This window comes from Bidens hawaiensis, unplaced genomic scaffold, assembly GCF_021521415.1.
Source record: "Bidens hawaiensis isolate Kalapana, Puna unplaced genomic scaffold, B.hawaiensis_p1.1 tig00017066_1, whole genome shotgun sequence".
Lineage (NCBI taxonomy): Eukaryota > Viridiplantae > Streptophyta > Magnoliopsida > Asterales > Asteraceae > Bidens > Bidens hawaiensis.
This window is the reverse complement of record NW_027492584.1, coordinates 141910-281917: the sequence shown is the minus strand read 5'-3', so window position 1 is coordinate 281917 and position 140008 is coordinate 141910. Positions and strand designations below refer to the sequence as shown.

Sequence of the window (140008 nt, the reverse complement as noted above, 5' to 3'; positions counted from 1 at the left end):
GCGGAAGGAGATGCAGAAAAGGTACACAAAAAGTACACTTACTGGTTTTCTTGATCTTGAAAGTCCTGTTAGGCGGAGATGGACCCGACGAAAATGGCCTCTTCACGCCAGTTACCTTCGCAATGCTTAGCGGCTCGGGAGTGACAGTCGTTGTCTCAACCTCTGAGACAATGGTCTCGTCACCACCACCAAGGTTCCTCGCCGCCTCCTCACTCTCAGTCTCGGAATCAGACTGATCCCCCAAGTCAACGAAGGTAGCAACCTTTGTTTTGCCCTTCACGCTAGCCGCCTTCTTTTTCCTTACAACAAAAGGCCCATCTGCGGATCCCTCATCAGAAGATGATAAGATCAGAAGAATTCCAGCAGAAGTGTGAGCATGAAGAGGACGAGGATTAAAGAACTCATTACCTGGCCGAGTGGCGCTTAAAATCTCATGGCCTGGCGGGTAGACCTCTACGAACCTATCCACAGTTTTCTCCAAAACGGGCAACTCGTTCTCATCAAGATCACGAGTACCCAACCGCGTTGGACCACCAGTCTCCCGCGGGTGCAAAAGCGACTGTAAGGCGTTCCCTTCTGAAATAAAAATGATAACAATGTTAGAAGGAAAGCCCTAAACCAACACAAAAGACGGGGCGTACCATAAGGAATATAGTTCAAACCGTATTCAAGAACGATGGGTATTTGCGGCGTCCCAGACCCGGCGTCCTTCCACACGCGACTCATCCCAAGCATGACCATCCCAGATTCCGAGAAGCGATAAACAGGAGTCTGAATCTGGGAAATCTTGGTGAACCACTCCGTCTCCTGGTACATGGAAGCCGGAAGATTAGGAAGTGCCCTCCCATTCTTGAACGTCATCGCAATGGGAACGACACGAGCGGAAATATAGAAAAATTCACACTTCCAAGAACGAAGACTACGCTCAGTAGTACAGATCTTCAAACCCTTGATCCGAGTGACAAGGGTATACCAACCCTGGATGCACCTCCAAGTATAGAAGGTCATCAGGTGGTCGACTCGAGGCTCGATATCCAAAATACGGCACACCCATTCGAAATGGCGAACTTTAGCAATCGCCATTGGGTGCACCTCTGTCAAATGAACACCGTGTTTTTCCAAAACACGGTATACGAACTTCGTTAATGGGAATCTTAGATTCCCATATATGAAGAACGAAGCGTAAACCTCTATCTTGCCCTTAGAGGTGTCGTATACCGTCTGGTTGGTCTCCGGCAACTCCGGCTCATAGGGCTCCAGCATGAATTTCTTGACGATGTAATTGTATACATCGAGAGAAAGAGTACACTGACACTCACCAGCAGTACTCTTATCGTCCTTATCGGACGTTGACGCCGGGTTCTCGGGGAAAACGTCGGACTCTTCGACGTTAACCTCTGGGTCATGAGGAGAAGAAGAAGACATTTTTTAATGTTAAGGATGAAAGAAAGCGGTTTCAGGAGAATACTCGCCGGAAAAGATGAGAATTCGCCGGAAATCGCTTAAAAGAAAAAGAAGAGTGAAGTGAAGATAATGGACGAAATACACCCTCTCCACCTTATATACTCATCGCAATGAATGCGATGAATTTAATGCGAATGAGAGAGAAAGCGTAGGAGCAATGACACGGCGACACGTGTGGATAAAGGAAGCTGGCAACAGATGTCAGAATGGCGCGTGCCACGAAACTCGCGCCCACGCGCCTGAAAAAGCGTTTAGATTGACCACATGCTGTCACGTCGTCACAACTTCCTGCACATCCTGAAACCGTCAAAAGACGCCAACGTCCTTTCAACCGTTTGGACTGTCCTTATCCTTTCACCAACCCTCCGAATTTCAAAAAGATTCAAAAATAAGAGGGAATATACCCCCTTACCTTGGAAAGCAAGAAACCATAAGACAAGTGTGGGTACAGTGTCAAGGCGAAACCCTTCACATACTTAGCACTTGCAGGGAATTGAAGCCAAGAAGATCGATCTTATGGGCCATGCTTGCGGAAAGAGAAATAACTCCCCCGCATGGCGGAAACGTTGAGAACTAGATTGTTTGAAGCTTCAAGGTGGAATTGGTTGTTTAACATAACTGATCACTATGTCTAAAACTACCAAAACCTCGTGGAGAATCTACACAAGTGAAACTCAACGCTCCCGACTTGCGAAGAGGTTACACACCTACCCGTATCATACACAAAGATCAGGCAGAAAAGTCGGGAATTTTCTGCAAGTGACATTAGGAAAACTGCGGGAAGAATCCCCACGGAGAACCTTAAAAAACGAAAACCTCTTTTTAAAGCCCCTTGCTTAAAGTCCAAAAGTTCCCCTCACTTATTAACAATTCATGAGAAGAACAATGGACTGGGGGGACTTGAAGAGGTAGGTCCCAGCAGAGCCCAGTTGGACCCACAAGACTCACCTTGAACAGGTACGTCTACGCAAAGACCAACTGGATCCGCAGGACCCACCATGCTCAGAGAGATGAAGACCTTACACGCAGAAAGCCAGCTGTCCCCGCAGGAAAGCCTCCCTTGGTACAGTACCCTGCCTGTCCCCGCAGCTGTGGGTACAAGCCAAGAAGGAAGGCTACACGTATAAGGCACTAACTCTTATACTTCAGTAATGTCACCTGAAGAAGGAATGAGCAGGGCGGGAATATTCCCGCCCAAAAGAGCCAGTCTGTACGCTTCTAGAAGATCTTTTGTACTATACCTACCAAGGTATGGACAAATAGACAAGATCTGACAAAAGCAACCCATGAACCAATCACAGGGTGACAGCTCACTGACAATAGTACGAGGAGGAGCACGCTCCAGTACAAAATATCACTATCAGCCGCTACCTACCCACCAACTCCCATCATGGCACGAACGTAGCCCATAGTTGGTGGAAAAGGCATATTATATACAGCTGGCCGTACCTGCTTGGAAACCTACCTTCGGCTATAAATACTCCAACACCTTGGAACGGTATCATTATCTTCTCTCTAGCTATTTCTCTCTATATACACTTATATTCAGAGCAACCTAGTCTTATTCTCACGCCGGAGGGTGGTCACAAGGAGGAACCCCCCCTTCTCAGTGACGAGCTTACGGTGTCTGTTTTGCAGGTTGAGCAGAATAGCCATCTTTGCCGGACCTAACCCTCGTGGGAAACATCTACTTAACCCTAAGATTATCCTTAATCTGTCGGGGTCATTTAGTGTTTCTTCAGTTTCTTACATGATTAAAAGGTATCTAGGCCCGTTAGATTTCTACAAACCTATATACGACCATGCCGCAGTTGTTCAATGGACTTTTATGGCGCCATTATGGCCTTATGGGCGACTTTTGCTCGCGCATGGTATGGCTTCATATGGTAGTTTTTAAATGGACTTTAGAGGGGGCCTCCTGCCATAAGTTTTAATGACTTTGCTGCCAAAACTCACGCATGGTTTGGCTTCTCGTTATTTGATTATGTGTGGCCGGCCATGAAGTCAAGTTTAGTTATGGTTGATTTTTTCCCTCTTCTTTTCTGATTTTCATCATAAGAGCTATAGGTTTTGACTTTTGGCCCACAAATTGTCCCAGGCATTTAGGATAAGAGCTATTTAAATTTTCTTTGAAATTTGTTTTCGGCTCAATCAAATGGAGTACTAAATTTTCAAATATACTTTCAATAATGGAAAAGGAACCAAGAAATAAGTTATTGATTCCAACTGGTATTGTTTCAACTATCACTTCTCTGTACGATTGACCCTAACTGAAGAAACACTAAGTGACCCCGGCAGATTACAGATAATCTTAGGGTTAAGTAGATGTTTCCCACGAGGGTTAGGTCCGGCAAAGATGGTTATTCTTCTGATAACCTGCAAAACAGACACCGTGAGCTCGTCACTGAGAAGGGGGGGTACCTCCTTGTGACCACCCTCCGGCGTGAGAATCAAACTAGATTGCTCTGAATATAAGTGTATATTAAGAGAAATAGCTAGATAAGATATCAGATAATATCAGATGATATGTGATGATATATGAAGATATAAGATAATGATTCCGTTCCAAGTTATTGGAGTATTTATAGCCGAATGTAGGTTTCCAAGCAGGTACAGCCAGCTGTATAATATTCCTTTTCTACCAACTGTGGGCTACGTACGTGCCATGCTGGTGGTTGGTGGGTAGGCAGCGGCTGATAGTGACATGGCCGGCTGTGTACTATTCCTTTCCCACCAACTGCAGGCTATGTACATGCCACGATGAGGGTTGGTGAGTAGGCAGCGGCTGATAGTGACATTTTGTACTAGAGCGTGCTCCTCCTCGTACTATTGTCGGTGAGCTGTCACCCTGTGATTGGTTCATGGGCTGCTTTGGTCAGATCTTGTCTATTTTGTCCATACCTTGGCAGGTATAGTACAAAAGATCTTCCAGAAGCGTACGGACTGGCTCATTTGGGCGGGAGTATTCCCGCCTTGCTCATTCCTTCTTCAGGTGACATTACTTAATTATTAAGAGTTAGTGCCTTGTGCGTGTAGCCTTACTATTAGTGCGGGTAGCCTTCCCTGATGGCTTGTATCCGCAGCTGCGGGAACAGGCGGGGTACTTCACCATTGGGAGGCTTTTCCTGCGGGAACAGCTGGCGTACTGCGCGTAAGGTCTTCATCTCTCTGAGCATGGTGGGTCCTGCGGAACCAGTTGGTCTTCGCGCAGACGTCCCTCTTCAAGGTGAGTCTTGCGGGTTCAACTGGGCTCTGCTGGGACCTACCTCTTCAAGTCCCCCCAGTCCATTGTTCTTCTCATGAATTGTTATTAAGTGAGGTGAACTTTTGGACTTAAGCAAGGGGTTTTGAAAAGGGTTTAGTTTTAAGGTTTTCCGTGGGGATTCTTCCCGCGGTTTTCCTAATGTCACGTGCAGAAATTCCCGACTTTTCTGCTTGATCTTTGGGTATGATGCGGGTAGGTGTGTAACCTCCTCGGAAGTCAGGAGCGTTGAGTTTCACTTGTGTAGATTCTCCACGAGGTTTTGGTAGTTTTAGACATAGTGATCAATTATGTTAAACAACCAATTCCATCTTGGAGCTTCAAACAATCTAGTTCTCAACGTTCCCGCTATGCGGGGATGTTATTTCCCTTTCCACAAGCATGGCCCAGAAGATCCTTCTTGGTTTTAATTCCCTGCAAGTGCTAAGTATGTGAAGGGTTTCGCCTTGACACTGTACCCGCACTCGTCTTATAGTTTCTTGACTTCCAAGGTATTCTTGGCTTCAATTCCCTGCAGGTGCTAAGTATGTGAAGGGTTTCGCCTTGACACTGTACCCGCACTTGTCTTACGGTTTCTTGGTTACCAAGGTGTTCTTGGCTTCAATTCCCTGCAGGTGCTAAGTATGTGAAGGGTTTCGCCTTGACACTGTACCCGCACTTGTCTTACGGTTTCTTGGTTACCAAGGTGTTCTTGGCTTCAATTCCCTGCAGGTGCTAAGTATGTGAAGGGTTTCGCCTTGACACTGTACCCGCACTTGTCTTACGGTTTCTTGGTTACCAAGGTAAGGGGGTATATTCCCTCTTATTTTTGAATCTTTGTTTCACGCATATTTTAGTTTAACTTAGCAATTTCTTGAGTAGTTTGGATAGGTTAACCTTTCAACGTGGCAGATAATAGGTTAAAGTTTTGCTTCCCCTTTCGTGATTGTGCGGGTAAGACCGTCACTTTCACTTAGTAGGATGGCTAAACTTTACCTATATCTGACCTGCGTGAAGGTTTTCCTCATCTTTTCCTTAGAAATTTTCTAAGTGTTTTGAATAAGTTAACCTTTCGACGCGTGGTTGTCAATAGGTTAGTGTTCAGTTTCTTCTATCATGATTGTGCAGGTAGGACCGTCACTTTCATTTAGTGGGATGACTAAACTTCACCTATAACTGACCTGTGTGAAGGTTTTCCTCATCTTTTCCTTAGAAATTTTTGCCGTTTTTTGTGTTTATGCGGGTTTTGCCGCCTTCCACACGCAACGACTTACTTCCCCACTTATTTATGCGGTGAATACCGGCATATCAGTGTGGTCAGATCATAAGTATAAATGTAAGACTATCAGCGTCAATGTGATAAGGAGAATCATTTCCATTAGAAGTGGCTCTAGGCCTTTTCTTTAAGTTTGGAATTGATCTACATGTAACATTTGCGTAATTGAGCTCCCTTCTATGTTCTTGGGATGGGGGTGTCATCGAGCCTTTCGAGCCGATATGCGCCTGGTTCGGAATCTCGTTGTTTACGCAGTATGTAGTCTCCAACATTGAAACTGTAGTTTCATTTGTGTTTTCCCCAACTGGGGTTCTACACGCATTAGCCTGCTTAGCGTCCATTACGCCACGAGGTGTGTGAGTTTCCCATCTGACAAATGCTTCGACGACGTCCTTCAAGGATACGCATTCCTCCGTGGTGTGGCCTTTTGTCCTGTGGAAGTCACAGGATTTGCTTTGATCAGCGTTTAGACGCTGTCGGATTATTGGAGCCTCTGGCCATGGGAGCCTTTCGGTGGCAAATATCTCCGTGACGCTTTTGGTGAGTGGCGTCCATCTGGAGTTCCGGTTCGACGACTGCATGTTATCCTTTCCGCCTAACCGAGGGTGCGAGCCGGATGAGGTGTCAAAGTTTACCCTTGACTGCCAAATACCAAGCTTCCTCTTTTTGTTTTGTCTGGCGGTAAGGACGTTGTTCTCTCTTGTTTTCTGAGTGTAGAGGTTTGTGCTCTGGGGAAGATCTCTACCCAGTTGCTTTTCCGTTTCCGCGAAGCGTTTAGCTGCTGTCATGATGGCATCCCATGTAGATGGCATGTCGTCTTTACCCGTCAATGTGCGGATAAGCTCTGGGTATTCGGCGCCTTGGATGAAAGCTGCGCGAACAAGATCCTCGCTTATGGTGCCTAGACTCAGCTTCTTTGAGTTGAAGCGAGTGATGAAGTCTAGTAAAGACTCATCTTCCTCTCGGATGCAGTTGAGGATCGTCCATTGCTCTTCGGTATACTTTCTTTGTTGACTGAAGTGCTGGCTGAACTTGTGTTGGAAGTCCGCCCAATCATAGATGTGGTGGACCGGTAGACGATCAAACCACGCCCTGGCCGCTCCAACCAGCGTCATCTGGAACATATAACACCACGTGGGTTCCGTCCAGTTGCTGACGGTTTCCCCCGCTATGTATCTGTTCAAGTTATCGTCTGGGTCGGATATACCATCATAAGTGCCGATGTTGGACATCTGCTTGGCACTCTTCGGGGCGATTGCTTCCGCAATGTCCCTTGCAAACTTGGACGTTCCCGCATTTGCAACAGTTGGTCTAAAGGTTTTGGAGAAGTCACGTGGGTTTCCCCCCGCGTTCCTTGGTTTGAAGGTTTCTCCAAAATTCCTCCTCGGTTGGAAGTCCGTTTCTTTGCGCTTCCCTTTCGCCCTATGACGAGGGTTTGCGTCACTGTCGGACTCCTCCCAATCATCGTCCAATTATTCGCACTCATTGCTCATGTTGAGCTGTTGTCGAGTGCTTCCGAATTCGTCAGCCTGTTGGAGTGAACGTAAGCGTTCATCCAACTCAGCTTGGAATTCCTTCTGACGTGCTTCCGCCCACGCTTTGACTTGATCAAGTGTTTGGCGGGGAGCGTCGTCTGTTGTCTCTCCAACTGGGTATCGGTGAATCCCAGTGAAGGATTGTTTACTGCACTTGCCCCGGCTTGGGTAACCGGGGTAGTGTTCGTAAAAATTGTGTACTCGCCGGTGTTCCCCCCAGTAGCTGGGGTTGTGGTTACCGGAGTTTCTTGGTCACTCGTTGGCCTTGGCATCGGAGTAACCTTAACCATCTTTCCAGAGGTTTTGAAAAAACTGAAAAAGAATTAGTTCTAGCTTTTATGCACGGATGGCGCCAATGAAGAAACACTAAGTGACCCCGGCAGATTACATATAATCTTAGGGTTAAGTAGATGTTTCCCACGAGGGTTAGGTCCGGCAAAGATGGTTATTCTTCTGATGACCTGCAAAACAGACACCGTGAGCTCGTCACTGAGAAGGGGGGGTACCTCCTTGTGACCACCCTCCGGCGTGAGAATCAGACTAGATTGCTCTGAATATAAATGTATATTAAGAGAAATAGCTAGATAAGATATCAGATAATATCAGATGATATGTGATGATATATGAAGATATAAGATAATGATACCGTTCCAAGGTGTTGGAGTATTTATAGCCGAATGTAGGTTTCCAAGCAGGTACAGCCAGCTGTATAATATTCCTTTTTTACCAACTGTGGGCTACGTACGTGCCATGCTGGTGGTTGGTGGGTAGGCAGCGGCTGATAGTGACATGGCCGGCTGTGTACTATTCCTTTCCCACCAACTGCAGGCTATGTACATGCCACGATGAGGGTTGGTGAGTAGGCAGCGGCTGATAGTGACATTTTGTACTAGAGCGTGCTCCTCCTCGTACTATTGTCGGTGAGCTGTCACCCTGTGATTGGTTCATGGGCTGCTTTGGTCAGATCTTGTCTATTTTGTCCATACCTTGGCAGGTATAGTACAAAAGATCTTCCAGAAGCGTACGGACTGGCTCATTTGGGCGGGAGTATTCCCGCCTTGCTCATTCCTTCTTCAGGTGACATTACTTAATTATTAAGAGTTAGTGCCTTGTGCGTGTAGCCTTACTATTAGTGCGGGTAGCCTTCCCTGATGGCTTGTATCCGCAGCTGCGGGAACAGGCGAGGTACTTCACCATTGGGAGGCTTTTCCTGCGGGAACAGCTGGCGTACTGCGCGTAAGGTCTTCATCTCTCTGAGCATGGTGGGTCCTACGGAACCAGTTGGTCTTCGCGCAGACGTCCCTCTTCAAGGTGAGTCTTGCGGGTCCAACTGGGCTCTGCTGGGACCTACCTCTTCACTAACGATTCTGAAAAAATCTATGACCCATAAGCTTAATAATTGTTTAGAAGTTTTTGAGTTGGCATGTTTACAAGTTTATATGTTTCTGAATTTACAAGTTTATATGTTTACAAGTTTACGAGTTTACATGTTTACCAAGTTACACGTTTATGAAATTACTAGTTTATAAGTTTTAGAAGATAAATGCTTACGAATTTGTGAAGTTGCGTACTATAGAAATAATAAATATAAAAAAACAATATTAAAAATGTTTATGCATATAGTTAATGTAAACAAATATGCATGTTTCAAGTAATCACGTTGCATATCACATGATACAAACCGTCTCATTCATGCAAAAAATTTTAAACCTACTCCATAAACAACAAGTCATATAAACATATCACACACACCATTTTAAACCGTCATATGTCCTCATTGATCACAAACATGTCATGAACAACAATCATAATATTTAAATGAATATATGAACAACTCCTGACAAAGGAACCTTCATGGATCAATAAACTGGTATCAAAATGCTTATTACTTTTTATAATAATATACATTTTTCATAATAATAATAATATATAAAGTTTGTTGGTAAAATTGAAAAAAAATAAAGTACAAGGACAAAAGTTGTAATAACAGAGAGCTACAAATAATCAAAATCCCCATTTAAAACAAACGCCGCTAAATCACACAGAAACCCTAATTTTAATTTCTTCAATCACAGAAACATGACGCAAAAAGCAACTCTGTTCAAAGGCCAGCAGAAGAGGAAAACAGTACCTCCGAGCCGCCATGGCAAAACGCCCAAAACTCGAAAAGGTTTTGAATTTGAATTCGTTGTTTGTGTTCATGCTTGCACTTGAAATTAACCTAATTGATTCAATTTGAGCTTCTGTTTGTGCAGGAAAGAGAGTTGTTAAGCCTGCTAAGGTCACAGAGCAGATGGACAAAGATCGTGTAAGTTATTATGGCTTGGCTTCTATTCATTAAGCTCAATTGATTTTGATTAACCGACTGCTTTTCTTTTTAATCTATTTATTTATTTTTGGTAATTTTGCTCATGATAAGGGTATTAGATACTGAACTATTTAGGGCTGTGTGGGTAGTTTGAGGGTTAGGCTATGTGTAGTGGAGGGGCTACAAAATGGGGCGTTTTGTGCTAAGTGACGCTCAGTCAGCGAAGAGTGGGTTTTTGTTTTAGGGGTGTAATTGTGTTGTAGCCCTATATATACATATACATATCTCACACACACACACAATATAATAATAATAATAAAAACAAAATCCAAACCGGCTACAAATAATACTCGCCCCCTCCCCACCCATCCCCCCTTTTATGGCCCCATATTTCGCCTGGGGGCCGTGTTCCCTTCAAAAATTGCTCAAATCGCCCCTCAAAATTGCCCCACTAAGGGTGGCCTTGTATGGTTCACTGTTTGGAATCTGACAATTGGAGCAAATAAGAATGAGTGAAATAATAATTTTAGTTGTTGTGCTTTGAAATAGTTTTATGATACACCAACGGTTGGCAGGAACACACAAAATGAACAAACCTGTAATAACCTTAAGGGTTGTTTTTAGGCATTCTTGCAATGGTTATAAAAGATGTTGTTAGTGCAATCAAAAGTATTAAGTACAATGTTAAAGAGGTGCTAAATCATCATATTAAGAACTAAAAGTTACAAATTTGTTTTCATTCAACAGAATGGTATTAGTTTTGACATAGAAGGTAACAAAACATGTATAGGGTTGTGAACGTGAGTCGAGTCGTTTGTGAACCTACTTGAGCGGCTTGTGTAAAAGATTGAAATGAGCTCAATTTGAGATCAAGCATGTTATGAAGTTGAACAAAGCATGCACAATACAACCATGAGCACTTTCTTGTCTATCTAAATTGCACACGTTTGATTCTATAGACATTAATAACCAAAGCAAATGTGTTTTTAACAATAGATTTATAAACAGTCTACTGCGTGTTTGCTATTTAGTCAACTGTGTACATCTGGATCCGCCAAAAATCCTGAGATTATTTGTTGTTTTGATCAGGAGCTGAGTAAGTTCATCAACTACTGCAATGAGGTAAAAGCAGCCACAGCAGCCAACAAAGAAGGTGGTCAATTGAGTATAGTCAAACATCAAACCGAGGGTGCAAAAGAATAGCTTGCTAGTAGATATCGATCCAATTGTTGAGTTATTCAAAAATTAGTTTGATTTCTTGAACTGGGGCGATATTGAGTTTATGACATGAGGTTTTTGTTTTATCTAAAATGTTTGTTTAGTATATCATGATATAAATTCAATTTGGAAAATCTATAGCTTTGCACTGTTTTTGTTGCTTGTGTAGATCATGATTAAAATAAAATACAGTCGAAATAATTAGTTAACCGCTGATTAACCAAGTATAACTATTATTAACAAGTTTTATTTTATACTCTTGACCATCATTAACACATGTCCATACATGTATTAAGAGCAATACCAACTTTAAAATCAAATATGTTTTCTACTAATACACTCGATGTCAAATTGTTTCCTGGCTTTGTACTTTGTAGTACCGTATAAGACTGTAAAACACTAAACATAATATCTTAAGTTTTATACCTTTTTATTTTCTTTATATTGAAAGTTTTTTGGCATGCTACGTTGCAGCTTTTTATTGTTATCATGGGAAAAAAAATGTGAACTTGCTAGTATTTGGTAGGTTACAGTTAGATCAACTTCAAAATGTTTTCCAAGATCTATATGGATGCATATATACCTCGCCCTTAAGACATAAACTTTGAGACTTGTGGTTATGTCACATGTAAAATGTAAAGAACTAAAATTCTTTCAAATGCTATTATTAAGAATTTCATCATTAATATCAACGTAGTAGCTTATTATTTTATAAAAATACAAAATTTTCTAGGATATTTTTTTGAATTGTTTATAAGAAAAGTGCAAAGCCATACAAGTATTGCATCATGCACAACCTTTAAAACAACACCTTATGTCCTTTCCATTATGTACTCTACCTATGTTTATACAAAGCTCAACTTCTTGCACAATTTCCTTAATGCTTCAAACATCTAAAGGATTTGGGTTGCATGTATATGTTCATAACATTAACTTTTGATTTTCTTTATTAATCCAATCAAAAGGATTTGAACATGCCCTAAAAAGAAGATTGGTGTTCTTCAAGGGCAGCGATGCATTGTTCAAGAAAACTGCAGAGGTGTCGGTGATGTGCAACACACATATTGGTATCATTTTGTTCTCAAAGAGTGATCATGGATTTGAAACTTCATGTGATTTTAGGCATGCTTTATTTTTAAAACACGTTATTGATCGTGAATTTGAGTTTTGGTTTTGATTTTCATTTGTTCAAAATGGCAGCATGGAATCATGGACGAAATTATCGAATAGTATAGAAGAGGCGATGATTCACACATATCGCCTCCGCCATAGCCTCCACAAAGTGTTTGGACTCGTGATGAACAATCTATGTTGGAAGAACTCGATTTTTTTTTTCGTTCTAGGTGATTTAAAAAAAATGGTTACTCAACTTTCAACCCATTTTAATTAGGGGTGAATTTGGTTTGTGGTTTATCTAGTTTCAAGTTACAAACTGGTAAGTTTATTATTTGTTTCTTAGCCCAAATAAATATGTTTTCCTCTAACCCTTGTATGTTTTAATAAAATTACCAAATAAATTGTATACAATTTTTTATTTACAAATTAGAACACCGATTTTTTTTCCTTATGAAATATTTCTGTAAGTGTTCTTAGACTAAATTTGGTGTATTATATGCATCTTGTTTCACCCTTTAAAGTTTAAGAGCTTTTTGATCAGTAAAGTTTCATTAAACTCTTCACCAATAAAACTATTACTACTATGATGTTTAGCGTTTTCTAAAGGCATTTAAAAGAATGAGAACTATATCTAGCCTCCGTAGAGAAAGACAAAAAAAGCAATTATCACAAAAATACAAAGACTTGGAATTAATTAATAATAATAATAATAATAATAATAATAATAATAATAATAATAATAATAATAATAATAATAATAATAAAAGACTACAACTCAGTACTAGGCATGCAAAAACAACATGGAAAATGTGTGTCTCATAACTTTCACCTTTATCAACTATTATTTAGAAGACAAAGACATGTCTAATGCCCTTCCTATAAGGCTTCTTTTTATTTACTCTCATCTCTATTCTTTCCCACCATCTCTTCTGCCTTCTTCCCACTCGACTACAATGCCACCTCTGGCAACCTGTAAATCGGGTCTCCGATAACCTACAACACCACCACAAGCAACGTTGGTCATTGTTGTCTTAAAATCTAGCCTACTAACTTCATTCAAGAGATAGGTACGTAAACGGAACTATTGGAGTAGAAAATCAGACTAAAACTAACGGTAACAGGGCTATTTGAGTCACGAGAAGACTAGAACTACATTTAATTCTAAGAAAACTAGTTATTAGTAATATCCCTTGAGAGTTTAACTAATATTTACCTAGAAATTAAATACTAAACGAATGATTATCTAACAAGATAATAATAAAATACATACTAAAAATTTACCTTTTGTAAACTTACAAATCATTATGTGGATTTCCCCTATGCAGAGAAACCCAACACGGACAAGCCTGCAAAATCCAACCATGTAACACCCATTTTCAGTCATCATCAAACCCAAAGCCTCTATGATATACCCTAATTTTACATCGGCATGTAGTCTTTACACAAGGTCACGGCTTAACCTTGAGCCCAACCCGTTTCTTGCCACTGCTTGTAGGTCTTAAGCCTCTCGACCTGCTCTCCACCTTCACATGCAATCACATTTATACATTCACTTCTTCTCTCCTATTCTTGTTCTTGTTCATTCATATTCTTCAGCAGTTCGTGAATTAGGGTTTCATTCATTCATAATGTTCGGTTTTCTTAAATCAATCACAAGGTTTTCGAGAGTTCGTCAGAACATTGTTAATTTTGCTGCTATGAAGCAGGCTCAAACTTTTACAATAAGGAAAAGGAAAGACGGGAGTCAAGAATATGTTTACACAAACTATGGTTTGGATAAGTTGAAAATTATACAATTTCCGATGTATCCTTGAAATATCAAGGGGGGGGGGGGGGTGAGGACAACTCTGCTGGTGATTCAGGGAATGGTTATTCTGATGTCAAGATCAAAGAATGCAATTGTGACAAGAAGAATAAGGAGGATCACTCTGACAACATACATAATATATTCATCAAAAACTTCTTTTTTATCTTTAAATTTTCTTTCCATTCTGCAACAATCACTTTCACTAATGACAACATACATACAAAATGAATGAATTATCAAAGACAAAATAAACTATTTAAAGAAAGATACCCGTTTTCTTGAGAAAGATTTTGGTCGATGTGAACTCCATGTTCACAGTTTTGAATTAGGGCAGGGGGGATTTCTTGAGCGTCGCGAAATCGTCTAATGATGTCATCGATGCCGCAACCAATCAAGAAATGAGAAATCGAAACCAAATTATTATTAATATTATCAAGAAAGAATCTAAAAATTAAAGTGATACCTGAAACCACCAGCTGAATAATGAAAGACACGATTCTTCTCGTTAATAATGATAATGCCGATATGTGAATCGCATAACAGTGCAAGCTCATTCTCCTTGTTAAATCTCGTAAAACACTGGCTTTCACTTTTTGTTTATTGTAATTCTTAGTTCAATTTGTTACATCTTTTAGTCGTGATCAATAACCGTAATTCAATTTAGTGTAAATTTGTCTAATCTAATAAGATTATATTTCTAGGATTTTGTTCTTCTTCGTGTGTTCTTCGATTAACTATGTTATATCACTAACACGGCTAAATGATGACTTAATCATTCTCCACATCATGACACCGTCCCTTGCCAATTCATCTTCATCCACAAAATATCAACTCTAACTTTCACGGGTTGTTGGTCTAATGATAAGATCGGAATCAAGGATCCAGTTAGACATGTGTCAAGTAATACATCAACCCAACTTCTACTATCAAAGTCGTTTTACAGTGAAATAAACTATAATAGCACGCTTTGTTTAGAGTTTTAAGCACTTGCACAAACGGCATTAAGTTTCTTATCAGCTAGGTGTCTTAACAGTAAAACTACATTAACCTGTAATACACGAGTTATAAGCTAGTATTACTATAAGTAAAAGGGGAGTAACTTATGGGACTTGCCTTATTGTAAAGCAAGCAATAAATCAGGTTGCAATTGTAAGAATCCACTATTTAAAAAACAAGTAACATCATGTCAATATTACGTGTAAATAGTTATTTGTGGTCGATGACTGCCATTTCCTTGTTACCAAATCTAATCTTAGCCCAAGTAAACACTAAGTATTACTAATTCACTAAAGCACACAAGTCATGTTCATTTATGTCTAAAAATTGAAACAAAAATTGATAATTCGTCCCTCTGACATATATCAGCTTAAGAGCACGTTGATTATCTTAACACAAGTATTACTAAGTCACTAAAACAGTGTTCATAGGTTGTTGGGCTTTAGGCCTAAAATGGCTAATTGTTGGGCTAGCGAGCCGACCTTATGCGACCCAGTCGGCCCAAGTATGTTAAAAATACAATTTAGTCACTTTACTTAAGGTAATAAACTCATCTAAAAGTTTATTTGGGTTTTTGCCCTAAAAACTGGTTTCTTACACCTTTATGCCTTATCCTCAACAATTTTTTAAACCTTTTCATTAGTTTCTAAATTAATAAACACAAGGAACTTGTTTAGATAATCAACATGTATTTATCCCTTTTGCCTTTGACACATTTGGTTTCTTAGCCCCGGAGGCCATACACTTTCTGAGCAGGGTTCAATGGGTTGTGCATAGTAATTCTTCGGATCCTAAGAACATAAACTTTGTTTTTAGTAGGATTGAGTTTGCTATCCAAAAGAGGGTTGCAGCGCAGCTTGTTGCCAATTTACCTGTCACTTCATTGTAACCGTTTGAAACACTAATTATGATACGAAATATGACAATTATTAATATTCTAGATTATAGATTATTGATTTATAAATATTATTTCTATGGACATTGTTTACTGATGGCAAAAGATTGTTTAAAAGAATATTTAAAAACAACAAATTCAAAAATAAACGTTAAGCGTTTACAGTCCATTTCAACCTGTATAAAAACTTTTAACACATGAGACCAAATGAAAATAAATAATAGCAGTCCAGACATTTCACACAGTTAAAATTTATCCATCTTTCCTCTCTCAAATCAACAATCAAAAGAAAAAAAATAACAAAAACCAAAAATAATAAGAAACCAACATGTCATGCCACAAAGAGAATAAAGCATGTGGCATTCTAAAGACCTCCAACTACTTTTACAAACTAAGATTACCAAGTTCCTGAGGCTATAACCGGCTCATGTTGTTGATCAAATATTAACCGTCAACGAGTCAATGATATCAGAATTCTCGTCTGTTTTCGTGCAGACATACATAAAATGAGAATCTGGATCTTCTATAACATAATCGGCAGGAAGCATTCCGTTCTCGGTGATAGGAACAGGTGACAGATAAGATTTAGGTGATGATGTTGAACCGGGTGGCTTTTGGAAACCAGGTCGAGCTGCAACAAACAATACACGCTTCAGTACTGAATATTACAACATAATCTAGTCATTTTAGAAAGCAATTAACATATTCCAAATAAATCCATTCAATAGTAAATGAGTTCAGATTGCCACTCTACAAGTATCCCGCTTACTAGAATTACAAGTCTGAGATTAGGCTTAGAGATTATCGTCAAAGCGAAAGATTGTTGAGTTGCTAATTTGTTGGTCAACTTATGGTACACGGTCAGCTCAATAGTTTTGGGCTTCAGCTTGGCTAGCTTGAGTCAATGCATAGCTTATGTAAGTTAATGTTCCCTACATTAATGCACGTGACTACAGATGGAGTGGCATGTACCGATGAACGATCAAAAGAGCCAGGCTGTATTCCTATATTCTTAATTTTCTTGCGCTTTCAACTAGTATTCCTATTGGTACTATGGTGTTTCTTGAGCACACATTTCTCAAGCCATGAGAATATGTTAGGTGTTTCTTTGGTTGGTTAAAGTCCACAAACAACGGTATCAACTATCCAAGAATATAACGGAGATAAAAACAAAGTAATAAGTATGATGTACACTCAGACGAGATTAAAAAAATGAACTTACGTATAATGTACAACTCTATTTTCCAGTTGTAAGTTGGCTTGTTTATATGGACCATCCGCGCCTTCGGGTCACCATATGTAATCTGTAGAAAGATGTAGTTAGTTGTATCTAGCTTCTATACGAGGTCAACATAAAATAGAAAACCGATTCATCATCCTACCAGCATATAGACCCCTCCAGGTTTAAGAATCCTGCAAATAAAATCGCAGACATTATAATTATGACAAGCAATAAGATATATAATAATAATACAATGTTCTCTTCTTTTATGGTTAAACTTTAAATAACATAAACAGCACAGCAAAAGAATACGAAAGAGACTTAAAACCTGCTCACTTCCCCCAGCATTTGAGAAGCACTGCCTGGACCATCGTTTCCACACTTCAAATTCAAGGTAAGTTGAAGAAGTTAGAGCTTGTGTAGCGATGATAAAAAACAATAAAACTCTGATTTGGAAATTAAGTAGGTTACCATCAGCGCATCAAGAGTCCCTAAAACCCGCAGATCAGAAACCATGCAAAATAGAAAAGAAGAAGAATCATTAATATAATGAAGCATATTTTAAATTCGCTAAATTTCAACAAAAGTCCCAAAGGCTTAACCTAAATGGGAAGTCAGTAAAAGCTGTTCACCAGCGAAGTATGATAAAACTAGAATACGAGTGAAGGAAATGAATCTATACCTTTATCAATTACACTATCAAATGAATCGTCCAGAAAAAAACTCATATCCCGAACATCCATCTGCATATCTTTAAGAATAATAAAAAAAATCAGTAACCGTAATGTACCACAATCAGCCGGTGTCCCGATGATTGAGTGCTATGTGCCTTATGTCCAAGGCTTGATGCAAAACTACTATCGAGCCGGGGGTCTCACCGGAAGCAGCCTCTCTATCCCTATGGGATAGAGGTAAGGCTGTCTACATCTTACCCTCCTCAGACCCTACCATAGCATTGCTATTGGTGGGATATACTGAGTACGATGATGATGATGATGATGATGATGATGATGTAATGTACCACAACTTTCATAAGATAATAAACATCTAAGATATCATATAATATTATTATGACAAAATAAAAGTAGACATACATTCCAACTGAGGAACATCCTCGATTTGCGTCGCATCATTTCAATAGCGACACCGGAAATATCAACATTCATGATGCTTTCGTACCCGTCTTTAACCATGTCCTCTGATATAACTGCAAATAACTAACAGATTATTATTGACTAACGTGTAGAAACGTATCCTTTATTAACATTTTACTGAAAAGAAAGTTTAATAACTGTTATCTCCATTTATGCCAAACATACCATTATTTCACCAATTCATTTACTATGTTATCAAATACAAGTGCAAATGGTTTGAATCAAATACAAATGAAATTAACGTGTTAACTGTGCAAATCAAGTAGTGTACTCATATATACAACCAGTGTTGCAAAAATCCCAACTAGTCCCCACTTCACTAATTAATTTTGGGCTAATAAGCCAAATAATAGGTCAATGGTCAAATCCGGAAAAAATCGACGATTTCTGGCGATATTCCGACCAAAATTAGCGTTTTCCCGACGTAATTCCGACCAAAATTAGCGGTTTCCGGCGAGATTCCATAAAAAAAACAGCGGCTTCCGGTGAGATTCAAGCCAATTTCCGGCCAAATTGTGTTTATGTATGTATAAAACTGAAAAAATCCTGACTAATCGCTAGTCCCCCAACCCACCGCCCGACTAGCGACTAGCGATTTTTACAACACATAGTAAATACTTTATACTGTAGTGTACATTACACGATGTAATTACAGTTATTGTATATATAATTACACTACTTGATTTGCACAGTCAGCAGCACGTTAATTTAATTTGTACGTTAACTTTCCCCTGTTATATATTAGCAAAAATTACTATTATCTCACTATGCATATAACCTACAGCCCTAATACCTGCATTGCCGCAGCCAACCATAAGGATTGGAGAAGAGGTGTGAATGTATTTACGAATAAAAGGACGTAGAGCATCGTACTGCTGGTACCAATCAAAGGATGTCTCGTGAGTGTATCGAGCGTCCCAGTAAACAGAGTCGCCGTAGTTGTATGTCTTGCAAGCCGACTCGTCTCTTATCATCTTTACTTTTGTTTCTTTATTATTGCAACCAGTGATTGATATCAGGCAGTGGTGGTTAGAACTCACGATCGGCGGCGGTTTATGGTGGTGGCGGAGATGGTGGTTTGGATTTAAATTAATTTTCCAGAGGATTATTATCAAAAGAGGTCAAACAAGGTGTGCATAAATGACTTGTATAATACGAAATGAATGTTGTACGTTGATTTGTACTTAGCTTCTAGTTACATAACTTAAGTTGAGTGTTAGACCAAGGTATGTGAGCGTGAGCCATATCAGACCCACGGACACTGACATGAGCGTAGCTTAGTTGGGGATAGGGGTGGGTCTGTCTCTCACCATTTTTTGCTCGATAGTGTAAATTTATTCGTCTTCAATCGAAAATTTTATAAGTAGTATAAATTTATCCGTTTTTGACGAAAATTTTGGGCACGCCCCCCTCTCGTTTATGAAATTTTTTATACATATTGAGTTCGGGCATCTCGGTGTATGCGTCAAAGTTTTGTCGTTCCACACCGGTGTTTCTGAGCATGACTGTGGGTGTTGGTTTGTTGAAATTTTTTTGGCGTGGACAGTAATGTTATATCCGTTCATCATTTGTGTCATTGTGTATTTAGGTGTGTATCATCATTCTTTTCCATGTTGTCATACACTCATAAATCTATCTTATGACTCGTATATGTCTTATACAACTCGTATGATGAGTGTTTGAATAATTCAAAAGATTGTAAATTTGTGAATAACCAAAGCCGAAGCATTGTAATCATATCCTAAAAGGCCCTATTCTATAAAGCACATGTATTTACTAGGACTGCTACGTGGGGTAAGCTAGCGAAGTTCTTTCTTTCACGGTGCCTATCTCGATTCTTAAACAACCTCTATCGTCCGGTCGAGTCAGCTTCGCTCCTTTATTCGTACATCTCTTTCTCGAATGGGAATTTCCCAATAGTCAAGGTAGGACGAAGAATAACATTAGTGGGTATAAGGAGAAGCAGTAGGAGAAGGAGTGTAATCAATATTGAATGAAGTTTATGTAGACTGAAAGCTTAGTAAACTAGCCCAATAGGCTATTCATGTAACTAGTTAAAAAAGAGAAGAGCTAGCACGAATAGTCTTTGCAGCGTAAACGAATGCCTTTGCTTTGGCTTTGAAAGTCTATCTATTCCTGATTCAACTCCTTCATGCCATTGATTGATGCAAGTCTTTTTCCTTGTGTAAGAGATATTCCATCAAGTTTATAGAGACTGAAAGCTGACTAAACTGGATCAATATTCAGCCAATCCCTTGCAGCTTTATCTCACTTCTACTTCTCGTGAGGCATTGCGATAGGAAGGAATGCCCAATATACTACTTGAGCCGAGTGATCACAGGTCCGGGGACAAGGTACTCAGTTGTGGAAGGGCACTGCCTCACATTAGTCTTTGTTACTCAGAAGTTGCGTCACTACTTCATGTCCTTCACAGTTCATATTGTGACAAGATGTGACCCAATCAAACACTTAATGTCTCGAGCTATACTATACTCATAGGGAGAGCTGCTCGGCGGTTCCTCATTCTAGCAGGTTATGACATGAAATGTGTAACTCCCAACGCAATGAAAAGTAAAGCCTTAGTTGATTTACTTGCCCATTTCCCGAGTGGATAATATTCATATGTACCTCGATAGTATTAGTCACTCTTTCAGTTGAGTGGCTCAATTTGAGAAAGATTTTATTATTGTAAAAACAACTTTGTAAATAGTTGGTTAATTTATAAAATAACCAAAGTTTTTAACTTCTCAATCTTCTCTCTTAACTTTTATACAGTTTTCTAAATTCCCGAGCTTGAAACCAACTGATGAATCCACACAATTGGTGCAACCCAAATGATCTTGATTGTGGATTGGCATATCCAAGGATTCAAAGACGAGTAGTAATATTTCTGAGACGGGTATTAATTTTTCATGCTTTAATGTAAAATATACGATAAGAGAACAAAAAATTGTAAATTGACATATACCATGTTATTAATAACATCAATCCAATAGAGCATGACCATATATATATTTCTTCAAAATAGATTGTCAAAAGGGTCTAAAGCTATTTCTCTTACAGTGATTAAACTAATCTTCTTGAGTTATGTCTCACTACAAGTTTCATAGGATCCCCGCCGACAGTTCACATAACCATCTGTTCACATAACCATCCGTCACGATAAGAGGACACAAAGTGGTGTCTGTAATAAGCAATGGAAAAACCTTGCACTGGCCAAAAAAAACTTGGAACACCAGCCCCTAAATTCGGCTTGTTTATTTACACGGAATTCAGTTATGTGTATTCAGAATAACATCTATTGCTCATGAACTGCTTAGACATGCAAGCAAACAAGGAAAATTAATATTGAATACAAATGACCCTGATTTAATGATTTTAGCATATATTTATATGTGAGTTGAAATAATGATTGCTACTAAACTATGCATTATTGGTATGGGGTAATGTATTACAAAGGACAAATTAAGACAGAATGTGACATCTTATCATAAACCTTTTATCTACGGAAAATTGGATTTTAATAATCCCAACTTAATACAGTTGGCCAATAATAATCCCAACTTTGAAAATAGCTGTTCCTGGTTCCAACTTTCACACTATTTGTTTTCATTGAACCTTCGTTAAAAAAAACTTAACGGCGTTAAATTTTTTTCAAATTTCAAACTGATATTTTAAGGTTTTTGATCGGAATGAGGATACGAGTCGATTGATGTAAAACTTACCTCCAAACAGTGGTCCAAACAACTAAATGATACTTCAATTATGGTGTTTAAACTATTAATTAACAAAAATCAAGTTGTTTGAAGCGCTCGTTTCAAGTTAAGTTTTACATCAATCGACTCGTATCCTCATTCCGATCAAAAGCCCTAAAATATCAGTTTGAAATTTGAAAAAAACTTAACGCCGTTAATTTTTTTTAACGAAGGTTCAATAAAAACAAATCGTGTGAAAGTTGGAACCAGTGATATCTATTTTCAAAGTTGGGATTATTATTGGCCAACTGCATTAAGTTTGGGATTATTAAAATCCAATTTTCCTTTATCTAATGTTTTGTTTATGATTCACATTAGAAGCATGTGGTTTTTGTTACTATGTCGTTTTAACTTAAAAATGAATGGTCTGGTACTAATTTATTTGTTGTTGTCCGTTACTAGCTTATTCAAGAATCCTTGACTAGTAGTCATTATTCTAAACTATTACCCATAACTCTTTTTTTATCATGATAATCATAATATGTTAAGTCAATTGTAATACGCGATATATATGAGATCATGTTGTATAAACGACACTAACTGAAGTCACATGTAGGTATTGCGAATGCATGGTTGTTTCATCTATAGTTGAACTCGCCTCATACCGGTTCAAGTTTGTAAATAATGTATTTATTTATACATGTGTTTTTTACTCTTCTAGGGTTCTAAATTACATAATCATTTACCCAGTACGTCTTTTCTACTTATCGTTTTAAGTAGCAGTGTTCACAATCACAAATTAAAGATCCAATTTTCTAATTAGCATTTAAAAGAATACTTACAATTTTGTCATCTTATCTTTACAAAGTTTTAATCTTTTAAAAAATACTTACACTTTTGCTACTTTCATCTTTACCCAATGTATTTTCATATACTTTCATTTTAAATAAACTTCACTATATTTATACAGCTATAACTTTGTTTATACGCTAAAAACTAAACCTTAAAAAACGAGTATTTTATTTATCTTTAATTTTAACATATTATGCATTGCTATAACTTTTCTTAATTCGGAAAACCGTTGACGTTTCTACCGTATTAGTCGAGCACCTCTTTGGTGCATATCAATATTTCGAACATGTATACCCCACGTGATACATTATACACAATCAAAAGATGAAACAAGAAAGCAAATTTAATTTCTTGAAAGCAAATGTGCACGTGATACATTATACACAATCAAAAGATGAAACAAGAAAGCAAATTTAATTTCTTGAAAGCAAATGTGCATACATCATTGTCCACTTTCTCTCTCTGTTATGAGTGTTTTGTGCCTTTTCTATTCATGCTCCTGTACATATCATTTCATTTTATTTTATTGCGGGTTCATCAAATATGAAAAAGACAAAAGAGCCTAATACATACAATTATGTCTAATTTATTCACACATACTTAATACAAAAAATCACAAATTTATTATCTTAACATAAGTAATTGCTACAATTTAAAATTTGAATAAAATGTAAAAAAAAAAATGCATTATTATTTAATGAAAACAATACATACACTAATATCTAATTAAAACCATTTAATACAAAAATCATTAGTTTATTATATTACTAGTTTTTATCCTCCGTATTACGGGGTTGTTTTACATTATTCGTTTATAATATTTATATATTTCTTTGAATTTTATTTATTGTAAAGGAGTTAATAATATAATTAGATTTGATGATAAAAGAGTTTCATAAATAACTGAGCGTTATAACCCGTTTTAAAAATCATCTGAGATGATCCATAACCAACTTATTTTTTTACAATAAATTTGTTTCTTAATTATAAATATATTTAAAAATAATATGATATTAATTTTTAATATATCCATATTTTATAGATTTTCATATAAAATATTTGTTGAGATTAAATGTTAATTTAATAAGATGTTATAACTCATTTAAAGTTATCTGGTTTGATGAGACCCATAACCGTGAATTCGGGTCAAATACATGAAAACTTTCATTTACAAATAATGTAATCTGATAGCTTGAGATAATGTAGGATGCAACCAGATAACTTTTAAAGGTTTCGTTTATATATATTATAGATCATAAAATAGTGCAATAATTTACACTTTTTCTAATAATGTTTCAAAATAATGCATTGTTATAAAAATAATAATATCTAATCCGGTATATGATTAATAAAAGTTTTCATTAATTTATTATCTTATCATAATTCATAAGGAACTGAGAAATACTAACTTCAGTAATAATGGTAAATAATAACAAAACTTAATAAAAAAATTATATACAATAATATTTAACCAAACATATATATAATAAAAGTTTTCACAAATTTATTTTATTATCACAAGAAATTGCAACAGTTTAAAGTTTCAGTAATAATGCTAAAAAAATAATGCATTCTTTTTTTTAGACTAAAAAGATGCAATGTGGGGATACATGGGAAAGAAGGTGGCATAGGAAACATAAAAAATCAAGATGGACCCATGAAAATCCCTAAATATTTTGTATTTTTTTAGTGTTACATGACACCATTATTCATACCCACTACTTTCTCGGTTAATTAAGTTTCATAAACATTATGAAATAATACCAATCATCATCATAACAATAATTTATACAAATTGAAAATTACATGTCCGTCAACAATAACATTTGTTAGACAACCCTCTATGGGGGCATCGAAGCCCCTCGTCAGCGTCACGTAATCATCGGGGACATCGAATCCCAAACCAATAATGTGCCGTTATGGTTTAATGCTCAAAGGACGTCCATTATATGTGTGTGTGTGTGATTGATTTCTTTTGAGAAGCGTTATGAGTTTTAAGAACTCGAAAAAACTCAACGCAACAACTTTTTTTACACATGTGTAATACGTAAGTGTAAGTAATGTACAAAAAATTACCGTAATTTTTTACACACCGAATCGACTTTTTACACATGTGTAACTAAAGTTTAAACTTATGTAATCAACAAAAATCTTTAATCTCTCTCATGATTTATTTTTTTAATTAAATTTAATCTCAGCCACATATTCTAACTCATTTAATTAAATGTGTGGTCCAAAATTTAGTTCTTAAAGTTCTAACAACTTATCAAGTTATTAAAATATCTCTTCAATACACCTATATATATGTATGTATGTATATGTGTGTGTGAGAGAGAGAGAGAGGGCCCACCAAAATACCTCACCTTTTCCTCTCTTCCGCGCCCGACGTTTCAATGACCGGCAGAACGACGCCACACCACCAAGGCGGCCCTTGGTGGTGTTCAGCGCCCGCCATCAACCACCACCGGGCCCCATAACTGGTGATCTTATGGGTTAGTTTCACATTTTTTTTTGTTACTTATCATATAAGTGTCACATCAATTGCACCACTCAACCCATATTATTTGTTGTTCTTCATCATTATTCATTTTATGTTTTTATTTTATTTAAAAATTGATATTAAAATAACTATTAAAAGTTTAACATTAAATATTAAAACATTAATTAATATTATATATCCTTTTCCTCTACTACCCCTTCCGATCAAGAAAAAACTTACTTCTACTTCGTCTTCCCCAGTTCACTTCTTTAAAACCATAATTACAATTCATCTTCCTCACTTCAAATCCTCCAAATTCAACTCACATCATATAAATATAGTAGGGCACGCTGGGAATTCAATCTAGCCTACTCACGCGTTACCCTAAACCAGATATTGTCCCAATTTTTTACCCACCCATCTCTTTAAAATATCAGAACCCCTCCTTTCTTTGACAAGTCACTACTATGCTCTTTTCTTACTGCTCGTATGTTTCCCACACACATCCTCAAACACACCAAAAAAATCTAACTAGAACATACATTTGCAGGTGAATCAGTCTATATAGGTGTATGGTAATTATTAAACAAAGATATAATATTTCATGTCACCTGTTAATTTGGATGGTTTTAAAGTAAACATGCACATTTAAATGATTTTTTCAATATTATTTTATGCTTTAAAGTTATCAATAGTGGAGTACATGGCAAATGATAAATTAACTGTTTCATGAAAATTTATTTTGTAATACTAAATACTTATAATTTAAAAAATTCATTACTTTGTGTTAGGTTTTTAATTTATAAAATTTATGTTTTTTTATAGTTAACCTTATAGTTATTAGTTTAAAAATTATTAATTTCAATTATACAAATTATAAGTTTAAATATTAAATTTACCTATCAAATTTATCAATTTTCATACGTGTGTTACACAAGCCTATATCATAGTAGTAATTTAATGTAATTAAAGATATAAAAAAACGATCAAAAGTAACTTTTAACACTAACCTAGTCAATCTATACATTAATTAGCTGGCAAATAACTATAGACTTAAGTTCAAATCAATCAAAATAATATAATACAATGATTTATGATTATAGTAGTTCAAAATATAGAATCAAATTAAATTCTGGCTCTAACTTTTGGAGGTTTGGGTCAAAGTAAATCTAGTTCTTTAACTCATATCACCTAAGGCTGAGAGGGGTGTGGGGCTTCAACGGGGGCGCGAGCGGAGGGCCAACACCACATCACCGGGGCGCTAATGGGGGCGCTAACGCGAAAATCCATGCAGGCGTGAGCCTGTTAGCGGGAGAAGAGAGAGAGGAGCTTGTTGAATTTTAGAAAAAGAGCCGTTGGGCTCTTATTAAATTAAAAAAAAAAATTTTTTTTCTATATAATACCCCATTTCACCCATTTTTATACCACAACTTCAAACTTTCATCCAAAATCAATTCATCTTCTCAACTTTTTTTAGATATTAATGTGTTTTTTTATTAATGTGTGTTTTTTTTAATAATTTATGAGTTTTTTTAATAATACATTGTTTAAATATATTTATAAAAAAATAAAAAAAAAATTCGCTGGAACCCCTGCTGAAGCCCCTCCACACCAGGGCCAGGGGCTCCAACGGGGGCTCCAACACCCCCCTTATCCAGTTTCTCTCTCTGCCACACGTCATAATATTATTGGTTGGAGCCCCCCATTAAAGCCTCCCACACCCCTCAGCCTAACAAAAATAGGAGTGATGCAAGTGGTAAATATCTCTCTCTCTCTCACCCTCATCATGCTGAAAACAACATAACAAAAGGTACTGTTTTGAGTGCTTTACAATTATTACTCTAAAAATCAACCTTCTTGATGACTGCAGCAACAGCAACAGCAACAGCAACAGCAACAGCAACTACAAGGCAAGTGATTGTGCTTCTTCTGCAACTTATCACTTTAGTCTTTATATAGCAAAAGAGTGTTGATTGCCTTCACTTTTAACTTTAATCCAGTTTCATCATCAGTTCATCACTTTCAGTAACTCTACCTTCATATTATTTAGCTTTAAATTTGCTTCATCATCATCATCATCATCATCATCCTCCTCTTCATCTCAAGTCTCAACACAAAGATCAAAAACCAGTTTTTTTTTTTGTTTTTTTTATTTTTTTTATTTTATTTTAATGGGTATGAATGTATGATTATGATTAACTCAGTGTTGCTTTCCACTCATCTTCTTGCATAAAAATCAACTAAAATGCTGCTTTTTTCAACAAATTCAGGCTTTTCACCATCTTTTTCTTGCTATTTTCTTTCTTTTCAAAATATATAAAAAATATATGCTTTTAAGCTAAAAAAATTGAAACTTTTTCTGATTTTAACCTTAATTATTTTCTTTCTTTTCAAAATAGGTATAAAATATATGCTTTAAGCTAAAAAAATTGAAACTTTTTCTGATTTTAACCTTAATTATTTTCTTTCTTTTCAAAATAGGTATAAAATATATGCTTTAAGCTAAAAAAATTGAAACCTTTTCTGATTTTAACCTTAATTTTTGTTTTTTTCTCAGTAGCAGCCAATTAACAGAAACCCCAACTACAAATCTTGTTCAGTTCTGGGTTTAATTCCAAAAATGGATTCATACGAAGCAACAAGAATTGTGTTCACAAAGCTTCAAAATTTAGATCCAGAATACGCATCAAAGATAATGGGTCTTCTGTTAATTCAAGATCACGGCGAGAAAGAAATGATTCGGTTAGCTTTTGGGCCTGACTCACTTCTTCAGTCAGTTATTATTAAAGCTCGTAAAGAACTTGGTGTCTCTTCTCCGTTATCTCCGTCATCTCCGTTAAGTTTGAATTCAAGGTTTATTAAACCCGGAATTACTAATCTACCCTCGCCGTTAAGTACGACGTCGTTTCGGACTAACTCAAACACCTCCGGTTTTCAACCACCGGAAAGTCGCCTGAATTCTTCAGCTCCGCCGTTCTACGGCGGCGCCGGTGAGCCTGATCTGATCGACGAGTTACACCTTCAAAATCAGCTTTCGTTTCTCGACGATGATTCTCCGGCCACTGGTTTTAACTCCGGCGACGTGTTTTCTCACCGCCGGAGCTTTTCCGTTAACGATATGACGGAACACTGCGACGAGATTTTCCGGTCAAATTCCGGTCACCGGAGACGGTTACTAATGACAGCCGGCGGCGGCGTCGGCGGCGGTGGTGGTGGTTCATTTTCTAATTTTCCTTTTCAAAAAAACCCTAATTTTTACCTTCAGCAACAATCCGGTAGCCCGAGGATGGCGGCCACGGCTGCGGCCGCATTGATGACAAATTACGGCTCACGGCAGATCTACCTAACGTTTCCGGCGGATAGCTCGTTTACTGAAGAAGACGTTTCCAATTACTTCAGGTTCGGTTTGATTACACCGGTTTCGGTTAATGAATTTAGACATAATAAATTAATAATCATGTTTTGTGATGCTTGTATTATTTGTTGTTGTGTTTGGTAGCGTTTATGGTCCGGTGCAAGATGTTCGGATCCCGTACCAGCCAAAACGGATGTTCGGGTTTGTGACATTTGTTTATGCGGAAACGGTTAAGCTTATACTAGCGAAAGGGAATCCGCATTTCGTGTGTGAGGCCCGGGTTCTTGTGAAACCGTATAAAGAGAAGGGGAAAGTCCCGGATAAGTTCAGGAAGTATCCTCAGCAGCAATTGGATAGTCCCACTAGATATGATTCGCATGATCCTTTCGATCTCCAGCTCGGTATGCTCGTTTTAAACTCAAATCTTTAATTTATATCTTGTTGTATATACCACCAATATCTTGAATATATGTATATGGTGTTGTTTGAATCACAGCTATTGAGCTTCAGAACCGTCGGATCATGGATCTGCAGCTTCTCGACATGAAAAGGAACCACCATAACTACCACCACCACCAGCGGGCCCTTTCCACCGGGGCAGCCATTCTGTCGCCCACTAGCTACTCTCCAAGTTATCTCAACCGCTCGTCGGTTTTTGCTTCTGATAGCAGCAGTAGTTCCAGTCCAGATTCCGGTACTATATAACCTGAACATAGGTGTTCGTTAGCTAAACCGTAAACAACTACGCATAGCAACTGTTTGTTATTTATGATTTGTGCTTGTTTTCTTGCAGATGATGGCTTGGTGTTAAACCTTCCGAGTCCTGTAACCATCAATGGTGATGGATCACCTTTCAAGGCGAGTTTGAACGTGGAGAAAGAGAAGGAAGCATCAGATTTTAAAGATGAAAACCACAGCAACAAATCAAGCCCTCGTCACGAAGAAGATAATGATTTTCCCAAAAGGTATACGTTAAGAAATTGTTCGTAGTGCTTTAAAGTTTAAAGTCATAGTGATAGAGATAAAAGAGACGTGGTTATACGGTTACATAAGTGCTTTATATATCACAGTTGTTTATCGCGGTTCTTTACTTTATATTGGTTGTATTACTAAATTTGAGCATTGCAGCTTGGAGCACAATCTCCCCGACAACCTTTTTGCTTCGCCAAAGAAATCCAAAGATCATCAAACCATCTTTTCAAATGACAAAAATGCCCTTGTTTCTTCGATCACCAGCATTAATAACTTAATCACCTCCCCGTTGACCTCGACTTTGGATATGGCTTCACTGAAATCATGTTACTTTGAGTATCCTAGGTACGAATAGGCTCGTTTCTCTTTTTAAGTTAATGATCAGATTTGTGGGTTGGTTAACCGCATTGGCTGAGGTGGTTGCAGGTTTTCATCGGATCATGGTGCGGTTGGAATGTAGTCTTTGTTCCATTTCTTTTAGAGCTTATTTAGGTAAAGATGAATGGAGTTTAATGACAGTGTAATTTACAAGATAAATGAATGAATATATGTAACAAAGAAAGGATACCCAAATGTGATGTTTAGTAAACTCATCACTACTTAAGAGTACTTACTAGTTACTACAATACAAAGAGCTCAAAATGTACTTTGCAGGGGATGGAAATTACAGACTTACCCCTGAATCTAGTGTGTTATTTGTTAGAAATGAAGAGAGCATTTGATGTGTACTGTACAGTATAAGTGAAAAGGGCCCAAGATAGGGGCCCATTTGTGAAAGTAGCATTGAGTGGTTGGCAGATGTGGTCTGCAGATGTGGTCTTACTCGTGCTTTAAATGTTTGGAAAGATCAAAAAATAGAATAATGATTATAAAATATAAATTTAAGCCTTTTAGGTACATAAAATATGTATTTTTTATTGCATCGGGATACACGCCTTTCGATTCATGAAAAACCCTCACCTAAGACCAACCCTCGTAAGGCACGTCAGTATGGTAAGATAAACTTGTTCAGTTTAATGATTTAATTAGTGAACGTCATCCACATCCACTCGTCTAGTTCCCATCATCACCTAGTAGCTAAAACTAGATGATAGGGGTAGGAATTGAACCTAGTTCACATGAACTACCGAGTCTCTTACCATTCCATCACAAGCTCATTGACGGTACACAAAATATAATAACCAAAAAATCTAAAAACATAATAATAGTAATTTTTATTTACATTTAATATTGAAAAAATAAATGTTGCAACACATCATTGGGCATGTATAGTATATCTCATCATATTTCACATATTATGGTTTTCCTAATGAGCGGTAATGCAAAGGCACGGATCCGATGATCGTGTAAAGCCATTCAAATGTAACAAGGTAAATTTACACCAGTTTTTAACTTTCAAATGCTAAAGTCATTTCATTTAAGTGCATTTTCCCATTTTAATGAAAGATATTTTGGATGAGTTTTGTCAAACATCGGTTGTTGAAGTGGTTGAAAGACAAACTCTCTTGAATCACATACTTTCTCGTCCTATCTCGAACCACAATTAGACTGAAATTCCAAATGTTACCATCATTTGACATTATATTTTTATTTTGAAAAGCGTTTAGGCATAAAAATCTAATTAGTAAACGCCATCCACTCACCTAGTTTATAGGGCGTTGCTTCCTACATTTTTTGCACAAAAATATCTTTTATAGTGGAACCAGCCCAAATAAATAAAAGAAGAAAATAATTTAATATTAAATAACTTGAACATGTTTTCTGAGTACTACAAAATTGTCTTCATTTCGACACTTTTGTTGTGTTGGGCACATCCACATGGGTGCTGACCATGCACTGCTTCAAAACCATGTGACTGATGCTAAAAGTATTAAAAACCTTTTCTCTCTCCCCCTTCAAAATACATACTATTTCCTTTTATTTAATTATAAACTTGGATTAAATTATGGGAAAATCCCCATAATAGCCTATTTAGAGAATGTGTTTTCAAGATTATCCTCACTAATTCAAGTTTCCAACTTTGTCCCGTTGGTATCTTGTCGCCGACGACATGATAGCGAATACCGACGATGCGTTACTGAAACAAATAGGATAACGACACGTGGCCAGAATCTGTGTTGACGATGCGTTATGTTGCTAACGTAGGGTAGCGGCAATGCGTTATGTTGCTAACGTAGGGTAGCAGCGATGCGGTAGTTGATAACGCATCGCTGCTACCCTATGTTAGCAACATAAACGCATCGTCAACCCTATGTTATGTTAACACATCGTCGGTGTTCGCTAACATGTCGCCGACGACGAGATACGTTTATGTTGCTAACATAGGGTAGCAGCGATGCGTTATCAGCTAACACATCGTGGAACCCCTACTTTAAACATTAACGCATCGCCGCTACCCTATGTCAGTAACATAAAGCATTGTCAACCCTATGTTATGTTAACACATCGTCGGTGTTCGCTAATATGTTGCCGGCGATGAGATACTAAAGGGACAAAGTTGGAAACTTGAATTTGAAGGGACAAACTTGGAACCACATTCTATAAATGGGCTATTTTAGGAATTTTCTCTTAAATTATCATACATTCATTCTTCTTACAAATATATTCTTTTAACAATCTACTTTATTAAAGCAACTATCAAGTGTGCCTTTTGGGCCCTTATAACGTTACGCCACATAAAAAGATATACACGCACGACACATATAGATGTGACTATAGTGGGTGTTAATTTTTTTAACGACCAATAAAATAACTATTAATAAACATACTAGTAAGCGGCTAGACACACCCGTTACAACCATCATAACACATTAACACCAAGGTAAAACATAATATCCTGTCTCACCCGCCTGATTACAACCGAAACCCACGTCAATCCACCAAAGATAACACAACCAATCTCCAACTAAACCTCACCCAAAGACGACAGTCGGTTAACCCGGCTACCCCCCAACAATCACCGGTAATAAATTCATTTAATAATAGCCTTAGTATCGTCAATATCATTATAATATAATTGAATTTCCTCTTTTTTTTCTTTGCTCTGGCCCCTGTAGTGTATTCATAGGAAGAAATACACACTGACACACATTAATAGTATTGCCCACAGTCACATTATATGTAGTGGTACCAATTAATTGACATTTACAAACCCATCTATAAGCTTTAAAGTAGCTCTTGGTTTTCAGTCTGCTGCGACCGTCGAGCTATATATGTGATGTAACGACTGGGTTTTGGTCTATAGTTTTGTGTTTTAGCCAAGTTATATGAAACACATTCGTTTTAACCTTCTAATTAAGACACATGTTAAACTTCGGTTGACGTGTTTTAAAAAGAAAAATCGTTTATAAAAAAAAAGCAAAAATACAACTACAAGTTATTCTTCATTTCTATGTCCGTATTTAGTTTTCTTGTCTAACTTGAAAATAGATTATTAAACTAAAAAAGCCTGTTATAAACTAGTTAAGAAATAGCATCTTAACAACACAATCTCACTTTAATAAAACAACAAATTATACAACTTAACCTTAAACTCATTCCTCCAATCCAAACAAGCAGTTGATGATGATAAACACTAAACATTTGGCAAACAAAACTACTGACCCAAAAGTGAAGGCTTGTAGAAAGGATGAGTTTGAGCCATTTCAATCCGATCGCGCGGGTCATTCATCGTTTCATCCCTCAACGCCTGCAGAATAGCCTGTGTTGGAACCTCCCTGAATAATCACAAGAAACATCAATTCAACTATTTTCGGAACAAGAGCTTAACCAATTTCTTATGAGCCGAGCTTGAGCCTGAGCTCTTTTAAGCTACATGTGACAAGCTCGACTCGTTTACAACTCTAGTTTCCAGAGAGAATACAATATACATGCATCATGTACGATTTACCTTGAAATTAGTATTTTGTGAAGTGTTTTCAAAATGGGACAAAGCTCGACTGGAGCCACGGGCTTTTTCTCGTCCGGGTGGAGAATGCTTAAATGAGATTGACTAAGTAGCTCGTAAAACGCTTTTACTGCTGAAACTCCCTGAAATAACAATCCACAATTGAGGTTTTATATAAATGGCAATTTCATATTTACTCATGGAAACTGCATAACATATATTTACTCAAGCAAAAAAGTTGATATCGAATATACATGTTAAAAAGACTTAAAATTTCATATTCACTTGTTTCGATAAATCCAACTTGTAATGACCATTATACCCTTCTCTTTTTCCTTACACTCCAAGCTACCGTATTCTCATACAATTTTTAAGGGGGGCATATTTGATATTATGAGTTTTGGTAGAGTAAACTGTAAAAATGGGCATATTTGATATTACACCAACTTTTGAAAGGATATATATTATATATACAAAGATGGCGGCCCAAAATCTTGCTAATTTATTTCATTTTTGGACAAAATCATCATTGCTACTAGTTGATTTTGATCTACAGTTATTCTTTATTTAGTTGTTAGAGGGCATCCAAGACCATTGACTAATATCAGACAAGTCAAACCATGCAGTTCCAAATAATCAATCCGGTTTATGTTGGCGAGTGTTGTATACAAACAAAATTATTAGTAAATTAGTATATTAACACATGTAAATTTAATTATCACAAATCAATAAACATCTGCAGGTTTAAACATAACAGAATACTAAGAAGTAAGATATACAGAAACGATTTATCAATCCGGTTTTTGTCTTTGATAAGGGTGTATGTGGAGTTTTGTTTGAGAACTAATTATCAACTTGTTACAATTATCTTATTATGTTAGAATAATCATTTTTGGATAATTAACTTCATACCATATGTAACAAAACTGATTATCACACGGTAAAATATTAATGCCTAATTATCCCTTGTTTTTTACACTCTAAAGCATGTGACTGTTTGAACTTTAAAAAGCAAAAGCACATCAAACACTATTCTTTAGTATACGCTTTATCACAACCGATATCGATTATTCAATATCACATAATCACCATCAAAATCAGCAGGGCCGTCTTTGAGGCATGGCAGGGTAGTCGACGGCCACAGGCCCGACACCCCGCTAGGCCCGAAATTTTTTTTTTCAAAAAAAAAATTATATGTATTTATAATTAAATTGTTTAAACCCAATAAAATGTTTCTTTTGCTTACCCAAAAAAAAGTTTGCCTTTGGCCCAAAAATTTTTTCGTCTTTTCGGAGCCGGCCCTGAAAATCAGCAAACTCAAACTGGCATATAATAAGAAAACACACCTGAATCATCCCCTTCCCCTTGATGCTATCGCCCATATCAAGAGTCAGTTCTCCATTTGCCAACTTTTGACCATACCATGCATTACGACCTTTTAACAATGTCACATACGTGTCCGCCAATAGCGGGCCCGCTAACTTCTCCGGGTTTTTAGTCAAAAGATGAGTTATAAATATCATTTCCGATGTACAATGTGCAAAGTACACCGACTTGCTGGTCGCACTCTCATTGGTCAAAGACGCCACCATACCTGTTAACACACCACAAAAACTATAATTATATCCAAAATAAACTCAAATTAATAAATGTTAGATAATCCCATAATATTAATATGCCTACTGTGATTTTATAGCGTTTTGTATAGTATAGGGACTCCGTGTAATATGCCTACTTTAATTTCGACGAACATAAACATGGTATCAGAGCATGAACAATCTTACCAGCCCCAATGGCGTACACGTTTTTTAAACCGCCCATAACTTCATGAGTTACAAGATCACCATTATCCCAAACCGTAAAGTGCGGTTGCCTTAAAAACTTAGCTAGCGGCTTCCTCCATTTTTCAGCTCCACATATTCGCGCATTAGCATACTCCTTATTGTAAATTTCCGATGCAATGTTCGGTCCACCAAGATATAAAATATTCTCCATCGGAATTCCAGCTGTAAACATGACCTAAACTATAATTCGCATCAACAAAAGGCTATAACCTTAATATAAATATACACAAGAATCTTACTTGATCTACTAATCATCTGAGTCGGAGTAATAATATGAGGCTCGGGTTCCAACTCAGCCTCGATACCTTTAGACAACGAAATAATAACCGGAGCCGTAATCCTTTCCTTCCAATAATTACCAATCTCATCAAACACATCACGCGTTTCAGTCGAAGGCAGCCCGTTAATAACAATATCAGCATCCCAAACCGCTTCTTGCAGATTAGTAACCACTTTCAACGGACAAATCGGAGTATCAATCATATTCACACAAAACCCGTCTTTCAAAATCTCATCCGCGTACAACGTCCTATCACCTAACCTCGCTTCAACGTATTTCAAATACGCGCACCGTCTTATTAACCTCCTCAACACGTCTTCTCTCGAGTTTATGACATCGAATAAATGCTCCGCGGTTGCTCGGTCCACTGTCCTTCCGGGTCTCCTCCAGACTCTGATTTGGATTTTGTCACGAAGATGGCCGTATGCGTCTTGTAACAGGGCTGCGAATACGCTGCCCCACGCACCGGCACCGACACTGGCGATTCGCAAAGGATCAGTATCGGATTTGGCTAATAGTGTACGGAGGTCGTTGAGCTTATCCTCTACGGATAAACCACCGTTAATGTATGTGTTATTGGAATTGGATCCATCAATTTCTGTCCCTACCATCTTTGGGCAAAGTTTAGCATTAATTCAAGAACCTAATAATAACCTGGATTACAATAAGTATTATTATTATTGGTGTATAATTGAAATTGAAATTGAAATTGAAATGCAAGTAAGTATGTAATTAGAGTTTAGAAGAGAAGGAAGTTACATACCGAACGTGGGTTATGGTGTCGTGTGGGATGTTGAATTTGGGAAATTAGCCGACAGTAGTTTGATTTTGCTTTCAAGAAACAATTTGGGTTTCGTGATCAACAAGAGGTGAGTTGTTGGCGATGTTTCCAATGAGGTGATCCAGCTAGCTAGGTAGCTCGGTGAGTTCATCAAAGTTTGAGAAGTACTCTAGTAGTTTACGGATGGGCCCCACTAAAGAATTTGATATGGAATTTATTGTTTTCTAAAGTAATATAAATAAAGTTGTAAATTATACAAGAGTAAACTGCGGTTTTCGTCCTTAAGGTTTTTCCAATTCTGCAGTTTTAGTCCAATAGTTTTATATTTATGATTTTCGTCCCTGTGGTTTCATTTCACTTGCAATTAAACCCGAATTCATTAACCCCGTTAAGTCTGGTAGTTAAATCCATCAGCATATCCTTCACGTGATGGGCATTTTTGTCCTTTTTCTCCCCAAATAAACCTCAGCCCCTCACGTGAGGAGGCTTACGAGTTAAGACTGGGGTTTATTTGGGGAGAAAAAGGACAAAAATGTCCCTCACGTGAGGGACACGCTGATGGGTTTAATGACCATACTTAACGGGGTTAATGAATTTGGGTTTAATTGCAAGTGAAATGAAATCACAGGGACGTAAATCGCAAATTTGAAACTATTGGACTAAAACTGCAGAATTGGACAAACCACAGGGACGAAAACCGTAGTTCACTCATTATACAATGAGTAAAAGTAAACCGTTGTTTCCAGATTTTTTTTTCTAAGGTGTTGTTTGTTTTAAAGACAAAAATTGTCTCCAATCTGATTTCATCTGATTTAATGTCTGCATATGAAGATATGGTCTGAAGGTTTGCAATCTGAAAATATAATATTGTTTGTTTTATAAACTGGATATCGTCTGCATAAGCTGAAAAAGTAGTTACATATCGTATATATTACAGTAGATAAAAGTCATTCAACGTTTGTAGACTTCTAAAATAATTGGTAGTGGTGTACGAACTATGGAAGTGGGTGGTGGTAGACAATTGTGGTAGGCGGTGAACGGTGGGTGGTGGTGATGGACGGTTGTGGTGGTGGGTGGTGGACCATGATGGTGGCCGACAATGGGGTGGTGGTGGTGATGAACGGTGGTGGTGGGTGGTGGACTATGGTGGTGGATGGATGGTTGTGGCGGGTGGTGGTGGGGTGGTGGCGTTGGCGGGTGGTGATGGATGGCGAAGGCGGGTGGTGGTGGCGACGGACGGTGGGTGGGTGCTGGATGGCGGTGGTAGTGGACGGTGGTTGTGGCCGATGGGGGTGGTGGTGGTGATGGACGGTGGTGGTGGTGGGTGGTTAACGGTGGTGGTGGTAACGGTGGGTGATGGTGGCGGCGAACGGTGGTGGTGGGTGGTGATGGCGGCGGACGGTGGGTGGTGGTGATGTTGGACATTGGGTGTTGGTACTTGGTATGATGTTAAGAAGTGTGAAGATGTTGAAAAAAACTTATTTTTTAAGACCATAAAAGCATTTTTCAGATTTTTTTTTAAAATAAACAGTCTTCAAGAGCCTACGTCTGCGCGCTCGCAGACATAGGCTACTTGCAGACCTTATAAGCAAAAACAAACACAACCTTCTGCTGCTTTAATCTGCTAATTTTAAATTTGTGATTTTCGTTTTTATGGTTTCATTTCACTTGCAATTATACCTGACCCCACTAACTCTGTTAAGTCTGGCCGTTAAATCTATTAGCGTGCCCATCACGTGAGAGGCAATTTTGTCTTTTTTTATCCCCAAATAATCCCTAGTCCTAATTCGCAAGCCCCATTATGAGGTTGGGGTTTATTTGAAAGAAAAAGGGCAAAAATGTCTTTTACGTGAGGGAAACGCTGATGGGTTTAACGACCAGACTTAACAGAGTTAGTGGAGTCGATATAATTGTAAGTGAAATGAAACCAAAAGGACGAAAATCACAAATTTAAAACTATTGGACTAAAACCGCATATTTAGACAAACCACATGGACGAAAATCGCAGTTTACGTTTATACAATAAGTATGTAGACATTATAATCCTTCACTTGTGGTATGGTGGTAGGAGGTTTAGGTTCTCTAGTGGAGACTTAAATTTGAATCCCACTTATGTCACATTTGGGTGGATATTGACAATAAAGGATTTGAGTTAGACATTTTGCAAATGTTGTTAATTCGAACCCTGAGCCCATCTGGGTTTTCGTCCCACCGTGTGTTATGCAAGAGAGTTATGCTCTTGCGGTGGCACAACTGCTGTCAAGTGGCAGTCGGCGGTATGGTTTCCCGGGGGAACGTCCAAGCCAAACTTTGAAACCAGCCTTAGCCCAGTTAAGACAACATGGTCTGACCAGATTGGGGCATCAGGGCTCTTCAAGTTTGGAGAGTGCGGTAGCCTAAATACAAAAAAGTCGTCGTTCTAAAAGAAAATATAGACGTTCTATGTTTGTTGATCGTTAAAGAAAAATTAATAAGATATAGATGGACTAGTTTAAAAAGAATTATTTGGTAGTTTCTATAAGATTTTTCCTTTTTTTTTCTTTTTTTTTTCTGTCTTCATAATCATCATTAATCCATAAGTAGGTTTATTGTTCTTCTTATGGTACTTATACTTTCCTTTTAACATAAATTTTGAGACGTATGTCTTAGTAAGAGTTCCTTATGACATAAGATCTTTTCTAGTGAATTAAAAAGAACATACATATTTAAATTTTGACTAAGATGTCACATAAAGTTATGCTACATCATAAACTATCACAAATGTTGGCTATAGGCTTTCTCTTCTAGCAAAGGCTTGTTTTTATTTATGGTGTATGTTGTTTGATCATCTGATAAAAGGGTTGTTGGTAGAGGAGGTTGACATTGGAGGACGAGAGCTGTTTGAGTTGTAGTAGGCTGGATCTGCAACGACGTGGAGACAACACTAGTAAATATGGCATAGAGCATACTAACACCATGGAGCACCGGTTATAGAAAAGGATTAAAGGTTGGATGACCTCTTGCATAATTTACACCTTTGCTACTTAATTTGCACATCTTTCTTGCATTTTTTGACAAAAAAAGAAGCAGTCACACTTTCTTTTGGACACGATCCCTTATTTTGTTACATCCTTATGATATTTGTCGTTTTTGAGATACGGTTACTGTCGAAGCACGAAATGGAATCTGACCTGACCCATGACGGAGCTTCCACGGATTTCGAGATGAATGAACCGCATCCTGGTCTGCTGATCCTCTCCTCCGGCTGCTCGCGATCTGCAGTGGCGTTTTGGGGGTGTGGAGGTGACCGCTAAGATGATCTTGAAGATCTCTTGTTCACAGACACAAAAACTGGTGGTGGCACCTACTGAGCATGACCCATGATAAGGAGGTGAAGACCTCCTTATATAGAGTCTCATGGCCACCATCATGATACCCTAATGGGCCTAGCCCAATTAGGGCTACCTCCACAAACCTCCTCAGCCCAATAACAAATGTATTAGCCCATATAATAAAACAAACCAAATATAATAAATTTAGAATTGTAAACCGGGTTTAATACCATACCCCTACAAGCCCCCCCAAGTCCAGCGTTGCTCCTGGGCGCGCAAGCGCTTAGGTGGAGCGTTGGACTTTATAAGGTGTTAGGGCGGTTTTTTCCCTTTTATTCGGCCTTATCTTTATTGTCTTGAGTCTGGGAGATTTTCTCCATGATGGTGACGCGTTGTGATCCTTAAGATAATGGTGGTGTCGAGTTATAAGGATAATAAAGCTTGCGCGCGAGAGGCGTCTTACGAGCTGAGAAATAAAGCCTGCGCGCGAGAGGCGTCTTACAAGCTGGGTAATAAAGCATGCGCGCGAGAGGCGTCTTACAAGCTGAGCAATGAAGCCTGCGCGCGAGTGGCGTCTTACGAGATGAGAATAATAAAGCCTGCGCGCGAGAGGCGTCTTACGAGCTGAAAATAATAAAGCCTGCGCGCGAGAGGCGTCTTACGAGCTGAAAATAATAAAGCCTGCGCGCGAGAGGCGTTTTACGAGCTGAAAATAATAAAGCCTGCGCGCGAGAGGCGTCTTACGAGCTGAAAATAATAAAGCCTGCGCGCGAGAGGCGTCTTACGAGCTGAAAATAATAAAGCCTGCGCGCGAGAGGCGTCTTACGAGCTGAAAATAATAAAGCCTGCGCGCGAGAGGCGTCTTACGAGCTGAAAATAATAAAGCCTGCGCGCGAGAGGCGTCTTACGAGCTGAAAATAATAAAGCCTGCGCGCGAGAGGCGTCTTACGAGCTAAGAGTAATAACTGAGCTGGCGCGTGAGGCGACTTACGAGCTGTAATAATAACTGAGCTGGCGCGTGAGGCGACTTACAAGCTGTAATAATAACAGTAGCCTGCGCGCGAAGCGTCTTACGGCTGTAATAATAATGTAAACCTGCGCGCGGGGCGTCTTACGGGCTGTAATAATAATGGAAACCTGCGCGCGGGGCGTCTTACGGGCTGTTAATAATAATAGTAGCCTGCGCGCGAAGCGTCTTACGGGCTGTAATAATAATGTAAACCTGCGCGCGGGGCGTCTTACGGGTTGTAATAATAATGGAAACCTACGCGCGGGGCGTCTTACGGGCTGTTAATAATAATAGTAGCCTGCGCGCGAAGCGTCTTACGGGCTGTAATAATAATGTAAACCTGCGCGCGGGGCGTCTTACGGGCTGTAATAATAATGGAAACCTGCGCGCGGGGCGTCTTACGGGCAATGAAAGTAATGATAATAAAAGCTGGCGCGTGGCCGACGGGTTTATGAGGATTCCCAACCTTCAAGTATGGCGGGGAGCCGTATGGGAAATTGAGGATTCCCAACCTTTAAGTATGGCGCGGAACCGTATGGGAAATTGTGAGGATTCCCAGCCTATGGCGCGGAGCCGTATGGGAAATTGTGAGGATTCCCAGCCTATGGCGCGGAGCCGTATGGGAAATTGTGAGGATTCCCAGCCTATGGCGCGGAGCCGTATGGGATATTATGAGGGTCCCCAACCCTTAAGTTTGGCGCGTAGCCATACGGGATATTATGAGGATTCCCAACCTTTAAGTTTGAGCTAAAGCTCATATTTTTGGGCTAAGGCCCTGACGTTTTTAGAGTTAAGACTCGTCAACGCGTTTGAGCTTGGAGCTCACGCATGTATGTTTTACTTCGCTTTCTTTTTAATTTGATGTCAATATAATGTTGTCATATTGCTCAAATTAGTAAAAGGAAGTGCGAAACATGTATGCGAAAACTTGTATGCGGTGGCGCGAATGCAAAACTGCTGTGGCGAAGTGATCGCCGGGAGCGCGCATGCGGAACCCGAAGTTGATACGCGGTGGGACGCGTAATCTAAAGATTTTGAATGCGTGAGCATCTGTGATGTGTGAGCATGCGTTACGCGTGAGCATGTGATATGCGTGAGCGTACTTGATGCTTGAGCATGCTTGCTGCTTGAGCATGCTTATTGCTTGAGCATGCTTGATGCTTGAGCATGCTTGCTGCTTGAGCATGCTTATTGCTTGGGCATGTTTATTGCTTGAGCATGCTTGCTGCTTGAGCATGCTTGCTGCTTGAGCATGCTTGATGCTTGAGCATGCTTATTGCTTGAGCATGCTTGATGCTTGAGCATGCTTGCTGCTTGAGCATGCTTGATGCTTGAGCATGCTTGCTGCTTGAGCATGCTTATTGCTTGAGCATGCTCTGCCTTCATGTCTGGGCGCGCGACCGCGACCCGCTGAGGCGCAGAGTAATCGCCTGGGCGCGCGCGCGCGACCCGCTGAGGCGCAGAGTAATCGCCTGGGCGCGCGCGCGACCCGCTGAGGCGCAGAGTAATCGCCTGGTTGCGCGCGCGCGACCAGCTGAGGCGCAGAGTAATTGCCTGGGCGCGCGCGCGACCCGCTGAGGCGCAGAGTAATTGCCTGGGCGCGCGCGCGCGACCCGCTGAGGCGCAGAGTAATTGCGCGCGCGACCCGCTGAGGCGCAGAGTAATTGCCTGGGCGCGCGCGCGACCCGCTGAGGCGCAGAGTAATTGCCTGGGCGCGCGCGCGACACAAAGGTTTTGAATATCCACATCATGTAGGTTTTATGTAAAACCAACAGATCTGATAGGGTTTATAAACCTATGAATATGAGGTGTGGCTGCTGCTCGGACGAACCCAGATCTGAAAACCCAGATCTGAGGGTTTTCCCCAAAAGCTCGTTGTTTTCTTCCTGTTTCTTCCAGATCTGGAAGTATTTTCCAGATCTGAAAACACAGATCTAAGGATTTCCCCCAAAAGCTTGGTGGTTTCCTCCTGCATCTTCCAGATCTGGAAGTATTTTCCAGATCTGAAAACATAGATCTAAGGGTTTCCCCCAAAAGCTTGGTGGTTCTTCCTGAGATTTTGATGAACGGATCGGAGGGCCGAGAAGAGAGGCCAGTGTGGTTCATTGCCGTCCCACGGATGGCGCCAATGTCGAAGCACGAAATGGAATTTGACCTGACCCATGACGGAGCTTCCACGGATTTCGAGATGAATGAACCGCATCCTTGTCTGCTGATCCTCTCCTCCGGCTGCTCGCGATCTGCAGTGGCGTTTTGGGGGTGTGGAGGTGACCGCTAAGATGATCTTGAAGATCTCTTGTTCACAGACACAAAAACTGGTGGTGGCACCTACTGAGCATGACCCATGATAAGGATGTGAAGACCTCCTTATATAGAGTCTCATGGCCACCATCATGATACCCTAATGGGCCTAGCCCAATTAGGGCTACCTCCACAAACCTCCTCAGCCCAATAACAAATGTATTAGCCCATATAATAAAACAAACCAAATATAATAAATTTAGAATTGTAAACCGGGTTTAATACCATACCCCAACAGTTACATATTGTAAAATAAAACTTTACTAATTTAATGCACAACTTTTAATTAAAAAGAGAGAGACCAAGTACATAAAAAAACAAAAAGAATTTATTTCATATAATGTAAATAAAATGAAAATCAGTAGCGATTTCTCGTTTGCAAGCTATCGTTGTTTTTGATTGCTTCTAGTCGTTGGGTTACCCAATTTTAACGTTTTAGACCATTTCTATAAAGTTTGGATAATTATACAATGTGAAAAATACGTGTTTCTACAATTAGTTTTTGAGTGACCATTAACTATATTATTTAAGACAACTTATATATTACTCGTATTTGCTTGAATGTAATGTTAATGTTCATGACTTTATGGGTTTGTAATTTTATTTCAGTTTCATGCAAAATGTGTTTAGATATCAATACGATGGATACAGCTCGAGTTTGTCTATCGAATTCTTTTATAGCTCGATTCTCGTCTATTTTTATATTCCTCGACTTCGAGTTTTGTTTAAACTCTCCATGGTTAATTGGACGGTGATATTTGAATATGACTTAAAGTTTTGATATGTGAGAAAGTAAAGTGTAAAGATATCATGATCATTTACATCAACATTTGTATGACATGTCTTTGTTTTATTGTCATAAACAGATACACATTTTCAATAATTGAAACAAGAGCTCTTCGTTTTCGTATGGCAAAAATAGTTACATTTCTTTTTCATTAGTCAATTAAAGCATGTTATTATCAACCATCCGATTACCCAACTGCAACGTGTCACTAATCCATTACTCCAAAAAAACCTTACATTTTCAAAACATCAAGATCAGTATATAGTTATATACTCACTATCCCAAAGAATCAGGATTTTTGTATACACAAAATGAGCAAGAAGGTGGTGGATTATTCGGAGGTGGAGCGGCGGAGGTGGGACGGACTAAACCCGGAGATTCTAGCTCGTATATTCGTAAAGATATTGCCTGTTGAAGAAATGGTGAGCAGGGTGCCTTTTGTTTGTAAAGGTTGGAGAGAGGTGGTGGCTGGACCGTACTGTTGGATGGAAGTTGATTTGCAGCCGTGGGCTCAGCGGCGTAATGACAGTCATGTGGTGGACCAGGTGGTGAAGAAGGTGGTGCGAATGAGTAAGTTTACCGTTCAGCGGTTGTCCGCCTACCGCCTGGGAGAATCAGGATTCTTCTCCGTGGCTCATTGGTAAGCAAAGTTAATGGCTACATGGTTAAGTAGTTATTTGTGTTGTTGTTGTTATTATTATTATTATTATTATTTGTGTTTAAAAGTAGTTATTGTTCTTGTTTAAAAGTATTCATCTATAAACAGGTTGGGCTAGTTAGATTTGTATAACACTTATATGTTCATATTTTTATAAAGAATAATAGGACTATAAAAACTAGATTGTTAAGTTTAATAATTTAATATATATGCATCATTTCATGTTTCAATAATGATTTTAAAACATTTAGACACATAGCTAGTGACTTATTTGATCCTTGGCATAGGCACATAGCTAGTGACTCAATCTTTGTGAATTAAAACTTAAAAGTAAAATCAACCTTTTGCTAATGAGTCATTTTAACTTATTTCAGTGGAAGGTTTCTGAAAGTGTTGAAAATGCCAATGAGTGATATTACTGATCAAATGGTATTGAAGCATTTAAAGCTGCTCCCAAATCTTAAAGTCTTGGATGTAAGTTATTGTGTCAAGATCACAAGCAAAGGCCTTGAGGCATTCGGTCACCAATGCAAGTCTTTGCTTCGGCTGAAACGAAACATGCAAGCATGTGATGCCTACTTGTCTGCTGATGAATCCGAAGCCAAAGCCATAGCCGAGACCATGCCCAATTTGCATCATATTGAGCTTTGTTTCGGTCGGTTTGGTGATTCGGGTGTTTCTGAAATACTCACAAAATGTAAGGCGGTCACTCATCTTGATATTCAAGGGAGTTGGAATGTGGAGTTGAATGGTGATCTTGCGGAGATATGTGAACGACTCGAGCATTTTCAGAGCCCGTGGAATATGGATGATGGTAACCGGCTCTCTGATATGAGCGAATGCAGCGATGTTGATGTCACATATTCGGATTAGGATTTGTTGGTTGGTTTCTTAATCTTTAAGCATGGAAGTCTAAGAAGAATGTGAGTATTATAGTATAGATATATGATTCTAGGCATGAGACATATAGATGTGTTGCTTTAGATGGACCTTTTAAAGCTGTTTATGGTGCTTAGTTGATCATGGATTTAAAATGTCATATATATATATATATATTAGACATTATATGTTTGAAGTCATCTCTAACTCTGACCAAGTATTTTGAATTCTTGGACTTTTAGTTTTGTTTGATTTTAGGTGGCCTTAAAGCAATATTAATTACCCTGTTACGTACGGTACAATATTTGTTCCTATTTGTTTTGTTGCGTCTTTGTGTTCTTCTTGCCCGTTGAGTACGTGTGATGGTCATTTAATCATATTTTGTTTTTTAACAGTGGATAAAAATCGAAAAATCATAACCGGAAAAAACAAACGGTTTTTAAAACTAAAAAATTGAAATTTTGATTTTAGTCCAAAGTTGAACTGAGCCATGTACAATTGTGCACCCCTAGGGGTCCGAGGAAGGCAACCGAAAAAAACATAACTAAAAAAACGGTTTTTAGAATCTCAAAAATTGAAATTTTGATTTTAGTCCAAAATTGAACCGAGTCATGTACAATTGTGCACCCCTAGGGGCCGAGGAAGGCAACCAAAAATGTAGTAGAGGAGGCGATTGGATTATGAAGGGTTACAGTGGGTGTTGGTTACCAAAAGGTTTTTTTTTGTTGTTGTCGTCTAGGTATTGTCACAATTGTCATTTTCTTCCATATAGATCAAAATATAGAAGTCTCCCTGACTTAATGTTAAAAGACTAACATGATTAGCGATTTGAATGAAATTATGAATAAATAAAAAACCTGAAGGATCCGGTTGATTTAAAAAAACATTTTAGACAAAAACTGTAAAACTGACCAAATTTCACATACGATAACTTTTTTTTCTTATAATGTCGACTTTCTTGTATTTAGGCTACCACTCTTCAAATTTGGAGAATCTCGTTGCGCTTATCTGGCCAGACTATGTTATCTTAACCGGGGTCACACTGGCTTTTAGTTTGGCTTGTGCGGTCCCCTAGGAAACAATACCGACATCTGTCACTTGACAGTCGTTGTGCCACCATAAAAGCAAAACCGTCTCACCTAACACACAATTGGACAAAAACCAGAATAGACTGAGGGTTTAAACTGAAAACCCATTTACGCAATGCCTAACTTAAATTTTGTGATGTAACATGTTTTTATTCTTATTATTATTGTTATAGTAAAAATACACATATTTTCAATACGAAGAGTCATTAGTTCAGGGTTTTTGCTGACGCGCAATGAGCAAGAACACGATGACGGTGGTTCCACCCGATGAAAGCACGCTTGTTCCGGTGACGGAACGGTGGCGGCCGTGGGACGCACTAAACCCGGAGATTCTGGGTCTCATATTCGTAAGGATACCGATTGAAGAAATGACAAAAAGGATGCCTTTTGTTTGTAAAGGTTGGCTGGACACCGTGATGGGACCGTACTGTTGGTCGGAAATCGATTTGGAGGCGTGGTGTCGCCGTCGCAACGACAGTCATACGGTGGATCAGGTGATGAAGAAACTCATACGACGGAGCAAATTTAGGGTTCAACGGTTGTCTACTTACCTTATGGGAGAAACAGGGTTCTTCTTTACGGCTCATTGGTAAGTATGGTTCTGACATTATTAGGCTCAATCAAATTAGCCAATCGGTTTTCGGTTAGTGGGTTTGGTTTATTTGTTTAATATTTTGGTTCGGTTAATTTCAGTTAATAGTCAAAATCAAATGTGGGCTCCAATTTTAACTTAGAAATAGATGTATAAATGCATGAAATGAATAGAATACAATAATTGTTTAACCTACATTAGGTACAAGAATACTTATATTCATGAAATCGATCCACGAAATCACATCACAAGATTTTGAAATCGTCAATACATATCCAATTAATCATTGGTTCACCAAAATAAACAGTTTTGGATCGTTAATCGATCAATTTTTTACTCTTCTTCACGAAAACCGTTTTTGAGTGTTTTAGGTTTTTGGCTGAGCGTTTTGAGCGTTTTAGTATTTTTGCCTTTGAGCGTTTTTGTTTTTGCCTTTGAGCGTCTTGTGTACCTATCGTACGCTAAGCAATTATTGTAAAGTAACCTCACCACACACACACACATATATATATACATAAAATGGAGGTATAAGTACATGAAATAGCGGTATAAAAGTTAGAAATGCATGAAAATATGAATGGTTCGGTTCGGTTCGGTTAATCTCAGTTAACCGAGGGTACAAAATATAACTGATAACCGTTTTTTGGTTAATTCGGTTATGGTTAAAATCGGTTCGGTTTTGTTGGATTTAAATTCGGTTAACGGTACGGATGTTGCTCACCTTTAGGTAACATAATTTGATTTTATAAAATTGCCCAAATTTATGTGTTTTATTTGTTTATTTATTGTAGTGGGAGTTTTCTGAAAGTGTTGGAAATGCCAATGACTGATATCACTGATCAAATGGTATTGAAGCATATGAAACCGCTCCCGAAACTTACCGTCTTAGATATTAGCCACTGTGTTAAGATCACAAGCAAAGGCATTGCGGCATTCAGTCAGCAATGCAAGTCTTTGATTCAGTTGAAACGAAACCTGCCTGCATTTGATGTGGAATTGCCTGTTGATGATTCTGAAGCCAAAGCGATTGCTGAGACCATGCCAAATCTGCAGCGTATTGAGGTTTGTTTAGGTCGGTTTGGTGATTCGGGTGTTAATGAAATTCTGACAAAATGTAAGGCGGTCACTCATCTTGATATTAACGGGAGTTGGAATGTGAAATTGAGTGGTGAGCTTGGGAAGATTTGTGATAGGCTCGAGTGTTTTATGAACCCGTGGATCGATAATGATGACCGATTCTCTGACATTAGCGAATGTGGTGACGCTGATATTGCAGATTCGGATTGAGATTAGTTTGGTTGGTTTCTTGATCTTTAAGCTTGGCAATATAAGAAGAAAATGAGTATAGACTACAGATATATGATGATTATGAAGTTGTTGCTTTGGATGATCTTTTTAAATTGTTTATGATGCTTTAGATGATCATAGATTCAGAATGTTATATATGTTTAACATTATATGTTAGAAGTGATGAATCTTTTAAGCTTTAGTTGTCTCGTTAATACCTCCGTAAATGCGAGTTTTACTCGTTTCGGGCCACAAATTTATTCTAGAAAACCAAATGCCATTCTGTTTGCTTTATTAGACACACTCATATCAGCACAGTCTTTGCTTAAACGTTAATCGAAAGCATACACCCCATGCTCAATAAAGTTGACCACAATAATAATAAAAACCACATCATGAATAAACACCATCAACTCTAAACCTATAAAAACCAAGCCTCACTCCTACTTTCTTCATACTATCAAAACAATGGCTAACACATTTACCATCACCCTCTTTTTCATACTCTCTTCATCCGTTTTTCACATGTCTAATGCCGGATTCGCTGAGGAGCCTTCGGAAGCCATATCGATAAAAAGAATGGAAAAAACAACGCGCCTTCATTTCTTCTTCCACGACATCCACAGTGGCAAAAGTCCATCGGCAATCAAAATCGCAGGCACCTCGGATTCTAATCTTTTTGGTGACACGTATATGATGGATAACACATTGACAGAACACCAAAATGAGACATCAAAAGTGGTCGGAAAAGCGCAAGGATTGTATGCATTTGCAGCCAAGAATGAACTAGCATTACTTATGGTGCTAAATTATGAGTTTACACAAGGAGAGTTCAGTGGTAGTAGTATTAGTGTGCTAGGGCGGAATCCGGTGATGGATGATGTGAGGGAGATGCCGATAGTAGGTGGAAGTGGGCGGTTTCGGTATGCGAGTGGGTATGCTTTAGCTCATACGGTTTGGTTGGATCTGAAGACGGGTGATGCCATTGTTGAATACAATGTTTATGTGAAGCATTACTAAGGCACTTTAGCTCTTGCAGTTTGGTTTGGTTCGGTTAATTCAATCCTAAAGCGAGGATTTGAACTCATCACTTTCAAGTATTGTGTGTGTGTTTCTATTGAGGTTTGTGTAGGAGTAAAACGAGGATTTGGAGCCATAAATATTATGGTCTTTGTTTTTATTTAACATTATGTGCACGGATGGAAGATGTGAAGATAACTTTTTAAAGTAAATTACTATTTTTGTTCATTAAGTTTGTAAAATTTTCACTAATCGTCTTTAAACTAAAGAAATATCAAAATATATCATTTATGTTTTACAAATCTTGCACGGTTTGTCCTTTCCATTAACAGACGGTAGCTTGGTTATTTTTATGTAATTTAGCTCAACTTTAACCGATCAAAACACCCGAGCTTTCAATCACTCAAATTTTGTGCTGGAATTATGTGATTTTGTATCTTTTAGAAGTTGTGCTATTATATTCCCATGAATTTTATGATCTTAAGCAATGTATATAAGAAACGGTCCCGGAATATAGAATTCGTTTTGTGTCCATAAAAAGATTGAGCTGAATTGCAAAGTAATTAAAGGAGATAGTGTGATACTTTCATCAACTGTTGTTTCTAGAAGAAATTTAGTGACTTTAAAAGACCAGAATTAAAAGTTTGTCACATTGAAGGGTCATGATCTTTCCAAATGTCAGATCAATATAATATAAAATTTATGAATACCAAATTGTTAAATTTTTTCATTTTTCTTTCTTTTTGTATTTTGGATCTTTAAATTGTTAGATTTTTTCATTTTTTCTTTCTTTATATATATATATATATATTAATAGGGGTAATGATCCTAAGAGAACCCTTTGCAAATTGAGAATTTTAAGAACCATTTTGGACCACTAAAAACACATTTAAAAAAATATTTAAAAAAATCATACAACAAAAAATAACAAAAATTTTAAAAAAGTAACAAAACCAAAATTCTTATATTTCATTCCGGTTTCATTAAAAAAACGTTGTATTATACACATATGTATACTTTTATTTAATCTTTAGTTACGTAATATACACATATGTACAGTATCATTTATCTTAAATTATACATATGTGTATAAAAAAATGTAAATGTACATATATGTATATATTATACATATGTGTATATTATACATATGTGTATATATTATACATATGTGTATATAATTTAGTTAAAACGAGTTTTTTTATGAAACCGGGATGATAAAATAAGAATTTTGGTTTTTTTATTTTTCTCATTTTTGCGTTTTTTTTATTTTATGATTTTTTTTATTTTTTGTTTTTTGTGGTTCAAAATAGTTCTCATAGTTCTCAATTTCAAAAAAGTTCTCTCAAGATCCTGATCATATATATATATATATATATATATATATATATAATGTAAGGATTCTAAGAGAACCCTTTGCAAATTGAGAACTTTAAGAACCATTTTGGACCATTAAAAACACTTTAAAAAAATATTTTAAAAAATCATAAAATAAAAAATAACAAAAATTTTAAAAAAGTAAAAAAAACCAAAATTCTTGTATTTAAATCCGGTTTCATTAAAAATAAAAAAATATATAAAAAAAACAAAAATAAAAACGTCGTATTATACACATATGTATAATTTTATTTAATCTTTAATTACGTAATATACACATATGTATAGTATCATTTATCTTAAATTATACACATGTGTATAAAAAAACATGTAAATGTACGCATATGTATATATTATACATATGTGTATATAATTTAGCTAAACCGAGTTTTTTTATGAAACCGGGATGTTAAAATAAGAATTTTGGTTTTTTAACTTTTTTCATTTTTGTGTTTTTTTTATCTTATGATTTTTTTTATTTTCGGGTTTTTTGTGGTCCAAAATGGTTCTCATAGTTCTCAATTTCAAAAATGTTCTCTCATGATCCTGATCATATATATATATATAGAAAAGGGTTCAAATAAGAATAAGGAGTTTCCTAGGAATAGTAAGAACCAACAATTTTGACATTTGGCATTTCAAACTATGGTGAAAGAACAATTATAGAAACTATGTCGGTTATAGTGATGAAAGAGTAATTCTAGGAAACTATGTCGGTTATTGGTAATTTTAAATCCCAACCATTGATTAACATGATCCAATGACTATGATTTATTCCTAGTCTTCCTAGAAAACAACTTCTTTTTAGAATAACCCTCCCTTATATATATATATATAAAAGATGTTATGTGTATATATATACAGTGGCGAATGACGGAAACAAAAGATTTTAACTGGAAGGTAACAATATAACTTTCTTTGGTAGTAAGACCAAGTATGTGCACCATAAGTTATATGTAGTACTATTATATATTTATGACAAAAAAACAACAATTAATAAATTTCAAATCAAACATAGCAATAAGATATTGTCAAATGTTATAACACAGCATAGGTCATAGGGTAATAAAATCAAATAAGAAGTTTATTATATATTTTATTTGGGCTTTGTTTTAAAAAGCCCATGTTGTACCAAATAAAAACATATTAAACCCTGTTAGTTGTATTGCATTAGGTTAAAGCCCATGGGCCTAGATTTGGAAGTAATTAGGGTTTCACACTTATATATATAGATGCTCCTACATTTGTATTATTTACTCATTCAATTAACATCCCTTTCATTACATACATCCTTTTCTTTACAAACCCAAACAATATAACTTTCTTGTCCCTTCTTCCTCTACATCTTCCATAAGATCGTTATCAGATCTGCAGCAGCCGCCGCGCGAGACCATTGTTTGCCGGAATATTTCATTTTCGATCATGTAAATTAGGGGGGTGTCGGGGGCAAAAGAGTGGTTTAACCAAATTTTTATGGGGGGAAGGGGGGGGGGGGGGGGAATCGGGATTTTTGCTAAAAAGTTACACTAAAATATATTTTTAATGGGGGCGGCGGCCCCCTTACAATCAACCTCGGTCCGGCTCTGCATGAGCTCGAACCCATGACTTTTGGGTGTTTAAGAAACTCTGTCTTTGTCACCAGGCCATCAACCCTAGGAAGAGTAAACTCTACATAACCCAGGAAAATCAACATGGAAAAACAACACTAACATACCTTATGTTGTGTAGCTTATACTCACTCCGTCCCATTATAAGTGTCATAGTTTGACTTTTCAAATCTATCTTTTGCAACCTTGACCGTAAATATTTTTGTTCGTGTCATATAATACTTGATTAAAATTATATCAATGCAAAATACATTTAAAACCCAATCCATTCATATATTTTACACCAAGTATTATATAACACAAAAAAACAAAATATTGTCAGTCAAAGTTAAATAAGAAAGACTTGAAAAATCAAACTAGGACACTTATAATAGGACGGATGGAGTATTATGTTATTCCTCCACTCTTGAGTGTGGCATACTTATGCCCGTACAAAAAAGTATGGCATATCCATACTATCATGCATAAACCGACTCAACCCGACCCGGCCTGCCACACCTATTTCCTTGAGCAAAAACCAGATAGGTGAGTAAACGACGCATACCAAATCAAATGGCTTCATCATCATCAAGTACATCACGAGAATTCTATATCTCAGCAAAATCCAAAAGTGTAAGTCTTGATCTTCTTCTTCAACTTTTTTCATATTATAGCTCATGTATTATGCGACTCCTCTTTTATCACGTTGGTGTATATTACACCCAGGGTGCGTATCCGTGCTAGTTTCACCAAACTTCTTGAAGTGAAAGAAATCCGCTTATACACGACTAGGTTTGTCTTGTTTACTACTTTTAATTTGTTTTTTTTTCATCATTTTTCCCCTAACTTTTGTAATTTGTATCAATTGCGTTTGGAAAGGTGCTATCGATATATTAAAGGGTTTTAATGACTTTGAAAGAATCAAAGAAATCAAAAACATGTTTGTTGTCATTGAACATCCCCTTTTAGAAGATCACTGAATTTGCATTGTGAAATGTTTGAAAGTGAAGATGACACTCCCTCCGGGAAGTTGGTTTTATAAGTGTCTGCCATAAGAAGAAAATGAGTATAGATATATGATGATTATGAAGTTGTTGCTTTGGATGAATCTTTTTAAACTGTTGATAATGCTTTAGATGATCATGGATTCAGAATGTTATATATGTTAAAACATTATATGGCACACTACACATATGTTAAAACATTATATGGCACGCTACACCAAATGCCATTCAAGTGTTGTTTGCTTTATTAGACACTCATATCAACACAGTCTTTGCTTAAACGTTAATCGAAAGCATACACCTCATGGTCAATAAAGTTGACCACAATAATAATAAAAACCAAATCATGAATATTATAAACACCACCTATAAAAACCAAGCCTTACTCATACTCTCTAATGCATCCACAGTACCCAAAAACAATGGCTAACATTTACAATCACCCTCTTCTTCATACTCTCTTCATCCGTTTTTCACCCGTCGAATGCCGGATTCGCTGAGGAGCTTTCGGAAGCCATATCGATAAAAAAGAATGGAAAAAACAACGCGCCTACATTTCTTCTTCCACGACATCCCCAGTGGCAAAAGTCCATCGGCCATCAAGTTCGCAGGCACCTTGGATTCTAATCTCTTTGGTGACATGTATATGATGGATAACACATTGACAGAACATCAAGATGGGACATCAAAAGTGGTCGGAAAAGCGCAAGGATTGTATGCAATTGCAGCCAAGAATGAGCCAGCATTACTTATGGTGCTAAATTATGAGTTTACACAAGGAGAGTTCAATGGAAGTAGTATTAGTGTGCTAGGGCGGAATCCGGCGATGGATGATGTGAGGGAGATGCTGATAGTAGGCGGAAGTGGGCGGTTTCGGTATGCGAGTGGGTATGCTTTAGCTCGTACGGTTTGGTTGGATCTGAAGACGGGTGATGCCATAGTTGAATACAATATTTATGTAAAACACTACTAATTAAGACGAGCTCATGCGGTTTGGTTTAGTTCGGGTTGATCTTAAAACAAGGATTTGAACTCATCATTTGTTAAGTATTGTGTGTTTGTTTTTGTTTGAGGTTTGTGTAGAGTAATATGAGGATTTGGAGCTCAGAAACTGTATTTTGTTTATTTAACATTGTGTGCACGGATAAAAGATGTGAAGATAACTTTTTAAGTAAATTACTCTTTTTGTCCTTTAAATATGTAGCATTTTCGCTTATCGTTCTTAGAATAAAAAAATATCATTTATGTTTAAAAATATTGCACGTTTCATCCTTTCCATTAACAAACGGTAGTTTGGTTATTTTTATGTAATTTAATTCAACTTTAACCGATCAAAACACTCAAGCTTTCAATCACTCGAATTTTGTGCTGGAATTATGTGATTTTGTATCTTTTAAAACTTGTGCTATTATATTCCCACGAATTTTATGATCTTAAGATGTATATAAGAAACGAGCCCGGAATATAGAATTCGTTTTGTGTCCATAAAAAGGTTGAGCTGAATTGCAAAGTAATTAAAGAAGAGAGAGTGTGTGATACTTCCATCAACTGATGCTTCTAGAAGAAATTTAGCGACTTTGAAAATCTGAGATTAAAAGTTTGTCACATTGAAGGGTAATGATTTTTCTAAATGTCAGATCAATATAATGAGGAAAGTGAATATGGGGCTGTTAAGCACCTAAGCTTACATGTGAAACCATCAAAACTACGTAGTTTTGATTAAAAGTTTCCAAAAAACTGATTTTATTCTTTTCTTAATTAAGTTTTCTCTCCATTAAACTAGATAATTCAGAGTCTGTAATTCTTAATTCAACCTCATTTAAATTGAAAACCTCTAATTCTTAATTCGGCGAGATGAAAGTAAGAAAAATATACTTTTATAACCTTCATTTAAATTAAAAAAAAATAATAATGAAAAAATTAATGGTATAGTCTTCTGCTACTTTTCGGATGATAAAGTAGAAATCATAAATTAGATTTGTGATCTAGAATTTCAGTTGACGCTCACATCACTTTAATATATTTTTTATTATCTTCCACTTCTTGTCATATTAATCTGAGGCTTTATTATTATTATTATTATTATTATTATTATTATTATTATTTGTTTTCATCAACAATGATGAATCAAGAATTGGAGGTTTACTCAGCCGGTAAATGATGGAGTTAATACATAATTTAGGAAAGGAAAGGAATAAAATCAACTGCCTCATATTCACTTTCCCCGTATATAATTTATGAATACCAAATTGTTAGATTTTTTCTTTTTTTTTTTTGTATTTTGGATCTTTAGATTGAAAGAAGCTAGGAAAAATAGATGGTACCAAGTTCACTTGAAGAGCTTATAATTTAATCCAGCTAGAACATTATGCACACGTAAAAATTGAACAAGACATATATCTTGTGTTTCTTGGTTGTAACTTGTAACACAACCCCTACAAATTACCAAATACATCTTCAAATTTTCATAAACCTACAAGTTTCTTTCATAACATTGGTAATATATTGATTACTACAGGGACTACATATGTATATACTTCAAAACGAGATCTAAAAACCTAACACAAAAGCTCAACAACTCATCAGGACTACCACCAACATGTTCGCGGTCATCATCATGATCATGAGCAGTTGAGCACGATCATCTTCAATAAAAACATGTTGATGCGACTTCTATTGCTATTAGTATGTGATACGTTTTCCATGTATAATTTATGTATCTGATAACCGAATGACACATTTACAGCTCTAAATGCAGACATATGCGCAACAATAAACCAACATACACCAAGAGTACTAATGTCACAACTGCTTTGTCTATTATTAATTTATTACCATCAATCCAAAACTGAAAAGAAAGAAAATAATAACAAATCAAATCTTTTCAACTATTGAGCTTCAAACTAAAGTAATCTTGAACGCAGAATTTCTGCAGCCGAGTCAAGTAACAGTTTAATGTAGTCAATAATAAGCTAAACTATTGAAGTTTCAAGGCCTTTAGCGTTGACTCGAGCAGAGAAACTTTGTCAGGAGAAATCTGCTTGCAATCTTTCTCCAATGCTGCAACCGCCAATTTTGAGATCTTGTCCTCATTGTTCTTCCCTTTAGTCAATTGTGCAATTGCAGAAGTGCACTACAGCCACAAACACAAAAGGTCAAGAATATCCCTTTGTTAAGAAGCAAATAGGGGTCAATGGTAAATTCCATTTGTATTTGAATTTTGATTATTAACTCGAGGTGTACGCTACCCAAGCCACTCATGATAAATGTTACTACACATAATGACATAAAGTTCAGAAAATAGATCGGCTCGTTAATCACTCGAATCGAGGCAAGCTTAAACAAGCTCGCAAGTCTAAACGAATTTTATGGAAATAAATAAAATATTATAATTGCTATAATATCTAATTACATAATAATATTATTTATCACACGTAAATTTATAACAAAAATATCTAAATAAGTTTACTTTGTTATATGTAAAATTATATTTATATATATAAATAATTATATGGGCATAAAAATTAAACAAATAACATAAATACTTGATAAATAGTAATCGAGCCGGGCCCAAGCTTGAAAACTTATTAATGATACGTACTGAAGCTTGAAATTTATTAACAAGACGACCTCAACCGTTAGACTATAGACATAATAGTTTCAAGCAATCCAGGCTCGAGTTTTAGACATGGAGTTTTAAGTGAGCCAAGATCCCGAGCTAAAGCTTGAAAATTTATTAACGAGATGAGCTCTACCTTTAGACGTAGAGTTTTAAGTGAGCTGGGCTCGAGCTTTAGACACAGAGTTTTAAGCGAACTGAGCTTGAGTTTAGGTGAACTCGGGCTCAGCTTTTTTTGTTTACATCCCTATTGATAACAAGCAAAAATGAAAAGTAGGTTGCTATTTAAAAAAAGGGTAAAAAGAAATCACACAAACACATTTTGACCCATTATCTGACCATAAACACAGCCCCAAAAAAACTACATAATTAAGCTTTGCACCAGCATACATATATAAAGAGAGTGGTAACTCACCAAGCAAATTCCATATAGTGCTCTGGTGTTTTTCCCACCTGTCAATTCTATGGTTGAGGAATAGTATTTCTTAGCCGTTTGAAGATTTTCAAGTCCACCAATTGTGTAAAGCACCTATTTTCACACACCACAAATCAACACATATTATTATAACTATATCAAAGAGGTGTTTGGATTTGCATTTTTGAGGTTTTAATAATCAGAGTGGTGAATTTCGGGTCCTGCCTCTTACAGAATCTATACTTGCATTTTTATAGTATGTACCTTTTGTAGTTTTCGAAAGAAATAAAAAGCACATGATTGATTTCTTTCATCCATCCATTAAAGATAGTTTTAGTCTAAATGTGTAAAAGGAAAACTTCACCTTTTGTATCGACCCTCTTTCAAAAGGTTAAAGTGTTTAACTACCTACTTTCAAAAGGTTAAAAATTTTAACTACCCAGTTTCAAAAAGTTTAAAACTTTAACTACCCACTTACAAAAGGTTCAATTTTTAACTGCCCACTTCCAAAAGGTTCAAATTTTTAACTACCCACTTCCAAGAAGTTCAAACTTCTAACAACCTACTTCCAAACAGTTCAAATTTGCAACTACTCACTTTCAAAAGGTAAAATATTTAACTACCCACTTCCAAAAGGTTAAAACTTTTAACTACCCAGTACCCACTACCAAAAGATTAAAAATTCTAACTACCCACTTCCAGAAAGATTCAAACTTTTAACCACCTACTTCCAGAAAAAGAAAATTTTGAACAACCCACTTCCCGAAAGGTTCAAACTTTTAACTACCCACTTCCGAAAAGTTACAAATTTTAGCTACCCGCTTCCAAAAGGTTACAAATTTTAACTACCCGCTTCAAAAAGGTTAAAACTTTAACTACTTGCTTCCAAAAGGTTAAAAGATTTTACTACCAAAAGGTAAAAAAATATAACTACCAACTTCAAAAAAGTTGCTAATCCATACTTTCATGGTATTTGTGGGTTATATTTGCAAGAACAAAATCAATCTTCTAGATAGAGGCTTGGTACTACAGTATATATTTATACGAAAACTCACATCAGCATACGCCAGATGATACAGCGGAATCATTGGTTGAGATAAGATTAGCTCCTCATAGCAGAAAGCTGCTTGTTTATACCTAAACACAGATATAAGATTAGAATTACAAAACACAAACCAAATGACGATTTCCAGAAGTAATAAAATATATTTTGACTTTATATCCACGCAATCGAGAAAAGCTAACAAGTGCTCACATTTGCAATGAAACATATATTTCAGCAAGTTCTCTCCACGCATCATGGTCTGCCATAAATCTGGTAACAGTAAACATCACAACTTTAACAGAACTCAACAGTATATAAGCTAATTTAAATGTGCGTTTTGGAAGTGATTATGAGAAATAAGGATCAATAAATCAGATGAGCCAATAATGTTTGTAATAACTTGCTTACATTTCAAGATATTTATTAAGCCAGTCAATGGCTCCTAAGATATCTCCCTGTGCCTTTGCCATGGCTGCCCTCCTCATACTAATAACCTGTAATAAATAAATAAATAATAAACAATCAGAAATATGAAAATAAAAAATCTCACTTGATCAAGTGGATTATCTTCTAGAAGACTTGAATAAGCCTTTTCAGCCTCGGCCCATGAGCCCTTTGCTTCAAGCAACATTGCCTCTAACCTACCTGCAGCACATACCTATTATTAAAATCTTACCGAGATTTAATAAAACCAATATGTCATGAACGAACATTCATGAAAATAAGAAAATTATAACCCTATGTTTAGGCTTGTAAAGGAACCGAAATAACACGCACAGAGAATGTTCCTGTTTGTCTGTTTAACTTCAACCCAAAAAACCACCCGACATGAAAAATAAACGAACATGTGTGTTTCTCGTTTGTGTTCAATTGTTATAAAAGTGAACTTGTTCGTTACTATTTTAATGAACGGTTCACAAACGTAAATAAGCAAACATAACTGAGCTAAAACTGATTAAAATTAAATGTAAAAAAAAATGTGCTGCGCCTAAAAAGTTATTTAACTAGACTAAACTGTAATATGCCTAATTTAAATAAATATATTTACAAACGTTGATGAAGGAGCTTAAACAAACGAGGCATGTGTTCTTTATTCATTTGTTTATTATAAAAAACGAAGTTCCTGCAAAACGGTTCACGAACAGTTCACTAAATGTTCGGTTCATTTACAAGCCTACCCATGTTCTCGAAGGTGCACGAGGTCATATACAGGTTAACTTAAATAAAAATCAAACGTGCAGAAAGTGCCCCAAAGTGTATTCAAAATGTATTGCACTAACCAACTCGTTTGCTGTCTGGAAACTTCTTTTGTAAAACTTTTATGCAATTCTGCAAAAGTTTCATACTGATCATTATTAGAAGGAAAAAAAATGCTAAACACAAAATTTTAATAAAAGAAGAAGAAAAAATGATACCTTTGCAACTTCAAGGCATTGGCAGTCCAAAGCAGCAATGGCTACCTGCTCATAAAGAGACCACTCTACAAAATGTAAAATCATAATCACTTCATTTATCAACAAAATAAATACAATTATTGTTGGCCTATTTTATAAACTACAATGTTCTATAAAACCAACAAAGATAATAAATAAATCAATTGAACTAACCTGAAAGCTATCAAAAATTGTTCAATTAACAACTAATTAACTTACAATCTAAAAATATGAAATTTTACAAATTCAAAATTAAGGGTCAATCATAATCAAAATTCAGTTGAAAACACAAGAAACCTATCAATGATTTATAAAACCCACAAGCAGAGTAAACGAAATGATCGAACTAACCTGAAAACTAGCAAAATTTGATCAATTAACAACTAACTTTACAATCTAAAAATATAAAACTTTACAAATTCAAAATTAAAGGTTTTAAACACGATCAAATGATTTATAAAACCCACAAACAGAATAAACGAATCAATCGAATTAACCTGAAAACTAGTAAATTTTGATCAATTAACAACTAACTAACTTTACAATCTAAAAATATAAAATTGTACAAATTCAAAACTAAAGGTTTTAAACATGATCAAATGACTTAAAAAACCCACAAGCAGAATAAACGAATCAATCGAATTAACCTTAAAACTATCAAAACTTGATCAATTAACAACTAACTAACTTTGCAATCTAAAAATAAAAAAATTTACAAATTCAAAATTAAAGATTAAACACAGTCAAATTATTTATAAAACCCACAAACAGGATGAATGAATTAATCGAATTAACCTACAAGCTATCAAAATTTGATCAATTAACAACCAACTAACTTTACAATCTAAAAATATGAAATTTTACAAATTGAAAATTAAAGGTTAGACATAATCAAATGATTTACAAAACCCACAAACAGGATGAATGAATTAACATGAAAACTAGCAAATTTTGATCAATTAACAAGAATTACCATCTGGGCCTAAAGCAGATCGTTTCTTGGGGTCGTTTAAAAGGGTTAAACCATGCTTCAAGACCTTATCGGAACGACGGAGTTTGAGCTTGCGGACAAGAGAGAGGTACTCCCAAGCACCGCCGCCGCCATTTTCGACTTGAGTCTCGAGCTGTTGAAGCTGTGATTCCTCGGTTTTACTCACCATCTTGATCTGCAGATAGATCAATGTTTTGGAGTGAATGAATTAATAATACCCAGATCCGACCCGTGCACCCCAATTGTTCTAAAATTATACATTTTTTGTCTCGTGATTTGATCAAATCTACGGGTTTAGTTATGATAGTTTCAAATTTGTATTTTTCATTTAATAGTTTTGTTTTCGCTTGTAATTAAACTCGATCCAACTAATTCCATTAACTATTTTGGTTAAACCCATATGTGTGTTTCTTACGTGAGGGGCAATTTTGTCCTTAATTGGTAGTGTAATTGTTTGGCTCTTTTATCTACCAAACGTGTCATAATTGAAGCCACTGATGAAACGCAATCATCATTTGTTCGTGTAGGGTTTGTGGAAGGCGAAGGAAAGAACGAAAAAGATGAAATTGAGATTTGGGAATTAGGGTGTGGTTTATTTGGGGAGAAAAAGGATAAAATTGCCCCTCACGTAAGTGGCATGTGATGTGTTTAACGACCAGATTTAACGGAGTTAGTTAGGTTGGGTTTAATTGCAAGTGAAACAAAACTATTTGACGAAAATCGCAAATTTAAAACTATTACACTAAAACCGCACATTTGCTCAAACCAAATGACGAAAAGCAAAGTTCTTTCTTGAGAAAATATAATTTGAGTCCCTGTACTCTATGAGGGAAGCAAGATTAGTCCCTTATTCTTAACATCTGCATTGTGAATTCTGATACGTTTTGGGCGGGGTCTTTTGAGTCTTCTGTTAGTTGACTGTGTGTCGACCGTCAGATTTTCCATTCACATCAAGGGCGATATCGTCCATTCACCCCCAACTTCAAAGAATTTTCGTTTGTGTCCTTGTGGCTTATGAGGTATTCGGTTTAATCCCTCCATCTCCAACACCACATTTTTTCGACATTGGCTCCGGTTACCTTCAAGTTTTCCGAAAAACATTAAACACGTAATTAAGGACCAGAACGTTTATAACATTCAACTCGTTTTCAAACACATTATTTTAAAAATCCAATCTTTTAACTCAAATTAAAACATGGGTGTTGTTTGGGTGATAAAAAATGTGAAAGAAAATAAAAGTGCTCTGTGAAATGAAAGTTCTAATAGTTCACTAATTGATTTTTTTTATCCCGTAAGAAAGACAAAAAGGAAACTGTATGTCACGTTTAACGTTATTTTTTTACAGGTTTTTGTTATCACAGTGCTGAATGGTCTGTTATTTAAACTTTGTGAAATGAAAAGCTCTATGCTTTGTTTCTAACCTCAAAGAGCAGATGTCTTGATGCTTGTTTTAACAAACTAACTTAAAGAAAAGTTCGAACTTATTAATTCAAACAAATAAAGATAAAAGAGGAATAATCGGGTTTCTTGGAGGAAGTTGGATCCGGCTCGGTATTGTTGCCGATCAACCGTTTGATGATGCCGGAAAAGACGGAATCAAATGGGGAAGAACGAGTGGTGATGATTGAAGCCGGAATCAAATCCGTCGATGGCGGGACTTTAAAGACCCCGCCCAAAAAGTATTAGGATTCACACCGCATATTTTAATAATCAGGAACTAATCGTGCTTCCGCCCATGAAGCAAAGCATAGAGACTCAAATCGTAATTTTCTCAATATATTTTGGAGAAATATATATAAAAAAAAAGTTGATTTAGTTTATTGGGACCAATGACTTGAAATTACACTTGAGTTTATATTTTTGGTTAAATCGTCTACTGTTGGTTTCACAATTTAAAGAAACTCCAAATTTGCAAGTTTGGTTAAAAAGAGCGTGTCGTTGAGGCATTTGGGTCATAACTATTGTGATTTAAGTACCAATGAACCTCTATAACATGGGTTATTAGGTACCAAGAGGAGGTTATAAGCCTCTTTAGAACTCCTTAGCAAGTTAGCAGGGTCAAGGGGTTGGTCCTTAATGGGGTCAAGTGGCTGGTCCTTAATGGGGTCAAGTGGCAACCTCCCTCGTTGGGATTGTGTTGTCGAATTTTTCTTTTCGGTAAGTAACATTAATTAATGGAAAATTGTGAATCGTTAATTTGTTATTTAATTGTACGTGTTTTTATCTTATTGAAACTTCAATATTCCATGTCGTACGTCATTCCAATCTCGTTTTTTATCAGTCTCTTGAAGCATTTGTTAAAAATCATTTTCAACTTTGCTTAATAACCAACCCCAAACCAAGCTTTCGTGCATTCGTGATATTCTTAAATTAATTTTGTAGGTTATCTAAATAAACCAATCCATCCAGTTTTGTTTTGTCAATTATCACTAGTCAGGTTACACCTTTTGCGTACCGGCACTATACAATAGAATAAAATAGTACGGTATCTGGTACCCACTTTTCCATAAATTCAGTATCGGTACAGTATCAATACCATATAAAGATGAACATTTTGTAACGATTACTAGTACAGGTACCCATACCGCCTTATTGAACCCGTACCGTGTATGGTATTTGGTCCCCACTTTTACAGAAATCCGGTATTGATATTTCTGTTTCGTGTACGGTATCCAGTACCAACTTTTTCAGAAATTCTTTATTGGTATTTCCGGTACCAATGCGATATCCCACACTACAATGACACTTAACCAACAAATGAATTTGATGGCAAAAGTAAATGTAAAGAAATAAACCTTTAGAAAATCACTAGTCTATATCATAAAATCTTTTTTTTCAGCACATTAGATAAAAGAACAAGATAACAAATCAATAGAATACTAAGAATCAAGCTTTTAAAGTTGCATTTCAATTATATATAGTTATTTGCATTTAAAGAGGTTAAGAGAGAACTTTTCAAGCTCATGTATTTTGCGACTCCTCTTTTATCGCGTGGGCTGTATTACACCCGGGGGTGCGTATCAATGCTAGTTTCATCAAACTTCTTGAAGTGAAAGAAGTCCGCTTATACACGACTAGGTTTGTCTTGTTTACCACTTTTCATTTGTTTCATCCTTCGTAATTCGTATCAGCTGCGTTTGGAAGGGTGCTATCGATATGCTAAAAGGGTTTTAATGACTTTGAAAGAATCAAGGAAATCAAAAACATGTTTGTTGTCGTTGAGCATCCCCTTTTAGAAGATCATCAAATTTGCATTGTGAAATGTTTGAAAACGAAGATGACACTTCCTCTGGGAAGGTGGTTTTTTAAGTATCCGCATATTTTCACATTTTCTCGCAAGCAACGATGCGGTGATTTACTCTGTATTTAACGTGTATGGTTTGTTTTTTTAACCATATGAAGGTTGGATTGACTCGTGTTTTGTTTCCAGGTTGAAGCTTTGTCTGTGCTAACAGTTTATCCTGGGGGGTTATTGATTACCTCCCCGGTGAAGAACCAGAGCTTAAGATTGAAATGTTGAAAAACAAAAAACTAGAGTGACTCTTACAATTTGCAGAATAAAGGGATCTGCATCCTAAAAACCTATATGATTTTTCGATGTAAAAATTGGTGGCACACGCCCTGCACATATTGAAGTGGAGTTGTTTGCTAATTATGCTCCTAGAACTGTTGGGATCTTCCACCAATTTTGTACTCTCTTTGGAACCACGTGTAAGTTGGAGACGATAGACAAAGGAGTTATGATTAAAGTGGGTGGATACGTGTTAATTGAAACTTTGAGAAAGAGAACTCACCTCTTAGGCGTGTTGTACCCAGTCTTCTGTCCATGGTAAGTTTTCAATGCTATTAGCAACAAACGTTTTATTCTTCCAAATCTTTAGTGCTTTAAGTTTAAAGTGATGCGGTTTCAATCTTTGCAGACCAAATGTAGGTCCTCTTTGGATGGATCTAACAACTTTACTCAGATCAATCCATGTTGTTAGCTAGCAGAAATCACTAACAACACTCGGATCTCGAATCTTAGTTTGTAAGAAACAAAAGAAAGGTAGAAAGTAGGTGTAGGTGAGAGAGAAATTTCTCTTTATTTCCATAGAATTGATAAGTTATGAAGAGTTGTTGGAGAATTTGGGTAAAGTGACATTTTTATATGGTCCCTATTTCTCCAAGTTTACATAACATGGTTACAATGGCTTTCTCCAAGTTTACATATATGGTCCCCTAAAAAATTAGTTTTTTAATAAAGTTGAATTAAAAGCGTAAACAATTTAAATATTATCACAAATTATTTTTTATTTTTAAACAATAAAATGCTAATTTAATATTAAGTATATTCTATAGTAAATATTAAGCGAATAACTTGTTAAGTCGGAATATATATATATATATATATATATATATATATAATTATACTATAAGTAAATTTAAAATAAAAGAAATAATAAACAAGTAATAAAAAAATTCAAGAAAGACTAGAAGATGCGCCTCAGGCTGGTTCACAGTTCATAACGAAGATGCACCAGCCAACTGGGTTGGTGGCTCCTTGAATATAAAATGAAAAATATAACTTATAAACACATATCAGAATCATCCCCAAACCCTTCAAACCCTAGATTAAATGAATCTCAACTGAACATCGGTTGCCCTCGGTCAATTAAAATTGAGAGAGGGCTTTGATTTCTCGTATATAAATGTTCAAGAATCATCTAACGATTACCAGAATTGAGCACGAATTAAAGTAGAATGAGATTCTAGGGTTATGGCTCAAGAACACGATATTAAAATGGTTCCAAAATGCTTCTGAGTACAAATTGGTAACTAGGTTTACGTCGAGATGATATAAGGAGCGAGTGCAATAGTTTATAGTATAAATGAATTGAGATAGCCGTGGATCAAGTGTTAATGAAAATTGGTGTCAATTAGCTAGATAATTAACTAGATTAGGCTATAACTGAACGCGTGATTAATTAGTTGACATGTAGGGGTGATTGATGACGTGATTTCTGGCTAAAAACTAGGATCAAAAATCAAACAAAAAAGTTTCAACCAGGGGGGGAGAGATAGAAAAAAATGTTTTTCAAAAACAATTTACACTGGGGGGGAGTAGGGTTTATGTTCGGCAGAGGATGTTTCTATATATGCTTTTTTGGCTTCGAGAGTACAATCATGGAGTTTTCATGGCCACGTTCTTCGGGGTTGTGATATTGATGTGCTGGACTCTGATTATGGGTGTGCGATGGATCGTTTACGTACTTCACTTCCCGATTCTGATCTTAGCGGGTTCTCTAATAAGGACACCACCCCCTAAAGCCCAACATGCTTTCGCGAGAGCCTTATTTAGTGGAATAGTCCAGAGTTTAGAAGTGAAGTTTGATTCATCCCCTCACCAAAAGGCTGCGTTTGAATGTCATCAGGCTCCTCAGGTTCAAGATATTCTAAAGGCCATCTCCATTGAAGGGTTGGGCCAACATATGTCGGGGGTTGGAGTACCGGGCTATCCTTAAGTGCTGGCTAATGATTGATGCATGTTGTGCGTTGCCTTTAAAATGTAAGAGATGGGATGATTTAAGATTTTGCACAAGATCGTGTTTTAAATTTATAAAAGTGATTTCTACAAAGACTAAACACACACAAAATAGGCAAGTGTACCTATCGTGTACGTGGAATAGTATTGGTAAGAACCAAGTATCGATCCGTGAACACAAATGTTTATAATAATAAATCGTTGTTTTACTTTAATCGGATGTTTTAATCATTTTGGGGTTAATTTTTGAACTGTTAATAAAATATAAATATTTATATGTAATATATAGGTGACCAAGACGAGAAATTCTAAACAAGTAGTTCAATTATATGAAGATTATCATCTAATATCTAGAATCCACTCCATTGTTCCTTGATGATTATTAGTTAAACATGTGGTAGACTTATCCTAATAATATATGATAGACTATGAACCTCATTTTTGAGTGAACACATTCTATGACATAATGAATAATAGCATGCGTATTTTCAAGTCCATCCTATGCTTAATAGCATGCTACCCCGAGAATGTCAATTTAAGTAGACAAGCAGTTGTTAAAGCAGAATGATTAGAATTGACTTCGATTTCTAAAATACCAATCCTAACAACTTCGAGTGGTTGTCGTTAACTCACACAACCTCCCATTGGTTGATTAGATTATGCTATAATTACACATTCCATTAGCATATGATTTCTTTAACTAGCATGATAACCTAAGCAATCGTGTTAACACTGTTATTTTAGAATTATCAAAACTAGAGAAATAGATCATAATCTATATCTCATCATTTCTAAGTACAACATAAAGATCCATGTTTTATCTTGAATAAATTACCAAAGTATTCTTTTTTACCATTTCTAGTTTCCAAGAACATGAATAAACATGAATGACTTTTTAGTTATCAACTTTAGTGTATTGGATTAACGTGATAGAACATTTCTTCATCAATGGATAATTGCAAAATAACAATGCACTTTACCAAACTAAACCACATGTTTTACATAATCATCAAGTAAAACAAAGCTTCTTCATAGGTTTTAGATGGTAAATGGAGTTTAGCTCATAATGAGCATAGTTATGAACATTAGGATAGATGATAATAACAAACACATGATTAAACTAGAACAATCTAACCAAATGTGGATGAATCTTCCTTCTTAATGATGATGGTGGGTGGATGATGATGATCTCCAAGCCTTCAAACTCTTCACTAGATCTTCAATGTGAGTGTTGGTGTGTGTTTTTATAAGTGAAAACCAGATAGAACTCTCTTCAAGGCACACCAAATGAGTGCAACATGAGCCACTATTTATAGGCAATCTGGAGTGAGAAGCACGGCCCCGTGCTTTCAAAAGCACAGCCCCATGCTTTCAGAAGTACAATACCATGCTTTCTGAAGCACAACCCCATGCTTTCTGAAGCACAGCCCCATGTTTTGTTGTTTTCTTGGGTTTTCTTTGGTTTTTTCATTCGTTTCCTCGTTTGAAGCTTGGATTCACCTGAAAATACATTTTAACATGATAAGTAGTTACTTTAACTATATTATACGATAGAAGTTGCAGTTTTTAGAGATTATTTGATGCTAAAAAGATGTATATTTTTATATACATCAATGATCCATAAGTTTCTGACTGATGAGCCTTGCCTAGTTTGTCGCAAGGTCTGTTTGGATTCTTTTGGAGACCATACGGTACATTGTAAAGAATTACATGGTTTTAAATACAGACATGATTTGGCTACAGCTATCCTGTGTGATATTCTTAAACGGGCTTGGATTTCTGCTAAAAAGGAGGTCCTTATTAACTTCTTACGAATCTGCTTGTAGGGAGGTTCACTTTACGGCCAACTGATATTCTTGTGTTTGGGTGAGCATGGGAGAATACGACTTTGTGGACCTTACAGGGGTGTCTCTCCTCTTGTTGGGCTCAGGGACCATGGGTCAGACTGCGTTGAAGGCCGAATCGGGCAAAGTTGTTAAACACGAGAAAACTTGTTTAGAGAAGCAGCTTGTGTTTCTCTCATTTGCTTTTGATACATTTGGTTTTCTGGCCCCGAGGCTATGAATTTTCTGATTAGTGTTTAGCGTGTCGTGCATGATACCTTTTCGACTCTTAAGTCCCAAAGTTTCGTCTTTAAAGTATTGGCTTTAGTGCTTTACTATTCAAAAGAGGGTTGTGGTGTAGATTAATGTTTGTTTGTCTGTCACTTTATTGTAATTATATTTTATTCTAATGAGAAAACACTTTTCGGGTTAATTTTTTTACACTTCTAGCCCCTCACATTACAATTTGCCACGTTGAGAACAAAATTAGATAAGAGTGGTTTATGCACATTCCTGATAGTTTTAATTTTCATTTAACGACTAATATATATACGTATGACGCGTTACTAAAAATTAATATAAGAATGATCAAATAATGTAATTATTAATTTATTATTATTTTTGTTTACTAGCGAAGATCCGAATAATTAAACAAAAGAAAAGTTTAATAGGTCCGGGTTTTGGAATCTAGTATTTATTTTAAGATTCTTGATTTTTTACCATTTCATTGCTATAATGTCATGCTAGTAGAGTGGATTCTTGTTTATGTAATTTATTTGGATTGATTGTTTATTGTTTTTACTTATTTTCATTGTATGCTCGCTTAGTTAGTTAAAATTCAATTCAATATTTCTTTGTTCGGTTTATCGTTTACAAAGATTTAGTATAAGAAAATCACCAGATCCATGGATTTACACTCGGTTCTTACCATCATCTTTGTTACAAACGATATGTGCATTTGTCTTTCGTGTGAGATTTAGTTGTAGGTGAAAACCTATTTTTAAAACCCGATTTTTGTGGAGCTTTTTACTTAAACTTTATATATACTTTCGCGCACGTCAGCATGTCTCTTGAGGACTATTGTGTATTGTCTAGGGAAATCAGAATTCGATTGTGATATCCTTTTACTATTTCAATTTTTTTAGATGGATACTTGTTATGTGTATTCTAACCAACATTATTTTGTCTTATTTTTTCTCTTGTTATTGTGTCTTGGTCAATTATTTTACTTGAACACGTTATTCTTGTAGTTGCTTTCATGTATATTGTGTATCATCTACAACTCTGACTACAAGTAGTTTCAAGATGTCATTGTTATAATGGCAACCAATTTTGATATTGGGAAATTTAATGGTAAGTTTTATTGTTATGATATTTCACATGCGAGTCATGTTAACACATCCACGTTCGAAGAAAGCCCTAAACGTCAAGATTGGCAACACAAAATGCTTAAACATTGAGTGGGATATGATAACACACAAGAAGTTATCTGATTTCTAAATATATATTACTCGAGTATGATTCTTGACAGGGGTTTGCGTGGTGCGGTTGGGTGCTGTTTTTGGTTAAAACCGAACCGAAAACCAAAACTTCGGTTTTTACGGTATTTGAAACCGTTTGGTTTTGGTTTTTCGGTTTTCATTTTGGTTTTGGTTTTTTCGGGTTTTGCTATTTGATCTTGAGAATTTTAAGTCAAAAAAAAGTTTTCAAAAAATAATTAATTTAGGTATAAATAATTTTGTTAATTGTAAAATAATAGGCTATTAAACATTTTACCAAAAATATTTGTGTTACATGTTTATTAAAAAATTTAGAAATTCGGTTCGGTTCGGTTTTTATTATATGTAAAACCAAAACCGAACCGTTAGTTCGGTTTTTATAAAAACATAAAACCAAGCCGTCATTTTTTATTTCGGTTCGATTTTTTCGATTCTAGATTAGTTTTTTGGGTTTCTTACACACCCCTAATCCTTGATAAGCAGCTAGTCATATTAATTTGATAGGAACACTAGCGCCCCCTTCAACGGTGCCTGTGTGGAGGAAGACAGGGGTCCGAATCCACAAACTCCCTGGTGACCGATTATAAAAATCTGAAGTTGGTTTGTCACATCCATCCGGATACTATATAAGGTTTGGCGTTATAGAAAAAATAGTCGTAAATACTCACATAATCCTCACTTAAAAAAAAAAAAAAACAGCCCTAGCCTAGTAAAAACCCAACAGGTGACGGCTCACAAAAACCCACATCAAATCAAAAATCAGATGGCTTCTTCATCATCAACTCCAGCTCGAGAATTACAGAAAGATTTAGAGGCTAAAGCCAATGATCTCAGCAAAATCCAAAAGGGTAAGTCTTCATGTTTTTAATATTTGTTTACTCGTTACATAATAATAATAATTGTGATATAGTTTGATTTGATTGGTTACAGACATATCGAAGAACCATCAAGTGAAAAAGAAGTACACCATCCAGCTCGGTGAAAACGAACTCGTTCTTAAGGTACAGTACTTCAAGGGTTTTTCTTTTTTCATGTTTTCTTGAACCAATTATAACTAAAGCTCCAATTTTTAGGGCAAATTTTAATAATAATACCAATAGCTTTGATAATTGTTTAAATCAGTTGTGTTTAAGGTTAATTGTTATCTTGTTTTATTGTGTTTGTAAAGGAGTTGGACTTGTTGAAGGATGATGCAAATGTCTTCAAGTTAATAGGACCGGTGCTCGTGAAGCAAGATCTAGCGGAAGCAAATGCGAATGTTCGGAAGAGAATCGAATATATTTCAGCTGAGTTGTATGTCTACTTTATGTTGAATATCATTCCAAGATTACTGGTGTCTGTTTCTTAGAACGAATGATTAATTTTTCATTATGTTTCTTTTTGAGCTTTTGTAAGTTATTGTATTCATTGCGTTGAAGGAAGTAACTGATTAACGGTGTATGATTTTAATCAACAGGAAGCGTCTTGCTTCGACTCTTCAGGATTTGGAGGAAAAGCAAAATAGCAAGAAAGAGGCGGTTAGTTACTTTTTCTCTGTTCTTGTTGTAATAATAATTTTGTATGTAGAGTTATGTATTAATCTGTTAGGCCATCTATAGTGGGCGAATTTGAGGGCGGGAAGGGGCGATTTTCTTGGTGAACACCGCTCCCCAGGCTACAAAGGGGCGATTTTTAATTTTTTTTTGGGGGGGGGGCGAGAAATATTTTGTCGCCCTTTCTTCCTTTTTTTATTATTATTATGTTCAAATGTGTGATATATATATATAGGGGCTACAACACCACTACTGGGCGTCACATGGCACAAAACGCCCCATTTTGTAGCCCCTCTACTGCGCATAGCCTTATGATAGCTGCGGTTTATATAACTATGGATTCTATAAGCGAATCATGTGATTGTTATAACACCTAAAAGTAAGATAACAAATAAAATACACAATTTAGTAATAAATCGTGTGTTTCTTGAGGAGAATGAAGGCTTTATTTTGCCTCTTTTTTTATCATGGTATATGTTTTTAAACTAGAAGCAGTATAATTTTTGGTCAAAAAGTTGGCTTGTATTGAAGCAGCATATATAATACTATAATGGCATCTAAGTTGCATATTTTTCATTATGACCCCATGATCCTTAAGAATATGATATAATCTAGATTTCATGGATTTTGACATTTGTGATATACATATGACAATAAGCATCTAATTATCAGCCTTTTATCTTGTTTCAGATTTTCAAGTTACAACAAAGGATTCAATCTCTTCAGGCTGGGAAAGAAAAGGCTTAATTTGGATTATAAGAAATGTGTGTGCTTTTAACTACAGTTGTTTCGCTCATTATTCGAATTATTCTATCTTTTTGTTATCATGTAAAATTTGGTTAAGTATATTTAGAATTATGATTTAAACTTTTACCCGAGTTGGCAATTTCAACATTATCTGAAAATAGATTGATTTGAGTTCGGATTTTCTCTATGATGGGCAAAACTTTTGAAAAACTGTCCAAATTGTATTCGCATGCTTAAAACTTTTGAAAAGTTGATATAACTTTTATAAAGAAACATGTTTACATTTCATTCAAGACTGCAAATTTGGGTATATAGCTTTTGAATGTCAAGAACATTAATCAAATGTAGATGCCAAATACATTTGTCAATCTATTCAGGCGTCGTTTCATATATCCACTCTAAAACATCATAGTTGCGAATAAATTTACAATCAAAACTTCCATTTAAATGAAACTTCTTCGATGCTACCATACTTACATAGTTCAAATATCATACAAAACATGAAGGATGAATTAAAAGAACCGCGTGCCTGTCCTGTGGCTACTGGATGTCCATATATTCACCAGTTACTCTGCACCGGTAAACATTCAAAATATAACCATTAAAACATGCGCATCTTGTGTTTCTAGCACTAATCATTTTTTAATCGAAAAACACGACCACATTTTCCTCAAAGGTGTTACACTTTTAAATTACTATTTTAAGGAAAACCATAAGCCTGGTAACAACTTGGATCAGATGTGGTAAAAAGATTAGAAATTTGAAAGTAACATACCGGTTGTATCGCAAGAACGCATCGCCTATTGTTCCCGAGACTTTATTCCGTACCTTTCGCATACAAATCTAGACAAATATTTTAAAAAATAAATAAACAGAAGAAGAGGGTAAGACTGAAATATGTCTAGAAATATTTAAGGGCGTGTTTGCAATTTGTAACAAATTTATTATATATCAAAACTTATCAAACATTCAAATACCTGCACCAGGTCCAGTGCACCTTCTTCTGGATCCCGATTTCTATGAATAACAATTCCATTATCACATTTGTTTATGAAATGTGCACTTCCACTAATGTCATATAAATTCGGAGGCTTCCCGGTCCAGTGTTGCAACTGTTGAACAAATCTTAAAAGTTAGATCAATGTTGTATTTTTGGTATGGGTAAAAAATTATAAATTTGCAACTTTAATAATGTTGCGAAAAGATTCACCATGATGCTAACCTGTCTAGGGTGGGCAACAAACCAAACGTGGCATGAATGGTGTTGGGCAAATCTCTTTATGCTGGTCAACATTTGACTTACATACTCTGTCTCAGTCCTGTTACAAATAAACATGATTACAAAAAATATACTATTACAATAATAATATAAGTGTATTGAAAGGAGATTTATGTGAAATGTGATCTATACTCACTGGTTGGGAGGTCGCTGGTGATCGAGCTCATTGTACGGGTCAATCACGAGCCCGTTCACACCGTGTCTAAGAACTGCAGCTTTGGCAAGCCCGAGCACCCAATTGATGCTCGGTAGGCAATCGTTTTCACACCTATTTTCATACCCTTAAACTTTTAGCATAAAAAAACTCATGTTGTAATATTTTGTAAGGTTAGTAGGGGTGTAAAAAAGCTGAGGTGCTCATGAGCTACTCGAGACTAGCTCGCTAAAAATCTAAACGAGCTCAAATAAAACCCCGTTCGTTTAAATGTCCGCGTTCGATCTTTTGTTTGCATAAAGTTAAATGAACACAAACATGCCATGTTTGTGTTTGCTCGGCTCGCTTAATTAACAAGCCGAAATCAAACTTTAGACATAGAGCTCAAAACGAACCAAGTTCGAGCTCGGCTCGTTTAGACCCCTGATAATTTGTGAAACTCACCGTATGAGATGAAAAGTATCACTCAACCATTTCTTTCCTTCTTCCAATTCCTCCTTACTCATTCTTTCAACAGATTGCCCATACCTAGGATGAAAATATAGCAATGTATTAGGTCTTTTTGGTCATGTAAGACATTTTGAAGTTCAAATATTAATATAAAGATAATAAAAATAAGAGGAAATTTAGACTGTAACGGTTGGCATGTGTTGATATTAGGCTCAAACCAAACCAAAAACCGAAAATTCAGTTTTGGGGTTTTTGAAAATCGTTCATTTATGTTTTTTAGGTTTTCACCTTTTACAATGGATTCGGTTCGGTTACATTTTTTTTTTCGTTTTGCCATTTCGTATTTTTTGGCAGAAAAAATCAGGCCCAGATGAATTTAGACCTCAAACTTTGAGCCTTCTTTTAGTTAATGATTAATTGATTATTACACATTTGGGCCTAAAAGTTTTGGGCTACACAATTTATTATTTTTCTATAAGTTACTAAACATTAATAAAAATGTAAACTATAATCCATAAATTCAATAATAAAAGTCGGTTTTTAACTTTTTTTGGTTCGGTTTTCCGATACATTCTAAACAGAACCGGATATTCGATTTTTGAAAAGAACATAAACCAAATCATCTTTTTGGATTGGGTTCGGTTATGTCAGTTATTTCGTTATAAGTTGGTTATTTCGGTTTCATGCACACCCCTATAGAACGGTGCTTTGATCATACAACAGTAAAAACTTAACTAACCTCACATCAAAAAATGGTTTCTTTATGCGCTTTTCAAGAAGTTTTCTCGCATGCTCTCTGACCTAAATGTAAAGAAACGTATAATCACCATCCATCAGTGATGTATATGTATTATTACTAGTATTATTATAAAGCACAAATAAGTTGTGTTTAAAATTTGAATAAGCATACCTTGTTCTCCATAGAGCAAAGCGCGAATTTCCAACCGTTACTTTGATTAAGGTTACATAACAATGCATCAATCCACTCGCTTTTTCCTGAATTCGGGACTCCAGTGACTACAGTCAACTCTCCTGGTACAACCTGGGTACATGCAACATGATAACATCACACTCACCGTTACAAGATGATAACATCTAACTAAACAAACAATAATATAGTAAGTTTTTAACTTTTTGAAGAATAAGTATACATACATTATATAAATCATCCATAGCTTTCCAACCGGTTGAGATTCCAATCTCGGTACCAAGGGTTTGATGGTAATACGCATCGATTTCACCGAGGTAATTTTTGAAGTTAAATAAACCTTTGATAGGGTACAGGTCAGCAGACTCAATAACTCCCCTCAATACAGCAGGACCCATAAACATTAACACCTCATTAGCATCTTTAAAACGCTCCTTGTCGTTTTTACGTGGCCACGTGACTCGCCAGCATCTGTTTAAATAATCACCATATTAAAACTTAAAGACGTATTATTTTAAGTTATAAAAGGTCAACATCAACAAGTCATTAAAGTCAACCGTTCTCTTCCGAGGCGGCGTGCTAGCTCTTCAGCCAAGGCTTGACCGGGCCTGTCACCATCGGTGGCAAGTATTATTCGAGACGCCTGCAGTAACAACAATATTCTGTAATATGAATAAAGTGAAACTAAAATTTGAAAGTGGTTGAACATACCTTTTCCAAATACTCTTTGCAGTTCCATAAATATTGATATTTTATGTCCTGTGTACATAAAATATAAAATGTTAAAACAATAATCCTAATATTTACAAAAAACTTTAAAGTTGAATTAAACTAAAACCTCTTCTTGAGACGGTAAATCTTTAGATGAAACTTTTTGAGGAGCACCATCAGGGACACTCACACAGTTCCTAAAACCTGCTTCTTCCATTGCAAGTTTGTCCATTTCGCCCTCAACCTGTTATAGAATATATAAATTAAATCACAAATTAAAAAACAAAAAAAATTAAAAAAATGATTATATTACAATGATGACGTCACGCGCTCCTTCTATATCATCGAGTCCATACAATATTTTCTGAGCATCACTTTCCTATATATTAAAAGTGACACCATCATAAGCTATAATAATAATACATCTTTTATCATACAAACAAAGATGTGGAAAAGAGAGAAAACCTGCCAGAAGTGCTTTGCAAGATCCCGGTACTTGCAACCAACAAGTTCCCCTTTTCGTCTGTAAGTAAACGCAATAACAATCTACCAACGCATGTCAAAAGAAAAAAGTCAGCATGGTCAACCTTACTGGCAAGTTAGCATAAGTGATTCCAATAAGATTAAAAGGGGTTGAAATTGACAATTGTTACCTATATTTTTTGAAAATGACGATAAAAAATTTAAAATTTTATAATTAGTACCTGGTTTTCATATCGCCTTTGCATGACAGAGTTTCTTAGTAACGTCTCTTTAGATATCATTCTTTCAGCAAAATATTCACATAACTGAATCACATAAATATAACCATATTAAACATCCGAACACCCTCTACGCAAGATAAGTAAATAAGATAGAAATTATTACATCGTGACACAAAGGTTCGAACTTTAACTCACGCTCTGTAAATTCCTTAGCTTTTTTCACTTTGGTGAGTTTATTCATACTGTTGTAACTTGACTTAACACCTGCAGAGCCCTGTAACACCATTAGACCATTAACGATCACTCAAAATAAAAACAAGTAGTAAAAAAATGAAAAATAATAAATCTTTACCCTTGTACTGCCCTTCCACCTACACTTAGCTCGAAGACAAATCCACTCCGCATTACTACAACATTTTAAGTATAGTTAAATAAACTGAAAAATAGATAATAATAATAATAATAATAATAATAATGTAGTGGCAAGAATATGAGGCAGCCTACCCGTCATCAGCAATGAAGAGAGCGAGTTTCTTCTCTTTAGAGTCACCGCCATTTCACTAATAAAAGTGCATACAGACTTTAGATTCTAATAAACTTTTTAATCTTGATAATAAATAAGAAAGAAGGTAACTATTAGGAATTATATATAAATTTATATAAAATATCTGTGCATACCATGGGGCAATGCAAGTCATATGTCTGGCCGGGCCGGCAAGTTCCAGAGTCGATTCCAATTTCCTTTAATTTCAGTCTAAGCAGCTTTAACTGTGCATTATCGTCTATTTTATCATCGGGCTTCTCCAAATATACTTCAGAAACTGTAACAGAAGATAAAACAATAACAATGTTGGTTATGCAATGTAAAGCATGTTTCTTGAAATGTGATGCATCAAAATGCATAATCAAAGCCTATGAGAAGTGCTAAACATCAGCAGTAAACTTTAGGGGTGTTAAAAATACGATTGAACCAACTCACCAAGATCAAATCGTACGGGCTATGAGTAAAATATTCTAAAAATCACATATCTCAAATGTCAGAATTAGTATCGAGTTTCCACTCAAGGATTAGTAATTCTACATCTTACTTGAATCTAAATTGAAATCATTAAACTCGTATTTCTAGCTAATTATTTGCTTTTTAGATGACCAAATGATTCCAAGAACAAAGAAACAACAAAAAGATAACAAATTTATGTCATTTTTTTTTTTTTGCAAAAAAAAAAACATATGAATAGTTGAATGAAATAATAAAAGATAAAAGCAGGGTTAGTTGGTTAGTTGGTTAGTTAGTAATGGATTCACCTGGTCTGGGGATTCTGGCACGGGTAGAAGCCACCGATAACTGATGGGTGGTTTTAAAAGATAATAATAATAATAATTTGGGGAATGAAGTTGAAATGAAATTGTTTGATGGATATAAGTTGGATTTGTGATTAAATGAAGTGGGTGTGGATTTGAAGTTAAGGAAGTGATGATTGGAAGACTGCATAATGGAAGTAACTAAGGTTTCTTCAATGGCGGATTGAGGTGGGTGTGAACGATGATAAGACAGACATCAACTGGGCGCCAAGCTTATTGGTTACTAGGAAGTAGGAAGACACTAAATTAGACATGTGTTTCATTAAGGGTTTTGGATCGGGTTAGCGGGTTGAAATGTGTGACTCAAACACGACCAGTATTGTTATTCGTGTTACAAGCATCAGTTTTAACTTTTAACTAGTATATAATTAGTTGGTGTTTGTTTTCTGAAACAAGCTTTGCAGGAGCTCTTTTGTGACCTGAGCTTCTGCAGAGAGCTTGTTAATCTCGCAATCGCTTCATTAAAAAACATATGTGCGGATTCTTTTTGGTACAGACTTGGCGCAACCTCTTTTTACTTCTTCTAACATCTTATCTCATAAAATAAACTATCGTTCTTTCTCCTTAATAGGGCTCTCAACCCTAGCCACCACCTCTCCTCCTCCTCGCCGCCACAATTATATAATCTTTCATCTACATACGAATTAGGAGTATTTGGATGTCCCTTTTCAAATTAATTGTTGCTAATTGAAAAGCACAGGTTCGATTTTTGCTTGAGGAAATTGGATCACCAACCCTAAATTTTTGTTTATTTTAGTTGAGCCAAGTTCGTATCAAAGTGTTATGAAACGGTTTCTGATAAAACAAACATACATAATCAATATTTCCTCATAACATTCGAACAAATAGTTTGTGCATCAAGCGTGACGAGACCAACAACCATGGCTTCAAAGAAGTATCGAACAATGGAACGAGAGGAAACTTTGTGGAAATGTGGAAAACCGAAAGTATTGAACGAGCAATTAAGGTTTGAAATTGAACTTTGAAATCAATACAAATAGGAAATTTTAAAAATAATTCAAATAAAATGAACCGAACCAAACGAGACTTTGCTCGTGTTAGGCTCGTTTTCAAACCATACCAAACCGAACCGATTCTATCGACTCATTTTTAAACCTGCAACCAAACAAAGGCGTCATAAAAACGCAACATCCATCCTCCACTTCACTCCCGTTGCGATTCACCGAGAAATCCAAATCAAAGGTCTCCGATTCCGTCACCAATGGTATTATCTTCTTTCTTTATCTTTATATTTACTCATCCTCATCATGTAGTTAGATAGATAAATAGATAGATGCGTATTCATCTATATATGTATGTATATGTTGATAACAGTTTTAATCGAACCTAGGGTTACGATTATTAGAGGATTTAATTATCATCTGTCTGCTCATATCTGTTTGATGCTTACGATTCATCCTGCACAATAATACTCAATTATTGATATCAATTATGCTGAGATTTTACAGAAAATACCAGTTGACTGAGCAAGCTATGTGTAGATGATGAGCTAAATAAGAATCAAAACCTTAAGTTCTGTGCATCTGTTCATCATTCTAATGCTAAAGCCTAAACTTAAAGCAGTAGATCAAAATGAATAATAATAGTTTTGTGTAGATATTAATTAGGAAGGCGATATATAGAGCTCCATGTTGTGTAAATGTTCGCTGTTTGGTGCTGATAGAAGATTTTTATGTGTTTTGTAAGGAATAATGAACACATTCTTTAATGTTTTACTTTTATCTGTTTTAAGATATAGATGGTGCTCTTAAAATTATTAATTGTGATGGAAGTAACTTCAACTGTAAATGTTAACTATCGAGATTTTGTTTCTGAACTGTTGAATGGTGTACACGCTATGATCAAATTCATATTAGGGTTCAGTTTGGATTCGTATTTGCTAGATATTAATCTATTATACCCTGCTATTGGCTGATTGTTGAACAACACGGCTTGGTTGTATTACAGGCTGACCCAGAACTAGAAGCTATCAGGCAAAGAAGAATGCAGGAGCTAATGGCTAAACATGGCGGTGTAAGTGACATTTTTGTTAATAAGCTTATAAACTTTTTTCTTATATTCTATTGAATTGGCGGTAATAAATATGTAACTTGCCTATAAACAGGGAAGCCAACAAACCCCTGATCAACAGAAAGCTCAGGATGAAGCAAAAAGGTTGTTTTTTTTCCCTTGAATTAGTAGCATTAATAGTTTTATAGAGAATATGTTGGAAGAATCTTAACAACCAAAAAGATTAGTGAAAATATAGTTTTGTTACAAAGAGTATGATTGTTATATGTTCTTTTTACTGATTAAATTTTTATAAATAAACTCATTCAGCGAGGCAGATGAACGAAGGCAAATGATGCTTAGTCAGATATTATCATCTCAAGCACGTGAAAGACGTAAGTAAATTTCGGGATACATGTGTTCTCTTTGATGGAAGAGGTGTTAGCTATTAAATATATGTTTTTATATATATACAGTTGCACGAATAGCGTTAGTGAAGCCCGAGAAGGCCCGAGGAGTTGAAGATGTTGTGCTAAGGGCAGCCCAAATGGGTCAGATTGTCGAGAAGGTTAGTTATTATTTTCTAAATGCATATTAATTTTATAGTTAACGTTTATGGGTGTGTGTGTAAAAATTTGTGGTTATTAAATGTAGGTTTCTGAAGAGAAGTTGATATCATTGTTGGAACAAATCAACACCCAAACAACCAAACAAACTAAAGTCACAGTAAGTTTAAACTATATAGCATGATTTATAGTTAAGATATCTAAAAGATGGACTGATTATTAATTAAACTAAAACTTTTGCTTGTTATTTACTGTAGATTCAGAGGCGCCGGAGCGTGCTTGACGATGATGATTAGATTAATGCTGGTATGTTGAATGATTGTTATGGTGTTGTCGGTAGTGTTGATTTGACTTGACTTGTTTGTGTGTTTTATGTTTAAGCGTTGTGTAATTCTATTAAATTTGATAACTTGTTATGTGACCGGTGGGTTTGATTTATTAAATAAGTTTAAGCACAACTCGATAGCCAGACCGGTTCGGCTTGAAAAACTGAGAAAGCTAAGAAAAGTGGTACCGTGGGCCTAAAATTACTTCGAATCATGTTTCGATTTATATTGATTACCCCCCCCCCCCCCCCCCCCCTTGTAAGGCCCCGTTACCGGTAGCCCTACTTTCGTGTTGGATTTACTCATAAACGCAGTTCTAAATATTATAGTTAATTAAAACATTCGAGGAACATTAAAAACATTCAAACCATTACATTCCATAACCATAATTCTTGTCTTATCGAGCATTCATAGTCATTTAAAAACAAAACATAGTCTTTTAAAATAAAACATCATAGCAAAATCTTCAGATGCCAGCTTCGTCCAACTCTGCCATGTGTCATCCTCAAGCTGCCTGCCTTATTCTACTCACCTGCGTGCATACTAAAAGTCAGCTACGCCGAGTGAGTTCTAGTTAATCACATAATCATACAATACCTTCTTACATTTCATACTTAACCTCTTAACTTTCTTTCATACACACATAAATGCATATACTTTCATTCTTACCTTCATACTTTCTTTACATACATAATCATACGTTTTAAAGAGCCTTTCGCCCTATAACCTCACAGATATTATAAGGGTCTGGTCCCTAACATCACAGATATTATAAGGGTCTGGTCCCTAACATTACAGATATTATTAGGGTCTGGTCCCTAACATCACAGATATTACTAGGGTCTGGTCCCTCTTCGTTACCATACAACCATGCATTTCCTTCGTTTGTTAACTTTATCGCATTCATACATATAAGCAAATACATTATACTTACCTTATACGTAACACTACAACCTGACAGTACGTGCAATATCCGAAGATCGTTCACGTACTAACAAGCAATCATTCATACATTTCACATCATTCATATATGGCATACACTTATCACTTAGGATAAGTATATTAACAAACATATCGAGTATGCACACATCCCCGAAAACATAACACAGAAGTGGGGCTAGAAACTCACCTGAATCATGGTACGCTCTCCGTTAATCGTTATTCCCTTCTTGAGCTGTGCACGGCTAACTGTATAATATTTACATGTATCAATTAACTACTACTACTCATGTTGTATTTCTATCTTTATATAACCCACAACGAACGGGGGTCCGGGGGGCAGCGCCCCTGGCAGCGGGGTCTAGGGGCGACAACCCCTAGCAGGGTCCAAGGGGCAGAGCCCCTGGCTGGGGTCGAACTGCCAGGTCAGCTTGGAAAAATTTTATTTACATTAACTGTCTTAACACATTTTCCATTAGGTTTTAATTTATTTTCTAAGCGAACTTAACTTTAGGCGAAGTTAACTTGGCGAAGTTAAACCTTAAGCGAACTTAGCTTTGGGCGAAGTTATATAGCAGCGTACTTATATAACCAGCGAACTTATGTATCCAACGAAGTTAACTAGGAAGCGAACATATAGGGCGAACTTAGCTGATGGCGAACTTTAAGCCAGACGAAGTTAGGCTTGGCGAACTTGGCCTTAGGCGAAGTTAACCTTGACAGCGAACTTGGCCTTAGGCGAAGGTATCCAGCTGCGGCCTACTGTTCGTCCCCAAACCCCATAATCATCATCGTTTCATCACGAAAGCCTTGAATGCGAGTTTAACCAAACCCGTAAACATTCTTATGTTCATTTTCGGATAAAACTTAACACGTAACAGCATAAAGCATGAATCTTTAAGGCTTAAACGTTTACTACTAGATCTAGGGTTCATTTCACACGAGCCGCACATGTTTGCGGGTCTAACGAGTTCGTTTTAGCATCAAGTTCGCAACTTTACGTTTCATTTGTATCCGATCTATACCCGTTCTAAGTTTCAAGGTTAAACGTTACTAAAAACGTAAACTTTAAAGTAAAATGGCTTACCTTTCGGTCTCGGTTAGCTTGCTTATGGACTCTAGATCTTCGTGTATGGCTCGTATAGCAAAGATCTACCACAAACGGATGTTCGCTCGATCTCGTTTTCCCTCTTCCCTCTCGGCGTAAGGTTTATGGTGGTGTAGGGTGTGTGTGTGTTTTGAGTGTGTAGAGAATAAGATGGAAATGAATGAGGGTTTAGGGTTTTAGGTTGGTTTAGGGGATATTTATATCCCTTAAAGCCCATTGACCTAAGGCCCATTCCCATTTAACCCACTTAATTAATCTAAGTCCATGATCCATTCTTTACTCGATATTACTTAATTAATAACGCGAAATCACTAAACGTAACTTTCTTTATTTATCATTATAATATCAGGATGGTACACCTTTTTTTTCCTTCTCTAAGGGCATTCATTGTTCAACTGTTAAAGAATCATTTGGCCAGGGTGCAGAATATAATAAAAAGTGAGTGCTCAGTTATATCGGGTTTGTTTGGTTCCATTGGATTATCTCGGGCTTCCAAGACTAGTCGAGAACGTTTTTTGTTGGCCACGTCTCCCTCTTAAGTCTTTGTGACTTATGAGGCTTTTGAATGACAACCCGAGATTTCCCTAACTTAGAAAATATAATCTATACATCTTGCATTTGTAAAACAAAAGAAAAAAAATGAGATTATTGAATTCTGTTACGTATTGTTACGTATTTCATTTATTCATTCTAAATGGTTATTAAACGGTGCTTATCTTTTCACGGTCATGGATACCTAAAGAATATCATTGTAGCTTGTAGTTTTTACTGATGAAAATGTAAGTTATCATTATCTATTTGATCTGACCCAAACCAAACTGGATGAAAACAAATCATTGGTCTGCATGTCGTCTTATAACACCGTCAACTACCTATGTGGGCTATGCACAATCATAACATCACCTATTGCCTCTTAACATAATCAATAACCTATGCATAACCGCAACATCTCTATTTGAGCATGCAAGCATCAGGTGATTGCTTTTGATTATTTCAATACGTTGTCCAAAACATAGTCAATATTATCACCGATAGAAAACAAAGTTATAACCCAAAATGGCAAAATATCAAACATAGCCATATAGCGATAAACTATTGCTTTAGAAATTTTTTTTGTCGCTTGAGCTAGGGTTTCTATAATCTGTTGCTAGTTATGTTTTAAGTTATCAATCTACATGTCGCATTCATGTTTGGGTTTGACTTGCGATTTGGTTTGTTTATGTGCAATTTCACGAAAATCACGTTCGGACAAGCATGTTTGGATGCGATTTATAAATAGTTTAGAAATAAAATTCTTAATGTACGTCTAATCGCACTAACGATTTATGTAATTTTGATAGAGCCGATTTGAGATGACGGTTTCTTAAAAAATTTAGAGAACTACTCTAATTATCTAACAAAGTGAAAACAAATAAAATGTAATGAAAAACAATTGCAAAGAATTCCGTGAATAAAAGATAATGCATGGCTATGACATGGTTTAAAACTTTAAATATGGTGTGATTGTATCAAATCTATCAATTGTAACAAAATAATAATCCTTAATTATTTAAAATATTAATCTAAAAAAGTTACTGTAGAGGGGGTTGTCTGTATTTTATTTAAGAATGAGGGGTTGTTAAGCAACTTCCGCCGAAAGAAAAAGAAATAGAATCGAACATCCTATGCGTTAATTCCGGGGCTTTACTGGAATCAAATGATGACCAAACTTGAGTAAGTGACTTGTAAAGACATTCACTCTCTTGAAATTAAATATATATTAATCAGAAAAATTATATATTTGAAATGAATTACTTTTTATAGTTATGATACTTGGCACCCTTGTATAATTGCTTATAGTTACGTATCATACTATATTTTAAGTTTGATACGTGATTGATATGTTGCTGATGTTAATGTTATCAGGCTATATTGATACTTAGAATTTGCTTTTAGACCAAATGATAATATAAATATGCATCAGCATAAGTTTAGATACGTGAATTACACACTTGTTCAAAACTATTGTAACTTCAATACCAATAAACCTCTATCACGTAGGTAGCCAAGTCAAGTACAATCAAGTGGTTCCACGGGAATCGCCTTTTGACAGGTACGAAGCAACTCCCTAGTAGGATTAAGAGGTTGGTATTTGGGGGTCAATGGGCTACTTCCCTTGCTAGGGTCGTGTTACCATATAAGCGTAGAATTTTCCTAAATATTTACTATTTAAATTATAAGTAAAAGTTCTTACTCTTCTAACCAAGAGCTGTAGATAGTTAGGGTTGTAAACGAGCTGAGTCAAGTCGAGCCAGAGTGTGCTCGAGCTGGCTTGTGCTCGCTTCGTTTTCTTTATCGAGCTGAAAAATCAAGCTCGACTCATTTAAAGCTTGAGCCAAGCTCGTTGAGTCGAGCTCCTTATAATTTTATAAAATTTTATTATTATTATTATTTTTATTTTATAGTTTTTTAAATTTTGATATATAAAAGACAAAAATTATAATTTAACATATATATTATATAAAATTTATAAACCTGAGAATTTATGACTTTATATGTTTTTAGTTCTTCTTTTATAAGGTTTTGATATATAAAAGACAAAAATTATAATTTTAACATACATATTATTCTTTTAGGTAACAAGTGGCGTAATATATGTATTTTATTTATTTCTTGGTTTGCTATTATTATATGTAGATATTAAATTTAGGGTTTAATCTAAGCAAACCAACGAGCTGAACTAACGAGCCGAGACAAGACTGAACCACGAGCCGAGCTGACCCTAGCTCGAGCTCGGCTAATTTAAAATCGAGTTTTTTTTAACGAGTCGCAGGCTTTTTAAACAACCCAATAGATAATATTTATTCAATTTTAACGTTTATTTTCTAATTTTTTAGCATAATCAACTCAAATATAATCCATAATGATTGCTTTAAAGTTAAACCAAGCACACCATTCTACAATGGACAATATCAAGATATGATTACTTAACAAAGCTACAAAGGCGTGGGTATTGTGTAAATAATTCAAGCATGGACACTATCGAAGATCCCTAGGAATCCATCACATAAAATGTTTTTATTAAATTCAACTTTATGTTATCATTCCTTTGTAAATCATTTAATTTAAATATAATATATATAATACACCAAATAAGGGTAAATTAAGACACCCATTTTTAAGTAATTTACAACACTTAAAGCATGATGTACATGTGTTAATAAGGGTAAATATGTCTTTTAAACACAATCTATTCAACTTACAAGTTTGACACCTCATCTTTAACCATATTATGTTTTTAATTTAACTTGTAAACTAACTTCTCACCCATGATTTTTAAACGACTATAGCCTTTTTATAAAATGTTTTTATTAAATGTTTTTATTAAATTCAACTTTATGTTATCATTCCTTTGTAAATCATTTAATTTAAATATAATATATATAATACACCAAATAAGGGTAAATTAAGACACCCATTTTTAAGTAATTTACAACACTTAAAGCATGATATACATGTGTTAATAAGGGTAAATATGTCTTTTAAACACAATCTATTCAACTTACAAGTTTGGTACCTCATCTTTAACCATATTATGTTTTTAATTTAACTTGTAAACTAACTTCTCACCCACGATTTTTAAACGACTATAGCCTTTTTATACGCTAATATTTTTATAAAAAAATTGCACCATAAAAACGAGCATTTTATTCTCTTTAATTTGGATATAATATTGTTGTAATTTTTTTTCATTTTAAATAAATTAATATGTTACGTATGGGTGTTCAGTGTCGGTTTTGATGGTTTTTAAGTTAAACTTGTGAGTCCAACCGTTAATACTGACTTTTTGTCGTCCAAAACCAAACTCAACCATTGAAAGTTGAACCCGAATCGTTACTAACGGCCTGGTTCTAGTTTGGTTTCACAGTTTAAACTTTAATAATAAATTTAGTTTAAAATAATTAATAATGTAAATGTACCGTCAATGTTAACTAACAACCAACATAATATGATACTTGAGATGATCATACATAAAAAATGATAATTTTAGCCACATAAATGGTAAATATTAATGGAAGTTTTAGGACGTGAAATAATAAAAACAAATATTACAAAAGGAATCATATTGTAGTTAGGTTAATTTACAGTCCTTTCTGGTTTCATATGGCCAGTTGCCGATATAAACCGCGAACCAACCGTTCACTACGTTTTGAAAATTTTGAAACCGACCAAGAAACCGAAAGTAAAAAAGAAAAAGAAAAAAGAAGTTAAACCAATGACCGGTTTAAATGATTTCAAGGTTTTAACCGAACCATAAAAACTTATATTTGTACGTGATTAATGAGGTTCAAACACCCGCTGCATCGCGCGGGCACCCGTCTAGTTTAAATATAAATACGTCTTTGGTTTTGTGTATTCACTTCTAAATCTCAAACACATCTATGGAAGTGTGGTTAATAACATGAAACGATCTTTCATCGGTTTGGGTATTAAAACAATTTATTTTTTGGTTAGTTTTAACAAAAGTTTTAATTTCCACCTTGAATTATTTACACAATCCAAAGGCTCGTACAACCAAATACTTTGGTAAGCTACACAATCAAATTTAATGCATTCTAACAAGTCCAATTAAACATACTTTCTAAATCTAAACCAGTAGATGTCTTAGATCACTTTTTGAATGACAAAAAATAAGATGCTAACTTTGCTAAGCCGGATGCCTGATTAACTTTCGATGTGATGATCACAATGGTAGTAAACATGTTGACTTGCTTGCTATACTTGCATATCTAAATAGTTAAACCCGTTCAACTTTGGCATCGCTAACAACGGAATCGGGGAAAGTATACAGAAAATATAGTTTTTTATTCTATTATATTAGTATTAGTTAATTCGTATTAAGATTAGTCGTAATTATGATCCCAGCTTAGTGAGTCATTTGGCAACATTTTGAGTAACTCCTCAACCGGGAGTTTAGCCTGCTTCTCAGGCTGCACTGGCCTTCTTGGAGCCCCTGGAGTTGTTAAAGACTTTTCGACCTGGTTTTTATTTGAGCTAACGAAGATTGTTTGAGTTAAATATGCTTCACTGATGTCCCTTAACGTTTTTCTTAGCGGGATAATGCTTTTTTTCTTCTCTTTTCATGTTTTAATATTTTGACATTTAATACCGTACACTTATTGATTTGATGTAGAGTAGATTATGAACCAATATATAATGTATTCTTATATATAAGTTCTATTATAATTAAATAAAAGAGGTATGTGAGCTACTAGATATCCGCTGATTAAAAGATTGAATTGAACTGAGCTTAAGCCTTAAAATAAGTTTGGTTAATAAGGGAGAGTGTGAGCTAAAGCTTTCTTTATCAAGCTCAAGCAAGCTAATGAATATAAACGAACTTATATTTATCTATTTTTTATTTAAATTATAAAACATGTTTATATAATAAATATTTATTATATATAAGTTTATGATAAAAACTAATAAATAATAGATATTATGTTATATGTAAAAACTATTAGTAAAAAAATATTGAAAAATAATTACAGATATATATAAATAATAAACCAGTCGAGCTCAAACCAAACGCAAGTTTTAAAATAAGAGTTTAAAACGAGTAAAACTCAAGTTCAAGATCAAGCTAACATAAGTCAAAAGATCGAAAGCTTAGTTTAGGCATGGGTCATCTACAGCCACAATTTAACTTTCATTAAAATATATCAAATCTTGTGGGAGTAGTATATAATAGGAAGGGGGGTTAGGGCAAAACTACGATTACAATTACAATTACAACTGAAATTGGCTCCTAGAAAACTATGGGCAGAAATTTGAAGAATGCATTGATTGCATTTCTTGTACCTCTTCCATCAATACTCTTCTACACCACCTTCCTCCACCACCATAATCCAATTTGGTCATGGTGCTTCCACCACCCTTTCCTCTTAGTCAACCTCCTCTTCTTCTTCAACATTAATGTCCTCTTCTGGATCATTAGCCAAATCCAATCCAGCCATTGGGTAAGTAACCATTCCTCCACTCAATCTTGTAGTCATATTATAGTGTTGTAGTAATCCCTAGTCGGTCGGTGAGGCGGGGACTAATATGCTATTAATATATATATATATATTTATATTTATTTATCAGGGATTAATCTGCGCGGGGGTGGCAAATGGAATTTTTTTTAAAGTGGTGTTTATTCAGTAAAAAAAAGGAAAACGGGGAAGTCAATAAAAAGAAAAGGGAAATGGTGTATCCGCAGCAGATTAGGAAGAAAATGGAGCTGGATTCGCCATTGGCAGGAGCGGATCCATCATTGGACCTATTTCTCCACTGCCAATGGCGGATTAGGATAAGTATTCCTTATTCCGTTTGAACTAACGACGTTTATCTAATATATTGGACCGTTTCAGTTTGAACTACCGATATCGTAACAACAACATTCCCACCGTGTCTCTGCAGCAGCGTGCAGTAAGGGTGTGCACCGAAATCATCGGTTAATCTAATATATTAACCAACCGGTTTTGGATAATCAGTTCTTTATTCAGTTAGTTTGTCGACTTTCAGTCAGACTAATTTCGATTAATAACCAAAACCAAACTTTTGCTTACAAATACATAAAATCGTTTTGGCAAATTGTGAACCGTTTTGGATAAAATCGTTGTATAAATACATGAAATTAAGATATAAAACACAAAATATATGAAACAAATATATAAAAGCTAGAAATATACGAACATTTCGGTTAACGGTCCAATTTAAACATGGCGTAACAATCGAGGCCTAAAAGCTTCGATCCCGTAGACCCGATGAACAATTTCAATAACCCACTTTTATTAAAATCAATAGAATTTAAAACCAATGCTAAAAATTCATTTTATTATTAAACTAACTACTTATCCTAATCCGCCATTGGCAGTGGAGAAATAGGTCCAATGATGGATCTGCTGCTGGCAGCAGCGGATACACCATTTCCCTTTTCTTTTTTTTGACTTCCCCGTTTTCCTTTTTTTTTACCGAATAAACACCACTTTAAAAAAAAATTCGTGGCAAATGGGTTGGGTTGGGTCGAAACGGGTCATGGGTCGGAATGGGCCATTTAGAAAAGGTTGTTTTGCTTCGGGTCGGAACGGGTCAGGGTCAACAGGTTTAGGTGATTGGAATGGTTCCAGGTGTGAACTGGTCAAAATAGGTTTCAGGTCGTTTTTTTTTGTTTTTTAAACGAGGACAACAAAGGAAACATTTAGTTTTTTAATGTTTTTTGTTTTTTATTCAAATTTTGAGTTATCAAAGGAAACATTTAGTTTCATTAATTTTTTTTTGTTTTTGATTCAAATTTTGAGTTATGATTATTTTATTATTATTTTTTTGAATTATTTTTTGAGGGAACCAGTATATTTTTTTATTAGTTGTAATATCTGACCCAGATCAACCCGTATATTTTTAAATCAACCCAAACTGACTCATTTGAAATGTTTTGGGTCAAGATTGCCACCTCTACTGTTAACCTAATATTTGATAAATCATTTAATCTATTTATCATATTTTGCAGATGATTGATGTGTACTGGACAGTAATTCCAGTGTTACTAGCACATTACTTCCAGTTCCACCCTAGCTTCCAATTCAACTTACACCGGTCGAGATTAACGGTGTTGCTGACGTGGATCTGGTCTATCCGGTTAACCCACAGCTACTTCCGCCGCGAAAAATGGCAATGGGGCGTCAGAGAAGACTGGCGGTTCACCGATCTCGCACAACAGTATGGCAAAAACTGGTGGTGGATCTCGTTCTTCGCGGTTTACTTAATCCAACAAGTGTTTTTAATCGGTGTGTGTTTACCGTTATACATTGTCCATTCCGTTAACGCGCCATTAAACTTAACCGACGTGGCTGCAGCCATTGTTTGTTTGACTGGCGTTATGATTGCATACATTGCGGACACCCAGTTGCATGAATTTGTGAGCCGGAATGAGCAGCTGAAACGGCTTGGGAAGCCGTTGCAGCCGAATTTGGATGCAGGGTTATGGTATTATTCCCGACATCCTAATTATTTTGGTGAGCAGGTGTGGTGGTGGGGTCTGGCTGTATTCGGGTGGAACCTTGGGTGCGAGTGGGTTTGGGTTGGTGCGATGGTTAATACGGTGTGTTTGGCGTATGTGACGGTGCTTGTTGAAAGGAAGATGGTTAAGTTAGAGTATAGGGCAGAAGAGTATAAGATGTATCAAAAGAGGACTTCTGTGTGGGTGCCTTGGTTTAAGTTTAGTCAGGTGGCTAAAGAGAAGGCTACTTGACTTTTATTTGGTCAACGACAATTGTGCGGGATTAATGAGATGAGTGTTTATTGAAATGTAACATGTATCTATCTATTTTTGGTATAAATAGCGAGTTTGATGAACGCCTTGTGCGAAAAGTACCTGTTTTTAAGTGAATTATATCGTTATTTACGGACTTTGTAAGATTGTAAGAAGACTTGATGAAGGCATGAAGCAATCTGGTCTCTATGATATTGAACCTTTAGATAGCTTATCATTCAAAGAAATAATGTTGATTTGACTGTTTTGGTCAAATAAATACATGTTAGACAATATATGGATGTAAAAAAAATACAAACAATGATTTTTTTTAGAATAACCACTTACATATCATTTAAACACTGTGTTTGTATAGATGGCATGGTCATACGAGTCGTCTGACATGCAAAAAATGGTCATGTGAGTTGTATGACACGTGAAAATATGGGTCATATGACATGCAAATCATATGACCTATATAGTGTGTATAACCAACACATAAATAACTGACGTGACAATTGACAAATTCATGAGCCGTAAGAATTTTTTTCGCTACATAGTACGGCTGTGTGAGGTGACCAGCTCTGCCGCTCTGGTATGTCGCATTTTAACTAGAAACTACTTGATTTGAGTATTTTGCCAAAAAAAAAAGTCTCAAGTCTTGAGTAATCATCTGTTTTTGAAAAAAACTTTGTCTAGATGTTTGAGTGGTTGGTTTGAGCCATCCGTTGTTGTTTAAGCCAATGTGTCAACCATGATGATGCCTTGGAGTTGTTTTTATGAATCAGCCTTTAGCTAATAAGAAAATGGCTTGGAAAAGTTATGAGCCGGAGCAAAATCTGACTAGCGAGTTTGATTCAGTAAAGAAATGATCAAGTTTGATTATGTTAAGCCTTTTGGAAAAAAAAATTATCCCTCATGGTAGGTGGAAAGCGTGAAAGCTTTTAGTGAATTATTGATGTCGTGAGAGGATTAATATAGGTTTAAAATGTCATTGGGCTTGATGGAAATTGTAAAAGGTGTATTTTGTTGTTTGGGTGTGGGCTGTTGTCTAACAACTTATTAGGCCCAGCCCAGTTGTATTGGTTGTTTATTTCAAATAATGAACTTTATTATTTTTTTTAATTCAACAAATTTCGTGTAATACACAAGTTCAAAAGTTAGTGTTTTAATAAATAAAATGCCTTTTGTTTATAAAAAAGGGAAGTATGTTGTTACTTGTTACCAAACATCTTGGTTTCTTGATTTATCATTATTTTATAGTTATAGTAAATTACACAAACACCCCACCAATTATATATACTAGCATAAATAGTTTTTCAGAGGTAAAATGAATTAAATAAGCATCCACGTAACAAAATAATCTAACAAAATTAGTCAAAATGACGTAAATGGTTAAAATTTGCAAACCTTAGGCCTTAAATCGTTAAAAACGAGTTTGGTACTCAAGTAGTTAACTGGTTAAACCAAATCTAACTCAACTATAGATATAGCGACTCAAATACAGTTAAAAGTCGTGATTGTATTTTTACTTTTTTTAACAACAAATGTTTTCACCTAAAATCCCTCTAACCTAACTTTGTATTTGCAAAGATTTAAACCCAACACCACAATTTTAAAGAACAAACACTATATCACCAAACCAATATCACCAAACCAATATCTGAGTGTCATTTTACTTAAAAGAAGTAAAAACTTAAAACTAATTATAACCATTTTGAGTAGTATTAAACTTTTGTATTAAATATAATAAATGTTGTGACTAAAATTAAACTCTTACATTAAATATCAAAAAAGTACATCTTTAAAATTTTTGACCAAATTTATGTGTAATTTAAAATTTTACCAATAATGTGTGTTAAAAATAATGATATAAATCTTCATTAATGTATTGTCCTTAAAACTATATATACATATAGTGAATAAGATTCACTACTAGAGAAGTTATAACATTTAACAATAATTACTTTTAAATATGTTCATAACATTTAATAAAACTGTATATTTGCATATATTTTTAAAATGTTAAAACTATATATTCTTAATTTTTTAAAATTATCTAACTGAATAATAACTAAAAATTTGAATTCGCTTGTTATACAAGTGAATTCACTTTTGCTATTTCCAATCGTCTGAAGCTGTCACTATAAACAACAAGAACACGTATTCTAAAAATAAGCAAAAAAATCCAAAAATAACCCGCTTTTCAAAACAATTTTAAGCTCATCTCAGTCTGTCCCGACTTAAGAAATCAAATCGGGCTCGTTCACACATAAACAACTAATATAGGTCATTGAACTTTTTCCTTTGATGCTAGAACCTCATCTACCATTTCAAAATCTTTATTGACTTTATATATATTCAAATTTTAGAGTGTTCCAATTTGTTTCATTTACAAAAACACAACAATTTATAAGACAACAAACCCCACTTACTTCATATTATATCTTGTCTTTTTCACCCATCCACAGTCATCAATGTCAGAAAGACCGAAAATGGTACCATGGCCCACTTGAAGAATTTGATCGTTACATTTAAAAAAAGTGGTACGTCTTCCAACCCCTTCTTTCTTCTCACTCTCACTCACACATTCGAAATTCAAAAACTCAAACACAAAAGCATAAAACTTGCTTCAAAGGCTGCTGATTTGTCAGACAACTCACCACTTTTTTCGCCGTTACGCTCCCTTAAACACATCCCGATGCCTTTCATTTTTAATCTTTTGAGTAAATCTTGAATCTTTGTGGGTTTTTAAACTTGCACATAACCTGTTCGACGAAATGCTTGAGATCCAAAATGCAAGATTTTTGCATCAGATTCTAATGAATCGTTGAACAGCTCGACCCTTTGTTTGTTTTGTATACCAGTAATGATCTGATTAAATCTTGAAGCTTTTTGGGGGGTTTTTTGAAACTTGCACACCACCTGTTCGACGAATTGCTTGATACGTTTTTAAAATGGAGGAAACTAAATCGGGGTGGGAGAATCGGTTGAAACCATCTGCGAAGTGTTCGGATGAGAATCAAGTGCCGTTAAAGTGTAGGAACAACAATGTACAGTCGAATTTGAAGCTGAGGTCGATTTGGGGTTCTAACATTGTGAAAGGGTTTTCGGGTGATAAAAAGACCAGATCGAAACAAGTCGTGAAGAAATCGAATCCACCGCAGCCTCTTGCTAATATCACCAACGCGAATTCGAAAAACCCGTTGGCTCTGACTCGAGCGAAACGGTCGCTTATTGGAGATTTATCGTGTTCGGTCACTTCTACACAAGTTCATCCTCAAGGGGTCCAGCTGTATAAGTCGTCGTCTTCTTCGGGCTCTCGTGATCTGTTTTCCGAGCTTGATCAGCTTAGAAGCTTGCTTCAGGAATCTAAAGACAGAGAAGCTAAATTGCAGGCCGAGTTGGGTGATTTCAAGAAGAAAAATCTCAAGGCTTTGGAGCTTGAACGAATGGTTGAATCGAAGACTGGTGAAATTGAAGCTCTTAAAAGCAAAGTTGATTTGCTTGAATCAGAAAACGCCAGTCTTTCTGAGCAGTTGAATTCTCAGCAGTTGCAAGAAAATATAGCAAAGGGGGTTACCAATAGTGTTGAGGTAGATGTTCTTAAGTTGAGAAGACTGAATGCTGAGCTTCATCTTCAGAAGAGAAATCTTTCTTTCAGAATTTCTTCAATGGAGTCTCAACTAGCTGCCATTGCCAAAGATTCTGAGGTTTCCAATATCATTATTTAACTTCCATATTTTCTTTTAATGTCTTGATAACATAAGTTTATTAGGGCTGTTAACTAGCTGGGCCGAGCCAAGATGGGATCGGACTCGGCTTATATTAATGAGCTGGGATGTTGAGCCCGAGTTCGGCTCGTCAAAAGCTCGAGCTAGCTCACAACTCAGTCGGGCCGGCTCGTTTAAATATAAAGTTTTAACCCTTTTATATAAAATCAAAAATAATATTTGTAATATACACATAATCCGTATTTTATAAACTACAAAATATATAACGTATGTGATATTAAATTTTGGATTATAGTTTTGTTAAAATTTCGGCTACTTTCAATATTGAGATAAATTTTAGTATTTTTTTGGTTAAAAAACTGTCATACGACTTAAGTTGTAAACATGTATATATGTACATGCACACGCACACACATGTATATATACTGTATACATAGATATTAAAGAATGGAATATGGCATTAAGTTATAAGCATGTATACACACACATTTAACAGTTTGTGCTTTATCTTAAACAAACCAACGAGCTAGCTAACAAGCGAGCCGGTTTTGATCGGACTTTTTGAATGACCCTAGTTTTCCTTGATTACTTTAACTATGTTATATACCTCTCACCTTAAAAGGCAGTTAGCAATTTCAGTTTATGTAGCTTATGCTGGTCTAATTATGTTACCTCAAAAATGAACAGAATGAATTTGTTGAGAAGATCAAAGCTGAGGCATCTATGCTCCGACAAACAAACGAAGATTTATGCAAACAAGTTGAAGATCTACAAGTAAGCCGATTAAATGAGGTTGAGGAGCTTGTCTATCTTAGATGGGTCAACTCGTGTCTCAAAAATGAGTTACAAAACTCAACCTTCATGACTTCTGAAGTAACATCAAGTCCAGCTTCTGTTGAATCAAGTGATGCAAGTTCTGACTATAGTAGTACCCAAAAAACATTAAACTTGATTAAGAAAATTAAAAAATGGCCCGTTCTTGATGAAGAAACGTGTTGGTCAGAAGGAAGAAGGCATTCAATCAGTGGAGCAAACTGTTGTCAAGAAGATCTGGTGGTGAATAAAAGAAGGCAATCTGATGGTTTTATATGTTCAATGGAAATGGAGGGTATAGCTGTAAATTCACAATTGCGTGAAGCTACAAAACTGAAAACATTTTTGGATGTTGAAAAAAGGGCGCTAAGGGTTCCTAACCCTCCTCCGAGGCCTTCTAGTTTTACTTCTAAGGAATATATAGAGGTTAGTGGTAAAGCACTACCACCACCACCGCCACCACCACCGCCTCCTCCACCACCTCCGCCGCCAAAGTTCAATGCAAGAAGTAATGGTGGAGGGGTGGTTCAACGAGCTCCGGAAGTAGTCGAGTTTTATCATTCGCTTATGAAACGGGATTCTAGAAAAGATTCCATAAATGATGGGATTTGTGATGCTTTAGATGTTAATAATGTTAGAAATAGTATGATTGGTGAAATTGAAAATCGGTCTTCACATTTGCTTGCTGTAAGTTTTTTTGATAAGCTGTCTTGAAAACATATCTAATTTTAGTTATTATCTGAGCTAATGTTGTTTATCTCATACTTTTGTTTATTTTTAGATAAAGGAGGATGTTGAGACCCAAGGGGAATTTGTGAATTCTTTGATACATGAGGTTAACAATGCGGTTTATCCAGATATTGAAGATGTGGTGGCATTTGTTAAGTGGCTGGATGATGAACTTGGTTTTCTTGTAAGTTTATTATATAAATTTAAAGTAGAATTTTTGACCCATTTATGGATATATGAGTCTATTTGGGTTGTGTTTTGTTTCAAACGGATCCAATGAGTAAAAAAGCTGGCTTGAAACACGGTTTGGATGGAACAAACAGGTCAAAATTCACCAAAAACGGGTTCACTGCATACAACCTTGTAAATCATTTTATTTCATTAAGTTTAAATTATGATTTTATAGTTATATATTTTTAATTAAGTTAAACATTAAATATTTATCGAATTCAAGAAATAATTTAAAGAATGGTTAAGATGACTAGACCCGTAGGCCTGTAAGCAACTAAACGTTTAGCGAACTGTTCGTGAACCATTAGGCATGAAGTTCGTTTATTTAATAAACGAAGGAACATTAACAGATGTTTTGTTCATTTAATCAAACGAACAAACATGAGTCTTCTTCTTTCATTTATGTTCATTCATTTACATTCATTTGTCTAGTTTTAATAACTTTTTAAAACCAACACATTTTTCACATTTACTTTCATATTTTAATTGGTTTTAGCTCAGTTATGTTCGTGCACGTTTGTTTGTATTGTTAACAAAAAAACACAAACGAACCTGAGCAAGTTCATTTTCTTAAAGAACAAACACGAACAAGAAAACCCAGTTCATGTTCCATAGTTTGTTCGGTTGAAGTTAAATGAACGAATATCCATGCTTCGTTTGCATCCGTGCTGTTCGTTTACACACCTACATACCGTCCGTTTTGACCTTTAATTTGCATCTATCATTAATCAATCAAGATTTTATTGGAGTAATCTTTTTAGCATTTAAACAATTGCTAACATTTAAGTGATTGTTTGCATATATCTATTATATATGTGGTTTGACTTTTCTTGAATTTTGAAAAAGGTGGATGAGAGGGCGGTTTTGAAGCACTTTGATTGGCCGGAGAAGAAAGCCGACACGTTAAGAGAAGCAGCATTTGCATACCGAGATCTAAAGAAACTGGAGCATGAAATTTCAAATTACAAGGACAATTATCACATACAATGTGACCTGGCATTGAAGAAAATGGTTTCCGTGTCTGAAAAGTAAGACCATTCTCATACCTTGTCTGATAAGTATGAACATACTTAATTTATTAACATCTGTTGCACAAATGTAGGATGGAGCGTATTGTATATAATCTTCTTAGAACAAGAGAGCCGTTGATGCGTAATTGCAAAGAATTTCATATTCCAACTGATTGGATGCTTGATTCAGGAATATTAAACAAGGTTTGTTATTTCAGTTTTGCTATTTGGGCTTGAAAATTTTGGAACGGGGAAAAAAAGCTCCAAATGATGGATTTGAGCCTGAAAGTTGATGGTTTAAATTCTTTTCTTAGTTGAAATTAATTGTCTATTACACATTTCGGCTTAAAATTTTAGGCTACATCAAAAGATTAGTTTCTTACAAATCACTTAACTTTCATAAATAAAAAATTATCATCTATAACTTAATAATAAACTTTCAAATAAAGCGATTTAATGCATCCAACAAACAAATATACTTAATTAACCTTAAAAAATAAACATGAACTTTAATAAGGGTTCAGTACTGTTTTTTCAGGTTCAAAATCGAAACCGAACTTATAATTCAGTTTTTGCGAAAACATAAAATCAAACGGACGCTTTTGGGTTTGGTCAGTTATTTCGGTTTTATGCACACTCATATATGATCTTCATGCATGCAGATTAAGTTGGGATCGGTTAAGTTGGCTAAGAAATACTTAAAAAGAGTTGCTACAGAGCTTCAAACGAAGGGAACACATGAGAAAGATTCTTCAATGGATTATATGCTACTTCAAGGAGTGAGATTTGCTTTCCGCATTCATCAGGTTCGAACATATTTACTAATAAAACACAAATTTTATAATGTTATTATACAAGTGCCATTTTGACCCGATAATTTGAACATGTTTTATCTGCTTTGTTGCAGTTTGCTGGTGGATTTGATGTCGATACAATGCATGCTTTCGAGGAGCTTCGCAATGTAGCTCTTGTTTTGAACAAAAAGTAGGATGAAATGAAGAATTTTTGGTGCAGGAAATATGGACTTTTTTTTGTATAGGGTATTATTTAAGATGTTAGTTTTGGTATTAAGAAAGAATGAATGCTGTTTAGATATGGATGGGATGGGATGGGATGGGATGAGATGATGCAGGTGTCATCATCTTTTTTTTCCTGCTAAAACATATATGTATTTGGGGGGTTCAAGATTAGTTTGAACCATGTTGTTGACTTTATCTTTCAATTTCTTACACCCTTCACATTTCTATTAAATTTATGTTTTAGGTGGATTTGGATTTAAATTGGTAGAATATCTTTGTTTGCATTTTGCTTATATTATTTTACATATAAAAATATGTCTTCTCTGTTTTAGATATTATATGCATTTACTGGTTTAACATCAATTCTAGTGATTGAAAGGCATGTTGTGCTAAAATGTATATTAGAAAAAATGGTGTGCAAAACCATTGGGCGTCCTCGACTAACCAGTTCAACGGCCAACACGAGAGGGACAAGGCCCGGACGACAAATTAAATGTTGCAGTCGCTGTATAAATATTCAATTCCAAACGATAAAAGCTCTAACTAACCAAAAACACAGCAAAAAACATTCAATATGCACAACAGCAATGACCCGTGACGTCCCATTGAGCTTTCACCCGAAAAACTAAACCTGGTCGAAAGTCGTAGGACAAGGTCAAGTTCCTCAACAACTCTATGATTTGTCATGATCATGCATACTCTTCATTCATCATCCATCATTATGTCACCTCAGCACAATATCACCACTTACCACTAACCCTTCATCATTCACCTCGTCTTTCAACCTATGCTATATCCTCGACCATTCACCGTTCACCTTTTTTTTAATTTAATAATGCATTAAAGAGATAGAGGAGAGACAGAAGAGAACGAGAAGAAAGGGAGAGCTAGCACGCACAGCCAGAGAGGTAATAGAGTTTGCAGGGACTTGATCACCATTGTAATGTTTCACATAAACATTGTATTCAACAATGGCATCACTCGTGGAAGGATCAAACCAAACCGTATAAGCTAAAGCATAGCCGTTGGCATACCTAAACTGCCCACTTCCACCTACCACCGGCATCTCCCTCACATCAGCTGTAACCGGATTCCGCCCTAGCACACTAAGACTACTGCCACTGAAGTCTCCTTGGGTGAACTCAAAAGTTAACACCATAAGCAATGCTGGTCCATTCTTGGCTGCAAATGCATACATTCCTTGTGCTTGTCCCACCAACTTTGATGTCCCGTCTTGGCCTTCTGTCAATGTGTTATCCATCAAATACACGTCACCAAAGCCGCTGGAATCTTGGATCCCAGCTATCTTGACTGCCGTTGGACTTTTGCCGCTGTGGAAGAAGAAATGGAAGTGCGTTGTTTTCTCCGTTCTTTTCATCTCCTCGTAGAATGTGCCACTTGAGAGATGTAAAAGGGATGAAGACAATATTAAGAAGGTGATTGTGAGTGTGTTGTTGAGAAGAGAGTTAGCCATTGTGTTTTGTTACTGTGGATGCTTTAGAAAATAGAAGTAGGAGATGGTTTTACTTAGAAGTGGGATTTTTTAATATGCATGGCAACATGGTTAACTTTATTGAGCTAGTGTGGTGTGACTAAAGTTAGTTAGTTAGTTAGTTAGGTGTGTGGGGTTTGCTTTTAATTAACGCTTAAGCAAAGAGAGTTGGTGATATGTTTGTGTCAACTGTCAAATAAAGCAAAACTACAGTTGTGTAACAATTGGTTTTTCTAGAAGCATAAGTGGAAATATCAATTACTTTTAGACAAAAGTAACCGGTTTGTGTGGCACAGTAATATAATTTAGAGTTGTGATCAGGCTTGAGTACAAGAACTAAGCTTGATAATGTTGGCTAATTAATGAGTAGGCCGTTATGGCCCAGGCCTAACTATCTACATTAATCGAAAGGAGTTTTAGGGGCTTTTGCGGTTTTAGTTACCTTGTTGGTCAAATCGGGGTAACATTAAAAATGGATGACTAATACTATTCTACTTCATCAGTATAAACTAGTATCATCATTGTGTTTCAAAACAAGGTTAAAAGATAAAAAGACAAAAAAAAATAAAAAAATTGGGAATCTTTTAGGTGACAACTGACAAAGGGGGAAGGGGGGGGGGGGGGGGGGGTCCATAAGCTTTGTCTAATTTGAAGTTTTACTGGTTCATGACTCATCGCTTATCTCTGTAGCTAGTTTGATTTTGTGTTAATTCAATGAAAATTTTGGCCGGTTTCAACGCTTAGACAGGCCAAGCGCTCAATTTGCCTACACCTTGCCTACCTGATAAATAATGATTTACCATCTTCTAGCAGTCGATAATCATCATCTTTGCAAAGGAAAAGATAATCCAATCTATACGACCTTAGAAAAAAACCATTCATATCAAATAAACGTTGATAGTAATGCGCAAAAATTAATTGTGTACACGTGCCACTCGTATTTTGATCATTTGGAACAGGTGCAAAATTTGGTCTTTTTTGTTTTCCTTATTCCTAAACCGGTTGGGATTCCGACTTGGTTATTTGAAGAACGGGTCTGATTTGAAACCAATTTTTAACTAGTCTGGTTCGTTCATGTTTGACTAGTTTCAATGTAAAGAGTTACAAACCGATTTCAACCCTTCGGCTGGGCTCAAACAGGGTTCAGTTCCCAACCTGGTTTCTTTGTGCAGATCTATTTCTTAAGGTGGGGATATCTGTGAGCCCAACTGTTCAGCTAATAAAATGCCCTTATTCGGCCCAAACAATTTTCGAATACCAAACTTAACAAGCATATATCTTTACAACACACTTCTTTCGAACCAGTAAATTTCATCAGGTAAAATCCAGAAAATAACTACCAACAAATCTAGCATTATACCAAGTCCGCTAGAAATCCTTTTTGGCAATCAAACCACAAATTTAAATTCAAAACTTATAAAAACATGTAGCGTCTCAGACCGTTTGAACTGCTCTGTCAAAATTTTCTTCTGCGGTTGATACCCGTTTGACCAGCATGTGTTCTGGATGAGACAGTTTCAACTGACTGCAAAAATAAAAATAAAAAAATCAAATCACAATGAATTAGTTTGAGATAACATTATTAAACCTTAAACAGCAAAGTATAAGATAACAAAATACTTATAAACTAATCCCAGATTTCCTTTTTTTATATTTGTATACAATCAAACAAGTTATGTGTATAACAAAACAAGATGCATGTACAAATAAAAAAGAAGTTGAAAACAAGTTTGTATTATTCGTACCTTAAGAATCGCGAAGAAGGTTTCCCAAGATGAAGACAGCATACAACTAGATTTGCTAGTGTTTCTGGATCCTTTGCGTCCTATATCAACAATACATCAAATGTTATACACAACTTAAATGCTATATTATCAAAACTGAAGAGCAGAAGCAAAAATATTTTTTTCTTACTAGTTACAGAAAGAAAATAGCCAAACAGTATATTCAAGAAAAAGAAGCATGCTTTAAACACTTTAAAATTTTACCTTGTTGAGTGCTTCTAATAGAAATGATTCAGCTTCATCAAAGTTACCCATGTGCATGCAACACACAGCTTTCCCGTTAAGGATCAAACTAGTCATCTGATACTTCTCTGAGAAGTCCTGGAAGATGAGATATGCTTCTTGTATCTTTGAACCACCCTGTTTCAAAGAAAATGTACATTAAAAATAGTGTGATTTATAGTTTAATAAGATGAAAAGAATAATAGATTACATACCACAGCTAAATTTAGCCATGCAGTAGCGAGTTGAGTAAGTGTGTGATCCTCATCAATCTGTTGCATAACTCTCAATTGCTTCTCAGCATAATCAGATCTGTGCATCTTCAGGAAAACTTGGACATTCAAGGCGTTCCTGAAAGTGAAAATTGCCGGGTCCAGTAATAGATGAGAATTCTTGCTTACATATGATCATTAATTAAAATTCTATAAGTAAAACGTATTGATAATATTTAATGCAAACAATCACAAAAAAAAGTCGGTGCAGACACAAACACAATAAGTCAATAGACAGACACAATCAGAACACATAAAAAAACATGGGTTATTAAAAAAAAGGAAAAACTTAAACAGACAACTAACATATAAACAACCTGTTGAGCCCAAGAAAACAAGTTTCTCCTCCCAAGTATTTCATACTACCAATACAAATTTCAAAAACCTCACATATAGTCCGCCTATCCCACAGTGGGAAGTTTATTCTTGACCTTGCTCAGAAACTCGCTTGAGGAAGGAACTTATTCATGTCTTTCTTCTTTTTAATCTGCTACTATTATTAGCTTTTTCACCATTTTGTGTTACCAGCAGTTTACCACTACTATTTTAGTACATTTGGTTTTGTTTGCGCCACACTTTATGTTATCTACTTATCTAATTACTATACTTTACAGTTTACATGTCAAGAATTTTTAATTTTTTTGGGAGTGGAGGGACTTAGTGGAAGCAGCTTCTTTATCTTCTGGGATAGAGAAAAGGTTTGACCCACTTATAACTTGCAACAAGTGAGATTTTATTGGGTACGTTTGATTCTTTTGTTTTTTCTAAATGTTAACCAAACTTAGATTCTTCTCGTTTTTCACAAAAAAAAACTCACACATGCATCACCCTTGTCCCAGTTGAGACTTCAACAGTTGAACCCACAACTACAGATAAAGCTAACACCTTAGATGGGCAAATGCCACCAAGTTAATGGCAAGTTGATCAAACTTAAAATTCTATTGCCTCTTAGTCCATTCCTCAATTTATACTAGATAGATGAATGATCATAACGAAAGGCTCGTGGTTTAAAATAATAAATAAAAAACGAAAACAGCGAACACAGACTTTCAAAGAAAGCACCAACAAATTGAAAAACATCAAGTAGGTGAAATTTGGGGATGTGATAACTGTAAATGATATTGGAGGATAAAGATGTAAAATGAAAACCAAAAGTAGACAGTTTAGGAAACTTCTTATGGTTAATGACAGAAACATATAATATCAAGAATCAACGAGAAACATGCAAAAAATAGCAAAACTGTATAAAAAGATGCAAAAGAGGCTGAGTAAGACTAACAGTTCCATAGTTCCCCCAGCATTTGTGTACTTCAGAACCTCATTATAGTCCTGTTCATGCATGAATATGATCCCAGCAATAAGCCTGAGTATCGGGTTGTTCCCAATGGCTGCATCACCCAACCACTCTCGTATGCTTGAAATTACTGTTTCCTATCATATCCAAATCCATATGAAAAAAACAATTACACAAATTGATCATAGAGATTTAAAACAACAAAAAATGTGAACATATTAATTTTACACGTAATGCCATTCACTTTAATTAAAACAACAAAAAAAGTGCACATATTAACTTTACACATAATGCCATTCCCTTTAAGTCCACAGTTATTAAAAGCGCTCTGGGCGCACGCCTAGGCGCTAATTTAAGGCGCAGCGCAGGTAAAGCGCCTGGTGGCGGTCGAGGCGCGTTTCCGGCCAGATTCCGGCTAAAATCTGAATATTCCGACCAGATTCCGGCTAAAACCTGGAAATTCCGGCCTGAAATGGAGGAGAATTACCTGGAAGGAAGAGGAGAGCCTTTTTTGTGTTCTCATTTTCTTGTTTAAAGTATATAAAAGCTGCAACAAGTTCATTGTTTTATATTATAAACTATAAAGTATTACTGTAGCTGTAGCTATGCACTGTTTTCACTTTGCAGCTCTGCTGCTACTGCTAGTGTGTGCTACAGTAACCTTAAGATTATTTTTTTATAAATAATGGTAGGTTAATTCAAATAAATGTTTAATTTAAAACTATTTGTTATTGAACTATTAAAATAATATTTGAAGGTTTTATGAATTTTTAACTTATATATGAATAATAGTATTATTTTCTAAAACATAACATATTTTTAATTTTTTTCATTTAAGTGCGCTTTTTTTTCTTAGCCCCCGCTTTTTTTGCGCTCTGCGCCTAGGCCCTAGGCGAGACCTATGCGCCTTGAGTGCGCCTAGCGCTTTTAATAACTATGCCTTTAACTAACTCAATTCTTCATCAACTAAAGAATGATTTTATATTTTACTTCCGATGATTATCTTTGTTTTCCTCATTATGGGCTCTAAATAAGAAATCTAATTCCTGAACTTAAATCATATACAGTTCACGATTCAATAGAACAGCAAAACACGCTGTGCATGATACAACTTCTAACACAAAAATTAGCCTCACCATCACAAGAAAAAAATGCACATATTAACTGTCCACATGATGCCATTCAATTTAAGTAACTCTGTTCTTCAACAACTAAACAATAATTTAATATTCTACTTTCAATAATTCTATTTGTTTTCCTCATTGCAGGCTCTGAATAAGAAATCTAACTCCTTAACTTAAATAGTAAACAGTTGATATGCTGTGTGAATTCAACTTCTAGTACCAAATTAGCTTCATCATTACAAAAAAAACTAGTTCAATCACACAATCAATATGAATTATGAATGCTATAGATTTTATCAACAAACTAATAACTCATCAAACAAAATAAATGCCAATTTTGACCTAATTTGACCTTAGCTAGGGTTCATGTAACTTACATATTCATAGATCTAATTATCTAGATGAAGAACAATTCACCTTATTATCGGCGCTCAAGAGATACAACGCGAGCAGCTTCACGGCCTGTAGAGGCGTTGCTGCAGACGAATCGATCTCGTTAATCACAAGCTGTTGAACAAAATTAGAGATCAGATCAAAATATTACTAAAAGTGATAGGAGAAGAGTATAGATTAATTACCTGGTAGCTTCCGAGAGCAATGTAGGATCTGTAAACGAGGCAGTCTCTTTCAATTGCGTCATCTTCTGAGAGGTTTTGGACATCGGCACTGTTAATGGCTGCTTGAAATGCTCCGATGTAGAAGTTGTTTCTTAGAGCGAATAACAAATCTGGTGCGCCTGCCATTGTTAGATCTACGTCTGTGGTGGTGTGGTATCAATAGATCCAGAGAGAAGAAGACGATGCACGAGTTATTACAGGAGAATAGATTGCTGGGTTTTTACGGGTGCAGCACTTCTTTATTAGTGACACGATTAGAAGAAATTATTAAATTAAATTAAATTATTTTTCAATTTTCTATTATAAACATAGTTTTAACGACAAATTAATATACTCATACTCATAAGTCTTAAGGGCTGTTTGGCTTAGTTTTTATTTTCTAGTTTGTGCTTACATTTTAAAGTAGTTTATAGCTTATTTTATATTATTTGTAAGCTTTTTTTTCAATGTTTGGATTAATTTATAGACTACAAATTGATTATACATCTTAATAAGTTGTTTAATCCACTATTCTTTGATTTGTTGCCGTAATAAGTTGCTTCAATATTATTAATCTACCATCATTTGAGGGCAAATGAGTAACTTACCCCCTTAAACAAATAAGCTAAAAAACAATCTTCAAGTAAGCTTCTTCAAATTAGCTTATATAAGCTTATAAGCATAAGCTATAAAAGCTAAACCAAACACCAAATCAAACTTATTTTGAAAAAAAAAAGAAGCTAAAAAGCTAGGACAAACACCCCTTAATAGTACTGTTGCTAATCATCTAGACATGTCTTTTGCGAGATGTGAATGAACCCTCTACCTCAAAAATAAAACATTCACTTTATCATTAGATCATATCCCTTGATGACAAGTTACATATTTGAACAACCCGTTTCAAAAGTTCATGAGTTTGCCTAACAAAACAATGGCAATTCATCACGTTGTTGTTGATGGTTCTATGGACAAGGGATAATTTTGCTCCTTTATGCACACAAAATACAACATAACATAGTTACGTAGGATTACCAATTGTAATTATGATGTTTTATTATATTTAGCACATTTATTATACTTATTGAAAAAAAATCATAATTAGTATTACCCTACTATTTAAGAGACTAAAGTTTTTAATTACATGTTATATATTATTTGACAACAATAAAGTATATACAAATGTTATTTGACTTTAAAAAATTATATAGCTGTCAACTAGTATATACTAATGTGCTGTTAGAAAACATGTTTTGTGTGTTGCGTATTCGTAATTCTTTTGACAAGTGTGTTTGTTGGCTCTTGACAGATTCAACTTACATTGTGAGAGATGGATCTACACTTATAATGTAGCAATCAACCGTACCATGTGAAATTTTTTTAAAGTTATATATATGTGTTAATTTTGTTAAAGTTACAAATTGTAAACCGAACCGTTAAATATGCAATTTTCTTATGTGATAAACCGGATCAGATAATCAGATCGGGTGGGCCGGGTCAAGAGGCCATGCAAAGAGGAATAAAAGCAATCAACGCTGGAAATGAAGCCAACGCCACTCAAAACCAGCCACAAATAAAACCCCAAAACAAATCCAAAATCATCGTCACTCACAAATCTCCGATTTCAAACAAAATAATCGAAGCTGGTTTGCAATCAAATGGCGTCATCCGCTACCGCATTATCAGCAAACAGCTGTAGCACTCACATGAGGGTACAGTTCTTCAACAACAACAACCGCTATAAGCATCATCAGAAACAGAATCTCAGATTCTTCAAAATTAGGGCTTCATCTGATGAACAAGAAGACTGCAATGTCGAAGAGTGCGCCCCTGACAAAGAGGTAATCGAATTTGAGTTGTGTGATGAATATGCAAACTGATTAATAGATTCCAGTTTGGGTGAATTTGTTAGATTTAATTGAATGTTTTTTTAAGTTTTATTAATATTATTATAGAACATGTTTGCTTGGATGAGTAATTGGAGTGTTCTGAGGTTTCTTTTAGGTTAGTCATTCATGTAAATGGAAATTATGTATTTGATGGCAACTGAATTTATCGATAACGAACCGAACCGTTCGGCGGGAAGCTCATTTAATAAATGAACAAACATGAACAAGGGATTTTGTTCGATTAACCAAATGAATGAACACGATTACACGAACAGAGGCCGTGTTTGTTCAATTGTGTTCGTGCACGCTCGATAATGTGTTTGTTGAAATATTTTCATTAAAGGTTTAAATATTTTTAATGGCTTTTCTAGTCATATAGATTTAACTATTTAAGAAAAGTTATTAACAATAAAGTAATAAAACGAATTTATATATGTGTATTATGTGGTTAAGTTATATGTAAATTAACATATGAATATGAATGCTAGACCAATACAAACACAAACTTGGTAGCCGGACCGAACCGTTGACACAGACCATTATCGGTTAGCAAAATCTAATAAAACATTGTTTGAAAACTAAATTCATGTTAGAAACTGCTATGGTTTTAGATTGCAGCAATAATATATACTTTTATGGAAGTATAATGTTTAAGTTGATACAATGTGGTCACGGAGTGGGATGAATGTGTCAATATGTTACCCTCGATGTTGAAAACTGAAAATGATGAATATTTGATGTGTTATAAAAACAGGTAGGGAAAGTGAGCGTGGAATGGTTGGCTGGAGAGAAAACCAAAGTGACTGGAACGTTCCCGCCCCGTAGGCGTGAATGGAGTGGTTACGTGGAGAAGGACACCGCTGGACAGACAAATATATATTCAGTTGAGGTTAGTATTTCCAGTATTTTTTAATCTCTTGAACTTAATTAAGAAAATAACAATCAGATGTCAATAAACTTGCGCAGCCTGCAATTTACGTGGCAGAAAGTGCAATAAGCTCGGGAACACAAGGTACGTCTTCTGATGGATCAGAGAATACAGCAGGAGCAGTTGGTTTTGTAGCTCTTATTGCTGTTGCAGCTGCATCTGTGATTCTTCTGCAAGTAGGGAAGAACTCACCTCAAATACAAACATTAGATTACTCGGGTCCATCACTTAGTTACTACATAACCAAATTCAAGCCCTCAAAAGTTGTTCAAATTTCAGTTCCAGCTGAGCCCGCACCTGCACCTGCATCTGAGCCAGAGAGTTCAACCCCACAAGTGGATTCAGTGGCTCCAGCAACTGAAGTAGAGTCACTGCTGACTGAACCCGAGCCACGGAGCTCTACCACACCTGTCGATTCAGGAGCTCCAGCAACCGAGGCATCAACTTCAGTTGGACCAACAGAGAGTGGTGCACAACAAGTGTTGGAACAAGTTGTGGTTGAATCTGGGTAAGTTATAAATATGGTTAGTTTATATGCATGGTAAAGTGTTGTATGTATGATTTTCATTGAGTTGTATACTTTGTGATACACGCTAATTCGTTATACCATTGTAAAATTATTGATCGACTGAGTGTTGGAATAATCAATCTTCCACAACAATGGATTTGAACCCTTGATCAAGTCGAATCAATTTGGTGATTTTGTCTAGTTAGACTTCTAATAAGCTGAGCTACGAGTTCTCAGGGTTCTCTCCGAGAATCGTGAAAACATTTTGGGCCGAAGGGAAAAAAATTAGGCCTTAAATTAGTTGAGAATTGGGTTTAAAAATTAAAATACATATTTTTTTTCATAAAAATAAAATTTTGGGCCTATTGGGGTGTTGGGATGGGGTTGGTCGACCGCCCAGCCCCGCCTCATAGCCGGCCTTGCGAGTTGTTGGTCAAACTTGGAAGGTTTCCAAATGATTGTGGAAGACACTACTGATATAGTCAGATTATAGTATTTATTGAAGTGGATTTATTGGTTGAAAAGAGAGATTTTATCACAATCGACATTGACTACTACTTTTAAGTAAAAATATTGGGTGGCACAACTACGAGTGGTGGTAAACTATATACTCCTGTCCGACTATCAAATAATGTTTTCAAATGTTAACAGGGGATAACTCGAAAGTTTTTTTTTCTTTCACGTTGAATTACGTGACTATTCAATGTCAAATCTAAAAGAAAAGTTAACGGCATTCTGATTTTTTTTTCAAATTACTGATAATCTAATTTTGCAAAGAATTTATAAATAATTGATCAATTTGGTTTTTAAATAGGGATATTGGTTTTTAATACTTCCAACTTTCTTCCGTTGGTAGATAACACTCACAACTTTCACTTTGTCTCCCGCCACTCCCGGCTTTCACCATATTTGTTTTTATCACTCCCCCGTTAACTTTTGGCTAATGTCATTAGTGGAGACGCTAACGTGGCTTTCTTTATACTCTTTTCCAGCTAATGTGTCTTGCCTACATGGAAATTACTTTCTTTTTTTTTATCAAACATCAATTAATATACTTATAGAAATTAATTTGTTTTTATCCTAATGTGTCCTCGACTATCTTTTCAAGCTGATGTGGTCTTCATTTGTTCGTTTGAAAAATATCGCTTGTGTTTTCACTGAACGGGGCTAGTAGCGACTCGTGGGATTTTGTTTTCACTAAATGTGGTTATCATGGACTAATGGAATGATTAAGGAGGTGAGTCCCTCATTCTATTATTCTTTTAATCGCTATGATATTCATTTGTTCATTTTAAAATTTCTTTTCTGTTTTCACTGAACATGCCTAGCAGCGACTCGTGGGATTTTGTTTTCATTAGCGTGGGTATCTGGAAGTCCAAGTGAGTTATACTGATGCTTGATAACCACACTAACACTTACAGATGATGCTATTAAATTGCTTATACATTATGGTTTCCTAAGATTGCTAAAGACCTTAAATATATATGCACTCCTTTGACAAAGTTTAGGGCTAGCCAAGGCTACCCACCTATATCCTACCTAAATCTACCCCATTGTGACTATGTGTTTGGTTTTACACAGTGATATCATTAACTGTAATCACAATATGACATGAGAATCAATATGTGCTATGTGTGAGTAATGAAAGACGAGCGTGAGCGTATGTAAGAAGATGTTACCTAAGGAGGATGCTCCTCCTATTTATAGCCGAGATGATGGAAAGTTATTGATCGGGAAATTCCTTAGACCATCACGTGAAAACCGTTAGTAGCGGTGATAGTCGGTCATACCTGTTGGCTCCGCCTCGCCCTGGGAGCACCTGCCATGCACAACGTTCATATCTTGGTTATGTGCTCCCAAGTATGGTGTAGTTGTCATCGGCGGTCCTTACGTATGCCACTTGTGCAAGTGGTCCTTGGATGGTTTACAACCCAAGTTGTGAAGTATGACTCCGATCCGCTTGGTTCCAGTTTTTATCTCCTTAATTAGCTTATCATTGATCAATGTTATATTTCCTTTAGCGAAATCAATTTGTTAAAGTAAATTTTGAGGTTTAGCATGTTAAAAGGGAAATTTATAAGGGATTCTATAAAAAAATCAATCAACCAAAATATAGTAAAAAAATAATAATAAAAACCACAGATCATTCATTTCGGCCTATTTTTATGAAAATCATACGCAACAAACAACTAAATAATAATCTATGTTAAAAGATGATCTTAAGTTATAAACACCAAGTCACCAACAACTGATTAAAAAAAGATTTAAAATTTTGGGCCAGATGTCATATTTTAATTGATGTAACTTTTGTGAAAGGTAAAATTTTCTTAAAAACGTTAATTATTTTTAGGTGATTTGTTTAGTAAAAGTGACAATTTATTTTAGAAGCAATTTATGATAACTGAACAACCCGAGTCAACTCACTCGTTCGTTTGTTTGTGAAGCCATGAAGAAAAAGCTGGATACCCGTTTCCCTGCTGTAAGTTTTCAATTTTAATCCAATAATCACTTTCCTCTTGTTCGTATACACTTTGTCCTTATAAATATGATATTATATAATCAGCTAGCTTAATTAACTGTGTCCAGTATTGATACCCTAATGATAATTTTGACTTTGACTCAAAACATTTTATTTTTAATTTCAAATCAGTAATTGAGTTGCAGTCTGTTGCGATCTTATAATATATGTTTCAGATCGAATTTTCTTGGAGTAAAATCAACATATTTCATTTGAATTTGGTGTTTTCAAATTCTGATTTGACATACATTTTGACATTTTAGGGTTTTTGGTATTAGTTAAGATTATAAATTTTTATATGTTCAATTCATTAATAATATATAAGATCTGAATCAGTTAAAAGGGAAATTATAATATATATCTGTCTTTGCAGGTTCGGATAAAAAAGATAATGCAAGCGGATGAGGATGTCGGGAAAATTGCCATGGCCGTGCCCGTTTTAGTTTGTGAGTTTTTATCCTTTTAGGTAGATGTGGCAATTTTGACACGTTTACGGATAAATTGATATTGTAGTAATAATATTGTGTTTGTACGTATAATTATTGATGCGTTTATTATTTATTACGCAGCGAAAGCGTTGGAATTGTTCCTGCAAGATCTTTGTGACCGTACGTATAGTATCACTGTTCATAGAGGAGCAAAGACGGTTAACTCACTGCATTTGTAAGTCATGATCTTTGACTTTGACTTGGTGTGAAAAGCTGTAGTGAAATAGATTAATGGATTTATATCTCTTTTCAGAAAGCACTGTGTTCAAAGCTACAATATGTTTGATTTTCTGAAAGAAGTTGTTAGCAAGGTCCCTGATTATGGCCACTCGGAAGCTGGTGCTGATGATCACACCATGTTAAAAAGAAAGTAAGATTCATAAATTGAGAGTGATTTGTGTTATTATGTGGAGTTTTCTTGATTAAGAAACGCGAAAAATGTAATCTTTTTGTTTTAGGAAAGTTGTTGCTGATGAATTCAATGGAAGTGATGAAGAATCAAAGAGAATCCGAGTGGTAATGATTTTCTTTTATTTTTTATCTGATGTGGTATTTATTTTACGGTTTTGGTACAATTTTTTGGAAATTATGCCTTTAGTTCTCACGGTTCACTCAGACTAACACGTTTGGTCCTTGACGCTAAGACCATCCGTAGTCAAGCTTTATGGGAGGCGTTTTGCCCTATAAGGGAGGGGGGGGGGGCGTTTTTGGGTATTTTTTTTGAGCGTTTTGTATATAACACGGAACATGTGGACGGAAATTAAAAAAAAAACATTTTTTAGGCGTTTTGAGGCTTTATGACTACACCATGTTTTTGTAAAAAACCATAACTCTGACTGGGTGCCACTACACATGGTCTAACAGATGCAAATGTATCTGTTAAGTTTTTGTGCAATGACTAAAATAACCTTACTATATAAAAAACCAAAAAAACGTAAATTGACATAATAACATAATGTTTGATACAGAGTGAAGCGGGACCCACAAGCAGTAGAGGCAGAGGTCGAGGCCGAGGTAGAGGAAGAGGTCGGGGCAGGGGCAGAGGCAGAGGCAGAGTATCTGCAGAATGGGATCTTCCCGTGATTGAACCGGAATCAGAATCTTCAACATTATCTATTCATAATATCAGCAAGGAAACCCCACACCCACAGGAGCCAGTGGACAACCAATCAGAGTTAAACAAAAGCAAAACTGCAGTCAACATTGATCTAAATGGCGGTTTTGATGGGAATATAGATAAAGGGCATGATGCTGCAGATGGCTATGCAGTATCGTCATCACAACCACCACTGCCGCCGCCAGCTGCGGAAGCTAGTGAGGTTGCTAACAGTGAGTATCTTTGGTGGCCGGTTTCAGAAATTGACAGGATGGCTGTTGACCCTGGTCTTGCACGAGTCAACTCGAGGTTGATTGAGGATGATGAAGACTATGATGAAGAATAATGGTTTTAAATCACCAGAAGTGGCTTCTAGTTAGGTGATAATTTATACCAAGACAGATATACGGTAGTTTGCTTATTGTTTCTAACTTTCTATAGTTATTTAGTTTTCCTTGTGATATGTATTTTGTATTTCTCTTTGTTGTGTAATAGTGATGTTGTCATAAGTCTGTTGTGAGCTTGTTATTGAAGTATTGGATCGCTATACTTTACAATGCTGAAACTTGTCATCATAGAATGAAAATGATCACAACTTTTATTTCGGTTTGCACTCGGTTTTTATTTCGGTTCCCATTAAAAGATTCCTTTTTCTACCGTAAATATCCTATGGTATGTATCAAATAGGGCATGAGATAGAAACGGTTTGTACTTGATCAATAGATCTTCGTTCTATATACTCCATCGTTTCCATTCTCATACCAAATTTTACCTTGACGCGTTTTTGAGACCTCTTCGTGAAGTATGTCATATATGATTGGTCAATTAATGATGATAAAAAAGAACCGTCAACTTATAAAATAAAGTAAATTCATCATTTACTTCAATATAGTAAAACAATGTTGATGTATCATGTTTAATAATCCCATTCCTTATGCATCTAAACATATTCGTAGTTTTTCAAATATGGATCCATCTTTCCGCTGCACATTTCCTATATATTGATGTTCCAATTCAAATGAATACGAATTAAAATTAACCCAAAAGGAACTAGATCAAAATCAACACATATAAAAAGTTGAACCTTGTTGCAAATCACATTCAATCTTGTCTTAAATCACTTTTAAGACTTAAAAATTGATCTTTGAGAACCCAAAAAATTAATTTCTAAAAACACTACAAGTTTATTTTAGTTTTTATTATTTATTTTAGCTTAGAGTAAACTGCGGTTTTCGTTCCTAGGGTTTGTCCAAATCTGCGGTTTTAGTCCAATAGTTTCAAATGTGCGATTTTCGTCCATGTGGTTTCAATTCACTTGCAATTAAACCCAACCACATTAACCAGGTTAAGTCTGATCGTTAAACCCATCAGCGTGTCACTCACGTGAGGGGCAGTTTTGTCCTTTTTCTCCCCACGCCAGCCCCCTCACGAGAGAGGCTGAGGTGTATTTTGGGAAAAAAAGGACAAAATTGCCTCTTACGTGAGTGACACGCTGATGGGTTTAACGATCAGACTTAACCTGGTTAATGTGGTCGGGTTTAATTGCAAGTAAAACATCAAAGACAAAAATCACACTTTTGAAATTATTTGACTAAAACTACAAACTTGAATAAATCACATGGACGGAAACCACGTACTTAACGTGGTTAATGTATAAACTGATTTTGAAGTTTATAAAATAAGAAAATAATAAAAATGATGTGGTTATGACTGGTGTTTGTTTGTTTGTTGTACGGAGAGAGGTGAGCTTCGGGATAAGCATGGCGGCCATTATTAATCCCTTTACATCCTATCTCAACTTCCAATTTCGTAACAACCTGAAATTAACAAGCTTAACTAGAAGTAAGCTCAATTACAGACCTCTAGTCACTCGCTCCTGCTTAAACCATAGCAATGTTGTGCTCTTTGATGCTGCTAAACACACGGTACCAAACTGTTTTATTTCGACTTAATTTTGATCAGTATATGTCTATTACTTAATTGTTTCATTTTAGGAATTTATAATTTAACCACTTCATAGCAACACATTGTAAGCTTTAACATCTCTCTTATTATTTTGCTGCCCATCATTTTCTTTCTACTGTTTTTTATTATATATAATAACTTATTATTAATAAGGTAATAATAGTTTGTAACTGTTTCTTTTAGGTGGATACATATCTACAAAGTGGCATGGTGGTTGGACTAGGGTCTGGTGTAGCCTCATCTTTTGCTATCGAGTATTTGGGTCACAAACTTCGTGTCGGTCTACTCAAAGACATAGTTGGAATTCCCACGTGAGTGAGTGCATCATTTGAATTACGCGGTGCTACCATATTTTGATAGCATACGTGTGTTTGCATTGCCATTATTTAGGACGCCTGTTTAGACACGATAAGACCTGTTGAACAAAAAAAGTGCGCTATGCAGTTTTTATACTTTTTTAATAATAATTAAAATTAAGAGGCTAGGGTACATTATTTCTCCTTCTTGGTACATAAAACGTACAACTGTCATGCTCAAACCAACAAAGGCAAATGTTCAACGAGTCGTTTTCATGTTTGATTCTTGTGTTAAACACGTAAGACATGAACTGACAGCCCTACCGTTATTGATGCAGTTCTGACCAGATTGCAAGTGAAGCAGAAAAGGCAGGAATACCTCTGCATCAGTACCAAGATAGTACACAAGTGTGATCCGAGTATCCGTTTACTCTCTTGCTGCTGATTGCTTTTTAACTAGGTTTTATATTTAAAACCATATGGAACAAAATTAACATTCTTATATTGATATAATAATTTCACATACTCATACTCCATTACATTTTAGTTATTTATCATAAGATAATGAGAAGGAATGTGAACATGATTCAGAAGATTAAGAAACAGAAAAAGTGTTTGTAACTAAATAAACCGTAACTGATTATAAAGTTTCCTTCTTTTTAGAGCTATAAGCCTTGATAAGATCTTTCCTTTATGGAGATTTTGCTTCAAAACCTGCAACATAATAATACATAATGGAAGATCTTTGCTTATTAGTAATAAGTTTTCCTTAGATGCTACAGTGAATTATACAGCTTTCTTAATAATGAATCCTATATATAATCTGTTGACTTGTTTCTAGATTGATTTCGCATTCAATGATGCTGACATAATGGAAGAAGGAAGCCTAAATATCGTCATTGGTCGTCAAAGACTTCAAGGAGACGAGTCTATAATTGAAGAGAAGGTCAATGCAAAATTATTCGACTTTTTATTTTCATCTTGCCTTTTCCTTTTATATAAAAAAAAGAACCTTCTGCTCTTTCATATATTCATTTTGTCCTTGGTTTTTTATTCTACAGAAAATATTAGATGTGACCGAGAATCTTGTGATAATGGTCAAAGAGAAAAACTACAAAACGGTTGTTGAGGGTTCAATTCCTGTTTTAGTTAAATCTGTAAGTTTCAGTCACTAATAATGATGGAAATCAATTTGTTTAAATCTGTAATATAATAATTATGCTTAAAACTCATATTCTAGGTCAGCTGGATGGACACCGCAGAAGAGATCGATGATCTCTTTGTAGGTGATGCAGAGGTACGGTTTTACACACACACATATATGTATGCATTTATTTAATTATATATGTATATAACTCATACATAGTTTTGTATATGAAGGTATGGAGAAGACCGTCTATGGGGCATGCAGATCCTACGGGAGGCAACTTTCCACTAGTAACAAAAGAAGGACATAATATTCTTGATGTTATATTTACATCTCCTATACCAAACCTTGGTAGCATCACTTGATTCTATAATGAATATCTGTTATGTCAGTTCATGTGCTTCAGACAGATATAATATAAAGGATGTTTCATTTTACATGCAGCTGAAGTAGCAAATCTTCTCAACAGCATTGACGGTGTTGCATGCCATGGCATCATAACTAAAACACCGTTAGTTTCTCTCTCCTTTCTTTGTGATTTTGATAGAAAATATAACCTGAAATGGCCCGTCAAAGACTTCTGTTATAACGGGTCACTGAGATTCTCCTTTTTTCTTTTTTCCTTGTGGGTTGCAGTTGTATAGCAGTGATTGCTGCAGAATCAGGGCTTCGTGTAATTGAAAATAGCATCGCGAGAAGCGTTTAAAACCGACACATACGCTTTCACCTTTTATATCTTATGATACATTTGTATAGAGAACAAACATACCGACATATCAGTAGTAATGAGCTATAGATTCTTGGTTTATAACTTGTGGTGGCATTTACATTATCATATCATCGTTGACATAAGGTAGTAACAATGTTGTTAATTTCATTTTGGTGATTGTACACCCTTAGCTAAGGGTGATGTGGCATGATTAAGCTTTGCAACACTAGACGATGAGTTAATTCGATAACTCCTTTCGGTACATAACTTCTTATGATACCTTAGTAATCATTTTGGTGACTACATTAGTCCATGTAATAATATATAATTATCTCCTTAAACCTTTATTGTAAGTGATACATAGTTAAATACCAAGTGACTAATGGTATCTTGGTTACTCTTCATGGTATGTTTTGGTTCAAATATAAAACTTACTAATCCAAATGGAAATATATGTTATTTTCGGTGTTTGTAAAAGTATATATGACATTATTCCTATAAAAGAATATCAACTACATAATTATGTATGAAAATAACGAGGTGTTGTACTGTTGTACACATGTCCATTCTACGAACACCTCATTGAAGGGTTCTTTTTTATCGTATTATTTTATTTTTATTTTATATTTTGTTGTGTGTTCTTGGTTGAAGATTCACTTATAATATACACTAGTTGTTAATAATTTGCTTTGCTACAAGATTTATACTGTAATATACGGAATTTTGGAGTGATCAAGGAGAAAAAAAAAAAAAAAACTTAATAAATGATGAGTAACTGAAAATTTGTTAATCTGAACATATATTTTTCATATAATAGTAGTAATAATAAATTTTAATTTGTGCATATTGTCAATAGCTAGTATTTGAACGTAATGTGATATTTGATTTATGAATAAAAAAAAATATATGTATGAATAATTATCCAAATCCTTGGAACCAAGCTTAATCCTATTTTTGCTAGATGTATATATTTTGAATGACCCTTATCCCTTCCAACTTATTTACGTAAGCTACAACTAACCACCTACAAATTCTTTGGAATGAATCTCTTGTTGATCAAGTTTCCTTTTGTCAATTTAAATTCTCTCAAATCCTCAACTCTTAAAACATAACCATTCTAGGGCTTCCATGCGACGTCACTGCTCGCCATCCTTCTCCGGTTCCGTTGCGTTGCCGCCAAAGCTTCATCTCGGTTATGTGTTTTCTGGCCACCCATCCCAAACCTCTGTTTATCTCTACCGCATTCTCCACCATCACCTTCTGTTGTAATTAAGTGACGAAGAGAGTCGTCGCCGACGCCGCGCAACTAACATTATGTTATAACCGGATTCATAACCATCACACGCTCGTGTACTTCCACCGCTCTCGCTCTTTGATACGTTCAGTTTGTGTTCGGCTATATATTGAGGTACCGAATCAAAACCTTAGTCTCATTTGAATTTAAAGATATAAATTTTGGTATCGTTTCGATTTGTTCCGGCGACCGCGGTTCGTTTAGTTTTGGTTCCGCGAAGAATATGTGTGTTGTAGATGGGTGCGGTGTGTGAAGCATGTGTATGTCATATTTGTTTATTGTGTGTGTATGGCGTGAGTGTATGGTTCTTGATAACAAAGCGTTGTATGACATTTGCTTTAGAATTGAGAATGCTGATGACTGACGTGTGTGTTTGCATGAGTGCATATATACTGTGTGTGCATGGTGTGTGATTGAATTGTGTTTAAAAGTGTTGGGTTGTGTGTGTGGATGGAGACATGGAGTTGTGTCACTTGTGTATTTTGGGTTTCCAACCATATGATATCAAATTATAAAATCATATTCACATTAGTTGATAAAATAAACTCAACATACTTTATTAGTGGTACTTAATGTAAAGATGAAATAAATTTTGAAACTTTCGACCATCATGACAAAGTAAAGATTTTAAACGCATATGTCGCCGGAGCAAAAGATACCAGCAAAATTAAATTAAGTTTTGTAAATTTAACTCAAACTATTAAAATGTAGGTGTTAGTACAACTTAACGTGGCTCGACTTTGCGTGCTTACTTGTTGACTACTAAGGTACGGATTCTGTTTTTCTTCACTCATAGTATTGGTTCTAGTCCATTTTATATTCGATGTCCGTCACTTCGTAGTGCGGATTTTTGTTATCTAGTTCGGTTTATTCGTATGATATGGTTATATTAATTTTATAGCATGCAATAGGTTATATATATTTTGAATTCATTATTGCATGTTCCTGTTTAAATATCTTTTAGTTATACGACTTTAGTTCAGTACTCTGTTACCCGAGCATTTCTGACTTGTCGTTGGGGCGTCAACGACATGGCACTTATCGTGACAGTGCGTAATCAAAGTTCACGGCGTCTCTGAAAGTACTCATGTAGTACCTTGGCCACTTAGAGGCGTATAGATCGATCTTAGCTCCGACTCCTGACTCCTGACTCCTGACTTCTGTTTGAGATGGAACAATGTGTGCACGCCACCCACACCGTCTCCTTGGTGCATGGACTAGCTAGCTGTGTACCCCTCTGTTTAGGCTCTGGGTGTTTCCGTATTACACGACCTATTTATTTTAACATCATCGTCGTGTATTTTAGTAATTATATTTTGTTTCGCTATATTTCTGGTCCGTTTTGATATGTGTATACGCATTTGGTTAAATTTGAGTATATTCAGATTACGTCCCGATCGTGTATCGGATTATGTTTCGCATCTAATTATAGTTCGGTCTAAAACGTGGTTTTATATCCGCAATAGTTTCAGTTTTATTTCAGTATGTGTTTTGTCTTATGTATGCCTTTACCTGTACTATTGTTCTCTCCGTTGGGCAATTTTTGGCTCAGCCGTATTTTCTTGTTTGTGTCTGTCTTATTTGCTAACAGGTAATTTGGGAAATCGGGGAGATCAGTAATGAGAGTAAAGTGAAGTTCAAGCTTTTTAAAAGTTAATTCATTTTTGTTTAATAATATGACATAGGTTGCATTGATTTTTGATGTATTTTGGATTGTGACATTGATTTGATATCTGTAATAGTGACACGTCAGCCCTCTCCGGGTTGGAGTGTTACATATACTATCGATTGGATCTTATTTTTTTCAATCTTATATTACAAAATTCGGTGGAACTAAAACTTATCATCAAATGATCTCAGCTTTCAAATCATTTGAATTAATAATTATTTAAATTTCAAAATATCTTTTTCAATACTAAATCATTACATGGTTGCTTTCAAATCTACATCAAACAATTCTTAAATAATGTGAGTCAAATAGCGATTTTAATATCTAAACACCTCTGATTACTCTATTAGCTAAATTGTATTTTAAACATTTGAATTATAACTTATTGACCGATAATAATATAAATTATGATCAATATTGTTCATGACTTGCATTGTGCTGTCAAAGACAATCACACTCCATAAAGAAAAACATATTCTTTTACACCAATGAAGTTTCAAATTATCATAAGTCAAACTGTCGAAAATTATCACAAGACAATAAATTCGAACGTGTTAAAATTCAATTCAACTTTTCGTGACGAATTAAACATATCTCCACACATTAATATAATATATAATGTTATCTTATGTTGTAAAGACAGCTCCTTCTCAACTATCAATCTATGATTAAAGCGTTTCACACCACTTTTATGTAATTTCATTTCATTAATCAAACAATTATTATAATTATGATGCTCTTAATATTGGAACTGAGGGTGAATAGACATTGGCGTGTACGGTTGGGTCCGATACCATGAACCCTCCTTTCTGTCCACGTTCTTTTGTTGCGCGTGGGCATTAATATTATTATTATTATTGCAGCTTATCATCATCATCATCATCATCATCATCATCATTTATGATTATCAAACCCATCTTTGCCACAAGAATTCATTCGACCCACCAAACAACAATCATCTTCCATCAATCTTCAACCTCAAGTTTCAATCTTTATGCATCTTTAATCAATTCCCTTTATCTGTAAGTCTTGATCTTTATTTCTTGATAGGTTTTGTTTCAATTTGAACTCTACCCAGATCATAAAAAGATAAATTTTCATTGGTTCTTCAACTGGGTGTGATTATTGATTCAAATCTTGTGATAAAGATTGAAACTTGTAAGGGAATGTTATCTTTTTGGGGAAAAAATTGAAGCTTTGTGCCTTTCATGCAGCAAAAGTTGAATTTGATGTTAGTTTTGTAGATGGGGTTTGGTTGTATTGTGGTTTGATGATTTCAAAATCTTGGATTTGAATTGGGGTTTTCAAGATTTTGTTTCGGGTTGTTGAGTTTGTGAAAAAATATGCAAAGAGTTAGGGTTTCATCACAGCAAGTAGCAGTACAAAAGTTAGGGGATTCACAGATGACATTATCTCCAAAGTTCAAGTTAGCTGCAGTTCAATCGCGCTTACTGGATCCGTTTGTTGAAACCGAGTTAAGTCTTAGAGGCTATCCACTTATTCCCGGTCTTCCTGATGATATTGCTTTAAACTGTCTTCTAAGGCTGCCGGTTTCAAGTCACACGGCTTCAAAAAGCGTTTGCAGACGATGGTATCAGCTATTTGGTAACAAAGAACGGTTCTTTACACGAAGAAAAGAAATGGGGTTTCAAGATCCGTGGTTGTTTATATTATCCTTTCATAAATGTACAAGAAAGATTCAATGGCATGTTCTTGATCTGGTTAATTTCTCATGGCACACGATTCCACAAATGCCTTGTATCGATAAGGTGTGTCCACACGGGCTTAGGTGCGTTTCGTTCCCATTTGAGGGGTCACTTTTCGTGTGTGGAGGTGTGGTATTTGACAGCGATTGCCCTTTGAATATAGTGTTGAAATTTAATGTTCAAAAGAATTGTTGGACCGTGATGAAGAAGATGATAACGGCAAGGTCGTTTTTCGCAAGTGGGGTTATAAATGGAAAGATTTACGTGGCGGGTGGAAACAGTGCCGATTATTTTGAGCTTAATTCTGCTGAGGTTATGGACCCGAGTAAGGGGATTTGGCACCCGATTGCAAAAATGGGGACGTATATGGCGTCTTATGATGCAGCGGTTCTTGATGGAAAGCTTCTTGTGACCGAGGGGTGGTTTTGGCCTTTTTATGTGGTCCCGAGGGGTCAAGTTTATGACCCGAAAACCGATCACTGGGAAAACATGGCGGATGGGCTTAGAGAAGGGTGGACGGGTACGAGTGTGGTGATTTATGGTAACTTGTTTGTTGTAACCGAGCACGAGAGGACTAAAGTTAAGGTGTATGACATGAATAATGACTCGTGGAAAATTGTTGACGGGCCTCCGTTACCGGAGCAGATATGCAAGCCTTTTTCGGTTAATTGTAATAATAATAAGATTTATGTTGTGGGAAAAAACCTTCATGTTGCCGTTGGGTGTATTTTGAGGTTGAACAGTGAGAAAAGCCCGAGCTTTTCGGTTCAATGGGAAGTGGTTGAAGCACCCGAGGCGCTTTGTGATCTGACGCCTTCGAGTACACAGGTTCTCTTCGCGTGATGGTGTGTTTTTGTATGTTTCTTTTTGGTTTTGTATGTTTTGGTTGGTGTTTATGTGAGTATGTTGTGTGTATGCTGTTTATATGATGTTGTATGATGTTTGTTGAATGATATTGTATGTTAATGATGCTTGTATTAAGTTAATTTTGAATACAATAAAGAGTTAGCCCAAACAGAAGTAATTTAGGCTGAATGTTGCATTGCTTGTATTTTTAATATATAGAACTAATGTAAAAAATCAAGAGATTAAGGCTATTGCAGACATAATATTATCAGGTTTTGGATTGAGTTTGAGCGGATTCGGGTTAATATGGTTGACCCGGCTAGCCCGAGTAAGCTAGGTTCTAGCTTTTTTGCATACACGAGTGGCTCGACTGTAAAAAAAGAAAAGTTGACACTTATATCTAAAAGTGACCAAGTTTTTACTTTTTAGCGCTTGACCATGCTTGATTCACATTCGATTTTTTTTCCGGTTCAATGGGAAGTGGTTTTGTGTCTTCTAGTAATCGTAGGGAGTCACGATATTCCCACGGGTTAAGATCTTAAGAAAATAAAATTTAGAATTTGCTTTTAAGTCCTCAAAAAGGTTGAGTCGGCCTTGTCCACGGGTCTTATTTCAAATCGTTTCATAGATGTATGGGCATTTGACCGATATGTCAACATCATCTCCGGTAAGTTATTGACTATATATCAATATCATATACTCTTGACCACATTTAAGATAGATGTAGTCCGGGTTGGCATATCCTATGCATGCTAGTTGTGATGCTCTCAACGTCTATATGCGATACATGACACTTTAGTTTACGGGATGGAATTCCTAATAGTAGAGTGATGTGGTGGATTTAATCTCGATTGAAGCTTCCTGCAGCGTGGTTATTTCTCATTCTCGTGTATTACTGGAGTTGACGCCAGGGGCGGATTCAGTATTGAGCCAGGGGGAGCATATGCACCCCCTCAAATTCGTATTTTCTTCTATAAACTTCTACTATATTAGGTCCAAAGACCCCAAGTGTCCCATCCGTGTTTTTTTAGTGCCCCAAACTCAACTTTCCGAGCCAACTTTTCAAACGCAAGTGTAGTTTTTCTTTCACAAAATAACAATTAAGCTTAGATTATTTAATTATCTAATCACTTCATCAATTAGTTTTTAATATAGTGCTATATTTGTTAGTTTAATCAGACCATTATAAAAGTTAGACCAAAATATGATAGTAGTAAGAGTATCATTTCTTTTTTGTAATTCTACACTATTTAACTTAAAAAAAAATTATTTGTACATAAGAGTGTTTTGTGGCGTAACAATTATGCAAAGGCTTTTCTTAACTGTAATATGTGTTTTGTTATTGTGTTTTGGGGAAATTTATTGCTTACATTTTTATACTTTGTTTATTTAATGTAATTTCATTTGACCAGGCCCATTTTGGTTTGGTTTGACTTGACCCATTCTAGGTTGACCGTTTTTTGCGCCCACTGGCAAAATTTTTTGGATCCTACAAGGCTATTTACACATTGTATTATTACGCAAATTGAATGGATTATTACACTAAACTGGGGTTTGGATACTTAATACTTGGGATTTTGTTATAATATTTAAGTGCATAAAAAGTTGATTATAGTGCCATAGTATGACACTTAGTAGATTAGATCATTAGATTAGTAGGTTTAATGTGATCTAGATCTTTTGGCTTTTTTACACCTTGTGTATTGATAATTTGATATTATATTATATGATTATAATTTAATATTGTTGTTAACTTGCTAGTTGCAACATGTACCCTCTATAAGTTGAATTGAGTTGAAAGTGACATCTAACAAGTCCAGTTAAAAACATTAAGCTAAAATCAACTATACTCGTTTCGTAAACCATTCAAATCAACTAGGGGTGTCATTTTTACCCAACACTGAACCCGAATAACACGTAGCCCAAACTTGAATAAACCCGAAACCCAAAACCCGGTTAAGATGGAACCTGAAACCCAAAGGTAGTATTCGGGTCGGTAATTGGGTTAAAAAAAGCTTAATCGGCTAATCTAAATTTACTTAAAATATTGTCAGTTATAAATACACACACATGATGAACCAAAAAGTTTAGTTTTCCCCCATATGTTTTTCAATAGAAAAGTCCGGCTATCACTTAAATAATCAGTTATTGTGTTAGATAGTGATGTCGCTTATTTGAGCTACAAAAAGGTTTGGTTAATAGTAAATACTATCTTAAAGATGATATGATAAAACATGCATTGTAGCTTATGCTTAAAACCCCAAATATCGATTAGCCTTACCCAAACAAAATCGAAACCGATTACTCGAATTCTATTTGGATCGGTAAACAGATAGAACTAGATTTTCGCCGGGCAGGTTATTAAATCTCGGGCGGTGGTAAAACCCAAGTGTTGTCGATTCTGAGCCTTGAGATAGTAAGTCGACACGAATTCGGTCGGTTAAGGTGACATGTGTTATTGTACCGAAATTAAAACCAAATATATAAACAAAAACTATAATAGTTGAAATGGACCAATATGGTGGCGTCAGCCGATAAAACTCGAACGTTGGTAAAAGCCAATCGTTGTCGATCCTGGAACTTCAACAAAAAAAACTGACGTTAGTTCGGTTTTCATTATGTTTGTTACGTTGACAGAACTTGCGCCCGGCAGGTTATTAAAACTCGGAGTACGGTGGTAAAACCAAGTGTTGTCGGTCCCAAGCATGAGCTGGTAAGTCGACACAAATTTGGTCGGTTTTGGCAACGTGTGTTATTGTACCGGAATTAAAACAAATATAAAACAAAAAAGTATAAAAGTTGAGGTGAACCAACAGGGTGACATCAGTCGGTAAACCACGAGCGTTGTTAAAAGTCGATTGTTGTTAATCCCGGAACTAAAACACAAAAAAGTGACGTTCGCTCGGTTTTCGTTACATTCGTTTCGATGACTAAACTAAAAAAACAAAAACAAACTTTACGGACCAGTTCGGTGCCGCCAAGTGGCCAATAAGACACTAGCGGCACCAAACTTTTTATTTATTATATACTAGAATTTTACCCGGCTCAATGCGCCGGATAGTTGGTTGGTATAACCCTAGCGTTATGATGGAAAGTCAACGTGAATTCGATCAGTATCGGTTACGGTCGTTATGGTATAAACACGTTGAAAATCCAACCGTTAAAACCACAAAATATAAATTCGTCAAAATTAATATATAAAAAACAATATATTTAAAACGATGTTTATTCGGTCGGTAAAACACAAGCATTGCGGTCCCCGGTGTTGCGGGGGTAGGTCGGTAAAACCATGCGCTGGAAAACCAGAGCGTTACGACAGTCGATGTGAATTCGGTCAGTTTCAATTACGGTATAACCAGCGTTTGTAAAACCCAATTGTTAAAATCCAAAAAAATAAATTCGTCAAATTAACAAATAAGAAATCTATATATTTAAAACAATGTTTATTCGGTCAGTAAACCCAAGCGTTGCAGTCCCCAGTTTTGTGTCCGTGAGTCGGTAAAACCCAGACGTTGTCGGTGTTGCGCGTTGTGGCGGTAAGGAGACACAAATTCGGTGGTTTTGGATGTGTTTGATATGGTACCAGGACTAATAAAATAAATAAAACCCCCGGTGTTGGTAAAAACCGAGTGTTGTGAGTTCGAGCATTGCGATGGTGAATCGGTAAAACTTGGGCGTTGGTAATACCTGAGCATTGTCGGGCATGGATATTATGGCGCTAAGTCTACGCAAGTTTGGTCGATTTTTAATATGTTCGTTAAGATATCAGACTAAAACCAAAAAAAAGAAAAAAAATTGGTCTGGTCAATGGTGCGGTGCCACTTGGACCAGTAAATGGCCAAGCGGCACCAAACTTCACAATCATATATAGTAATAACTAATATTTCTACCTGGCGCGTTGTGCCGGGGCAGCCGGCAAAACCGTAGTGTTGAAACCTGAACATTGGTAAAACCTAAGTGTTACGACAATGAGTCGACACGAATTCGGTTAGTACCTGCTGCGTTCATTACGATATAGACACCGCTGATAACATCTGAGCGTTGAAACCCAAAATTTAATTCATCAAATTAACATAGAATAAAAACATTAACATATAAGAAATTTTTTTAAGACGATGTTTATTTGGTTGGCAAACCCAGGCGGTGGTAAAACCGAAGTGTATTTTATTCCGAGCATTGAGGCGGTAACTTCACACAAATTCGGTCGGTTTTAATTATGTACGATACGGTACCGGAACTAAAAAACGAAAAAAAATATAAAAATTGAGGTGGACAAACAACCAATTTGGGGAGGGGGCGGGGGTCGGTAAACTTGCGCATTAAGCGTTGCCGGTCATGGACTTTAAATAAAACAACGAGTTTACACAGCTCGGTCGGTTTCTTTCAGGTTTATTATAGTACCGGGATTAAAACAAAAAAAGTTGACGTCTGGTCGATTTCCATTACGTTTGTTATTGTAATTGAACCAAAAAACAAAACAAAAGGTCCTCGACTAATATGATGCTGCCAAGTGGCCCAATAGGCTACTTACGACATCAAAGTTGTCTTTTATATATATTAGTAATAATAATTCCTATAACAAAAAAAATCCGAACACCACCCTAAAACCAACCCGAGTTGATATCGTAAAAAACAACATCAGATCTTCTTCATAGTATATTACTATTATAATGATAATGACTTTTTAAATAAATATTTTTAATAATATATACATACTATTTTTTATTTTATATATATATATATATATATTATGATTTCACATATAATAATAATATTGTACGGACAAAGCTTCCATCCTGGTTTTGTTTCCGGGTGAATCTGAACCACGAAATTGTCCAAGACGACAACTTTCTCATTACTCATTACCAACATCATCGAATTCATTTCAACCGGAAGAAGCTTCAAACAGGTCATTCAAACCCTACTTCTGCATGTAATCTCAGCTAATTAAATCCCAACAATTACGGGTTTCTGTTTTTCATTCAAAACCAATTTTCTGGGACCAATTTGGTTAATCATACCTTTAATTCAAATTCAATTTGCTGAAAATTGATGTTTGCTTTGACTTCAAATACTTGTTTTTTTAATCTGCAATTTAGGTGAATCAGAGCAGTAATCTCAAATTCAAGATTTTGTTTTTATTAGTTTAATGGCTTCATCAGTTGTGCCTGTAGCATATATAATACATATTAAATAAAAAAATAAAGATTATTGAATATGTAGTAACTAGTAGTCTAGTAGTAGTAGTGTTCATTCTAATCCAAATTTAAGTTTTTGAAATATTATTATGCCATTATAATATCTTCTTTTATGATGCTGATAGATCCAAGTTCATCAAAATCTGTGGTTGGCATTCACATAGCATCATGTCCTCTGCTGCTCCTCAGATTCCCGGTAATTGTCATGATTTTTTGTATTTTATGCTTCATATGATGTATGCAACTATGCATCTTGTACAATTGTCTTTCGTGTCCACGGGTTTTGGGTAACGGGTCAATCCGGGTGCGAGCTTTAACTAGTAATTGTTTAGTGCGGGCTGAGTCGTTGATACAACACTTTTTTGTTTCCACTTTTTTAATCTTTATTACAGTTAATGCTTTTGATAAGATCATAACAAATTTCTTATTACAATAATAATCTGAATGTTTTGAGTACAGTTTAAGTATCTTTCAACCCGTTTAACCAGACCCGACCCATTTTCTTCAACTGTTCTATAATTGGCTAAATTATTTAATTTGACCCGTTTGGGATTAAGCATAACACGAATAAGCTGTTTCATAAGTAAACGAGTGAAAAATGCCACCTTTCAGTATGCATTGCCTTCATGATGTGTATATATAGTTAGACATAAATTTATGATTTTTTTTAAAAAACAGATCATAACAGAAGTGAGACCGGTCAAACCCAAAAGGATGGTCAAATTCAGTCCTCACCTTCTGCAACTGCAAACGGCATGCCTCATCCTTCAAACGTCCAATACCCAACATTGGGATCTCTCTCTTTCGAAAACTAGTATGGGATATCCGTCATTAGGCGTTAGGCCCATTATTTAAGCCTTTCAGGGTGTCTAATAGTTTTGTTACTGCTTGTTTCTGTTGAAGTTAATGCATATATAATCACAGGGCCAAGCAGCTTATCCTTATCCAGATCCATATTACGGCTTGTCCTTATCCACTCCCTATGAAACACAACCGTATCCAACTCATCCGTATCCGGTGCCGCCTATGGTACGCTTCCTCCTTGTTCATATTTTGACCCGTTTGACACATTTAGTTATTTTACTTGTTGGACCCGTTTGCATCTACTTCAGGTACATCTTCAGTTAATGGGAATTCAGCAAGGTGGTGTTCCGCTCCCATCAGATACAGCTGAGGAGCCGGTTTTCGTGAATGCTAAACAATATCATGGAATCTTGAGGCGCAGACAGTGTCGTGCAAAAGCTGAATCTGAAAATAAAGCTCACAAGTCTAGAAAGGTAAATTAAAAATGTTATATAATGTCATATGCTTTGTGTATTACTTGCATGTAGGTCTGGTCTTTTCAGCAGAATTAAGGTTTAAATATTATTAATTTGTATAAATTCTGTGAGCTAATGTCTATGAAACTTTAGCAGCCGTACTTGCATGAATCGAGGCATTTGCATGCACTGAGAAGAAGCAGAGGGTGTGGTGGTCGGTTTGAGAAAAAAAGATAAGCAAAAAAAGGAGGGGTCTGATGATAACTCTCAGGTGAAAGATATCAATCTCAACTCTGATAAACCCTAGAAAGTTAATTAAAAATCATCAAGCTTTACTGCGGTTTCGAGTGTATAGTCAAGTCAAGGTCCGTGCTTTTTAGCTTTCGTGTCGTCTGTTTTTGGTTATCTTTCATACCCTGGATCTGTTTTTGCTGGTTTGTTGAACATGAATTCAAGTTGTATTCAGGAATAGTGAGGTGTTTTTTTTTTGTGGTTAGATATATGTTGATGTTATGGCTGATATGTTGAATAAGTTGTGGTATATTTGTGCAACTATCAATGTGTTGAGTGGTCTTTTCTTGCTAGAAAAAGAGTTCTGGCATTCCATTGTCCAAAATCAATAGAATTGTTGATGTACAATTGTGTGGTTTTATAAAATTTTAGATCCCGTTGGTTAGCAGGGTATAGACAAGTCCGTGAGTTTTTCCTAATAATGGATTCTTATGGTTAAAGAAAAAACTAGCTAGAAACACCTTAGGATGCATGCAACTTAACAAACAAAACTAGGAAACTGTAATAACTTTGTGAAAACTAAAATTATATTTTAAACTTTTTACTTTGATTCTATAAAGCCAGTTGTTAAACTCTTGGAAATGTTATTAGATCTTTACCATGCAATTATACTTTCTGAAGGCATACATCAATAATTTATGCTAAACATCATTACATTATCATCTTATTTGTTGTCATGATCAATAAATCAACTCGCTAACGAGGAATATTACATAATAAAAACGTGTTCATGCCACAAAATTGATCCAGTAAACACCACTCAAGATTTGATATGTACTTAGCTGGCCAACAGCACCATAACACATAAGATCAAAAAACCGGGCTTGACACGAAGCCTACATACGCGCACTATCTGCAAAAAGCAAATTTTTTCGTAACTTAAATCTCCAAGTCACAAAATTCTGCATCATTGTTGTAGTCGGTTTGATATTGGCTGTACGTGTCATCAAAATCAGTCTTATGGAATACGAGGCTGGCTACCGCTCTATCAATAACATTTGTTTTATATTCTGAATCTCCTGTTTCTCCCGCCCTGTCAATTAACAAGATAGTTTTTCAGGTTATGTTTAATCGGTGTATATTTAATACATAAATTAAAGAAGCAGATTATTATTGAAATAATATAGTGTTTGTAAAATCATATTTCACACTATATTATAGAAACATGCATTCACTATGAGTGAAGAACACAATGTTATTTATACATACATGCATGATGCATATATACATACATACCTCCATGTATCATCGTTAGAAGTCATCATACATTGTTTTGAGCTTTCCGCAAGTCGGTAGAAAGCATCACGTAAGCAAATGCGAGTTTTATCTGTTAACTGAAACGAAAATACAAATATATATGAAGTGTGTTCATAAGTTCACGCAACTTATGAAATTCCAATTATACCCCTGTAACTCTCACCTGTGCAGTCACCCTTTCAAGATCATTCAATACAGGTTCCTCCATTAAGTTCTCATTGCCAGTATACTGATAAAAAAAATTAGCAAATGAATTATAAAAACATCAATTATTACACAAACATAACAATTAACAACCTTTGACTATGCAGGTCAACTCGAAATGTTCATCTCACCTCTGGCATTTGATAAGTTGATGAATTTACCGTTTTGCCCTCGGTGATATCAGCTTTAGTTGGATCTTCTTCAAGTAATGACCTGCTGCAAAAGATACACCATGAGTATGCAAACTAACAAGAAAAAACACATGTTTACTTGACCGAAAACTATCAGATTAATTACTTTGACCGAAAAGAGTCAACACTCGAAACTAAATATATTAGTGAAAATGGATCAGGAAAGAGTCAAAACAAGACCTGACCGGATCCGACCCGCTTCTTACCATCCAAAAGAGTGAATCTTGAGGACAAAATGGAGCAGTTGACCCGTTTTAATTAGTAGTAATCGAATTCGAAGACATGTAATACGAAATTAAATGGAGAATCTTAATTCCCAAAAGTTGAGCATGTACAAGAATAAGTCATTATCATCCATGCGATTGATTCTGGCTTCTTCCTCTGTAAACTGTTGGAAATCCACTTCGTCGTTCCACAAAAGAGACCCACCGTTGTTGCATAGCTGATCATGTGTCATCATGTTCGAATCAAGATTCTTTTTCGGATAAGAATTCCCAAAACCATTCATTCCCCATTGTAACCAATTTTCAGGTGATGATGATGATATCATCTGTGCTTGTTCATAACCCTTTGGAACAACAAGATCTTCTACTTCGTTACCGAAATACCACTCCATGGTATTCATTAATCACTACAGATTAAAACAACACTTGAAGGTCAAAGATCAGTCATATAATATTTGATATTATTATTTCTCTAAACAATAACAATTAATACTTTGTAATTATTGTAATAATTATTTCTCTATAACTCTACAAATAACATTGATTCGCATTAGGTAAAACTAAAAGTGAGTCTAAGATATGAATATCTGACACGACGCGAACCTAACACAAATCCACGGGTTTGGGTAAGTTTCAGATCGAGCCTGAAGACATGTTTAGCTAAACAGGTTGTTATTGTGTCAACTTGACTGGTTCACGAGCTGATCCGTTGAACCTAACTATTTATTTATTTATTATATTTTATTTTATTAAAAGAACTTAATTTATGTATGCATTTTTATACAGAAATTTCAAATTTTACAAATAAAGGGGGGCATATATTAAACATAATCGGTTATAACAAAATAAATATGTAAATTTTCAGAATCTGAAAGCATTAATATGAAAAAAGATATACTTTTTCGTGTTGTGTCAACCAGTAAATTTGCAGGTCGTGTTGGGTTCACGTGTGTGACACAATTTCAAGTTTGTATTGTGTTCAGGTTATATGAAATTTCCGTACGAAACGTTTAGCAGCTTAAAAGCCAACTGGAAAAAGGTTTTATATAATAATATGAAGAGATCTTGAAACCTTAGTCACTTAGATTACATTCACAAGTTAATAAAATAGAAAAGACGAAAACTTTGATAAAACCCAACTTAGATCAATTAGAGTAATAACAAGAAGCTGGAAAATGAAAAGAGTTTCTTCAAGTAAGAACAAGAATCACCACTAAACTTGCAGACAATAATAATAATAATAATAATAATAATAATAACTGACCTGAACTGAACAGAAGAAGATGGAATCGAATGAGAAATGAATAAAGGACTTGTGTGTGTTGAATAGAAATGAATAGAATTGAGATGAAAGATTGTGGTGGTGTAGAGGTCAATATCAAGATCAAGAGAAACACAGACAGAGTGGTGGGGTGGCCCGGTGGGGGGATAATAATAATAATAATAATAATAACAATAATAATAATTTGTGGATGGAAATGATGGGAGTGAATTAGTGGCTAACAACAGACCTCCATCTAAATATGTCTTCTCAGTTATCCACGTTGGTTTACCTGGGACCCACTCTCTACTATGAATCTATCAAATGATTTGTATTTTACTATTTTGTACCTCACTGAAGAGGTAGGTCCCAGCAGAGCCCAGTTGGACCCGCAAGACTCACCTTAAACAGGGACGTCTGCGCAGAAACCAACTGGATCCGCAGGACCAACCATGCTCAGAGACGTGACGTCCTTACGCGCAGTACGCAAGCTGTTCCCACAGGAAATGCCTCCCAATGGTGAAGGACTCCGCCTGTCCCCGCAGCCTCGGATACAAGCCATCAGGGAAGGCCACCCGCGCAGCAAGGCTACACGCACAAGGCACTTAGCTCTCAATCACTCAGTGTCACCTGAAGGAATGAGCGAAGCCGGGAACAATCCCGCACAAGGGCGGGAGGGGGAATACTCCCGCCCAAATAAGCCAGTCCGTACGATACGGGAAGATCTTCTGTACTGTACCTGACGAGGTATGGGAAAAAGATCTGACTAAAGATACGACAGCTTATTGACAACAGTATGGCGAGCAGCATGCTCCTGTACTGTATGTCACTATTAGCCGCTGCCTACTCACCAACTACTGCCATACCACGTGCATAGCCGGCAGTTGGTGGAAAAGGAATAGTACACAGCAGGCCTGGTCACTATCAGCCGCTGCCTACCCACCAACTACCAGCAGGGCACGTGCGTAGGCCACTGTTGGTGGAACAGGAACACTGTTGCAGCCGGCCACACCTTCTTGGAAACCTACCTTCGGCTATAAATACCACAAATGGTATGACCATCTCATCTTACCATATTCTCATCATATTATACCTGATATCTGCTCTAGCAATCTCTTAATATACATTTATATTTAAAGAGCAATCTAGTCTGATTCTCACGCCGGAGGGTGGTCACAAGGAGGAACCCCCCCTTCTCAGTGACAAGCTCACGGTGTCTGTTTTGCAGGTTATCAGAAGAACCATCTTCTCTGGGTCTAACCCCTCGTAGGAAACATCTATCTAACCCCCAGGTTACTCGTAATCTGCCCGGGGTCCGGTTAGTGTTTCTTCATTGGCGCCATCCGTGCATAAAGCTAGAACTTTATTTTTCTCCAGTTTTTTCAAACTTTTAGAAAGATGGTTAAAGAAATTCCGGTAACCACAACCCCAGCTACTGGGGGGAATACCGGCTACACAGTTTTTACAAACACTACCCCGGCTACCAAAGCCGGGGCAAGTGAAGTAAATTTTACGAACACTACCCCAGTTACCCAAGCTGGGGCAAGTGCAGTAAATGATCGCCCACTGGGATTCACCGATACCCAGTTTGAAAAACGAAGACTCCCCCGCCAAACTCTCGATGAAGTTAAGGCATGGGCGGAGGCACGTCAGAGGGAATTCCAAGCTGAGTTGGACGAACGCTTGCGTTCCGTCCAACAGGCTGATGAATTCGAAGATTACTTGGACAATAACTCGGAATCCGACTCCGACGCGAACCCTCGCCATAGAGCAAAAGGGAAGCGTAAGGAAACGGACTCCCAACTGAGAAGGCATTTTGGAGAAGCCTTCAAACCAAAAAACACAGGTGGAAGTCCACGTGACTTCTCCAAAACATTCAGACCAAACGTTGCAAATGCAGGAACGTCCAAATTTGCAAGGGACATTGCAGAAGCAATTGCCCCAAAAAGTGCCAAACAAATGTCCAGCATAGGTACATATGATGGTACATCCGACCCAGATGATCATTTGAACAGATTCATAGCGGGGGCAACCGTCAGTAGTTGGACGGAACCCACGTGGTGTTACATGTTCCAAATGACGCTTGTCGGGGCTGCTAGAGCGTGGTTCGATCGTCTACCGGTCAACCACATCTACGACTGGGCTGACTTCCAACAGAAGTTTAGCCAACACTTCAGCCAGCAAAGAAAGTATACCGAGGAGCAATGGACAATCCTCAAATGCATTCGAGAGAAAGATGAATCTTTGCTGGACTTCATCACTCGCTTCAACTCGAAGAAGCTAAGTCTGGGTAACATTAGCGAAGATCTTGTTCGCGCTGCTTTCATTCAGGGCGCGAACGACCCAGAGCTCATCCGCACCTTAACGGGTAAAGATGGCATGCCATCCACATGGGATGCCATCATGACAGCAGCAAAACGCTTTGCGGAAACGGAGAAGCAACTGGGTAGAGATCTCCCACAGAGCACAAACCTCTACACCCAGAAAACAAGGGAAGACAACGTCCTTACCGCCCGGTTAAACAAAAAGCGAAAGCTAGGCATTTGGCAGTCAAGGGTAAACTTTGACACCTCATCCGGCTTGCAAAATCGGTTAGGCGGAAGGGATAACGTACAGTCAAACAAGAACTCCAGATGGACGCCGCTCACCAAAAGCGTCACCGAGATATTCGCCACCGAGGAGCTCCCATGGCCAAAGCCTCAAATAATCCGACATCGTCACAATGCCGATCGGAGCAAATACTGTGACTTTCACAGGACAAAAGGCCACAACACCGAAGAATGCATAGACGTAAAGGACATGGTCGAAGCATTTGTCAGAGATGGGACGCTCGCGCACCTCGTGGCGCAATGAACGCTGAGCAGGCAAATGCGTGTAGAACCCCAGCTGGGGAAAACACGAATAAAAATTCCAGCTTCAATGTGGAGACTACATGCTGCGTAAAGAACGAGATCCCGAACCAGGTGCGTATCGGCTCGATGGCACTCCCATCCCAACAACATGGAAGGGAGCTCAATTACACAGTTTGCATGTAAATCAATTCCAAATTTGTAAAGAAAAGGCCAAGAGCCACTTCTAATGGAAATGATTCTCCTTAAAACATCGACGCTGATGATTTTACATATACTTTATGAACTATCAACACGGATATGCCGGTTTTCACCGCATAAGTACGTGAAAAGTCGTTGAATGGGGAATGCGGCAAAACCCGCATAAACCCAAAAAACGACAAACCTTCACGCAGGTCAGTTGAAGGGGAAAAGTTCAGTTATCCCACTAAATGAAAGTGCCGGTCTATCCGCATGAATCATGATAAAGGAAACTGAACACTAACCTACTAACAACCGCGCGTCGAACGGTTAATTTATTCAACATGGATATGCCGGTTTTCACCGCATAATTACGTGAAGTCGTTGCATGGGGAAGGCGGCAAAACCCGCATAAACCCAAAAAACGACAAACCTTCACGCAGGTCAGTTGAAGGGGAAAAGTTCAGTTATCCCATTAAATGAAAGTGCCGGTCTATCCGCATGAATCATGAAAGGAAACTGAACACTAACCTATTGACAACCGCGCGTCGAACGGTTCAAAACAGAATTCCTAAAAAAGGATGAGGAAAACCTACACGCAGGTCAGATATGGGTAAAGTTTAGCCATCCTACTAAGTGCAAGTGACGGTCCTACCCGCACAATCACGAAAGAGGAAGCAAAACTTCACACCTATTATCTACCACGTTCAAAGGTTAACTTATCCTAAAAAAGGATGAGGAAAACCTACACGCAGGTCAGATATGGGTAAAGTTTAGCCATCCTACTAAGTGCAAGTGACGGTCCTACCCGCACAATCACGAAAGAGGAAGCAAAACTTCACACCTATTATCTACCACGTTCAAAGGTTAACTTATCCTCAAGAAAAGATGAGGAAAACCTACACGCAGGTCAGACGTAGGTAAAGTTTAGCCATCCTACTAAGTGCAAGTGACGGTCCTACCCGCACAATCACGAAAGAGGAAGCAAAACTTCACACCTATTATCTACCACGTTCAAAGGTTAACTTATTCTAAACACTTGGAAAATTGCTAATTTAAACTAAAGTATGCAAGTCATATAATGTTTATAAAGCAAGGAACCCAAAGAAGATAGCGGTCTTACCCGCACAAAGATTTATATTTCACAATGATTCATTACAAAAATGGCCGGGTAACTACCCGCCTACAAGAAAATAAATCTGTACAAGCTAATCTATCCTAGCAGTGGGAAGGGATCTTCAGGATCAGGCTTCAGGGCCACTTCCACTTGGACCAGCACCATCAGTAGAGCGTGGCAGTTCAAGGAAAGCTTTAAGGATAGCTAGCCCATCATCAGCGGCAGCGACTTCATTCACCTTCTCCACCACCGGATGCGGGAAGGTAGCATACTGGTTCACTGCTTGGTCGTAAATAGCTTCAGTATCCACATTATACAAAGGGAAGTTGGAAGGCGGGACGCCTTTCTCAACGAACCCTAGACCAAGCAGGAAGCCGACCCTTTCCCCTTCCTCGTGAGAAGCGTTGAGGGCTGCGCTCATAGCATCGTCATACGACGTCTCAGCAAAGACTCGATGCACAACCTACAAAAGAAAATATACAAGTGTCAAAACCTTTTCTATTTACAAAGAAAAGCGTAAAGACAAGAAAAGCTTACCTGAGCAACGCTTCTCGAAGAAGCCATTCCTTGGCAACCAGAGCTTCTTGGAGGGCAGCTTGAGCTTCGTTACGGGCGCGTTCGGCTTCACTCTTGTTGAGGTTGGCAAGCAACACTTCTTTAGCCGCAGCCTCTTCGACACCCTTTAGCTTACGCTCAGCATGGTCAAGCACCCCCCTCTGGTCCAGGATTTCTTGGAGCTTTTTGGCATCTTCCATCGCCAAGGCATCATGAGCCTGCTGGAGAGCCTCTAATTTGGCTTTAAGCTCCTCATTCTCCACGCGTAGAGGCTCAACAACAGCTTCAGCCTTGGTGGCCTTCTCGGTTGCGTTCCTTGCAGTTTCCTTAGCCAGCCGAAGCTGTTCATTAACAGCTTGGGCTGCCTTGGAACGGGCCTCAAGTCGAGCCTGAACTTCAACCTCGAGGGCCTTGAAGGCCTTCTCTTTTTCCGCAGCCACTGCGGAAAGCCTTTGGTTCTCCTCCCGGACAGCCCGCGCCTGAGCCACTTCTTTAAGACGAGCTGCTTTTAACTTGTCGTTTTCACGACAAAGCAGCTCGACACGCGGCTGCATCCGGGCCAGGAGAACCCGAAGCTCATTGGTTAGCCTACCCTCCTGGTAGCTAGCCATGGCTTCCCCCAACGCACCACTGGGAGCAGCGTGACGAGCCCATTCCACGCACTCCACAGGGGTACGAAGGGTTGTTCCTCGGCGAATGTTCCATCGTGGAACATACACTTCATTGGAATCCGACACTGCAAAAAACAAAGCAGTTAGGAAAAGATGATAAAAAATAAATATAAAAAGGGCCAAAAGAACCCTACGCACATGTAGGGTCAATAACAGGCCGATAGCCGCCGAACCCATCACCTGAACCCAAGGGAAATCCATCCAAGAGGTCAGGCAGATGGGAAGGTGGCAGAGATTGGCGAGAAGCCCCATGCGTACCTGATGGATCGGTCGTCGTGGCCGATGGCGGGGGCATGGTAGCAGCCGCGGCGGTCGCCGCCGCGGAATCAGCAGCAAAAGTAACCGCCGGCTCGGTGAAGGATGCTGTAAAAATCGCACTCACAGCCGCCGGTGACGTCATTTCAGCTGGAACAGTCGGCTCAAATGAGTGAGCAACTAAACCAGCGGAAGCAGGCGCAGGCGCCTGGGTCGTCGCCTCAGGTAGGCTGACCGGGCCTACCGTCATTGGCGGGGAGGTACTCCTCTGCGCTCCACCCTGGAATGCGTCAACATCCACGCCTGCACAAAGAAGATAAGTGTTAAATAATAATAAGCTATGAAGATAAAGAAAGGAAGTTTGTACTTACGGGTTTTCTTGAGCCTAAAGGTACGGAGAGGCGGGGACGAACCCGATGGAGCCGGCCTCTTTGTGCCGGTCACCGTCGTCTTCTTTGGCTCTCCGGAGGTGACAGTCGCAACCTCCGGAGCGGTGGTCTTATCACCACCGGGATTCCCCGCCACCTCTTCGCTCTCGGTCTCCGAATCAGACCGAGGCGCTGGATCGGCAGTGGAGGCTTTCTCCTTCCCCTTCCCGCCGGCAGCCTTCTTCTTCCGCACCAACGGAGGACCATCTGCGGATTCCTCATCAGAGCATACGATTAAAGGAATTCCAGCAGAGGTTTCAACATTGAGGGGTCGAGGGTCGAATAGCGCCTTACCTGGCCGACGGGCGCTAAGGATCTCATGGCCTAGCGGATAGACCTCCACGAACCGATCCGCCGTTTGTTCTAGGATGGGCAACTCGTTCTCGTCTAGAGCGCGAGTACCCATCTGAGCGGGACCGTCAGCCTCCCGCGGGTTCAGGAGCGACTGCAAGTCGTTCCCCTCTGAAATAAACAGGAAAGAAGTTAGAAGATATTCAAAATCAACAAAAAGAAACAAAGCATACCGTAAGGAACAGAGTTCGAACCGTATTCGAGGACGATTGGGATCTTTTGCGCATCGGCAGCCTTCCACACCCGGCTCATCCCCAGCATCACCATCCCGGACTCCGCAAACCGGTAAACCGGAGACTGGACCCGAGAAATCTTCGAAAACCATTCCGCCTCCTCGTAGTTGGAGGCGTGAAGGCTAGGAAGTGCTTGCCCATTTTTGAACTTCATGGCAAGGGGGATGGCGCGAGCGGAGAGGTAGAAGAACTCCCTCTTCCACGAACGAAGACTGCGCTCGGTTGCGCAAATCTTCAAACCCTTGATTCGGGTTATCAGGGTATACCACCCCTGGATGCACCTCCAAGTGTAGAAGGTCATCAGGCGGTCAACATAGGGCTCAATGCCCAAAATCCGGCACACCCACTCGAAATGGCGAATCTTGGCGATCGCCATGGGGTGTCGGTCAAATGAACACCGTGCCTCTCAAGGACACGGTAAACAAACTTTGTCAATGGGAACCTAAGATTCCCATAAACAAAGAATGCAGCATAAATCCCGATCTTGCCTCTGGGGGCATCGTACACCGTCTGGTGAGGTTCAGGAAACTCAGGCTCGAGAGACTCGAGCATGAACTTCCTGACGACGTACCGATACAGATCGCCAGGCAGAGCACACTGGCACTCGCCAGCAGTACTCTTGTCGTCAGCTGAGATTCGAGATCACGAGACATCTTGTAAAAGAAGAAGAAAACGATTTCGGGAGAATGCTTGCCTGAAAAGGTGAGTATTCGCCGGAAATCGCAAAGAAGATGAAGAGAAGAGTGAAAGTGTGGATTACAAAGAACCCTCTCCCCCTTTATATACTAATCGCAATTAATGCGATGAAATTAATGCGGAAGAGAGAGAAAACGAAGGTGCAATGAAACTATGACACGTGGCAAAAAGCAAGCTGGCAACAGCTGTTGACAGGACGCGTACCATTAATTTCGAGGCCACGCGCCCGAAATATCGCGCCCACGCGCCTGAAAAAGCGTCTGGAATGACCATGTACTGTCACGTTACCATAACTTCCTGCACGTCCTGACACAGTCAGAAGAAACCGTCGCACGACGTTTCAGAGGTTTGGACTGTTCTTATCTTTCCACCAACTCTTCGAATTTCAAAATTCAAAATTCAAAAAGATTTAAAAGTAAGCGGGAAAATACCCCTTACCTTGGCAAACAAGTAACCGTAAGACGGATGCGGGTACAGTGTTAAGGCAAAACCCTTCACATACCTAGCACCCGCAGGGAATTGAAGCCAAGTATACCTCGGCAACCAAGTAACTATAAGACGGGTGCGGGTACAGTGTAAAGGCAAAACCCTTCACATACCTAGCACCCGCAGGGAATTGACGCCAGGAATACCTTGGAAGTAAAGTAACCGTAAGACGAGCGCTGGTATAGTGTCAAGGCAAAACCCTTCACATACCTAGCGCTCC

General features: G+C 36.5%; 16 protein-coding genes and 6 pseudogenes across 23 annotated transcripts; 15 read left to right on the top strand and 7 right to left on the bottom strand.

Annotated features, from left to right (window-relative positions):
* Positions 1 to 9509: 9509 nt before the first annotated feature.
* Positions 9510 to 11241, top strand: LOC143552979 (uncharacterized). Its single transcript, XM_077043066.1, has 3 exons — positions 9510 to 9686; positions 9772 to 9824; positions 10914 to 11241. Exons 1-3 carry the CDS (start codon positions 9596 to 9598, stop codon positions 11025 to 11027), a joined length of 258 nt encoding a protein of 85 aa, XP_076899181.1. The 5' UTR covers positions 9510 to 9595; the 3' UTR covers positions 11028 to 11241.
* Positions 11242 to 16032: 4791 nt separating this feature from the next.
* Positions 16033 to 19388, bottom strand: LOC143552978 (uncharacterized; annotated as a pseudogene). Its single transcript, XR_013138745.1, has 8 exons — positions 19026 to 19388; positions 18173 to 18285; positions 17761 to 17829; positions 17550 to 17569; positions 17407 to 17459; positions 17239 to 17269; positions 17079 to 17160; positions 16033 to 16487 (listed from the first exon to the last, which is right to left on the bottom strand). The product of XR_013138745.1 is annotated as an uncharacterized LOC143552978 (transcript).
* An 8427-nt stretch (positions 19389 to 27815) lies between these two features.
* Positions 27816 to 30313, top strand: LOC143553006 (zinc finger CCCH domain-containing protein 53-like). The gene is made up of 6 exons (XM_077043087.1): positions 27816 to 28657; positions 28758 to 29014; positions 29110 to 29307; positions 29407 to 29578; positions 29742 to 29930; positions 30012 to 30313. The coding sequence occupies exons 1-6, from the start codon at positions 27879 to 27881 to the stop codon at positions 30043 to 30045; spliced, it is 1629 nt and encodes a 542-aa protein (XP_076899202.1). The 5' UTR covers positions 27816 to 27878; the 3' UTR covers positions 30046 to 30313.
* Positions 30314 to 33011: 2698 nt separating this feature from the next.
* LOC143553003 (glycerol-3-phosphate dehydrogenase [NAD(+)] GPDHC1, cytosolic-like) lies at positions 33012 to 36249 on the bottom strand. Its single transcript, XM_077043085.1, has 5 exons — positions 35555 to 36249; positions 35256 to 35477; positions 34818 to 35065; positions 33475 to 33614; positions 33012 to 33301 (listed from the first exon to the last, which is right to left on the bottom strand). The coding sequence occupies exons 1-5, from the start codon at positions 36204 to 36206 to the stop codon at positions 33181 to 33183; spliced, it is 1383 nt and encodes a 460-aa protein (XP_076899200.1). The 5' UTR covers positions 36207 to 36249; the 3' UTR covers positions 33012 to 33180.
* A 7217-nt stretch (positions 36250 to 43466) lies between these two features.
* LOC143553005 (F-box protein FBW2-like) lies at positions 43467 to 45546 on the top strand. Its single transcript, XM_077043086.1, has 2 exons — positions 43467 to 44424; positions 44817 to 45546. Exons 1-2 carry the CDS (start codon positions 44096 to 44098, stop codon positions 45313 to 45315), a joined length of 828 nt encoding a protein of 275 aa, XP_076899201.1. The 5' UTR covers positions 43467 to 44095; the 3' UTR covers positions 45316 to 45546.
* A 1042-nt stretch (positions 45547 to 46588) lies between these two features.
* LOC143553001 (F-box protein FBW2-like) lies at positions 46589 to 48460 on the top strand. The gene is made up of 2 exons (XM_077043084.1): positions 46589 to 46998; positions 47793 to 48460. The coding sequence occupies exons 1-2, from the start codon at positions 46643 to 46645 to the stop codon at positions 48286 to 48288; spliced, it is 852 nt and encodes a 283-aa protein (XP_076899199.1). The 5' UTR covers positions 46589 to 46642; the 3' UTR covers positions 48289 to 48460.
* A 138-nt stretch (positions 48461 to 48598) lies between these two features.
* Positions 48599 to 54339, top strand: LOC143553002 (dirigent protein 22 pseudogene; annotated as a pseudogene). The gene is made up of 2 exons (XR_013138752.1): positions 48599 to 49341; positions 54275 to 54339. The product of XR_013138752.1 is annotated as a dirigent protein 22 pseudogene (transcript).
* Positions 52669 to 54245, top strand: LOC143553020 (dirigent protein 7 pseudogene; annotated as a pseudogene).
* Positions 54340 to 56078: 1739 nt separating the features above from the next.
* On the bottom strand, positions 56079 to 60960 carry LOC143553000 (uncharacterized). The gene is made up of 9 exons (XM_077043083.1): positions 60758 to 60960; positions 59767 to 59831; positions 59632 to 59680; positions 58902 to 58996; positions 58760 to 58845; positions 58562 to 58621; positions 58362 to 58443; positions 57307 to 57420; positions 56079 to 56405 (listed from the first exon to the last, which is right to left on the bottom strand). Exons 1-9 carry the CDS (start codon positions 60942 to 60944, stop codon positions 56250 to 56252), a joined length of 894 nt encoding a protein of 297 aa, XP_076899198.1. The 5' UTR covers positions 60945 to 60960; the 3' UTR covers positions 56079 to 56249.
* Positions 60961 to 70360: 9400 nt separating this feature from the next.
* LOC143552977 (prefoldin subunit 6-like) lies at positions 70361 to 72023 on the top strand. Its single transcript, XM_077043065.1, has 5 exons — positions 70361 to 70466; positions 70549 to 70619; positions 70787 to 70911; positions 71075 to 71135; positions 71841 to 72023. Exons 1-5 carry the CDS (start codon positions 70382 to 70384, stop codon positions 71895 to 71897), a joined length of 399 nt encoding a protein of 132 aa, XP_076899180.1. The 5' UTR covers positions 70361 to 70381; the 3' UTR covers positions 71898 to 72023.
* A 213-nt stretch (positions 72024 to 72236) lies between these two features.
* LOC143552999 (twinkle homolog protein, chloroplastic/mitochondrial-like) lies at positions 72237 to 77636 on the bottom strand (annotated as a pseudogene). The gene is made up of 20 exons (XR_013138751.1): positions 77429 to 77636; positions 76802 to 76944; positions 76628 to 76683; positions 76476 to 76530; positions 76287 to 76397; positions 76124 to 76207; positions 75885 to 75965; positions 75733 to 75798; positions 75547 to 75663; positions 75420 to 75467; positions 75266 to 75351; positions 74936 to 75179; positions 74691 to 74822; positions 74520 to 74581; positions 73775 to 73858; positions 73313 to 73444; positions 73120 to 73216; positions 72875 to 73009; positions 72673 to 72740; positions 72237 to 72468 (listed from the first exon to the last, which is right to left on the bottom strand). The product of XR_013138751.1 is annotated as a twinkle homolog protein, chloroplastic/mitochondrial-like (transcript).
* Positions 77637 to 78603: 967 nt separating this feature from the next.
* On the top strand, positions 78604 to 80519 carry LOC143552975 (uncharacterized). The gene is made up of 7 exons (XM_077043064.1): positions 78604 to 78710; positions 79454 to 79519; positions 79611 to 79660; positions 79826 to 79890; positions 79972 to 80063; positions 80150 to 80221; positions 80319 to 80519. Exons 1-7 carry the CDS (start codon positions 78708 to 78710, stop codon positions 80355 to 80357), a joined length of 387 nt encoding a protein of 128 aa, XP_076899179.1. The 5' UTR covers positions 78604 to 78707; the 3' UTR covers positions 80358 to 80519.
* A 7701-nt stretch (positions 80520 to 88220) lies between these two features.
* On the top strand, positions 88221 to 90717 carry LOC143552974 (uncharacterized protein C594.04c-like). The gene is made up of 2 exons (XM_077043063.1): positions 88221 to 88433; positions 89966 to 90717. Exons 1-2 carry the CDS (start codon positions 88233 to 88235, stop codon positions 90704 to 90706), a joined length of 942 nt encoding a protein of 313 aa, XP_076899178.1. The 5' UTR covers positions 88221 to 88232; the 3' UTR covers positions 90707 to 90717.
* A 2604-nt stretch (positions 90718 to 93321) lies between these two features.
* On the top strand, positions 93322 to 98322 carry LOC143552998 (protein CHUP1, chloroplastic-like). The gene is made up of 7 exons (XM_077043082.1): positions 93322 to 94419; positions 95128 to 95940; positions 96035 to 96166; positions 97060 to 97241; positions 97316 to 97427; positions 97886 to 98029; positions 98131 to 98322. Exons 1-7 carry the CDS (start codon positions 93664 to 93666, stop codon positions 98209 to 98211), a joined length of 2220 nt encoding a protein of 739 aa, XP_076899197.1. The 5' UTR covers positions 93322 to 93663; the 3' UTR covers positions 98212 to 98322.
* A 746-nt stretch (positions 98323 to 99068) lies between these two features.
* Positions 99069 to 99716, bottom strand: LOC143552973 (dirigent protein 22 pseudogene; annotated as a pseudogene).
* Positions 99717 to 101025: 1309 nt separating this feature from the next.
* Positions 101026 to 105249, bottom strand: LOC143552972 (coatomer subunit epsilon-1-like). Its single transcript, XM_077043062.1, has 7 exons — positions 105009 to 105249; positions 104848 to 104937; positions 103292 to 103443; positions 101956 to 102091; positions 101723 to 101878; positions 101480 to 101559; positions 101026 to 101259 (listed from the first exon to the last, which is right to left on the bottom strand). The coding sequence occupies exons 1-7, from the start codon at positions 105171 to 105173 to the stop codon at positions 101169 to 101171; spliced, it is 870 nt and encodes a 289-aa protein (XP_076899177.1). The 5' UTR covers positions 105174 to 105249; the 3' UTR covers positions 101026 to 101168.
* A 1209-nt stretch (positions 105250 to 106458) lies between these two features.
* On the top strand, positions 106459 to 108468 carry LOC143552971 (protein MAINTENANCE OF PSII UNDER HIGH LIGHT 1-like). The gene is made up of 3 exons (XM_077043061.1): positions 106459 to 106864; positions 107667 to 107801; positions 107879 to 108468. The coding sequence occupies exons 1-3, from the start codon at positions 106682 to 106684 to the stop codon at positions 108350 to 108352; spliced, it is 792 nt and encodes a 263-aa protein (XP_076899176.1). The 5' UTR covers positions 106459 to 106681; the 3' UTR covers positions 108353 to 108468.
* A 2259-nt stretch (positions 108469 to 110727) lies between these two features.
* LOC143552970 (uncharacterized) lies at positions 110728 to 113149 on the top strand. 2 transcript variants are annotated; one of them, XM_077043059.1, is made up of 6 exons: positions 110728 to 110827; positions 111240 to 111312; positions 111436 to 111529; positions 111608 to 111724; positions 111813 to 111870; positions 112317 to 113149. In XM_077043059.1, exons 1-6 carry the CDS (start codon positions 110795 to 110797, stop codon positions 112794 to 112796), a joined length of 855 nt encoding a protein of 284 aa, XP_076899174.1. In that variant the 5' UTR covers positions 110728 to 110794; the 3' UTR covers positions 112797 to 113149. The 2 variants fall into 2 exon arrangements, with proteins under 2 accessions (XP_076899174.1, XP_076899175.1); XM_077043060.1 differs by having other exon boundaries at positions 112323 to 113145.
* A 1118-nt stretch (positions 113150 to 114267) lies between these two features.
* On the top strand, positions 114268 to 116888 carry LOC143552969 (putative ribose-5-phosphate isomerase 4, chloroplastic). Its single transcript, XM_077043058.1, has 9 exons — positions 114268 to 114375; positions 114599 to 114726; positions 115050 to 115119; positions 115553 to 115657; positions 115773 to 115868; positions 115952 to 116008; positions 116092 to 116209; positions 116303 to 116369; positions 116495 to 116888. The coding sequence occupies exons 2-9, from the start codon at positions 114623 to 114625 to the stop codon at positions 116562 to 116564; spliced, it is 687 nt and encodes a 228-aa protein (XP_076899173.1). The 5' UTR covers positions 114268 to 114375; positions 114599 to 114622; the 3' UTR covers positions 116565 to 116888.
* A 3434-nt stretch (positions 116889 to 120322) lies between these two features.
* LOC143552997 (F-box/kelch-repeat protein At1g30090-like) lies at positions 120323 to 122261 on the top strand. Its single transcript, XM_077043081.1, has 2 exons — positions 120323 to 120552; positions 120745 to 122261. Exon 2 carries the CDS (start codon positions 120874 to 120876, stop codon positions 122077 to 122079), a length of 1206 nt encoding a protein of 401 aa, XP_076899196.1. The 5' UTR covers positions 120323 to 120552; positions 120745 to 120873; the 3' UTR covers positions 122080 to 122261.
* A 4600-nt stretch (positions 122262 to 126861) lies between these two features.
* LOC143552968 (nuclear transcription factor Y subunit A-4-like) lies at positions 126862 to 129030 on the top strand (annotated as a pseudogene). Its single transcript, XR_013138744.1, has 6 exons — positions 126862 to 126991; positions 127406 to 127476; positions 127959 to 128070; positions 128204 to 128309; positions 128393 to 128557; positions 128696 to 129030. The product of XR_013138744.1 is annotated as a nuclear transcription factor Y subunit A-4-like (transcript).
* A 290-nt stretch (positions 129031 to 129320) lies between these two features.
* LOC143552966 (protein LNK4-like) lies at positions 129321 to 131130 on the bottom strand. Of its 3 annotated transcripts, none has more exons than XM_077043056.1 (5): positions 130818 to 131130; positions 130423 to 130507; positions 130251 to 130316; positions 130067 to 130164; positions 129321 to 129863 (listed from the first exon to the last, which is right to left on the bottom strand). In XM_077043056.1, the coding sequence occupies exons 1-5, from the start codon at positions 131105 to 131107 to the stop codon at positions 129710 to 129712; spliced, it is 693 nt and encodes a 230-aa protein (XP_076899171.1). In that variant the 5' UTR covers positions 131108 to 131130; the 3' UTR covers positions 129321 to 129709. The 3 variants fall into 3 exon arrangements, 2 of the variants coding, with proteins under 2 accessions (XP_076899171.1, XP_076899172.1); XM_077043057.1 differs by having other exon boundaries at positions 130423 to 130504; XR_013138743.1 differs by lacking the exon at positions 129321 to 129863 and having other exon boundaries at positions 130066 to 130164; positions 130251 to 130507; positions 130689 to 130940.
* Between the last annotated feature and the right edge of the window lie 8878 nt (positions 131131 to 140008).

Excerpts from the sequence above, each read along its gene's own strand:
- LOC143552979 (XM_077043066.1), top strand. The coding sequence starts at position 9,596 with ATGACGCAAAAAGCAACTCTGTTCAAAGGCCAGCAGAAGAGGAAAACA. Across the intron at positions 9,687-9,771 it reads AACGCCCAAAACTCGAAAAG|GAAAGAGAGTTGTTAAGCCT; the intron begins GTTTTGAATTTG and ends CTGTTTGTGCAG. Across the intron at positions 9,825-10,913 it reads AGCAGATGGACAAAGATCGT|GAGCTGAGTAAGTTCATCAA; the intron begins GTAAGTTATTAT and ends TGTTTTGATCAG.
- LOC143553006 (XM_077043087.1), top strand. The coding sequence starts at position 27,879 with ATGGATTCATACGAAGCAACAAGAATTGTGTTCACAAAGCTTCAAAAT. Across the intron at positions 29,015-29,109 it reads TCCTTTCGATCTCCAGCTCG|CTATTGAGCTTCAGAACCGT; the intron begins GTATGCTCGTTT and ends TTTGAATCACAG. Across the intron at positions 29,931-30,011 it reads TGTTACTTTGAGTATCCTAG|GTTTTCATCGGATCATGGTG; the intron begins GTACGAATAGGC and ends AGGTGGTTGCAG.
- LOC143553003 (XM_077043085.1), bottom strand. The coding sequence starts at position 36,206 with ATGGTAGGGACAGAAATTGATGGATCCAATTCCAATAACACATACATT. Across the intron at positions 35,478-35,554 it reads TCAGATGATTAGTAGATCAA|CTGGAATTCCGATGGAGAAT; the intron begins GTAAGATTCTTG and ends TCATGTTTACAG. Across the intron at positions 35,066-35,255 it reads CGTGTACGCCATTGGGGCTG|GTATGGTGGCGTCTTTGACC; the intron begins GTAAGATTGTTC and ends GTGTGTTAACAG.
- LOC143553005 (XM_077043086.1), top strand. The coding sequence starts at position 44,096 with ATGAGCAAGAAGGTGGTGGATTATTCGGAGGTGGAGCGGCGGAGGTGG. Across the intron at positions 44,425-44,816 it reads TTCTTCTCCGTGGCTCATTG|TGGAAGGTTTCTGAAAGTGT; the intron begins GTAAGCAAAGTT and ends AACTTATTTCAG.
- LOC143553001 (XM_077043084.1), top strand. The coding sequence starts at position 46,643 with ATGAGCAAGAACACGATGACGGTGGTTCCACCCGATGAAAGCACGCTT. Across the intron at positions 46,999-47,792 it reads TTCTTCTTTACGGCTCATTG|TGGGAGTTTTCTGAAAGTGT; the intron begins GTAAGTATGGTT and ends TATTTATTGTAG.
- LOC143553000 (XM_077043083.1), bottom strand. The coding sequence starts at position 60,944 with ATGGTGAGTAAAACCGAGGAATCACAGCTTCAACAGCTCGAGACTCAA. Across the intron at positions 58,622-58,759 it reads CTTAATAAATATCTTGAAAT|ATTTATGGCAGACCATGATG; the intron begins GTAAGCAAGTTA and ends TACTGTTACCAG. Across the intron at positions 58,444-58,561 it reads ATATATGTTTCATTGCAAAT|GTATAAACAAGCAGCTTTCT; the intron begins GTGAGCACTTGT and ends ATCTGTGTTTAG.
- LOC143552977 (XM_077043065.1), top strand. The coding sequence starts at position 70,382 with ATGGCTTCTTCATCATCAACTCCAGCTCGAGAATTACAGAAAGATTTA. Across the intron at positions 70,467-70,548 it reads TCTCAGCAAAATCCAAAAGG|ACATATCGAAGAACCATCAA; the intron begins GTAAGTCTTCAT and ends GATTGGTTACAG. Across the intron at positions 70,912-71,074 it reads GAATATATTTCAGCTGAGTT|GAAGCGTCTTGCTTCGACTC; the intron begins GTATGTCTACTT and ends TTTAATCAACAG.
- LOC143552975 (XM_077043064.1), top strand. Across the intron at positions 79,520-79,610 it reads TAATGGCTAAACATGGCGGT|GGAAGCCAACAAACCCCTGA; the intron begins GTAAGTGACATT and ends GCCTATAAACAG. Across the intron at positions 79,661-79,825 it reads GCTCAGGATGAAGCAAAAAG|CGAGGCAGATGAACGAAGGC; the intron begins GTTGTTTTTTTT and ends AAACTCATTCAG.
- LOC143552974 (XM_077043063.1), top strand. The coding sequence starts at position 88,233 with ATGGGCAGAAATTTGAAGAATGCATTGATTGCATTTCTTGTACCTCTT. Across the intron at positions 88,434-89,965 it reads AAATCCAATCCAGCCATTGG|ATGATTGATGTGTACTGGAC; the intron begins GTAAGTAACCAT and ends CATATTTTGCAG.
- LOC143552998 (XM_077043082.1), top strand. The coding sequence starts at position 93,664 with ATGGAGGAAACTAAATCGGGGTGGGAGAATCGGTTGAAACCATCTGCG. Across the intron at positions 97,428-97,885 it reads ATTCAGGAATATTAAACAAG|ATTAAGTTGGGATCGGTTAA; the intron begins GTTTGTTATTTC and ends TCATGCATGCAG. Across the intron at positions 98,030-98,130 it reads TTGCTTTCCGCATTCATCAG|TTTGCTGGTGGATTTGATGT; the intron begins GTTCGAACATAT and ends GCTTTGTTGCAG.
- LOC143552972 (XM_077043062.1), bottom strand. The coding sequence starts at position 105,173 with ATGGCAGGCGCACCAGATTTGTTATTCGCTCTAAGAAACAACTTCTAC. Across the intron at positions 102,092-103,291 it reads GCTGGGGGAACTATGGAACT|GAACGCCTTGAATGTCCAAG; the intron begins GTTAGTCTTACT and ends TTTCACTTTCAG. Across the intron at positions 101,260-101,479 it reads CCTTCTTCGCGATTCTTAAG|TCAGTTGAAACTGTCTCATC; the intron begins GTACGAATAATA and ends TTATTTTTGCAG.
- LOC143552971 (XM_077043061.1), top strand. The coding sequence starts at position 106,682 with ATGGCGTCATCCGCTACCGCATTATCAGCAAACAGCTGTAGCACTCAC. Across the intron at positions 106,865-107,666 it reads AGTGCGCCCCTGACAAAGAG|GTAGGGAAAGTGAGCGTGGA; the intron begins GTAATCGAATTT and ends TTATAAAAACAG. Across the intron at positions 107,802-107,878 it reads CAAATATATATTCAGTTGAG|CCTGCAATTTACGTGGCAGA; the intron begins GTTAGTATTTCC and ends AAACTTGCGCAG.
- LOC143552970 (XM_077043059.1), top strand. The coding sequence starts at position 110,795 with ATGAAGAAAAAGCTGGATACCCGTTTCCCTGCT. Across the intron at positions 111,530-111,607 it reads ACGGTTAACTCACTGCATTT|AAAGCACTGTGTTCAAAGCT; the intron begins GTAAGTCATGAT and ends ATCTCTTTTCAG. Across the intron at positions 111,725-111,812 it reads CACACCATGTTAAAAAGAAA|GAAAGTTGTTGCTGATGAAT; the intron begins GTAAGATTCATA and ends TTTTTGTTTTAG.
- LOC143552969 (XM_077043058.1), top strand. The coding sequence starts at position 114,623 with ATGGTGGTTGGACTAGGGTCTGGTGTAGCCTCATCTTTTGCTATCGAG. Across the intron at positions 115,869-115,951 it reads TTCCTGTTTTAGTTAAATCT|GTCAGCTGGATGGACACCGC; the intron begins GTAAGTTTCAGT and ends CTCATATTCTAG. Across the intron at positions 116,370-116,494 it reads GGCATCATAACTAAAACACC|TTGTATAGCAGTGATTGCTG; the intron begins GTTAGTTTCTCT and ends TGTGGGTTGCAG.
- LOC143552997 (XM_077043081.1), top strand. The coding sequence starts at position 120,874 with ATGCAAAGAGTTAGGGTTTCATCACAGCAAGTAGCAGTACAAAAGTTA.
- LOC143552966 (XM_077043056.1), bottom strand. The coding sequence starts at position 131,107 with ATGAATACCATGGAGTGGTATTTCGGTAACGAAGTAGAAGATCTTGTT. Across the intron at positions 130,317-130,422 it reads CAACTTATCAAATGCCAGAG|TATACTGGCAATGAGAACTT; the intron begins GTGAGATGAACA and ends TTTTTTTATCAG. Across the intron at positions 129,864-130,066 it reads TCTAACGATGATACATGGAG|GGCGGGAGAAACAGGAGATT; the intron begins GTATGTATGTAT and ends GTTAATTGACAG.